This window comes from Mobula birostris, chromosome 2 (genome assembly GCF_030028105.1).
Source record: "Mobula birostris isolate sMobBir1 chromosome 2, sMobBir1.hap1, whole genome shotgun sequence".
Lineage (NCBI taxonomy): Eukaryota > Metazoa > Chordata > Chondrichthyes > Myliobatiformes > Myliobatidae > Mobula > Mobula birostris.
This window is the reverse complement of record NC_092371.1, coordinates 199,008,671-199,152,849: the sequence shown is the minus strand read 5'-3', so window position 1 is coordinate 199,152,849 and position 144,179 is coordinate 199,008,671. Positions and strand designations below refer to the sequence as shown.

The 144,179-nt window shown below is 40.4% G+C and overlaps 2 protein-coding genes across 10 annotated transcripts; one reads left to right on the top strand and one right to left on the bottom strand.

The window, feature by feature from the left end:
* The first annotated feature begins 42,760 nt into the window (after positions 1-42,760).
* On the top strand, positions 42,761-62,187 carry LOC140193999 (tudor domain-containing protein 6-like). The gene is made up of 4 exons (XM_072251295.1): positions 42,761-49,221; positions 53,056-53,130; positions 53,522-53,614; positions 60,951-62,187. The coding sequence occupies exons 1-4, from the start codon at positions 42,780-42,782 to the stop codon at positions 61,244-61,246; spliced, it is 6,906 nt and encodes a 2,301-aa protein (XP_072107396.1). The 5' UTR covers positions 42,761-42,779; the 3' UTR covers positions 61,247-62,187.
* A 2,748-nt stretch (positions 62,188-64,935) lies between these two features.
* Positions 64,936-140,708, bottom strand: pla2g7 (phospholipase A2, group VII (platelet-activating factor acetylhydrolase, plasma)). 9 transcript variants are annotated; one of them, XM_072251286.1, is made up of 12 exons: positions 140,039-140,438; positions 137,082-137,409; positions 122,656-122,771; positions 120,008-120,158; positions 112,407-112,500; positions 99,369-99,437; positions 91,347-91,524; positions 85,523-85,636; positions 82,451-82,542; positions 78,951-79,121; positions 70,385-70,533; positions 64,936-69,932 (listed from the first exon to the last, which is right to left on the bottom strand). In XM_072251286.1, the coding sequence occupies exons 3-12, from the start codon at positions 122,749-122,751 to the stop codon at positions 69,820-69,822; spliced, it is 1,227 nt and encodes a 408-aa protein (XP_072107387.1). In that variant the 5' UTR covers positions 122,752-122,771; positions 137,082-137,409; positions 140,039-140,438; the 3' UTR covers positions 64,936-69,819. The 9 variants fall into 9 exon arrangements, with proteins under 9 accessions (XP_072107387.1, XP_072107389.1, XP_072107388.1 ...); XM_072251288.1 differs by lacking the exon at positions 137,082-137,409 and adding an exon at positions 130,823-130,883; XM_072251287.1 differs by lacking the exons at positions 137,082-137,409; positions 140,039-140,438 and adding exons at positions 130,823-130,883; positions 132,004-132,196.
* Positions 140,709-144,179: the final 3,471 nt, after the last annotated feature.

Sequence of the window (144,179 nt, the reverse complement as noted above, 5' to 3'; positions counted from 1 at the left end):
GCTGGAGTCCCTGATGATGTTCCGGGCCCTTTTTATGCAGCTGCTGCTGTAAATATCCGAATAAAGGGAAGTCCACATCCAGAGATGTGCTGGGCTGTCCGCATCACTCTCTGCAGTGTCCTGCAGTTGAGTGTAGTACAGTTCCTGTACCAGGCAGTGCCACAGTCGGTCAGGATGCTCTTGATGGTGCCTCTGCAGGAAGTCCTGAGGGTCTGGGGACTCGTGCCAGGCTTCCTCAGCCATCTGAGGTGAAAGTACGTGGAGCTTAGGAAAATAGAGGGCTATGGGTAACCCTAGGTAATTTCTAAAGTAAGTACATGTTCAGCACACATTGTGGGCTGAAGGGCCTGTATTGTGCTGTAGGTTGTCTAAAGGGGCGCTGTTGTGTTTTTTTCATCACATAGCCGGTACGTGCATTCTAGGTGAGATCTTTGGTGATGTGTACGCCAAGGAAACTTGAAACTACTCACCCTCTGAACGACAGTCCCAATGATGCCTGTCTCCATTCCTCCTGTAATCCACGATCAGCTCTTGAATCTGATCTTCTAATTGTGCCGTTCAAGAAGGAAAGACCACGTCTGCACTTTATGCTGCTGCTCTTGGGGGAACACCCCTCTGTGGATTAAAATTGGCTGCCAGGGGTGAAGTCTCCACCATACAAGTACTGATTGAAAAGTTTTATACCTCAAACCAGACTCAAAGCTTTTCTGTCAAACTATGTGTAATTTTTCTCTGCGGTGGTAAGGGAATGTGATGCAAAGGCTGTGGGGTGTTCACATCTATCACTCATAATGTGACATGACAACACGTATACCATAAGGTAAGGCATCACAGGCAAGTTTCACTGGACAATGTGGATCATAATGTATGGGTACAGTGTCTGAGGTTACCATTTCTTTTCATCGCCGCCTTTCTGAGGTACCGCTCCAAGATGTCTTGGATACTACGGACGCTGGACAGCCATGATGGGACTGAGTAATTTTACCACTCTCTGCAGTTTACTTCGATCCTGTGTCCATGCCAGATGGTGATTCAATCAGTCAGAGTGCTCTCAACAGTAAATTCATAGAAGTTTTTGAGTGTTTTAGGTGATAAACCAAATCTCCACAAACTCCTAATGAAATATAACCACTGCCTTGCCTTTTTTATAGCTGCATTGATATGTTGGGACCAGGTCTGATCTTCAGAGATGTATTGACATCCAGGAACTGAAATTGTTCACTCTCTTCACTTCTGATCCCTTTATGAGGATTGGTTTATGTTCCCTCGTCTTACCCTTTCTGAAGTCCACTTTGGCATTACTGACATTGAGGGCAAGGTTGTCTCTGCAACACCACTTGATCCATTTGAGTTTCCAGTGCCATCCCTGAACACAGGCATCATCCAGTATCATGCTCTATTTTTTTTAGTTGACTCCATTGCAGAGGATGTGGTATGCAAATGATGGATGGACCTCCACTGTATCAGCCAATTATGGCCCCACAATGCTGGCCTTCCTCTTTTTACCACATACAAGTCCAATGTGGCTGGTTGGTTTTTGTATTTCACTGTTATGAATGTCATTCCTATAGGAGTTAACTCTTCTTCAGTGTAAATTCTCAGTTGGATATCTGCAGGCTGCAGTTTAATATCTTTGAAATGCCATTGAAACTCATTTTGTGGAAACTGAAATAGTCGAGCCAGTGTCCAATTCCGTTTTGTCTCTGCTTGGTTTCTCACAATTTTTTAAATGTCTTGTTATTTCCTCCTTAATAATGAATTCCACCATTTTCCCGATGACAGATGGTAGGTGAGCTAACTGGTCTACAGTTTTCTGCTTTCTGCCTCCTTCCTTTGTTGAATAGTTATTTACAGTTTTTAATCCTCTAGGATTGCTCCAGAATCCAAGGAATGTTGGTAGAATATAAACATGGGCAAGCATGACATATAGAGGGTATTTTAACTATATTTCATGCCTTTCCAAACTGGGACAATACAGGGTAAAGTTGAATGATGCAAGGCAATTTGAGGCCAGAGTGGCAACAGCACTATGAGCAAAACTGGATGAGTGACAATGATGATGATAACGATGAATTCCACCATCAGACATAAAATAACCTCACAGTGCAAGTAATGTGTGAGAGAAAATGCGCTAGTAATGATTTGCAATGTTGTCTATTCATTCTCCAACTCTGCAAATTGCTCTAATTTCCTCAAGGTAAACAGTTGTGGTACATTTTATACCGAGAGGTTTTTTTATTTATTGCATTTCCTTTGTGTCAGTTTTATAATTTACGGGTCATTACTGTGATTCAGTGTGTAATGAAAAGAACTTGGTTTATTGATGTTTATTGTTTAACCCTTTCCATCATGGGCGCATCCTGTTAAAGCATAGACAAGAACATAATGCATCTTTGCACCAAGAATTAAAGTAAACTTACAGCATTTAAACATTTAGAATCCTTTCTGTTCAACTTATTGCTTAAAAGGCTTACATATGCAGACATATGGGGAAGCCTGATTGCATTCCAGCAATTGCACAATCACAATCTTGTGTTGTAGCTGGGGAATCCACGTTGGGGTATCTTTTCAAAATCTCTGCTGAGTGCTGATGGTAAATCACATTAATACAGACTCTGACATATGATGAAATACTCTCCTATTTCTTACTGAGATACATTTCTAAATGATAAGAGTTCCAGCAAATGTGGCATGGCAGAACCTTTTGATTGCTATTATAATAAATAAGACCATAAGAAATAGGAGCAGAATTAGGCCATTTGGCCCATCGAGTCTGCTCCTCCATTCAATCATGGCTGATCCTTTTTTTTTCCTTCCTCAGCCCCATTCCTGGCCTTCTCCTTGTAATCTTTGATGCCCCGTCCAATCAAGAACGTATCAATCTCTGCCTTAAATACACCCAACGACCTGGCTTCCACAGCTTCTGTGGTAAAAGAATTCCACAAATTCACCACCCTCTGGCTAAGGAAACTTCTCTGCATCTTTGTTTTAAATGGACGCCCCTCTCTCCTGAGGCTGTGCCGTCTTGTCGTAGGCTCAACCACCATGGGACACATCCCTTCCACATCTGCTCTGTCTCGGCCTTTCAACATTTGAAAGCTTTCACTGAGATCCTCTCCTCATCCTTCTAAATTCCAGCGAGTACAAGCTCAGAGCCATCCAATGTTCCTCATATGAAAACCTTCTCATTCCCGGAATCATCCCTGTGAACCTCCTCTGAACCTCTCTCCAATGCCAGCACATCTTTTCTTAGACATGGAGCCCAAAACTGTTCACAATACTCAAGGTGAGGCCTCACCAGTGCCTTATAAAGCCTCAGCATCACATCCTTGCTCTTGTATTCTAGACCCCTTGAAATGAATGCTAACATTGCATTTGCCTTCCTCACCACTGACTCTACCTGCAAGTTAATCTTTAGGGTGTTCTGCACAAGGACTCCCAAGTCCCTTTGGATCTCGGATTTTTTTAATTTTCTCCTTTAATAGTCTGCACATTTATTTCTTCTATCAAAATGCATGACCATGCATTTTCTGGGAGTTGGAGTCAGGTTCATGGCTGGGATAGATGACTAGTTGTAGTCATGATGTAAATGGCATCTTGGAGTTGGCGCAGATCATTTTGTAATCTGGAACAATACTATGCAACTCTGTAGTACCTACGTTCCCTACCTCCCAGTCCCAAATAGATTTGGGACTGATTACATAGGCTAAGGAGCAGTGAATCATCTTGAAAACCTTAAAGAAATTCATACAAATGAAAAGTAAGGAAGATTTTTGCTAAGGGCAAAACATGTACCATAAATGAATTGTTGTAGGAGAAGTTAAAGACCTGCTGCAATGGTTTCTGGTTGAGCAATACATAAGATTTTGAGTTTTTATCTTTTAAACAATCTGTATATCTTGTCTTTTGTGCATTTCAAAACTCCTCCACCTAATCACTTTCTCCTTGGACACCTTCACCTCCATCTCTTTAAATCTGCTCTGACTTCTTTTAGTTAATATTTAGTCTTGCTGACATGGTTTGGGAATAAATTGTGTTTGGAAACTCTTTCGTAATGTGTCTGTAAATGTTATTATATTACAGTTTCTATGTAAATGTACCTAGTTTTTTTTTGTCCTCAGGTTCCCTAGAGTTCCATCCAAGGAAAATGGGTGGAACCTGACATAAACCCACGAGGGAAATTAAAGAAGTTGTCCTTTTCAGATCCAGGAACAGAGTTCTTTACTGTCACTGGGATGAAATCTACCAGTCTAAAATTTTCCCATGTAGGGCTCCATTGATTTTCTTCTTTTTCAGTTAACATAGAAACATAGAAAATAGGTGCAGGAGTAGGCCATTCGGCCCTTCGAGCCTGCACCGCCATTTATTATGATCATGGCTGATCATCCAACTCAGAACCCCGCCCCAGCCTTCCCTCCATACCCCCTGACCCCCATAGCCACAAGGGCCATATCTAACTCCCTCTTAAATATAGCCAATGAACTGGCCTCAACTGTTTCCTGTGGCAGAGAATTCCACAGATTCATCACTCTCTGTGTGAAGTAGTTTTTCCTAATCTCGGTCCTAAAAGGCTCCCCCTCTATCCTCAAACTGTGGCCCCTCGTTCTGGACTTCCCCAACAACGGGAACAATCTTCCTGCATCTAGCCTGTCCAATCCCTTTAGGATCTTATACGTTTCAATCAGATCCCCCCTCAATCTTCTAAATTCCAACGAAACATCTAGACTTTTATGACCTAATTGTTAAAATAGTGACAATTTTTATAATTATGAAATATCTAGGGGATGCATTCTATATTTAAAAAATACAGCAAATTTCAGTGTACACACCTTAAAGATGATAGAAATATTAAAAGCAACAAGTTTGTAATCACCTCGCTGGATTGAATTGGGAACCAGTAAATATGAGTTCTCAGTTTCATTTATTGCAGCCTTTATTTTCAATTTGGGATTGGAAAAAAGCAAATAGTTTTCTGAGCATGCAAGCAATTTAAACCATGAAGCTATACTGTGTAGTTGTCCGTCAACCTAATTGAATAACAGAGTATATAGAGGGAATCGGGAAAGAACTAGATCAATTATATTTACATTGGTAATCTGTACAAACTATATTTTTCTTGTAAATATACAATAAATACTATCAGTGGTCATAATTATGTTCATGGAATATCACAGCATGGAAACAATCCCTTTGGCCCATCTCATCCATGTAGATCAAAAATGCAATAAGGTAAATTTGCATAGTTTGTCGACTTGTCGTGCTGCAAGGGCTTGTGTGCATCAATGATGCTGAGAGCTAAACCACTGGTAATTCACTTACTGGTAGGGTCTCCCATGATGGATAGGTCTCCGCTAAGGTATCAGACTAAGACAAACCACCCACCAGGGCAGTGGCAGTACCTGCATGGAAGAAAAGCTCGGCAATCTACTTCTGTATCTTGCCATGAAAACCCTATGGACTACAGTAAAACAAAAACTAAATATGATATAGTGCTGGAAGATGAGACCCCCCCAAGTCAGAAGACACTCAATGAACTACTGGGAAAGAGCTGATGACCCTTCAGAGTAAGGCTAAAATGTATGATGCGGTTGGAGTAAAGCCTTCGGGACCTTCAATTGCTGATGTTCCTGAGCATGAAATGAGAGTCAAAGGCTGCAAAGATATGTTTATTTTAGGTACATGAAAAGTATGCAGTATGAATCAAGGAAAGTTGGAAACGGTGAAAGATGAAATGGAATGCTCGCAAATAGACCTACTTGGAATCAGTGAGCTGAAGTGGACTGGTATGGGACAATTACAATCTGATCAACTATGCCACGAATGACAAATACAGAAGGAATGGTGTTGCATTCATAGTCAAGGAACAACTGGCTGGAGCTGTATTGAAATACAATGCAGTCTGCCATCATCTAATCTCAATTTGTCTGCTAGGAGGACCTATCAATATTACCATCATACAGTATATGCACCAACAACAGAAGCAGAGGAAGATGAAGTAGATGAGTTCTGTGAGCAAGGGCAGGCTGAACTAGATGGACCACGCAAACAAGATATACAGATAGTTATGGGAGATTGGAATGCAAAAGTTGGGGGTGGGAAGGACAGTCAAGAAGTTGGGAAATATGGACTTGATACTAGAAATGACGCTGGATAACAATTAGTCGACTTCTGAAAAACCAACAACTTGTTCATCTCAAACACGTTCTTCCAACAACACAAGTGCAGACTGTACACTTGAACCGCTTCCAATGGATTTCACAAAAACCAAATAGATTATTTCTGTGGAAGTCAGTGATGGAAAAGTTCCATGATTTCAACAAAAACAAAACCTGGAGCTGACTGTGGCTCAGATTTCCAACTAATAATATGAAAACTCAAGGTAAAGTTGAGGAAGCACAAGCCTTTCACGAGAGTACCAAAATATGATCTTCAAAATATTCCACCAGAATTCAAAGATGGCCTGAACAATTGTTTCAATGCACACGATGCTGGAGGAACTCAGCAGGCCAGGCAGTATCCATGGAAAAGAGTACATAGTTGGTGTTTCGGGCTGAGACTCTTCATCAGGACTGGGGAGAAAAGATAAGAGGTCAGAATAAGATGGTGGGGGAGAGGTGGAAGAAATACAAGGTAATAGGTGATGGCTGAAATTGGGAGAGGGAGAAGGGTAAAGTAAAAAGCCGGGAAGTTGATTGGTGAAAGAGATAAAAGGCTGGAGAAGGGGGAATCTGATAGGAGACGATAGAAGGCCATGGAAGAAAGGGAAGGGGGAGATGATGGGCAAGTAAGGAGATAAGATGGAAGAGGGAACTGGGAATGGGAATGGTGAAGGAGACGGTGGGGGGGGGGAGGCGCATTACCAGAATTTTGGGAAATCAGTGTTCATGCCATCAGGTTGGAGGCTACCCAGATGGAATATAAGAGCAGCCATGAAGGATTTAGAGAAGATCCTTGGGAACAGGGATCTATCTCTACATACAAAGATTTGACGTGTGTTCTCAATGACATTATATGGATCTGAAAGTCGGACGGTAAAGAAGGATAGGAAGTGTATCAATGCCTTTGAATTGTGGCACTGGAGCATCTCGTGGCTCTCTCACAGAGCAAACAAATCGGTCCTCAATGACAAGACTTTGCCTGCTGTACTTTGGCCACAGCATGCAAAGAAACAGCTCCCTGAGAAAAGGATATCATGCTTGGCAAGGTGGAAGAACAACCGAAGAGAGGAAGGCTGCCAGTCAGATGGATGGACACGATAAGGACAGCTATGAATGCAACGTTATCAACAATGAGCCACTTTTGCAAGGATCAAAACTCATTTAGGGCAACTATCCGTAGGGTCGCCATGAGTCGACGACGACTCGATGGCACTTAACAACAACAACAAACTCTACATTAAATAGGAAGCTAAACTACTCAAATTTCTGCAATATTTTTTATCTCCAAGCTCCAAATAGCAAATTGTCACAGCAGTTACTGATGCTACATCACAACTGCAGGAATCAGAATTCATTCCTGATCTAGGCTAGAGTCTGTGTGGATTTTCCATGTTTTCCTTAACTTTAATTTCAGAGAAATCTGATCAACAATCAATGTTATGGAGTTATACTATATAGATAACTGATAACAGGTGGCACAGTAGTGTAGAAGTTGGTGTAACACTATTACAGTGCAGGTGCTACACTAACATTCTTCCCATGACTGCGTGTGTTTTCTCTGGGTGCTGCAGTTTCCTCCACATTTCAGAAACATATGGTTAGGGTTGGTGAGCTGTGGGCATGCTATGTTGGAAGCGTAGTGACATTTGCAGGCTGCCCAGCACAATCCTCACGGATTTGTGTAAACGATGCATTTCAATGTATGTTTCAATATACACGTGAAAAATAAAACTAATCTTTATCTTTTATAATGATTTCAAATACTTCCAGATAGTCCTGACGAAGGGTCTGGGCCTGAAACGTCGACTCTACCTCTTTCTAGAGATGCTGCCTGGCCTGCTGCGTTCACCAGCAACTTTTATGTATGTTACTTCCAGATAGTAACCTATTATCCATGGTTTATAAACCTTTTTGTCATTCAATGCGACATTGTTAGCAGAAATAAACAAAATATCAATCAAACACTTTAAATTTAAACACCATTTACACAGAAATGGGAGGAAGAAATTCAGTCCCTCCAGCCTATCTCACCATTCAACCATATCAGGATTTCAGCATACCTTAACTTCAACTATTTGTCTCTCTGCCTTGATGGTAATCTAGTGATTGTAATTGATGTAGGAGAATCCCAAATTATTCTGTAAATATACTAGCAGCAATAAGACAGCTAGGGAAAGAATGTGCCCCCTTTGGGACCAGACTGGGACCAGACATGTGGAGCTAGGGGACATGGGCAAGGTCATAAATGAATATTTCTTTTTTCCATTCAGCAAGAAGAAAGGCACAACGGATAGTTGAGTTCAGGGAGGCATAGTTTGTTGTTTTGACCATGAGGTGTGTAGGATGGCATAGAATGTAGAACAGTGCAAAAACCTTCAGGGCTGGATGAGATATATGCCAGGATGCTATGGGAAATAAAGGGAAGAAATTGCTGGGGCCTGATGAAGATTGTTGCATTTTTGTTAGCCAAAGGTGAGGTATAAGAAGAATGAGAGATAGTTGACATTGTTTCTTTATTAAGGAAAGGAAGCAGAAATAAGCCAGGTAATTATGTCAACCTTATATCAGGAGTGATTTCTTAAGGTTGTTGTAGCTGGGGGTGGTAATGGGGACAAGCTCTCACTACGTATTAAATGCTCCCAATGACCTGCACTTCAAATGGCCTCTGAACTAATTTGGGCTAAGCATTGGCAGATAGAACTTAATCCCAAAAAGTATGAGGTAGTCTATTTGGAAAATGGAGTGATAGTAAATATAGTAAATGGTAGGACACTAAGGAATGTTGATTCACAGAGACACCTAGGGATTCAAGTCTAAAATTCCCTGAGAGTGTAACATACATAAATAATTTAGTGAAGAAGGCATCTAGCATACTGCCTTTCATTGAATATAATGTTGGGATGTTACAAAATAGGGGTTAAAACATACTAAGTGAATACTGTGTAGTTCTAGTTATTGCACTATAGGAGGAATGCAATTATGATGAAATAATTGCAGAGGAGAGTCACCAAGTTTGTACATGATCTGAAGAACTTTTTAGTTATGTGGAGAGATTGTATAGGCTGTATTTTAAATCCAGGATTGAAAGAGGCTGAGTGTTGGCCTAACAGAAATATATAAGATTATGAGGATCATAACCAAATAAATCTTTTATCCTGTGGCTGGGATATCAACTAGAATGTGTAGTTTTAAAGTGAGTAGGAATCTTAAAGGGGACCTGAGGGGTAAGTGTTTTACACTGAGAGGGGTTCTAATGAGGTATCAGAGGTGGTGGTGTATTAAGATACAATTACTCTATGGCACATTATTCACAAATAGAAAGGTGCTAGGGGAAATTATGCATATTTCACTAATAGTTCACTTCAAAATAGCCTAGTTCTAAGTCTAATTTTATTTGCCCTGATTCCAGGATTCCCCAAGAGAGGAATTGGTTCCATTCCTGTATCTAGTATATCAACACTTTGATTATTTTAAACATTTCAATTTGCTACCTTTTCTTCTAATCTCAAGGGATTATGTCAAAACTTTATGGAGCCTATCTATATAATTTAATATTTTGATTTTTGGTATGTTTCTGATGAATCCTGTTGATAAAAATTGTACAGCATTTGCTTTAAGTTCAAACTGCACCTTGCATAGTCTAATAAAATGATTCAGAAAGAAATAAAATATTCAGTGCCCATTTCTTAATCCTCTGGGATACTGAGAATAAATACTAATTGGTTTCATTATTTCTAAAAATATTTGATAAAATAATAGTTTCAAAAATTTTTATAACATTACAGGTTGCTGAGTGACCTGGAGAAGACAGGTTGATTTTTTGCCAGTTTTCTTGCAAATTAGATATCAAATAATTAATTGTTAATGAATTTGCATTAGGTCCAAACTAGTAACTTGAATCTGAGTTTTTAAAGTAACACACACAAAACGCTGGAGGAACTCAGCAAGCCAGGCAGTATCTATGGAAAAGAGTACAATCGACGTCTCGGGCCAAGAATCCTGGGTCTCAGCCAGAAACGTCGTCTGCACTCTTTTCCATAGATGCTGCCTGGCCTGCTGAGTTCCTCCAGCATTTTGTGTGTGTTGCTCGGATTTCCAGCATCTGCAGATTTTCTCTTGTTTGTGATTTGAGTTTTTTAAACATTCATTTCCAACTTGATAAAACTGATATAAATGTAGAAGACATGAGAGCAGTATTCTCTTTGTTGCAAAGACTTACATCCACTAATGGAAAACAGTCTTATCGATTTATCTTACCTAAAAGTGCTGTTACTTAATTTTATGGAGCTATTAAGATATGTGTGCTTTACTTAATCAATGGTTATAGTAAAATAAATCAACAATTGAAATGTTATGGCTTAGAAGACTTATTTAATGTGTTTTTGTTTTTGACTGCTGCAATTCATTCTGATGCCAATTACACTACGCCTTTTGGTCAGCTCTCATAAAAGTTCCCTTTCTAGCCCAGTGCCTGTTTTTGAATTATATGAAACACAGTAGAATGATTTTCTGCATTCAAGGCAATGAATTCAATTTGTTGTGATTACAGCATGCGTTGCTCATGGTACCATAATGTTATTACGTACTGTACATGTCTAGATAGAATGAGCTGTATATCATTAGCCAGTTTTTAAAAAAATGGAGAAATTCATGTCATCTGCAAATAAGTTTCCAGTATCTGAGGATCTGCATACTCAGATTTTGAAGAAGTGAATATGAAGACAATAGCTACAGAAGGTGCCATCTTCTGGAATGGTTCCCATAAAATGGAAAGTTGGTAATAGTATGGTACTTTCAAATTATTATAGGTTTATAATAAGGTTCCTACACTACCAAAAGTGCACTTGAACTATCAACATGGCATTCAGAGTTTTCTTGCTTAGTACTATACTCTCCTTGAAATCAACCCATACAGGGCTTTTGTAATATCAAATGGGGCTGAGTTGACTCATCACAATGTAGTCCTCCACGATTCCTGGGAAGTTTTATATGCTCGAGCTGTTGGGGAAGGTTTAACTAAGTTTGGTAGGGGAATGGAAACCAGAGTGTTATGCTGGAGGATGGTGCAGTTGGTGTAGAGGTCGGTTCTGTAAGGGTCACTAGTGGACTCAAGTGCAGGAATCACGGAGACAATGGCAACTCAAACAAAACTAAAGATTTATTACAGAAATTACCAGCAAAACTAACAGGCAAACTGTACAGAATCTCCAAGGCATAAACAAAAAAATCTGCAGATGCTGGAAATCCAAGGAACACACAGAGAAAGCGCTGCAGAACTCAGAAGGCCAGGCAGCATCTGTGGAAAAGAGTAAATTGTTGATGGTTCGGACTGAGGCTTTTCATCCAGTCCTGATGAAGGGTCTCGGCCCGAAATGTCGACTGCTTACTCTGTTCTATAGATGCTGCCTGGTGTGCTGAGTTCCTCCAGCATTTTGTGTGTGTTGCCAGAATCTTGAAGAATTGAAATCAGTCATAATACACAGAATTCAGTATGAATTTCACCAGGCAAGAAACCAAGCTAAGAGGGGTTGGAGTGCCTCCCTGAAATACACCCTGGAGGAATGTAAGACATTCCATGCTAATTTTCTTTTGTACTGCTTATTTTAACTATTTAATACAGAGAGAGAGAGAGATACATATACATACACACATATATATTGAAGTCTGTCATGAGCCTTGTGGCCTATCAGGTTGGTGCTTATGCTGGTTTCCGTGGTGTGAAGCGACTGAGAGTACGAGACCCCCTCCCCCCCCAGATAAGACGCCAGTCTATCGCAAGGTTAACCCCCAGCATTTCTGCCGATACCCATTCTCAGCTGGGTAGACTGGAGCATTGTGTGTTTAAGTGCCTTCCTCAATGATTCGGCCTAGGCTTGAACCCACAACCTTCAGATCACTAGTCCAAAGCCCTAACCACTTGGCCATGCGCCACAGACACACACACACACACACACACATATATATATATATATACATATATACTTACTGTACCACTGTAAAATGTTACATCTGGTCAATCTTGCAGTATTCTTCCGAAACATGGACTATAACACCAGAGCTCCAAAGAAACTTAGAAGCAACAGAAATGTGGTTTCTTAGAAGAATGCTGAAAATATCATACAGAGATAGGGTAACCAATGAGACAGCACTCCAACATGCCCACACAAAAAAGATCTTTAATGACAACATTAAATGAGAGGAAACTTAAATTCCTGGGCCATGTCATCAGAAAGGGAGAAACAGAATGCCTTACATTACAAGGCCGTATGCCTGGGAAACGCAGAAGAGGAAGGCAAAGAAGAAAATATACAGACACTGTGAAAGAACTAACAGATCTAACTGCGCGAGATATCATTGACTACATGGGATTGTTCGATGTGGAAAGGCATGATCGCCCAAGCGTGCAACACGCAAGGCACATGAAGAAGAAGACTGTAATTCAGTTTTTTCTCTGTATTTATCTATGATGTATTTCATTGTACTGCTGCCGTAAAGTTAACAAATTTCACGACATATGCTGGTGAAATAAAACTTGATTCTGATTCTAATTAAATTACCCCAAATTGAATAAAAGTGAGAAGTACAAAGGGAGCTTAGATCCCCATGGAACCAAATGAAACACTTGCAAAACAAAGTGAAAACCCAGAGCTAGTCCTAAAACAATTAGATAAACAATCCAAGGACACTGCATACACACAAGGCGCCACTGAGAAAATGTAACCCACGTACTAACTGGAAAAAAAACTCTTACTTCTCTTTTAAAAGCGGCCCCTGGTTGCGACAGATGCAGCACGTGGAGAGACTGTGAAGAAAATAAAAGTGAATAGGGCATTTTTGCAGTCAGTTGTATAGGTTGAAGTGTATCTGTTTTAAGGGCGATCAGTATATTGAAGTATGGCATTGTAGCCATTACAGAGTCTTGGCTATCACAAGGCCAGGAATGGCTCCTGGATCTTCTGGAGTTTAGATCAGGAGAGAGGTAAAAAGAGAGTGGGGAGTGGCATTGCTAATTAAGGATAGTATCACAGCTGCAGGAAGGAAGGACTTCAAGGAGGGATTGGTTACTGAGATCATGTGCGTGGAAGTCAGGAACGGGAAGGGAGTAATCACTCCACTGGGAGTATTCTGTAGACTCCCAATAGCAAAAGGAGCAGCAGGGGAGGCAGATTTTGGAAAGATTAAAAAAAACAGGTCATGGGTAATCTTAACTTCCGTAGTATTGATTACACCTCCTTAGTGTAAAAGATTTAGGTGGGGCAGAATTTGTTAGGTGTGTCCAGGAAGAGTTCTTGACACAAAATGTAGACAGGCTGACTAGAGGAGAGCCTGTACTGTGTCTGGTACTCAGCAATGAATCTGGTCAGCTGACAGATCTCTCAGTGTGTGAGGATTTCAGTGACAGCTACCATAGCCGTGGACAGGGATAGGAGCAGATATTATGGGAAAGTGTTTAATTGAGGGTGGGGGAATTATGATGCTATTAGGCAGCAACTTGGGAGCGTAAATTAGGAACAGATATATTCCGGGAAACGCACAATAGAGAACTCGCATGGGGTTCTGGATAAGTTTTTCCCATTCAGGCAGGAAAAGGATGATAGGCTGAAGGACCCATGGTCGACAAGAGATGTGGAGCATTTAGTCAAGAGGAAGAAAGAAGCATAGTTAAGGTTTGGGAACTAAAGATCAGACAGGGCTCTACAGAGTTACTAGGTTGATAGAGTGGTTAAGAAAGAGACATGGAGGGAGATAAAAGAGGAAACAGGAAGGGAATGAAGGCTAACCTACTTCCTGGTTAAGCATGTTGGCCTTCATTTGTTGGTGATTCAGTTCAACAGCAGCAAGATAATGTTCAGCTCTATAAAACTCTGGTTAGGCCATACTTGAGTTTTATGCTTGGTCTGGATGCTTTAGAGAAAGATTTATCAGGATGCTGCCTGGATAGGAGAGTGCGCCTTTGAGGATAGGTTGAGCAAGCTACTTTTCTCTTTGAAGTGAACGAAGATGAGAAGTGACTCGATAGAGATGTGAAGATAAGAAGCATAGATAATGTTGACAGCCAGAGGCTTTTTTCCCTGGGCTGAAATGGCTAACAGTAGTGAGCATAACTTTAGGTAATTGGAAGAAAGTATAGAGGGATGTCAGAGGTATGAATTTTTGGGAGTGGTGGGTGTGTTGAACGCACTATAAGGGGTGGTGGTGAAGACAGATAGATTAGGCACATTTAAGATACTCTTAAGTAGGCACATGGAGGAAAGGAAAATGGAAAGTTCTGATGAGGAAAGGAAGAGTTAGATTTATCCTACAGTAGATTAAGAGGTTGGCACAACATCATGAGCTGAATTGCCTGTACTGTGTTGTACTGTTCTGTGAATTTTGTTAATAAACTCCAACCATTTTGGGTAGTTATGGGTTGCAACATGATCTGGAGAAGACAAAAACCTTTTTGCAGACTGTCAGCAGATTCAGCATCAAATAATTAATTAGGGGTGAACTTGCATCAGCTCTGTACTGGAAACACGCCTACTGTGTGTTTTTTGGTTTTCTGTTTTTCCTCCCTCAATTTAACAGAACTGAAATAAATGCAGAACATTTGATCCCTTGGTTGTACTAATGAGAAAACAGTCTATAAATTTATATAATCTAAAGGTTCTGTTTCTTGATTCTAGCTGTTACTTAGTTATGGGTTTCTTGCACAATCAATGATTATTATTAAATAAATCTGTGGAACTGATGTCTTACAGCTTGTAACAAGGGAAGACTTCTTCTGCAGTTGGTAACAAAAAAAGGCATTGTTTGCTTTAAAATTTAAGACCCTGATTTCAGTTTGAACAAACTATTTACATAAAATTCTATGTTATGAGCTCCCTTCCCTGAAGGTTCCTGTAATAATTAACCTTTCCTGGACCCAGCACTTACATGCCATTACCAAGAAAGCATAGCGGTGCCTCTATTTTCTTCGGAATTTGTGAATATTTGGCATGACTTCTAAAACTTTGACAAGCTTCTAAGTAGTGTAGTGGAGAGTATATTGACTGGCTGCATCACAGCCTGGTTTGGAAACACCAATGCCATTGAATGAAAAATCCTACAAAAATTAGTGGATACGGCTCAGTTTATCACGGGTAAAGCCCTCCCAACTATTGAGCACGTCTGCATGAAACGTTGTCACAGGAAAGTAGCATCCATCATCAGGGACCCCAACCACCCAGGACATGTTCTTTTCTCGCTGCTGCCTTAAGGAAGAAGGTACAAGAGCCTCAGGATTCACACCAGCAGGTTCCAGGAGCATTTACTACCCCTCAACTATTAGGCTCTTAAACCAAAGGAATAACGTAATTCAACTTTCCTTGCCCATCATTGAAATGTTTCCACAACCAATGGACTCACTTTCAAGGTCTCTTCACCTCAAGTTCTCTGTATTTACTGCTTATTTATTTATTATTATTTCTTCCTTTTTGTATTTGCACAGTTTGTCTTGTGCACTCTGGTTGAACACCCTAGTTGGGCAGTCTTTCATTGATTCTGTAACAGTTATTGAGTATAGTTATTGAGATTTATTGAGTATGCCCAAAGAAAATAAATCTCAGTGTTGTCAATGGTGACATATATGTACTTTGATAATACATATACTTCGATATGGATCTGGAAAAAGAACTCTTGTACAGTATATTCTATGAATTTATTTTTCACATTACTGTTGCTAATTTGTCTATGACAATTGTATGACTCTTTTTACATGTACCTTTTATAACATTTGGAGCCTATAGACAACACTAGTAATTCTTTCTTAGCTCCATCCACTTGATTCTTCTTGATTTCAATATGAGAGCTATCCTACTTCAACTTCTGTGTTTTCTATTGCTCCTAAAAATTATACATTTCCGAATATTTAACGCCCAACCTTAGTCACTCTGCAGCTGTATCTCTAATGGAACAAGCCGATCACAATCATTGATTAATCTAAATTATTATGAATGCAATTAGAGCTGTATTAGCTTTCACTCACCATTTTTCCTTGTTCTGCTTCTACATGGAGGTGTGCTCTTATGTATGGCTGTCCCTTCCTGACAGACTCATTATTACAATTGCTGAATATCCTTTCTCTGTAACTTTCTAAATTGCCACTCACCAGAATGTTTGAAGCTTTTACAACAGGCCGAGTTATTTGTCTCACCGAAGCACTGTCCCAGTCTGATTCAATCAAATCTCATTCCAACAAAACAGCTATCCCTCTTCCTCTAATTCTCCCTCCTAGTATTGCTCCCTGTACCCCATTAAGTGAAACCAATTTTGTTCCCCCCAATTCTTGAGGCATACCTTCAGATCTCTGACCTTTGGATTCTTGTACTCCCCTCACTCATACTCACACTCTCCCGCCCACTTTGAATGATTGGTTTTGCAATTTTTGATAATTGTGACAAAGTATTCAAACAACTGTCAACAATTAGTTTATAATAAACTAATCTTTAGCACTTTGAGGCTTCACAAGAAAATTGCAGGGATATCACTAGATACAGTAGGAAGTTCTATTTATAAAGCACTCTTTGTGACCTCTCATTTGGCTTCAAATGTGGGAGGAAGAAATTTGTCCACAGTAAGATCCCTCAAGCAGCAATTTGATGTTAATTGTTTTCTTTAGTGATTTGATTGTTGGAGAGGGGTGGGGGAGAGAACTAAATGCTGATCAGGTCACTGCAAACAGGGTAGGAAAAGTTTACATGATTGGGCGGAGAGAAAACCCACATTCATGCCACTTAATTAACAACTAAACCCTTTGCAAGGGAGGTAGAGGTTACAGTATTGGGGAGGTTGCAGAGTTTGGGAGGAATCAGATCACTGAGGGATTTAAATGGAAGGATTACAAATTAAAACATGGGCCATAGTGGACAAGGTCCGGCCAGCAGGAAAGGGTAAGTGGGTGGTACACAAGGTGTCTCATGAACTTAAACCAAGCTGTGAATTCAGACCATAAAACATTCAAGTTATGATTAGAAGCATGGATTATAATGGTATGTGGAAGTGAAGGTATATCAAAATGTCCTGTGATGGGCAGAATTTAGATTTGAATGTGTATCTCTGAAATGAAATGGATGCCAAGGTTTCAAACCATCCATTGCAAATTTTATTTCATTCAACCACTTTCAGTTCCCAAGATTATTAAAGTAACAATCTGAATAAGTTAATCTTCCAGTAAAGCAACATTTTAATTCACATTCAAATCTAACAGCACCTGCAGTGGTTTTCTGAAACGTGCTATTGAAAATGATAGAAGAGTGATAATTCATTAAGCCAATTAAAGATCAGACAAGTACAGCAATAAAAGCAATAAATGTTGTGTTCACAGCTGCTTTCTGGTTACATTAAGGACGATTTGTTGGGAAATCTCATTGTGGTGAGAAGTTAATTTCAGCAGTTTGTAGGTATTATGTCAATAACTAAGTGGCACTGGGATGGCAGCTTGCCATGCACTACGCTTCTGTTATGGAGCAAACAAATATTATCAGAAGAATAAACACGAGAAAATCTGCAGATGCTGGAAATCCGAGCAACACACACAAAATGCTGGAGGGACTCAGCAGGCCAGGCAGCATCTATGGAAAAAAGTACAGTTGACGCTTCGGTGTGAAACCCTTTGGCAAGACTGGAAAAAAAAGCTGAGGAGTATATTTAAAAGGTGGGCGGAGGGGAGAGAGACCCACCAGGTGACAGGTGAGACCTGGAGGGGGAGGGATGAAGTAAAAAGCTGGGAAGTTGAGTGGTGAGATGAAGTGAAAGAGGGAAAAGGGAATGGGAGATGTGGTGGTGGGGGGGGGTGCTGGGCAGCATTACAGTACCGGAAGTTTGAGAAATCGATGTTCACGCCATCAGGTTGGAGGCTACCCAAACAGAATATAAGGTGCTGCTCCTCCAACCTAGGTGTGGCCTCATCACAACAGTGGAGGAGGCCATGGATGGACATATCAGAATGGGAATGGGAAGTGGAATTAAAATGGGTGGCCACTGGGAGAACCCACTTGTTCTGGCAGAAGGAGTGTAGATGCTCTGCGAAGTGGTCTTTCAATCTATGTCGGGTCTCACTGATGTACAGTTCACACTGGGAGTACCAAACACGGTAAATGACCCCAACAGACTCGCAGGTGTAGTGTTACCTCACTTGGAAGGATTGTTTAGGGCCCTGGATGGTAGTGAGAGAGGGGGTGTAGGAGCAGGTGTAGCACTTGTTCCGCTTGCAAGGATAAGTGCCAGGAGGGAGATCAGTGGGGAGGGATGAATGGACAAGGGAGTCGCGTAGGGAGTGATCCCTGCGGAAAGCAGAAACTGGGGGTGGGGTTGGGGGGAAGGAAAGATGTGTTTGGTGGTGGGATCTCGTTGGAGGTGGTGGAAATTTTGGAAGATTATGTGCTGGACGCGGAGACTGGTGAGGTGGTAGGTGAGGACAAGAGGAACCCTATTCCTGGTAGGGTGGTGGGAGGATAGGGTAACAGCAGACGTGCGTAAAATGGAAGAGATGCAGTTGAGGGCAGTGTTGATGGTGGAAGAAGGGAAGCCCCTTTCTTTGAAAAAGGAGGACATCTCCTTCATTCATTAATAGAATGTGGTGGAGACAGAGGAATTGAGAAAAGCGGATGGCGTTTTTTTATGTAGTAGGGTGGGACGAGGTGTAGTCTAGGTAGCTGTGAGAGTCCATGGGTTTTTAACAGACATCGGTGGATAAGCTGTCTCCAGAGACACAGAGACAGTGAGATCAAGAAAGGGAAGGGAGGTGTCAGAAAAGAGAAAATCTGCAGATGCTGGAAATCCAAGCAACACTCACAAAATGCTGGAGGAACTCAGCAGGCCAGGCAGCATCTATGGAAAAGAGTACAGTCAACATTTTGGGCCGAGACCCTTCAGCAGGACTGGAGAAAAAAAGGTGAGGAGTGGATTTAAAAGATGGGGGGAGTGGAGAGAGAAACAAAAAGTGATAGGTGAAAGCAGGAGGGGTGGGGTGAAGTAAAGAGCTAGGAAGTTGGCGAAAGAGATACAGGGCTGGAGAAGGGGAAATCTACTAGGAGAGAAGGCCATGGAAGAAATGGGAGGAAGAGGAACACCAGAGGGAGGTGATGGGCAGACAAGGAGATGAGGTGAGAGAGGGAAAAGGGGATGGGGAATGGTGGGGGGGGGGTCATTGCTGTAAGTTCGAGAAATCAATCTTCATGCCATCAGGTTGGAGGCCACCCAGACGGAATACAAGGTGTTGTTCCTCCAACTTGAGAAGCACCTACGCTCAATCTGCCAGAAGAAGTGGGATCTCCCAGTAGCCACCATCTTAATTCTATTTCCCATTCCCATTCCAATATGTCAATCCATGGCTTCCTCTACTGTCGCGATGAGGCCACACTCAGGTTGTAGAACCTCACGATTGAATTGTAAACTGATACTTTATTAGGTGCTTTTAAGCAGTACTTTAATACTGTACAATCATGTATTTAATTAAACATGAAAAAAATGGGCAGTTCACTAATGTTCAAAATGGGTAGCTTTGCAAGTATTAATTCTTAGATATTTACAATCTAATTGCAAACATTTATATTTTTCATTGAGTAACAGATGGAATTAAAATCTATGCTGTTGGAGTGAGGCTGTAGCTCCTTCAGTAGTTGGTAATGCTTTAGGTTCAGATTTCCAGCTCTGTACATCTGAAGCACTGACAAACTGTAGGGTGAGAAATCCATCCAGCTCAGGAAGACATTAAGAGAGATTCTATTAGTAAAAGGGGGATAAGGTGTAGCAGGGAGGACAATTAACAGGAATAAAACTTGTAACACTAATGGCTTTGTTTGTATGATTCCTCTCAAGTGTTGCTGCTGCCAGTTGCTTTTAGCTTTATACAGTTTTTAGTGAGAAGGTTTATTTTTGAGTTGCTACCACTTTGGTAATCGAAATAGTATTAGAGATTTACTTTCAAAGATTGGGGTTGTGATCTCAGGATTGCTACCCATGCCACATGCTAGTGAGTCCAGAAATAGGAACATCACACAGTTTAGTACATGGCTAAGGAGTTGGTGCAAAAGGGAGGGCTTCAATGTTTTTTGGGTTTCTTCCAGGGAATGTGGGGCCTGTACAGAAAGGAGAGTTTGCATCTGAACTGGAAGGCAACTAATATCCTAACAAGAAAGTTTGCAAATGCTGCATTTGGTGGGTTTAAACTAGAGTTGCAGGGGGATAGAAACCAAAGCACAAGAACAGATAGTGGAGTGGTTGTGGAGAAAGATGTTAACCCTACATACAAGATCAAGAATCAAAAGGTTGAGGTGATGGGACTAATGTTCTGAGTTGTGTATATTTCAATACTGAGTATTGTAGAAAAGGTGGATGAGCTTAGGGCATGGATCAGCATGTGCATTTATGATGTAGCCAAAGGGAGAACTGGTTGCAGGAAGGGCAGGACTGACTTTTCACTGTACCAAGGTTCTGTTGTATTAGTGGGAGGGATAAACTGAGGAATAAGAAAGGTATGAACACATTAATTGGATTATATTATAGACTACTCAACAACAGTCTGTGGGATTTAGAGGAGCAAACTTTTGAGAAAGATCACAAACTGTTGCAAGAAACCTAAGATTCTGACAGTAGGTGATTTTAACTTTCCACATATTGACTGAGTCTCGCATACTGTAAAAGGGCTGGATGGGAAAGATTTTTTCAAATGTGTTCAGGTAAATTTCCTTATTTAGTGTATAGAAGTTTCAACTAGAGAGAATACGATACTAGTTCTCTCATTAGGGAAGGAAACAGGGCATGTGACAGAAGTTTACATAGTAGACACTTTGCATCTAGTGATCATAATACCATTAGTTTCAAGATAATTATGGAAAAGGTCATGTCCTTAGATTGAGATTCTAAATTGGAAAAGGCTAAATCTGATGGTATTAGAAAGGATCTGGCAAATATGGATTGGGATAGCTTGTTTTCTCGCAAAGGTATACTTGGTAAATATGAGGCTTTCAAAAGCAAAATTTTGAGAGTACAGAGTTTGTATGTTCCTGTCAGAATAAGAGGCAAGGATAACAGGTTTATGGAATCTTGGTTTTCAAGAGATATTGAGGCCCTAGTTAGGAAAAAGAGGAGGGGCACAGCAGGTACATGCATGCAAGAACAAATGAGGTATTTGAGGAGTACAAGAAATGCAAGAGAACCCTTAAGGAAATCAGGAGGGCTAGAAGAAGACTAATAGCTTCTGCCGATATATCAAGAGCAAAAGGATAGCAAGGGACTAATAGCTTCTGCCGATATATCAAGAGCAAAAGGATAGCAAGGGACAAAATTAGTCCTCTGGCAAATCAGAGTGGTAATCTATGCATGGATCCAAAAGAAATGAGGGAGATCTTAAATGGATTTTTTGCATCTGTACTTACTCAGGAAATGGACACAAGAGTCTATCTGAGCCAGGCCTCCGCCAGTCAAAGTTGACCATGGATATTGCATCCTAGCTGTTTAGATGCGCAAGCTTGGGCAATACAATATGGAGAGCAAGCTTCCCCTCTCCACGCATCTAATGAACCCAAAGGAACGGCAGAGACTGATACAGTTTGGTATCAGCAGCGTCACTGGAGTTGCCAGCCAACATTGAGCTCAACGTAGGACTGCCTTGGGGACTCCAGCTCCAGATTTTTCCCTTGGGCTTACTCCTAAAGCCTTTCCTGAGTGGGTATAGCTGCAAGGCAGCAAAGGTTTGAGATCAGAGTTTTCCTTCTCCGGCTGACGAGCCTCATCTGCCTGAAGCAACTGGTTTTAAGGTGCCAGTCTCCCGCCTTTGCCCCTTTTCCTCTCGGGAGAAATAGTTCTGCTGGGCTTAGTAGCTAAGCCACATGGGAAGGCCAGGAGCTGGACCTGGTGTTCAGAGGCTATTTGAGGTGCATACCATTGGGAGCATTTAATAGGTAGAGGGAGCTTGTCCCTATTACCACCCTGGCTATAACTTCCTTGGAAAACTCTATAGGAGTCTATAGGTGTGAGGCAATGCAGTAGCGAGGCCATGAACCCTATACAGGTTACACTGGAGTAAGTGTATGATGTCTTGAGGCAAGTTAGGATGGATAAATCCCCAAGGCCTGGTAAGGTGTTCCCTCAGACACCGTTGTTTAAAAAAGGCTCCACAAAGCAGCCAGGAAATTATAGGCCAGTGAGCTGACATCAGTAGTGGGAGAGTTATTGAAAGGTATTCTAAGGGAACCGATATATCAGTATTTAGATAGACAGGGACTGATTAGGGATAGTCAATATGACATTGTTCATGGCAAGTCACACCTAATCAATCTTACAGAGTTTTTCAAGGAGGTTTCCAGGAAAGTTGATGAATGCAAGGCAGTGGATGTTGTCTACATGGACTTTAACAAGGCCCCACATGGGAGGTTGGTCAAGAAAGTTCAGTTGCTTGGCATTCAAGATGAGGTAGCAAACTGGATTAGACATTAGCTTCACAGTGGTTGTAGAAGTTTGCCTCTCTGACTGGAGGTCTGACTAGTGGTGTGATCACGGTTTGGGGCTGTTGTTGTTTGTCATCTCTATCAATGATCTGGATGATAATGTGGTAAACTGGGTCAGTAAATTTTCAGATGACACAAAGTTTGTGGTGTAGTGGTGAGGAAGACTGTCAAAAGATTGCAATAGAATCTGGAAAAATGGGCTGAAAAATAGCAGATGGAACTTAATGCAGACTAATGTGAAGTGTTGCACTTTGGTATTACCATCCAGGTCGGTCTTCCACAGTGAATGGCAGAGCAATGAGAATTGTGGGAGAACAAAGGGATCTGGGAATAATGGCCCATAATTCATTGAAAGTGGTAGCATAGATAGGAGCGTAAAGAAAGCTTTTGCCACTTCAGCCTTCATAAATCAATGAATTGAGCACAGGAGTTGGGATGTTATGTTGAAGTTGTACGGGACACTGGTGAGGCCTAATTTAGAGTATTGGGTGCAGTTTTGGTCACCTACCTACAGGATAGATGTAAATAAGATTGAAAGAGGGTAGAGACAATTTACAAGGATGTTGCCAGGTCTTGAGAATCTGAGTTATAGGGAAAGGTTGAATAAATTAGGACTTTACTCCCGAGAGAATAGAAGATTGAGAGGAGATTTGATAGAAGTATGCAAAATTATGAAGGGTATTCATAGGGTAAATGCAAGTAGGCTTTTTTTTCCACTGAGGTTGGGTGACACTACAGCTAGAAATAATGGGTTCAAGTGAAAAGATTAAGGGGAAAATGAGGGGGAACGTCTTTACTCAGAGGGTGATGCAAATGTGTAGTGAGCTACCAGCACAAGTGTTGGATGTGGGTTTGATTTCAACACTTAAGGTTGGACTATGGGATTAATGGATTTGTGGTTAAATTTGCTGATGATACAAAAATAGGTGGAGGAGTGGGTAGTGTTGAGGAAACAGAGAGCCTGCAATGAGACTTAGATAGTTTAGGGGAATGGGCAAAGAAGTAGCAAATCAAATAGAATGTTGGAAAGTGTATGGCTATGTACTTTGGTGGATGAAATAAATGGGCAGACTATTATTTAGATGGGGAGAGGATTCAAAATGCAGAAATGCAAAGGGACTTAGGAGTCCTTGTGCAGGATACCCTAAAGGTTAACATCCAGGTTGAATTGGTGGTGAAGGCGGTGAATGCAATGTTGACATTCATTTCTACAGAATATAAAAGCAGGGATGTGATGTTGAGGCTTTATAAGGCACTTGTGAGACCACACTTGGAGTATTGTGTGCAGTTTTGGGTTCCTTATGTTAGAAAGGATATACTGACATTGAAGAGGGTTCAGAGAAGATTCACGAGAATGATTCCAGCAATGAAAGGGTTACCGTATGAGGATCATCTGGCAGCTCTTTGGCTGTATTCCCTGGAGTTCAGGAAAATGAGGGGGGATCTCATAGAAACATTCCAAATGTTAAAAGGCCTGAACAGATTAGATATGGCAAAGTTATTTCCCATGGTAGGGGAGTCTAGGACAACAGGACACAACTTCAGGATTGAAGGATTTTCATTTAGAACAGAGATGCGGAGAAATTACTTTAGTCAGAGGGTGGTAAATCTGCGGAATTTGTTGCCATGAATGGCTGGGGAGGCCAAGTCATTGGGTGTATTTAAGGCAGGGATAGATAGGTTCTTGACTAGCCAGGGCATCAAATGGTATGGGGAGAAGGCAGGGGAGTGGGGATGACTGGAAGAATTGGATCAGCCCATGATTGAATGGCGGAGCAGACTCAATGGGCTGAATGGCCTACTTCTGCTCCTGTATCTTATGGGCTTATGATCTTCAAGATCTTTAAGATCTTGAATGGGAGGGGTATGGAAGGTAATGGTCCTGGTGAAAGTCAACGGTACTAGGCAAATTAATGATTTGCTAAAGGGCCTGTTTCTGTGCAATAGTATTCTTTGACTCTAAAATTGGAGCAGTTACTGAATAATAACAAATGAGCTTCACTTAATACAGAAGAAACACTTCCTCTTATTGCAGAAGATTGAACTCTGAACTGAACTCACTGCTATTCAGAATAGACAGCTTGCCTCTAATCAGTGTGAGGATCCTTTGTAGCATGGATAATGGAATAATTCCAATACTGCAATCTCTGTTGATGAGATTTATACATTATCTTGCAAGGGAATTTTTTCTGTACATTCTATTTCAGATTCCCAAAGACCGGGAAGGAAGGCTCAATTGTTAGCAGCCAGTTTGATATACAATAACCACTGTATTTACTGTTTTTATTCATTTCCTTAAAACAAATCTTGTTGTGGACATCCACTGGAACTGTCATACATTTTAAAGTATTTTTCAAGAGTGATAGTACATTTCATTGAATTTATTAATGGTTGAATACAGCATATATTCCATTGTGTTACTTACAGGTCACATAAGGGTGAAATGAAAGATTTATAGCAAATACATATAGAGTGATTTGACATTGGTTGCTATTGAAGATGGGCATATGTGACTTTCAGAGAAATTGGCTTAGACACAGTTCTCAGGAACAGAACCCCTACATTACGCAGAAGCTGCCTGTAAATGAAAACACTCAATTAAAAAAACAGTAAATTAAGACAAAATTATCTCCAAAATTATCACCCCCTTTGCCTCCTTTTGTACATCTGGAATCTCTACTGAAACCAAATGAGTTCCGAATTCTAAGCTAGATCTGACTGCACAAGATCTAAGAAACCACTCCGACCAAAGCAGGGCCCTAACATTGACTGCATGTAGTTACAGATCTACGAGTCCGAATTTGTTACTCTTAACTATTACACCAGTGATTCGATGATTAAAGAATATTTTATATATATAGAATCATAGCCTTAGAGTAATATAGCATGGAAACAGACTCTTCAATTCAACTCATCCATGCTAACCAAAAATGATAAACTATTGATTAAACAGGAAACCAAAATACTCAAACATCTGCAATGATTAACTATATGGATCCAAAATCTGTTTATCATTTAGTAGGAGATCCAGTTAGCAAAATGCCACAGCAATTAGTGACGCAGCGTCACAGCTCCAGGAACCAGGGTTCAATCCTGACCTCAGCTGGTGCCTGTGGAGTTTCTATGTTTTCCATTGTTCTGTGAGTTTCCTCCAAAGGCATGTCGTAGGTTAACCAGCTGCTGTAAATCATCAAAAAAATAGGTTAATTGCAAAAGGATTCATAGGAAAGTTGATAAGCTGGTGTGCGAGAGAAATTAAGTTGGAGCAGCAAGGGAAATAAGAAATACGATTAATGGGATTGCTCCCATGGAAGCAGGCATAGACCTCTGAGAAAATACTCTCTTTTTGTATTGTTATAACCTAAGATATTAGATAGAATAGGATTGAATATTGTTGCCTGGGCTGATATACACTGCCCTCCTGTGGTGAATATATATCAAATTTCATATCTACTTACTGTTAACATTCCTTTGCTTATGGATGCAGTAATAAAACCTGAAAGCACATTTATGAAGTTAATTGTTTCAGACATTATAGTAATGGTGACATTGAAACACATACAATAAAAGTCTGCCGTAAATTAGGGCATGACTTTAAACAGAATGCAATACTGATTTGATACAATTTTTTTTTAGCTTAATATCATAGCTGGTCTCAAGTACTTGAATACAGTAAATTCAGCAGCAGAAAGGACTCCCATCAATATTAATTAAAGAACCAATCAACTACACAGATTTTAGCTGCTGGCTAATTCATCTTGGCTGTTACAATTACTCCAGTAATGTTTGATACTTTAACTATTTCTGGTGTTTTGTGCATTTTATGCTTAGACCCAATGGCCCTCATTGCCATTAATATATTTAACCTTCATGATATTTGGCCACCTGTCAACTTCTACTAAAATGTTTCATTTTGCACTTAATTCACTAAAATTCAATGAAATATTCTGATAGCCTTGTGAGTTTCTGTGCATAAAATAATGAGAGAAAACAATCAGAAGGGTAACAATAGCCAAATCTGCGGAAGACCTAAATTAATTTTTCCCTTATTTCTTCAATGGTTTAACAGACAGGGGTGGCAAAACTACACAAATGAGATTGCTAAAACTTTTCATTTAAAAAAAGTTTGCTAACTTCATCTATACCTGTTCACTTAATCTTTGGGTATTATACACCTATAAAATATTCACCCTAGCTGCCAATTCCTTTGGGAAGTTTTCCATGCACCTATATGGAGGAGTCTGTCCTAACTCTTTCAGACAAGATGTCACTCCATCACATCCCTAGAGGCTCTGATTCCATTTATTTCTGTTACTGTCTTTTGATTTCTTTATATCAGCCTGCTTCACCAACCATATCTTTGTTCTATGATTCTTTCAATGCCTTTTACCCACTTTTTCCCAGATATGCTGTATACAAAATGTGTCCATGGGTAATATTAACTTAGTTTTTAGCACTTTATTAGTACATTCTAGCCCACTTGGCATGTCTACAGCCATGGTAGAATACAGACAGAAGTGAAATCACCCTCTACCCATCATCTTAAACCTATTTGACCTGTTCTCACCCTAGTTATATCAATAATTTGGCTGATGGGCCCTAATGTCATATTTCCAAGTTTTTGTGATGATACAAAGGAGAGAGAAGAGTGTGAAAATGCTTCAAGGAGAGATAAATAAATGAATAAATGAGATCACAGCAAATGGAACATAATGGGGAAACATGTAAGACATAGAAATGTTGACATTTAAATGGGCACGAATCACTGAAAGCTAACGTGCAGATACACCAAGTCAATTATGAAAACAAATTTTATCTTGGCCTTTCAGAATTAAGTACAGAAGAAAATATGTCTTACCAAATAAAAAGGATTACCTTGCCATGGAAGAGACTGTTTTGTCATTTGATTGATAGATTGATTAGGCCCATATTTGTCAGAGTTTGGAAGTGTTACATACCTCAAGGAGATCTGTGATTTTTTTTGTGAGAATGATGTAATGGTCTTTTGGAGGTCACCTAATGTAATTTTCCTGCTGATGTGAGGTCACGTGATGACATGTGCACCATGGGTATATAAGGGAAGACCTCATGATGCAGTTTCATTTTTAAAATGGTGTGTTACGTTCTGTTGCAAGGTACAATAGTGCTGGACTGGCAATTTTTGCTATATGTGTTGATGTACCTTATTCCAGCAGTAGTATGGGAGAGTGAAGACCTTTATCCAAGTACAGGACCCGAAGGATTGAGAGGAGTCAGTATCGTTCGGCAGTTTAACAAAGGATCAACCTTATTGAGTCTTCGTTGAAGGAGTAATGACCTGCATTGAAGATGACTCTTGCCAAAAGAGCAAAGAGTTCATGCAAGGGGCTCTCTAGAATTTAAGGTCAGTTGTTTTAAACTGTTTATTTCCTGCATCGTGAATCCTTTGGACAGAACCAACAGGAAAGTCGCCTCTATGAAGAAATTCTTCTTCAGAGAAGGCTCTCCCAATTGAACGTATAAATCTGTTGGACTTTCGTATTTACCATTTTAAGAACTATATCTGATTTTACCACTTTAAGAACTGTTTTTGCATTTAACTCTTTAAGAACCAGTGCCAAGTGACAATTTGTTGAATGGCTGCATAGTGGTTAACTTCCGGTTAAGGTTTTGTCGTTTGCTTTTTTATTGTTTATCCGTGTTTAATAAATGTTTGGTTGTTTTTATATAACCTATCTCGATTGATATTCACTGTTGCCAGTTACATAACATAATTTGTGGGGGCTCGTGGGATATGTTCCAATTTTGAGTTTATGTGCTGGTAATTGCCATTCTGATTTGGAAAAGGAAAGTACCCGATTTTTTTGTTTGATTGGTGTGTGAGTGGTATTCGGCAACAATGAATATTGACGAGTTTATGGACATGCCTGACCTGGTGTCTTTAGTGAAAGCGAGAAAACCTGAGGTATTGGAGATTGCTAGGAGGTTGGATATTAAAGGAATTACAAAGAATACCACAAAGGCTTTCATACAAAGAAAAATCGCTGAGCATTATATTACTTTGAAAATGTTTGAGGATGAGGTATTAGATAGGTTTCCAATGAATAATCTGGAAATGCAGTTACATTTTGAACAGTTAAAGTTTGCAAGATTTAAAGTGGAAATGGCCGAAAGAGAAGCTAATAAAAAAAGGGAATTTGAAGAAAGAGAAGCTGAAAACCAGAGGAAATTTGAGTTTGAGATGGAGAAATTAAGAAGGGGAAATCCGTCTTCTGGTGCTATGAAACAGTTTATTGCTCGTCGTGAGGTTATTTTGGCTCCTCTGTTTAATGAAGCTGAAGTGGACAAATATTTCCAGCATTTCGAAACCCTTGCTCTGAGTTTAAAGTGGCTGAAGGAGCAATGGCCAGTGATGTTACAAAGTGTAATTCAAGGCAAGGCACAACAAGTTTATACAACTTTAAATGCTGAGCAAGCACTGGATTATGATATTGTTAAACAGCATATATTAAAGGCATATGAGTTGGTTGCGGTAGAGTATACAGAAAGATTCAGAAATTTGAAGAAATCAATGGAAAAAACTTATGTGGAATTTGCCTATGAGAAATCTGTGTGTTTTGAGAGATGGGTTTCCTCTAAAAATGTGAATGGGGAGTATAATACATTAAAAGAGTTGATTTTACTGGAGGAATTTAAAAGAAGCATTCCTGTTGAAGTGAAAACATGCTTAAATGAAAGGGACACTGTTACATTGCAGGAGACTGCTAAATTGGCTGATGAATATGCTTTAATTCATAAGAATAAATTTTCTCCAGGTAGAAATTTTGAAAGGAAAAATAGTACAGAGAGTCAAGGTAAACCAGAAATTAAATCTGAAGTTAGTGAAAAAAGTAAGGATGAAGGGAGACGTGAAGAAAAGACATTTTGGTATTATTTGTAATTATTGTAAGAAACCTGGACATATACTAGCTAATTGCTTTCAATTGAAAAAGAAAGAGAAAGTAGTAGTCCCAGATGCTTGTGTGCAGCATATTGAAACACCTGTAAATTCACAGGGTTTAGAAAATATTAATGAAGATGTGTCAGAAGCTGACCAAGTTAAGAGGGGATATGAAAATTTTATAACAGAAGGATTTGTATCCTTGAAAGGAGGATCCAATACAGTACCAATAAGAATACTTAGAGATACTGGAGCTTCTCATCACTAATATTAGACAGTGTGCTAAGATTTAGTGATGAGTCTGACATTGCTGAGGTAAATTATATAAGAGGAGTTGGGAGTGCCCTTATGCCAGTACATTTACATAGAGTAAGTTTAAGGTCAGGATTAGTTACAGGGGTTGTTAAAGTAGGACTACAATCCAGTTTACCTGTGAATGATGTTTCTCTTTTGTTAGAGAATGACGTAGCAGGTGGACAAGTTTTTCCTGAAGCGCATTTGACAATAAATTCAAATTCTGAGGAACCACAGAAGAATTCTAACACAGATTCTTCCTGTGTTGTAACAACAGCTATGGCTAAAAAAACTGATGTACAGGATGAGGTTGTAACCCATGACTGTGCAAATCAGGATTCGAATTTTGAGGATGTATCAGAAACTTTCTTACCTACATTATCTGATCAAGATTTTGGTGGTAAGTCTAATCAGGAAGATTTGTCTTTATCTCGTAAGGAGATGATAGCAGAGCAAGATAAAGATCCTGAGATAGTTAAATTAAAAGAACAAGCTCTTCCAGATAGTGAAATTGAAAAAGTACCAATGGGATATTATTCTGAAAAGAGGGTATTAATGAGAAAGTGGAGATCGCCTACAATTCCTGCTGGTGAGGAATGGGAAGTTAATCATCAGGTAGTAGTTCCTAAAATTTACCGAAATGAGATATTGACTATGGCTCATAGTATTCCTTTGGGTGGTTATTTAGGTGTAAAGAAAACTATGAACAAGGTTTCTAAACATTTTTAATGGCCTAGTTTAAGACAAGATGTGGTGACATTTTGTAGAACATGTCATACGTGTCAAATTGTGGGTAAACCTATCAAGTTACTCCAGTGGCCCAACTGCAACCAATTCCTGTATTTGGTGAGCCATTCTCAAAAATCATTGTAGACTGTGTAGGTCCTTTGCCAAAAACTAAAACTGGACATCAATATTTATTAACTATTATGTGCACAGCATCTAGGTTTCCAGAGGCAGTACCTCTTAGGAATAGAACAGCTAAAACTGTGACAAAGGCTCTTATAAAATTTTTTACTTATTTTGGGTTGCCTAAGGAAATACAATTGAATCAAGGTAGTAATTTTATGTCTGGATTGTTTCAGCAGATAGTTTATAAACTGAGAGCAAAACAGATTATTTCATCAGCCTGTCATCCAGAATCACAAGGAGCCTTGGAAAGATTTCATTCTACATTAAAAACTATGATTAGGACATATTGTGTGGAAAATGAAAAGGACTGGGATGAAGGTATACATTTACTACTTTTTGCAGTACAAGAGGCAGTGCAGGAATCATTAGGTTTCAGTCCTTTTGAACTTGTGTTTGGACGTAGAGTTCGAGGACCTTTAGCTTTGTTGAAAGAACAGTGGATTAATAAAGAGGTACACACTAATTTGCTAGATTATGTTTTAAAATTTAAAGAAAGATTATATAAAGCTTGTAGCTTGGCCAAGGAAAATTTAAAATTAGTTCAAGAGAAGATGAAGACTTGGTATGATAAGGAAGCTAAAATGAGGTCATTTATACCTGGAGATAAGGTGTTGGTTCTTTTCCCAGTGCAAATAAACCCATTACAAGCTAAATTTAATGGTCTTTATGAGATTAAATCTAAGGTAAATGATGTGGATTACGTGATAAAAACCCCAGATCGAAGAAAGACAACACAGCTGTATCATATAAATATGATAAAACCATATTATGAGAGAGCGACTGCTACTATGACTGTTGTGATCAATAATGAGTCTGATCTTGATAAAAACTTAATGGATGATTCATCTAAAACTCATTTTAAACCCAACGTTATTTCAGTAAGGTTACCAAATTCAAAAATTCCAGAAAATATTGATGAAAAATTAGCTTATTTACAGCCAGAGCAGAGAGAGCAGATGAAACAGTTAATTTTTAAATATAGAGATTTATTTCCAGATGTTCCTAGAAGAACCACTGTAGCTACATATGATGTAGATGTTGGAGATGCAAAACCCATTAAACATCTGTATCGAATGAACAGCGAAAAACGTGAACTTGCTGAACAAGAAACTAAGTATATGCTAGAGAATAATATTATTAGGCATTCTAATTCGAATTGGAGTTCACTGTGTATTATGGTGCCTAAGCCAGACAATAGTATTAGGTTTTGTACAGATTATGGGAAGGTGAACGCTGTGACAAAAACTGATGCATATCCAATCCCTAGGGTAGATGATTATGTGGATAAAGTTGGACAAGCCAAATTCCTTACAAAGATTGATTTGTTAAAAGGTTATTGGTGTGTTCCATTGACAGATAGAGGTAGAGAGATTTCAGCACTTGTAACCCCATCTGGGTTATATGAATATAATGTTCTTCCATTTGGGATGAAGAATGCACCAGGTACTTTTCAGAGGATGATTAATAGTGTGATTCAGATATTAAAAGATACAGATGCCTATATTGATGATTTAGTTACAGGAATTACTACATGGAAAGCACTGCGGTGGAGAAATTATTTGAGAGACTTTCAAAAGCTAACTTAACTATTAACTTAGCTAAAAGTGAATTTGATCATACCACTGTGACTGTTAAGGAAAAGGGTTAAGGAAATTAAACTCCAATTTAATAATGCAGGAGTACAGGAGTACAATATTTTGATCACTCATTTTAAGGGTAAAGATAATGTGATCGCTGATTGTCTATCTAGATGTTAAATGTACAATGAAAATTTGTTTTTATGGAGTGGTATTTTAACATTTGTAACACTCTTACTGTATATTAGTTTGTAAAGTGCTGGAAGATAAGACTGTATGTATCGTGTATGTTGTAAATTTTATATCTTTGTGTTCTTTTTGTATAAATTGTTAATTGTTAAAATTTTGTTCTTTAAGAGACCAACATTTTTTTTGGAGGGAGGTGTTACATACCTCAAGGAGATCTGTGATTTTTTTTGTGAGAATGATGTAATGGTCTTTTGGAGGTCACCTGATGTAATTTTCCTGCTGATGTGAGGTCACATGACGACATGTGCACCACGGGTATATAAGGGAAGACCTCAGATGATGCAGTTTCATTTTTAAAACGGAGTCTTACGTTCTGTTGCAAGGTACAATAGTGCTGGGCTGGCAATTTTTGCTAATGTGTTGATGTACCTTATTCCAGCAGTAGTACGGGAGAGTGAAGACTTTATCGAAGGTCAGGACCCGAAGGATTGAGAGGAGTTGGTATCGTTCGGAAGTTTAACAAAGGATCGACCTTATTGAGTCTTCGTTGAAGGAGTAGTGCCCTGCATCGAAGATAACTTTTGCCAAAAGAGAAAAGAGTTCATGCAAGGTGCTCTCTAGAATTTAAGGTAGGTTGGTTTAAACTGTTTATTTCCTGCATTGTGAATCCTTTGGACAGAACTAACAGGAAAGTTGCGTCTATGAAGAAATTCTTCTCCAGGGAAGGCTCTCCCAATTGCACGTATAAATCTGTTGGACTTTCGAATTTACCATTTTAAGAATTATATTGACTTTACTGCTTTAAGGTTTTCGCATTTAACGCTTTAAGAAACAGTGCCGAGTGACGATTTGTTGAACGGCTGCATAGCGGTTAACTTCCGGTTAAGGTTTTTTTTCGTTTGTGTTTTATGATTTATCCGTGTTTAATAAATGTTTGGTTGTTTTTATATAACCTGTCTTGATTGATATTCATTGTTGCCGGTTACGTAACAGGAAGGCAGAGGAACGGTCTCAGAAAAAATAAGCAAGCCTATTACTTAGGACTGAGACATACATTGAAATAGTCATGATAATCAGGTTAGCTAATTTAATCCTGTTCCTTTTCCTTACAAGATATTGACTTTATGTAAATATTGCAACTGCTAGAAAAACTTTACTTTGAACATAAAAGGTATGAACAAAGGTGATAGTATTTACTGAATAGTGCATTTTTATCTTTGTTATAATGAGATTTGTAAAATTACGTAACACACATTACCAGTCTTTACAAATTACATAACACATCTTACCAGTCTTTACAAATCTTACTTCCCTTTTATCTCTTTAGCTTATCATGGTTGAGTGGCATTTAACCATATCAATTCAATGCAGATTGCATAGATCCTAATACCTGCCCAAGATCTCAAAGTGGATCTAGCATTCCAGGGAAAGCAATTCACTAGCAGGAAAAGGGCATGTAAAGTAGTTCTTAATCAGTAAAACTGAAATGCAGGGAAGGAGGAAAGATCAGGGCAAGGTGACCACATGTGGCTTCTGTACTGGCAATCAGCTAATGACCCAAGGGAAATTGCTTTATATTGGTTTTGATGTAGAAAGATTTTTTCTATTTTTTGCTTGTAATAATTGGTAAAGAATGCAATGTCATATTTCTGATATTAGTGCAGTTATCATTGACAGGTTTCCAAAAATAGGGAAAATTACCTTCAGAGATATTCACTGGGAAGGTCCAATGCAATAATGGTGAAAGTAATAATCTTTTTCTCTAATTGTGTTAATGGTATTATTGAAAATCACTTCCAGGAATCTATCACATTCTGTTTGAACAGAACAATACAAACAAGATTTGCTTCCATTGATGGTCTGTAGTGCAGTGCTTCAGTAATAAATCCGTGGAAAGGCAATTGGGTAACACACACAAAATGCTGGAGGAACTCAGCAGGCCTTCTCATCTGGGAAAGGCAGTTGATGTGGTTTCCTCTTCATGTAGCTGCACATCTTGTAATTCCAGAAAACTTCCTCAATGTGACTCCAGATGTAGCAGAATCAATCTACAAGTCCCCAATCTTCAGTTCAGAATCCCATTGTTATAATTTTGCTCCATTTCTGGTTTGTAGAAAAAGCCACAAATACAGTTTATTTTTCCCCTTGATATGTTGTATATCAGTTGTGAACTCGGATATGCAAGCCTAGACATTTTATTGTCATCACACACTAAACTGTCAGAGGCATGCTTTAAAACACATTTTAATTATTAAAAATTAGAGTAAACTGTAATCTTCAGCCATAAATACACAGGTTCCTTAACCTTCATACAATTCATTCAATTACCATAAATGAGAAAGTATTGTAGCTTCTCTGCCAAAATGGTAGTTTTTCAATTTAACTCAGCGGGAGAAAGAAAATCATTACTCATTTCACGGCTAGTACATTGGAACTTCCAGGTGAATAGACCTGAAGATAATTTCCTCAATTTTTGGAAACCTGTCATTGATAATGGCAGCAATATCACAAACACATTGTGCATCCTTTACCAATTATTACAAACAAAATGAGTGCAGCATACACTTCAATCCAGGAATGACTTGTTTATAGGGGAGTTTTATATCAAATAGGCAAGTGCTGTCCATCTAAATTCCCTGAAGAGTCTTGTTGGGGAAGCCATACTTCTGATTTCTTCAATTTACACAAATTACTTTGCAAGCTGCAAGGACCACATGGTGTTATAATTTTATGCCAGTGATATTGAAATGCCTGCTAAATAGTTTGCAACTCAACACCAAGATAGATATAATTTTAAATGCTTAGCGATATCAGTGTGCAAACACACATACCCAAAGTACACTTTATTAGAAAGACAACTACCATATTTTTTGCAATATTTGAAGTTAAACAATATTAACTTCCACCAACAAAGCAAAAGCTTCTTGATTCATACTTAGGGCAATCCAGCAGTCTTCTAGTAATGTTAAAATCAGTTGGCAGACCAACAGAAGGTGCACTACTGCCACCTACTGAGCAGGAGCGTAGAGCAAAGTGCAAGGAAGTACACTCACTTCTATTTCCCCCTTCTCCAAAAACATCTCAAATAATATCAAAAAGTCTAATGCCTTTCAGAAAGTCAAATTTGCACCTTAATACATTACAGTGATGGCAGTGATATCCTAACTTATCCACGTTACACTGAGTCTGTCCCAAATATTTCAATCTAGCAATTTTGAAGTACCTGTTTTAATAAATATCAAAACGTGGAACAAATTGGAACACAGAATTACATAATCAGGGCATACTTCGACCAATTTAAAATCTAAAATGATAGCAACTATTTCAAATGTGAACATTGATACTTTGGTTAACTTTTCTTAATAGTTACCTGAAACTTTGAAACATAAACAGAAACACGTGAACTGTCACTAGATCTTTTGAACCATCTGTGCAGCTAAGAAACCATACTACCTGCCTTGCGTATATTACTGAACTATTTGTACCTGATATACAATCAATCTTTGTCTTAATCTTTCCTTGAAGGCTTAAATCAGCACCAGGCAAAGGAAAAAAATTCTGTGAAGTGGCAAAAAGAGGTAGACTGGAATCATAGTCCACATTAAACAACCCACGATTTTGTGCTCATTCATTTCCCATCCACTCAAAACTGAAAACCTTATAAATGAAGCGCTCCCAGCACTCTAATGTTCCCAATATTTGGATAATCTACTTTATGCCCTCTTACATTAACCAATAAACTAATGCTAACTGTAGCCTGTGTAGATAAAGGCAATTTCACCCATTTCTACCAGTAATGCAGAAACCAGGGATGATTTACTAGCATCATAGCACAATCTCAATACTTGAGCTTATCTAGGGGCTTTAAGACTGCAGGTGAGGCACATCCATCATTTAAAAAAGACAACAGTATCTGTTGCAGAGTTTAATGGCATTTGGCGGATCAACACCAGGTGCACTACCACCACCTAGAGAGTTGGAATGTGGAGCAAAGAGACGGGAAGTATACCCACTAAATCATTTAACATTGTATACACTTAACCAATATGTAAACAAGTATAACTTCTCTCCTTTTATACCTATCTACCAGTTGCGTTCCCACCATCCTCTGAATTTTATAACAATGCTGGCCTTTCTTTTCCTTATCCCAACTTTGTTGCCACAATAGACCTATTTAATAACGGCTTTCACCTCCCCCTTAAGCAAAGGCACCACTACATTTATATCCTTACTTTTAAGTGATCGTTGGGAAAGGAATCACACACAAAATGCTGGAGGAACTCAGCAGGCCAGGCAGCTATGGAAGAAAGTACAGTCAACGTTTCTGGCCAAGACCCTTCGGCAGGACTGGAGAGAGAAAAATGTGAGGAGTAGATTTAAAAGGTGGGGGAGGGGAGAGAGAAACACAAGGTGATAGGTGAAACCGTGAGGGGGGAGGGATGAAGTAAAGAGCCAGGAAGTTGATTGCTGAAAGAGATACAGGGCTGGAGAAGAGGAAGAGTCTGATAGGAGAGAACAGAAGGCAGTGGAAGAAGGAGGGGAGGAGCATCAGAGGGAGGCGATGGGCAGACAAGGAGATAAGGTGAGAGGGAAAAGGGAATGAGGAATGGTGAAGGAGAGTGGGTTGGGCCATTACCAGAAGCTGGAGAAGTCGATGTTCATGCCATTGGGTTGGAAGCTACCCAGACGGAATATAAGGTGTTGTACCTCCAACCTGAGTGTGGCCTTATCGTGACAGTAGAGGAGGCCATGGATTGACATATGGGAATGGGAAGTGGAATTAAAATGGGTGGCCACTGGGAGATCCCACTTCTTCTGATGGCTGCTTGGCCAGACAGTCTCCCAATCTACATTGGGTCTCACCAATATGCAGGAGGCCACACCGGACACAGTATATGACCCCAGCACCTCATCTGGAAGGACTGTTTGGGGCTCGGAATAGTAGTGAGGGAGGAGGTGTAGCATTTGTTCCACTTGCAAGGATAAGTGCCAGGAGGAAGATTAGTGGGGAGGGATGAATGGACAAGAAAGTCATGTAGGAAGCAATCCCAGCAGAAAACAGCAAGGGGGGGGGGGGTGTGGCGGGAAGATGTGCTTAGTGGTGGAATCTTATTGGAGAATATCTGCCACCTTGTTTCCTTCAACCTCAACATGGGCAGGAACTCATACGAACTGTATACACAGGCCTAGATCCTGCAGCCTCAACAGATGTTGTCCAACCTCAAGAAGAATGCCTGGCTTACAATTTTAGTTACCTATTTTAATAGGTGTTAAGATTGAGAATTAATCAGAGCATAAGTACATAATCAGGGTGTACTTCTTCAATTTATTCCAAGGTTAAAATGATAGCAACCATCTCAAACATGTATACTGATACTTTGCCTGATGATCTTAATAGTTACCTGAAACTTTGGAACATAAACAGAAGCACCTGTATGACTGGTCACTGGATCTTTTGAACTATTTATGTAGATATGTAAGAATCCGTAATACCTGCCTTGCATATATTGCTGAACTTCCTGTACCACTGATAAATAATCACTGAGGACCCATATCAACCACAAGCAAAGGGAAAAGCCAATGACAAATGACAGAAAGCAGTACACTAGGACCACAATCCACATTAAACAACACAAGATTTTGTGCCAATTCACCCAAAACTAAAGAGTTTACAAATGCAATGCTCCCAACCTTCTACTAATGTTACCAATATTGGATGACCAACTTTTATGTCCCATTATGTTAACCCAAAAAAAACCATTGCTAACTGTAACCTGTGTAGGAGTTAAGGTACTTCATCCATTTCTAATCAGTAATGCCAAAATTGGATATGATTTAATAGCACCACAACATAATCTCAATGCTTGAGCTTGAACTTTACCTAGGGGGCTTGACCACTGGCAAGGCTGACCCATACGCAATGCATGCATAATCAAAAACAGATCTGATTAAAGCAATATACATTTGTTTAAGTCACCTCCTACTCACACCCCAATCACACCCAACTAAGCACCTAAACACATTAAGGTTTTTTTTTTACACTTCTCTAGAATTTTATTCACATGCACATCCACATGCCCAGAAACTTTACCACTGAATCTTGTTTAAGAGATTTACCACATAACTGGAGATCAATTGTGGGTGTAATGTTCCTTTTGGAAAAACAAATACTGGAGTCTTTGCAACAGAAAAATTAAACCCCTACTGATATTCCCCATTCCTCATATTTCATTAATAGCTGCCTGCATTTTCCTAACTATATAATTTATATGCTTGCCTCTCTTCCACATCAGCATGTAATGATTTGGAAATGTCTGAGCCAATATTTAAGAAAATATCATTAATCATATTATTAAAAAGAAGTGGCTACACACACTCCCCTGTGGAGTCCCATTCCATCTCATACTCCTTCATGAATGTTGTTCCCACCCCAACTTGTATTTTTCTATCGCATAAAATCTTGAATCCAATTGAATATTCTACTACCACTCCCATCTTTTCCAGTTTAAGCAGCGAACCTTATGGTTGTAACATATCATAAGTTTTCTTTCCATCGAAGAAAACTGCTACTACTGACTCTTTATTAACTTGTCAGATTCCAAACTTAGCAGAGTCCACGGTCAATCTCCCTTTATGAAATCCAGATTGGTATACAGCTAATTCTCCACTACTTTCCACAGAATGAGAAAGCTTTGCTATAACTATTCGTTGCATTATCTTGCATACTTGTGAAGTTAGTGAAATAGGTCTGTAACTAGAAGGATCTGATTAATCCATACCACGTTTCAATATAGGGATAACAACCGCTATATTTCCAGGAAGAAGGAAGCTGCCCATCAATCCATATTGCATTGAAGAATTTAAAAACCAACACAAGTTTTGAGTCCAATAACTGTGTAAACATATTATAACAAACATTACCTTTCCCAGATGATGTCTGACCAGCACCATTAATAGCACTTTTTCAGAAAACGTAAATTCAACATCTAAGCAGGAACTGGAACATACTAATTTTTCCTCTGCAATCTGTGGATCGCTTGGCAAAACTATTTCTCTATAAGACCTTTCTTCTTTACTTAAATTGGCTGAACTATGTACACTGACATGTTTTTGCAATCAACTCTGCTTTTTCAGAGCCAGTAACTACAACCTTCTCCCTTCCATACAAAACCAGTAATGCATCAAGTTTTCTAACTTCCCCATTTTCTTTATCATACCTCAAACTTCCCCTACCTGGATCTCTTTCCCAATGCTATCACAGTACATTGTCCAATACATTTTCTTTGCCCTTCTCATTACTTTTCAAACTTTATCACGAGCTCTTTTATTTTGTATGAAATGATAATTTGATGAATCTTCGATAAATTTCTACTCTTAACTATTAGTTAACAGCTTCTAGCATTCTATTGTAAGATTAGAAAAACCATTAACTCCTTTGAGGTCCTTGTGAGGCATCACTAATAACTTCAAGAGTTGAGTCTTTTATTTTTAGATGCTTTTCTGGAGTTTTAATATAAACTAAAATTTTTATATCCTACTTTTAGTTAGTGCTGTATAACTTACCATATCTGCCATGGAAGTCAAAAACTTCAGTTGATAAACAAACAGGGAATCTTTTGATAAATGGTGCTAGTCAGACATCATCTGGGAAAGATGATGTTTGTTATAATATGTTTACACAGTTATTGGACTCAAAACTTGTGTTGGATTTTGAATTCTGTAATACAATATGGATTGATGGGCAACTTCCTTCTTCCTGGCAATTAGTGGTTGTTATCCCTATATTGAAACGTGGTATGGATTGATCAGATCCTTCTAGTTACTGACCTATTTCACTAACTTCACATGTATGCAAGATAATGGAACGAATGGTTATAGCAAGCCTTTCTTATTTTGTGGAAAGTGCAGAATTATGCACTTTACACACTGTCTTTAAACTACCTGTATTCTGGACATTAATAGGTCTGTTTTCTGTACTTTCTGCAGAGCCTCTGCATATGATGTGTCCATTTCCACCCCAACATAGAAAACCTACAGCACAATACAGGCCCTTTGGCCCACAAAGCTGTGCTAAACATGTCCTCACCTTAGAAATTACCTAGGGTTACCCATAGCCCTCTATTTTTCTAATTGTCTACATTCATACTACTTTCCTTCCTCCCAGTTTCTAACCCCCAAGATTTCACAGATGGCTTACTATCTTTAACAAAATAATAAGTGACCATCTCAGAGGTTATGCACCCACAATATCTCCTGATGCTTCCACCCCCTCCCCCAAATCCTTGGTTAGTCTAATTGGATTGATACCAGAAACAGGTCCACATTCAAAACTCAACAAAAACTTATTCTTCCTTCCATCTTTTATTTAAATCCCGTCTCCTGCCTTTATGGCTGAATGGTAAGCCACTACAACCCTCAGTCAGCCACTTATTATTCCATTTCCCAGAAACCAGCTATTCGCCTTTCTCCATACAACTCCAATCACCCAATGCCACTTCCCGTTCGCAGCCTCCGTCTTCTCCCTCGCTTCCTACTGTCTCTGCCTCTTCCTCTTCCTGAGAGAAATTTCCTAACAGTAGGTTCAGTCCTTTGCTCCAATCCCAATCAGCTTCACCGCATCTTCAATGCTTCCAGCCTCAACTCAAACCCACTGGTGAGGCTGACCCATAAGCAAAAAAAAAATGGTCATCTTATTCTCCTTTTGAGCTAATGGCAGCTCACACCTATCAGGAAAGTGCAATACCGCCATTTATTGTAATGGAGTATAAAAGGAGCCATAATGGGGATCAGGTCCTACCTCCCAAACCTGTTTTAATTAAAAAGTTCACTACAGCCCTAAATGACTTAGTCATCCTTGCCTCAGGTGCCAGAACATCCTGCACACTAGGCACCTGAGATCTCCCTAATAACCGCCTAAACAGCTTCCTACATTCTAATATCTGCGGCACACCTTGATCACATGTTCTATCTCTAGGACATTACAAAAATCACACCACCCATTCCCAAGCTTGCCAAAATACAGTGCAAATGCCAATAGTCTCTGCTTTATTTCATACATTATAGCACGTTGGTAAATTGTGTATATTATTATTGTGCACCTATTAGTTAATACTATATTTATTATTAGTTAACATTATTAAACTATTATTGCTAAGTGTGTTTTGAAATGCTGCTGTTGTACTTAACAAAATAATTTCCCACTCGGGATCAATAAAGCATTATTAAATCTTGAGCAACACACACAAAATGCCGAAGGAACTCAGGACAGACAATATTATTAATTAACAGATTAAATAATATATTGGACTAATGACTCTACCCAGGAAATGGTCCTGTTATCTACCGCGAACTCTGATGACATTTCTTCACCCATCCTCACACTAAACGACCGGCTAAACAAAAAAATCCAATAGCCAGGTGTAAAAGCTTCCACCAGTAACAAGCTAACCGAGCTTAATCAAAAGCCCCTCCCTCTATAGCAAATCATAAACTTTTTCACTGTCCAAAAGCTCTACGACTACTGATTCTTCTACTGTAAAAGCTTTCCGAATATTATTTCCCTGTATCATGGGCATCATATGTAGGTCTACCTTTACGATACCCCACTTTGGTAGCGACTCAGTAACAGTCTCTTCTCCAAAACAAACATCAGCCTATCATTATCATTTTTTTTAGATAGTGAGAGCAATAGGCCTATAGCTACTTGGCAGCGTCAGATGCTGCCCAGGTTTAACAATAGACAGCACAAGGCATTGCCTAATTCCGTTGTTTAATACACATCTCACTTAGGAAAGTCAGTCCCATGACAGCCCATGTGTTCCAAGCCACGCATGCGCAAACATCAAACACTGGGATAACACAGGCAGCCGGTGCGAGCCAGAGCAATTCAACTAATTCGATTCTGAACAACCTTCCACAGGATCGCTGGTGTTCAAAATACCACTTTCTACACAGAAAAATTTCATTAGAAAGAAACACAGTGAAAGGCTAAAAGCTAGAAGGTGACGATTTCTCCCCCCCCCACGGGTTTCACGGGGAGCGCAACTAGCCGGCGCATGCGCAGCGATCGGGTTAAAAAGAGCGGTTAAACGGACCTTTCTTCTGACGCCTCTTCTAAGCGCGTGGTTATTATCGATGCGGAAACGGTCGAGCGCCCTTCAAACGCTAACGGCCGCCTGCGCGCAATCAGCGCCGGGTATTTACAAATACAAACGCCAGCGAGCCGGCACAAGAGAGCCGCTCAGCACGGAGGGCGGCTGCGATGGGTTCGACGGGCGGGCTGCCGCCCACGGGCGTGTGCCTTGCGCTCCGAGTCACTCGAGTGGACCCACCCCGACCCAGCTCGGTATTGGTCAGGCTGTGGGGCCGCTTCCAGCAGCGCGAAAGGCAGCCCGAGTACCAGCGGATGCACACGGAGATCCAGAATTGGGCCAAGGCGGTGCGGCTGGGCGGCGGCCCCGAGCGCGGAGTACCCGCCCCTCCTCTGGAAACTAACGAGCGCTGCTTGGCTGAGATCTGCGGCGAGTGGCACCGGGCCCGGGTGCTGAGCCGGGTGGACGACGACTATACCGTCTTCATGCTGGACGAAGGCCGGGCGCTGCCGGTCCGGGCCCGCAACCTGGACCGAGGTAAGAAGGAGTTTTTCCACTTGCCGCCCGAGGTGGTCTGCTGCATTCTGGCCAACTTGGTGCCGGCTAAGGACCCGGGAGCCTCCGCCCAGGAGGAGCAGAGGCGGTCACAACCACCGCCAGAGGTCGGCGACGGAGAGGAGGAGCGCGACGTGGGCGCCCGGCCCCGGGCGAGCAAGGCCACTGCCTGGCCGCCTGGTGCGTTGTCCTTCTTCCGCGGCCTGCAGGGGCGTACGCTGGACGCGCAGGTAGAGGCGGTGTTGCCCAACCGCTTGGTGCTGGTGGAGGTGGCGCGGGTGTCGAGGCAGCTGTGTGAACTGGGCCTGGCGCGCACCATCGACGCCGCCTCCTTCCGCCTGCTAGTGGAGGTGTCCACTTCGCGGCCCAGCGCCACGCTCCGCAAGGAGTGCCTGAGCGTGCTGCCACCGCCTTCCTCCGACACCGCCGCCGCCGCCCCCGCCCCCGGTCAGATTCCGGGCGGGGCTGAGGCCCTACAGCCGCCTCCGCCGCCGCAGCCACTCGGCGAGGCGGGCTACGGCCTCGCCTACTTCTACCCGCTGCTGCAACTCGGCGAGACCGTGGCGGTGAGGGTCACTCATGTCCGCTACCCCGACCGCTTTTTCTGCCAGCTGAGGTGCCACTGCCCCGAGCTGGAGCGGCTGCAAGACAGCATGTACCGCTACTACGAGAGTGGGCGCGCAGCCGAAGCGCCCCGCAAGCTGGGCACTCCGTGCGCCACCAAGAGCGCCGATGGCCGCTGGTACCGCGCTATCATCCAGCACACGCTGGCCGACGGCGTGTTGGAGGTTTTCTATGTTGATTATGGTGACCGTGAGGTGGTGTCGGCCCGAGCCGTTTGCCGCCTCAGCCCCGGTTACTTCAAGATGCCTGTTGTCACCTACCCATTTGCTCTGCTGGACGTGTCGGACTACGGCCGCGGCTGGACGGCGCATCACGTCGAGCTGCTCAAATCGCTGATCCTGCGCAAAGTGCTGCAGGCCAAGGTGGAGTTCTACAACGCAGTGGAAAACGTATACCTGGTCACCCTTTACCAGGAGGATGGCCCCACCATCAATGCAGCTTTTTGTGCCCAAGCAGAAGGACTTCTTTCTGGGTATTGCACCCAAGATGGAGGAATAGGAAATGGTTGCCAGAAACTGAATGCTCTGCAATGTGGCGGTGACTATCTCGCTGAGGACAAAAGGATAGGAGTCTCGAAAGTCAAAGAACGTATCTCTGTACTCAAGAATGCAAATCTGAAACTAAATGCATTTTACGATGTTCTAGTTGAATTTGTGAAAGATCCTTCAGAATTTTGGATTCGAACCATGGAAACGGCCTGTGAGTTTGAAAATCTAATGAGTAGCATTGCCAAAAACTATGGACAATTGGGTCGAAATGAAGGGTTGATAAAAAAGCCTGAGCCTGGTTTATTATGTTGTGCTAAATTCAGGGCTGACGACTTGTTTTACAGAGCTGTTATTACAGAGATTCTTGATGGTGAATTCAGGGTTTTCTTCATTGATTATGGAAACATGGAAGTCGTGGGTTGGCATGATGTTAAGGCCTTACTTCCAGAATATCGAAAACTTCCTGCCTTAGCAATTAAGTGTTGCCTTGCTGACCTCTTTCCTAAAGAAGGAACTTGGAGTAGAGAAGCTGTTGACTATTTTGAAAAAGCAGTGTTTGAAAAACGTCTTGTAGTTCATGTCTTGGAGAAGGAGATGGACAAATATCTGATTGAACTGTTGGATGTGGAAGATGAAGGGGAACCTAGTATAAACAAGTTAATTTTAAAAGCAGGCTATGCTGATCACCAAGTCCATAGAATCTCTAACTTAAGTTTAAAGAATTTGGATGTATTAGGCCATTTGCACATTCCATTTTCATCTGGAGAAACGTTTCATATGCTTGGCGGAAACAAAATAGACAAATTTGAACAAAGCCCAATGACTTCTGATGCAGCTCAGTCATTCACAGATTATGGTGATACAGCTGAATTGTTGTCAAGTGATTCTCTAATCTCACTGCTATCTGGTCAGGAAGAATTTGAAGGTAATGATAGAGCAGAAATAATTACAGAATCTTATAAACAAGAATATCTTAAAGTGGGGAGTACAGTAGATGTACAAGTTTCTTTCATTGATGAGCCTGGTGACTTTTGGTGTCAAATGACTAAAAACGCACATGAATTGAAGATGCTGATGAGTAAAATACAAGAATATTACAACACACATGATGATCAGTTTCAGCCTGATCAATCTGCTTGCATAGTAAAGTATTCTGAGGATGGCAGATGGTATAGAGCATTGATACTGGGGAAAGTGGTTTTAATGGAAGTAGATGTGTTGTATATTGATTATGGAAATAGAGAGAGAGTATCCATTAGTGATCTACGTACAATAAGACCAGAGTTTCTCCTTCTCAAGGGTCAGGCATTTAGGTGCAGTCTCTATAACATAATTCAGCCCATGGGTCCTGATCCATTCATATGGAATGAAGATTCAATTGCTGCATTCCATGAATTTATTGATAATGCTTTAAGCTTATACATGGAGCTGAAATGCACAGTGTATGCATTGACTATTGTAGAGGATAAAGGACTCTGTAATATTGTGGATTTGAACACTCCATTCCAAAGTGCTTGTCAATTATTAATCGAGCGTGGCTTAGCCAAGTTTGTAGGATCACCTAGCATTCTTGCCCCTTCTGTAAGCCTTTACACTTACTATTATTCAACTCATGATGTGAAAATTGGTAGTGAAGAAGAAATGTATGTGAGTCATGTTGTAAATCCAACAAAGTTCTACTGTCTTCTTGGTAGAAACCTGGGTGTTCTAGATAACCTTACAGACAAAGTTAATAAACTGTCTGCTAAGATGCAAGGGTATAATTTTACACATGGAATAGACCCTATCTGTCTTGCAAAATACACTGATAATCGGTGGTATCGTGCTTTAGCGTGGCCTGTACAAAACCAAATTCGGGTTTCATTCGTGGACTATGGGAACAAACTAGATGTTGATAAGAATGACTTGCTTCCTATACCCAACAGTGCAAAAGATGTTAAATTCTTACCCATGCAAGCAATTAAGTGTGGTTTATCAGATATACCAGCTGACTTATCCCTTGACGTTATGTGGTTTAAAAAAGCTGTGATGGATAAACCTTTAAAAGCTGTAGTAGTTGCAAAGGAGACAGATGGAAAACTGATTGTTGAGCTATATGATGGGAACATGCAAATTAATGCAAAAATTAGAGAACAGCTTTGCCTGCAGGGTAGTAATGAAAGAAAAGTAAATGGTAATTCAGGAAGGCAAAAGAATAAGAGTGAAAAGTCAAGCTTTCCTTGTTTGGCAAAGAGTGATCATGAGTCATTGTCTCTCAAAAGCTGCATAGTTGAAGATCAAAGTGAAGACTGTGAAATTGAAAAGTTAACTGGATCTGTGTGCAAGCAGGACAGATGGAAGAATAGGGCTGAAGTCACTGCACAGACTGACGAAACCAGATTAAAAAGATGTATTCCCAACAAAATAGGTGCAATGCGGACAAAAGAATCTTCAGATATAGGGTCCAGTGGAGAAATGGGAAAAAATACATCTGTTGAAAGCACTAACTTAATCACAACATGGCCTAAGGTGATACATGTTCCTCCATTACTGAATCCTGGATTTAAAAGTGAAGTATCTGTTTCACACATTATCAATCCATCTCATTTTTTTGTTCAGCTTTCCCAAAATGAAGATAAGATAAAAATAATGGAAAAAAAGTTGAATGAATGTGTTATAAATTGTAGAAATGTTGGAAGCTTTAAGATGGGAGATGTTGTGTGTGCAGAGTTCCCTGAAGATGGCTCTCCATATAGAGCTATAATAACTGAAGCTCACAATGATTTGTTTACAGTGGAATATATAGATTATGGTAACACAGCAACTGTTGATGCTTCAAAAATCTTTCCTCTTCCAGTTGATTGCTTGGAAGTTCAGCGACTTAGCATACCTTGCTCTCTTGCTGGATTTCGGAATGCAAATTTTAGAGAAAACAAAATTATTCTTTCTGAATTTAAAAAGAGAACAAATAAAACACTGCTACAATGTGAATTTGTCCAGCAGTTTGGACAATTGTGGGAGATTCTCCTCTATGACAACCAGGGATTGTTGGCTGATGGTTTGAAAGATTCTTTATATAAAAGTGAATTACAATACTCTCAGCAATTGACTGAATGTCCTGTATTTGATGTAAGGCCTGCTTCAAAGTTCAAGGCATATGTCCTTTCAGTTAAGTCTCCCCAGCAATTTTGGTGTCAGTTTAAGACAACAGAGGATGGTGTTTTTATTGAATCACTTGAAAGAAACAAATATGAATGTGAATATCAATTAAAAAATGACTTGGCTCTCAAGGCTGGTAATCTGTGTATGGTAAAAACTAAAAATCACCATAACTGGGCTACTTGTGAAATAGTGCAAGTTCTTGCTGGTAGTGTTGAAGTACTCTTTCTGAAGGAGGGCATTAAGGAAGTTGTGAAAAATGAAGACCTGAGAGAAATAACACCTAAATTTGCATTGACTTATGAATGTAAATTGTATGGTTTGGTTCCAGTTGATGGGAATAGCTGGTCTGAACAAGCCACTGAACTCTTTAAAGCTTCAGTTTTGCACAAAACTGTCACTGTGAAAGTAATCAGTGTTTCAGAGGATAATATATTAGAAGTTGCTATATATGAGAACTTGGAAAATATCATGAGAAACAAATTAACTGCTTCAGGGCTAGGTGTTGAGAAATTGAATGAGAGTTTGCCTAACACAGTCAACTTTGGACGTTACATCAGAAAAATGCCTTTAATGGGACAAGCTGTTGAAGGATATATCACAGCAGTGGAAAGTCCTAGCTATTTCTGGTGCCAATTTTCAATGCCTGAAATTCAGATGCTTTCTAAAAAGATGTGTGAAGTTGGAGTATTTAGTATTACAGATAAAGAATTACTTTCCACCATTTCAATTGGTGACAGTTGTGCTTGTAAATATTCTGAAGATGACCTCTGGTACAGGGCTGAAGTAAAAAATATAAATGGCAACATGGTAACATTGCAATATGTTGACTATGGGAATGAAGATAATGTTGGACTAGAGCAAGTTAAAAGGATACCCAAGGAGCTGCTGAAGATTCCTACCCAGTGTTTTCCATGTTCCCTTTTTGGGTATGATTTGTCAAAAGGCTCTTGGAAAGATGGTGCAGTGGATGTACTTGTTGAATTTTCAGATCAGTTGTTAAATATTTCTGTGATAGAGAATGAACATGGAAAAGGAAATGCTCCATTTTTATCACATGTCCAAGTCCAGTATGCTGGTGGTACAATTAATGACGTTGTGAGAGACTTGTGGATTCCTCATCATAGAAGCGATCAGGTATGTGACAATTCATTAAGTGCCGAGCAGTTAACTCCTGTGCTGTCAAGTGCTGGGATCCAGAATGACGAAGATAACCTCATGCGGCCTACACATTTGAAGGGATCAAATGAAGACAGCTCTATCATTTTTATGCAAAATGAAAATGAGGAAAAAGTTATCACTAAAATTCCACCTGTACACACAAAGGAGGGAGAATGCATAATTAATGTTCAGTGTATTGACTTGTCTCCAGTAGTGGATAGTGTGACCAATGGAATAGAAGTGTTACATACGTCAAAGATGAATGAACTTGTTGAGCAGAGTTCAGTTCTTGCTGAGAGCAATACTAAAAATGTCCATTTAAGGTCTACCAATGAAGTATCTTCAGTGCAGAATTGTGTGAATGGAAACGCTTCAAACCTGCAACCTGAAGATGCAGATCTTAAGCCGCTCTCAGAACAAGAACCAATCAAAGTGTGTGAAGATTTGCAGGGTTCAATGCAGTCTATTGATCTGTATGAAGAGATTTTTAAATGCCATAGTGATCAGCCTCTTACTGAGGAGATTGGTGATGATTCTATGACCCGTATTCTCATATCCCATGATGATGACGAGGACTACTATGAAGATCAAAACTTGCCAGAAGCCCAAGTCAACAGCAATTTAATAGAGGACCAGTTTGTGACAGGTGGGTAAGAAAGGGCAATTTCGGACTGGATTATAAAGCTTAGAAGTATGACTTTAAAACTTAAAAGTAATATGTGACTTCACTAAAATTCTGAAGGTGGCAGTGGGAGCAATTCTACAGAGCAGAGCTGGAAATGTAAAACTAAGAATGAGAATTACTTGCATGTATAGGTAACTTTACTCCTTTAGATCAAGGGTTCCCAACCTGGGGTCCACGAACCGGGAAGGACAGTTTGAGGAGGAAGGGAGGAGGTATAAAGATTGGTGTTACGTTTTCAGTTGCATGGTGAAAGTGCCATAAGGACAGTAGTTGTGGCTCATGGACAAGGGAGTTACAAATGAAAGTGCCTTTTGAAATGCTGAAAGGGAATTGGAAGATGTGACTGAAAGCTGGTGGAAAATAGAATTCTATAATTAATGATCTCTACAACTCATCCCTGAGGCAATCCTGATTGTCTTGGTAATAAAATATTGATAGGATTCAGAGCTGGGCTGAGAAGCAGCTATTGGAGTTCAATCTAGAAAAATGAAGCGATACAGTTTGGAAGGCCAAATTTGAAGACAATACAGAGTTAAGGGCAGGATTTTTTTTAAGTGTAGGAACAAAGGAATATTGGGGTTCACATTAATAGATCCCTCAGAGTTGCCGCGCAAGTTGGAAGGTTGATTAAGAAGCCGTATGATGTGTTAGCCTTCATTAATCTGGGAATTGTGTTTGACCATGAGAAACATGTTGCACCTCTAGAAACATAGAAAGCCTACAGCACAATACAGGACCTTCGGCCCACAAAGCTGTGCGGAGTATATCCTTACTATAGAAATTACCTAGGGTTACCCATAGCCCTTTTTTATTTTTATATATATATATATATATATATATATACACTCCATGTACCTATCCAGGAGTCTCTTAAAAGACCCTATCATATCTGCCTCCACCACCGTTGCCTGCAGCCCATACCAAGCACTCACCACTCTCTGCGTACAACAACAACAACTTACCCCGACATCTCTGTACCTATTTCCAAGCACCTTTAAAACTGTGCGGTCTCATTAGCCGTTCCAGCCCTGGGGAAAAAGCCTCTGACTATCCACACGATCAATGCCTCTCATCATCTTATGCGCCTCTCATCATCTTATGCACCTCTATCAGGTCACTTCTCATCCTCTGTTGCTCCAAGGAGAAAAAAAGAGTTCACTCAACCTATTCTCATAAGGCATGCTCCCCAATCCAGGCAACATTCTGGTAAATCTCCTCTGCACCCTTTCTATAGTTTCCACATCCTTCCTGTAGTGAGGCAACCAGAACTGAGCACAGCACTCCAAGTGGGGTCTGACCAGTGTCCTATATAGCTGTAACATTACCTCTCGGCTCTTAAACTCAATCCCACAATTGATGAAGGCCAGTGCACCCTATGCCTTCTTAACCACAGAGTCAACCTGCATAGCAGCCTTGAGTGTCCTATTGACTTGGACCCCAAGATCCCTCTGATCCTCCACACTGCCAAGAGTCTTACCATTAACACTAAATTCTGCCATCATGTTTGACCTACTAAAATGAACCACCTCACTTGTCTGGGTTGAACTCTATCTGCCACTTCTCAGCCCAGTTTTGTATTCTATCGATGTCCCGCTGTAACCTCTGACAGCCCTCCACACTATCCACAACATCTCCAACCTTTGTCATCAGCAAACTTACTAACCCATCCCTCCACTTCCTCATCCAGGTCATTTATAAAAAAAAAAAATCAGAGTAAGGGTCCCAGAACAGATCCCTGGGGCATACCACTGGTCACCGACCTCCATGCAGAATATGACTGGTCTACAACCACCCTTTGCCTTCTGTGGGCAAGCCAATTCTTTATGTAGAGTTCTTTTAGCTCTGGTTTAGACCTCACTTGGCATATTGTTCAATTCTGGTCAACTCATTGCCCGAAGGATGTGAAAACTTTAGAAAGAGTACAGCGGCGATTAACCAGGATACTCCCCGCATCAGAGTGCGTGACTTGAGCAAAGTTGAGTGAGCTAGGATTTTCTGTTTGGAGTGAAGGTGAATGAGAGGTAGTTTAATAGAGGTGTACAAGATGAGAAAAGGCATAGATAGTGGTCAGCCTGAGATTTTTCTGGGTGGAGATGGCTAATGAGGGTGGGCCTAATTGGAGGAATATATAGGGTTGGGGGAGAATATCAGTGTGCAACTATTTTAGTGGGTGGTATATGCCGGGGTGATGGTATAGGCAGACACGTTAGGACATTTAAGAGAACCTTAGATGGGTGTATGTGGAAGAGAAGGATTAGATTGATCATGGTGTAGGTTAAAGGTTGACATAAAATTGTAAGTTGAAGGGTCTGCACTGTTCTATGAATGTTGATTATAGTTTAGAATTTAATATTCAGTATACAGAGCTTTCATGCAAAGGTAGGTGATATTGCTAATACTAACATTTTAAAATTTGGCCAAAGACATTCTATCAGGAATTAGGTCAGTCAGAGTTCAGGGTTGTTGGTTTCCTAATCAGTTAAGTCATCTAATTAGGAATTCTTGGGAAACTGATTTTCAAAGTTCCATGTAATGAAGAAATCCTGCCATTTCTCAATTTCTTTCCTTAATCCCACCCACTATTTTGAAAAACATTGAGGTCATGGTATTTTGGGTTCTACTATTGTAGAAATCTCCCCTATTGTACAAATCACTATCAATTGCTGTGTTGATTGTGACAATTACCTTTAAAATTAAACATGCTGTTTTTGTTTGGTTGAACTAATATTTGACTTGTCAGTCACTTGATCTGATGTTAACAGATAACAAAACACTTAGATTTTGCTTTTCAGCTCATTGCCACATAAGCCCTGTTGTCTTTAAATAGCACTTCAATCCATTTTCTGTTTACATCGAAACAGAAAAACTACTGCACAGACCAGGCCCTTTGGCCCACAGTGCTGTGCTGAACATGTACTTCAGAACTTACCTAGGGTTACCTACAGCCCTCTATTTTCTCTACTTTTCTAAGCTCCATGTACCTATCCGTAAGTCTCTTAAAAGACCCTATCCGCCGGCAGCCCATTCCACGCACTCACCACTCTCAGTGGGGGGGGGGGGGGGAACAACTTACCACTGACATCTCCTGTGTATCTACCTCCAAGCACCTTAAAACTGTGCCCTCTCGTGACAGTCATTTCCGCCCCGGGAAAAAGCCTCTGACTATCCACACGATCAATGCCTCTCATCATCATCTTTACCTTAACCAGTTTTTTTGTTTCTCCAACTTGGTTTCCTTGAAATTTCTAGTTGACTGTACTGAAGTGTGTGCAGTTTGAAGATCTGAAACCATGCTAGAGAGGTTCAAGTTGTCAAACTTAGTACCACTTTGGTTTACACAAATGGATTACTGAATTGAAAATACCTGACTGGCTGCATCACTGCCTGGTATGGGAACTGTACCTCCCTTAATCGTAGGATTCTGCAGAGAGTGGTGCGGACAGCCCAACACATCTGTAGTTGTGAACTTGCCATGATTCGGGACATTCACAAAGACAGGTGTGTAAAAAGGGCCTGATCGTGGGGACCCACGTCACCCCAACCACAATCTATTCCAGCTGCTACTATCTTGCAAACAGTACCGCAGCATAAAAGCCAAGACCGGCAGGCTCTGGGACAGCATCTTCCACGGCCATCATTCTGATTAACCCATGCTGAATTGAGTGTATTCTATGTTATAATGAATTTATTATAAATTACTATGATTGTACATTTAGGGATGTAATATAAAGATTTTTACTCGTATGTGAAGGATGTAAAAAGTAGTCAATTCAGTTCAATTCTTCATTTTAACAGACATTGGGATGAATATCTGCTTGGAAGAAGAAAGCAAAATTCTATCTGATGAAAGTCTTGAAGTGGTGAATGAAGGTATATGAAGATATGACAGTTTAAAATAAAGTACAAGTGCTATTTAAAGACAGTTTAAAAATAAAGTACAAGTCAGATCTGGTAAAAGCATGAATAAATTGCCTCATATTTACTGAATCAGATTAATTGTTAAGAGATGGTTGTTAGGATTTTAGACTTGTGAGAGTAATGGAGCTGGGCAGTTTGTCTTTGTCCATTTTGTTGACAACATCACTGAAGATATTTTGCACTGCAGTTAACTTTTAAGCTTGTGTTTATACCACAGTTGTGTTTTGGGCATGCAACATTTATTGTAAAGTTTGTAAAATTTATTTAAAACATTCTCAAGGATCTATTCATGTTGTAGAGTACATGGGTACTTGTTCACATAATGGTGCTTTTTTTTTTGCAGGAAAACACAAAGATTTTGAAAAAAATAATGAGAACAAAAGTATTCTGTTAGATGATCCACTATCTGTGACAGCTGATAGCAACACAGTACAAGGTATGAAACATTTCTTGTATGTTTTGTAATGAAATGTAATTTTTCATTGTTTTGTATGTATATTTTGGTAAATTATAAGTTGCTTGTGATCTTATTTGAAAATTGATTTTAAATATTAAGGAATTTTTAAGTGTTTTTCCATTCCAGCTTTCATTATACCTTAATCTTCTAAATTTTTTCCAAATATTGCAAAAGAGACCTTTGTTTGGCAGAGAAGGTAGGAAACTAGATCCTGTTCTGATGTGATAGTTGAGATAGCTGTTGAAATTGGAAAATAATTTGGTGAGATAATTGCATCCATTCTGGCTGGATTTGGCAGTACTTCTGTTCAGGAAAGGTCTGTATGGTTAATTTCATTATTCAAATTTTCTCAAAGAAATTAATCTTGGCTGTTTCCATAACCAGTGTTGACATTGTGTGAGAAGATTAATAATTCAGTTAGCTACAAAATGCTGATTTAAAAAAAACCTGTTTGTTTCAATATTTCTGGTAGAGACAAGGACATTTCAACTGTATTCTCCCATATCTTTTTGTTATAGAAACATAGAAAGCCTACAGCACAATACAGGCCCTTTGACCCACAAAGCTGTGCCGAACATGTCCTTACTATAGAAATTACTTATGGTTACCCATAGCCCTTTATTTTTCTAAGCTCCTTGTACCTGTCCAGGAGATTCTTAAAAGACCCTATCGTATCTGCCTCCACCACCGCTGCTGGCAACCCATTTCATGCACTCACCACTCTCTGGTGTTTTTTTTTAAAAAAAAAAACACTTACCCCAGACATTTCCTCTGTACCTACTTCCAAGCACCTTAAGCCTGTGCCCCCTAGTGTTAGCCATTTCAGCCCCGGGGAAAAGCCTCTGACTATCCACATGATTAATGCCTCATCATCTTGTACACCTCTATCAGGTCACCTGTCATCCTCTGTCGCTCCAAGGAGAAAAGGCCAAGCTCACTCAACCTATTCTCATAAGTCATGCTCCCTAATCCAGGCTACATCCTCGTGAATCTCCTCTGCACCCATTCTATGGTTTCCATATCCTTCCTGCAGTGAGGTGACCAGAACTGAGCACGGTACTCCAAGTGGGGTCTGACCAGGGTCCTGTATAGCTGCAACATTAACTCTCTGCTCCTAAAGTCAATCCCCAGATTGATGAAGGTCAAAGCACTGTACGCTTTCTTAACCATAGTCAACCTGTGTAGTAGTTTTGAGTGTCCTATGCACTCAGACTCCAAGATCCCTCTGATCCTCCACACTGCCAAGAGTCTTACCATTAATACTATATTTTGCCATCATATTTGACGTACCATAATGAACCATCTCACACTTACCTGGGTTGAACTCCATCTGCTACTTCTCAGCCTAGTTTTGCATCCTATCAATGTCATACTAACAGCCCTCCACACCCCCAACCTTTGTGTCATCAGCAAATTTACTAACCCATCCCTGCACTTTCTCATCCAGGCCATTTATAAAAATCATGAAGAGTAAGGGTCCTAGAATAGATCCCTGAGGCACACCAGTGGTCATTGACCTCCATGTAGAATATGACCTGTCTACAACCACTCTTTGCCTTTTGGATCCACAAAGCAATGTCCCCTTGGATCCCATGCCTCATTACTTTCTCAATAAGCCTTGCATGGGGTACCTTTCTCAATAAGCCTTGCATGGGGTACCTTGCTGAAATCCATCTACACTAAATGTACTGTTCTACCCTCATCAATATGTTTATTCACATCCTCAAAAAATTCAATCAGGCTCATAAGGTTTTACAAAGCCAAACTGACTATTCCTAATATTATACCTCTCCAAATGTTCATAAATCCTGCCTCTCAGAATCTTTTCCTTCAGCTTAACAACCACTGAAGTAAGACTCACTGGTCTGTAATGTCCGGGGCCATCTCTGTTCCCTTTCTTGAATAAGGAAACAACATCTGCAGCCCTCCAATTCTCCAGAACCTGTCCTGTCCCCACTGACGATGCAAAGATCATCGCCAGAGGCTCCCACAGTAGCCTGGGGTACATCTCTGCTCCCCGGTGACTTATCCAACTTGATGCTTTCCAAAAGCTCCAGCACATCCTCTTTCTTAATATCTATATGCTCAAGCTTTTTAGTGCACTACAATCGTCAAGATTCTTTTCCGTAGTGAATACTGAAGCAAAGTATTTATTAAGTACCTCAGCTATCTCCTCTGGTTCCATACACACTTTCCCATTGTCACACTTGATTGCTTCTATTCTCTCACCTCTTGCTCTTCACATACTTGTAGAATGCCTTGGAGTTTTCCTTAATCCTGTCTGCCAAGGCCTTCTCATGGCCCCTTCTGGCTGTACTAATTCTTAAGATCCTTCCTGCTAGCCTTCTAAACTTCAAGATCTCTATCATCACCTAGTTTTTTGAACCTTTTGTAAGCTTTTCTTGACTAGATTTACAATAGCCTTTGTACGCCACGGTTCCTGTACCGTACCATCCTTTCCCTGTCTTATTGGAATGTACCTCTGCAGAACTACACGCAAATATTCCCTGAAAATTTGCCACATTTCTGCCGTACAGTTCATTGAGAACATCTGTTCCCAATTTATGCTTCCAAGTTCCTGCCTGATGGCCTCATTTCCCCTTACTCCAATTAAACACTTTCCTAACTTGGCTTTTCCTAGCCCTCTCCAATGCTATGGTAAAGGAGATAATGATCATAATTCTATCTCCAAAATGCTTTTCCACTGAGAGATCTGACACCTGACCAGGTTCATTTCCCAATACCAGATCAAGTATAGCCTCTCTTCTTGTAGTTTTATCTACATAGTGTGTCAAAAAACCTTCCTGAACACACCTGACAAACTCCATGCCATCTAAACCCCTCGCTCTTGGGAGATGCTAATCCATATTTAGGAAATTAAAATCTCCCATCATGACAACCCTGTTATTATTACACCTTTCCAGAATCTGTCTCCCTAATTGCTCCTCGATGTCCCTAGTACTATTGGGTGGTCCATTTATATATTTAAAAAAAAACACCTAGTAGAGTTATTGACCCCCTTCCTGTTCCTAACTTCCACCCACAGAGACTCTGTAGACAATCCCTCCATGACTTCCTCCTTTTCTGCAGCTGTGACACTATCTCTGATCATCAGTGGTACACCCCCACTTCTGCCTCCCTCTAAGTAACCATTCCTGCCCATGAGCTATCCAAGTCTCTGTAATGGCCACAACATCATAGCTCCAAGTACTGATCCACACTCTAAGCTCATCCTCTGTTCATAATACTGCTTGCATTAAAATAGACACATCTCAAACCATCGGTCTGAGCGCATCCCTTCTCTATTACCTGTCTAGCCTCTCTCTGGCACTGTCTACAAGCTTTCTCTATTTGTGAGCCTACCGCCTTGTCCTCAATCTCTTCAGTTTCAGTTCCGTTTCCCCCCCCCCCCCCCCGCAATTCCGGTTTAAAGTCAAGTCGCTTTTATTGTCATTTCAACCATAACTGCTGGTACAGTACACAGTAAAAACAAAACAACAATCCTCCAGGACCATGGTGCTACATGAAACAACACAAAACTACACTAGACTACCTAAAGTTTCCCCAATAGCTGTAGCAAACCTTGCAAGGATATTTCTCCCCCTGAGATTTAAGTGCAACCTGTCCTTTTTGTACAGGTCACACCTGCCCCAAAAGAGGTCCCAATGATGCAGAAATCTGAATCCCTGCCCCTTGCTCCAATTCCTCAGCCACACATTTATCCTCCATCTCACTGTCATGTGGCACAGGCAGTAATCCTGAGATTACTACCTTTGAGGCCCTGCTTCTCAACTTCCTTCCTAACCTATGTTATTGGTTACATCTGCCAATTTAATGGAACTGTATTGGAGTTTTTCAGTGTTTTAATTAGCATCATAGATTTATAAAACACAAAATTGGTATTTTCTCCTCCAGGAATTTTCATGGACTTCTATTGTATACCAGACTTGGCTATTGTTGAATGGCAACAACAAAATGTAGGGAATTTGGGCCTAGCCAGATTTGCTGCTGAATTTCAGATGGAAACCAGTGAAGGAGCAGGCACTTGTCACCAGCTTGTTGGACGTTTAGTTTTGCCTCATGTAGAATTAGGATTGAAAAGTGTGGTTGAATGCTAGCTTCTCTTTGAAACTGTGACTGGCTGGTCATCACTGCTAGATAAGAGCTATCTTATTGATCTGTTTGAGTAGCTGTAAAGGAAAAGCTAAAATGTTCTGGAAGGACTAGTATGAAATTGATTGGATATATAATGTAATGAATTGCAAGTCTTAGCTAAGGATTTTTGAGAAATTGAAGCTTTGTTGGTTGGGTTTCTGTAATTGTACTATTGAATCATAACCCTGATTTTATTGACATGCTGAAGCATTTGATACTTTGAACATTCACTGTGAGCTGTATTTCAAATTGATTATAATTCTTGTTTAATTATTACTAAATACTTACTAAAACAAGATGGAATCATAGTGCAATAAAGCTGACAAGTAGCCTAACTGAGCTAGTCCCTAAACCTTTTCTATCCATGTAGTTTTTAAAATGTAATTGTATCTGGATCTACCACTTCCTCTGGTAGTTTGATATAATCGTCTCCCTGTACAGGGGTTCCCAGCCTGAGGTCCAGGGCCCCTTAGTTATTGGTAGGGGTCTGTGGCATAAAGAAGGGTTGGGAACCCCTTCTCTAAAAGAACTTTACTCTTGGATTCTCTTAAATCTTTGGCCTTTCCCTTTGAACCTATTGCACAAGTTTTGAGCTCCTCTCACCTGAGGAAACTGTAGATCTCAAATAGATCTTTAGATAGTCAAAGCTCAAACTGGGCATGGCACATGATGAAGAACCCAAGGAAGATGCTTTGGCTAATTGCCCTATCTATGCCCCTCAGAAACCTAAGGTCATCTCGCACTTATGTAGTGTTTCTGAATAACCTAAGCCTTATAGGCCCAGTAACAACATAATCATTTTAGCATGCTGTCTGTAGTACTGGATGAGTTGGACTGAAGGTCTTGTCTCCATGTTTTATTGTGCTATGGTTCTGTCTTGTTTTTGTAGTAATTAACAGAATAGTCCCAAGGCCCTACCGTTCACTGAAAGTACAATCCTGATTTGTCTGATTAAATACAACATCTCTCACTTGTCCAAATTAAGCTTCATTGCCAGTGTTTCCCACTTAGATTTTATACACCTATTTTAAAACTGTTTAATGAAAAATCTTCTAATATGAAGCCCCATTCCATGTGTGCTCTCAAAAATTTGATTGTCTAGAATTGATCCATTGAAGATTGAACCCTCTAACCCCAGCATTACTTTGGATAAAGAAAAGCATTCCCAGTTCAGATCTTAAAGCCTTGCATAATTTTTACTTGTACTTCGGATCACTTGTAATATATTTGGTTTTTCTTGTGGAAAATTGTCAATTATCATTTTTCTCTGCATCACCTGTAAGCAAGGATAGAATTTACCTGTCTCCTCATCTTCCACTTCTTCCCCATCCAGTGAGTTATCCTTCAGTTTTTGCCAACTTGAGTGTGATTTCATCACCATTTTTCCAGCCATCTTCCAACATTTTTAGTAAGGTGTTTGAGAAGGTCCCTCATGGGAGGCTCATCCAGAAGATTCAGATGCATGGGAACTGGTTTGCCCATAGAGGCCAGAGGGTGGTGGTTGAAGAGACTTATTCCAACTGGAGGTCTTATGTTTACAGATCATATGGAGATTGGTGTTGCAGATAGAATAAATGACTGACAAAGATGGTTGTTGATGATGGGCAGAGAAATGACAGGTGGAGTGGAGTTTAACCCAGCCAAATGTATTGTAACTTGGTCAAATGTAAAGAGACACTACACTTAAAGGCAGGAGGACGCTTAACAGTGATGATGAGCTTGGTGGTTCTTTGTCCTAAGTTCATAGCTCCATGAAAATGGCTTCACAGATTGTTAAGGGGATTAAGGCAGCATGTAGCATGCTTGTTTTTATTAGTCGAGGCAGAGCTAAAAAGCCAGGAATTTGTGTTGCGGCTTTATAAAACTAGTTGGGCCACATCTGGAGTATTGCATACAATTCTGGTCACCCCATTACAGGAAGGATGTTGAGGCTTTGGAGGTAGTGCCAAAGAGGTTTACCAGGATGTTGCCTGGATTCAGAGGGCATGTGGTATCCCAAGCCGGACATACCTAGACTGTTTCTCTGCAGCAGCGGAGGTTGATGGGAAAACTAATTCTTGTAAGATTATGAGAGACGTAAATAGAGTAGACAGTATCTTCTGAAGTTTGAATACCAGAGGGCATGCATTTAAGATGGTGTAATTTCAAAGATGTGAGAGGCAAGTTGTGTTTTTTTTTTAAAGTGATGGGTGCCTGGAGTGTGCTGCCAGGGGTATTGATAGAGGCAGATACATGAGAGATTTTTAAAGAGATGTTTAGATGGGCAAGTGAATGTGAGGAAAATGGAAGGATAAGGTCATTGTGTAAGAAAATGGGATTAGATAAGTTGGCCATTTGATCTTTAATTAATTTGGTTTGGCACAACGTGGGCTGAAGGGTCTGTTCTGTGCTATACTGTTCTATGCTCATATGTAGTGTTCCACAAATCACTCACCTTTTGGTGCTTTCCATCATGAACTCTTGTTCCCTTTACTATTACTTCCTGCCATAAGGGATCCAGAGTCGTTACCAAAGCAGTGATTCACTTGCACTTCCATTCTGGAGCACTGCATTTGGAGCAATGTGTTTTTACTCTTTAAAAGCTTACAGTGTGTGGGAGTGATTTGGAGCTTGTTGTCTGCCACTTAAACTTTCCATTTCACTCTCATTGTGGCCTCTAGATTTGTTTAAAATAAGGCTGAATTATAGTTTTAAGGAGCAACACCATCTTCCATATGGCTGTATTGCAGTAAAATAGGCTCAGTAATAATTGCACAACATCAGTTAATTCCCTGTTGTCTGTTTTGGAACTGAGCATTTTAGTATGGTATTATCTCAGCTTTCCTCTCTCCCTTGTACAGTGCATTTTGCAATTTTGTAACTTTTCTATTCCTTTTTCCCCCTCTGCTTACATTTCATTGCATTTGCTCTTTTCTGTTTGTAACTCCCCTGTCGACCAGCAGACCTCTATAATCGTTCCACAGCATCCCTGGCCTCAAATTATCAGAGATTGTCCTATCCATGTCCCTCCAACTTCTCTAGCTTTAAAGTAATTTGGTTTCTTTTCCAGTTCTGATGGACATTAACTGTCCTCTCCACAGATACTGCCTGATTTGCTGATTATTATTTTTGTTGAAATAAGGTTCTGTTCTATTGCTAATGCCTTGTTTTTTGAACTTAGAATCATCTTCATTGATCCTTCAGCCTGAATCTGAATTTTCACACTATTTGCATCAATATGAGAATGAACATCAGGACACGAAGTCAAGCTCCTCTAATTACAGTACTTGTGTCTCTGAGAAAGAAATGGTTGTCTCTGAAGTTAATTGTGAGGAAGTTGATGGTCAAACTGTGCCTTCTAAGACTGTCATTAAACTGGACGAAGAACAATTGATCCATGGCACCAGTACTGAAGTTACAGATGTGTTTTCTTCCACTAAATTGGATGTTGCATTGCTTGAGCACTTTGACGATTAAAAACCCAGACTTTGATAGATTCCTTTTGCAACACTCTTAGCATCAGAAAATGTTTGAGAATTCGCCTGACACAAATTTGGAAGCTAATGTCTACATCAAAGTAGAAGGCAAATCTGTGGATTTACTCCATTAATGGTTATCAGTCTTGAAGGAAGATACAAACATAAATAATGATTCCTGCTTTTGAAGTTTTTGTTAAAATAACTACAGCTACAATACTGGTAAATAAGTAGTATTTTTCATTTACTCTCTGGTATGGCTCTACTCATTTTAAAAAGTAAAGGATGCTGTAGTCAAATGAAACCAAATACTGCTCTGGTACTTTTTGACATAGTTGATTAGGAAACTAGAAAAGAGATTAATCTATTTCATCCTATGGAATGTTTAAGTTTGGGATTCAAACATGCTTTCAGTTCACTTGATATAGCAGTTTTTTTTACTTTTCACAAACATGAAAATGCTTGTGAGTAAGGGAAAGAGCAAGAGACTTACTGATGGATATACAGCCTGTTGCGTGCAATTGATAGATTACTGCTGGTATCAGTCTGTTGGAGAAATAGCACATTTCATCTATAGGGATGAACAGAAACTTAATTATTAAAAATCTGTAAAGCAGATAGTGAATACCGAAAATCTTGCCAAAACCTGATCAGTATTCAAGAATGTCAATGCCTTTAAATTGTTTCTGTATGTATATTACAGCCAAGAAAAGTAATTACCCAGAATTTCTGGAAAAAATCCTTTTTACAAATTCTAAATGATGGATTATAATGCAAGTCAACTTTGGCCTAAAATATAAAGGAATGTCTGCAACACTCAGCATCAAAATACCTGTACACCACATGTTTTTACAAATATGTTCAATTAAAGTGACAAATAAAAGCTTATTTATCCATGCTTGAGGGCTAATGAAAGTTGCACTGCAGTGTTGTACTAAATAAGTTCCAGGTGTTTTTATTCTGTAACTAAAATGATCAATTTCCTTGCAAACAAAACTCTTTGATTATTCCTTATTTGACAAATATGCCCTTAATTTCACAGTAGTAGTTGAAATTTCAACCTCTTTTATACTTCCTAACTTTTCCCTTTGTTCATGTCAGAACTCTTGATATTCTGCAAATGGTTTTTGTATGTGTCTTTGGCTTTGAGCAATGTTCCAAATGTTTTATTTCAAACATGTTACTTGTATATCACTTTGTAATTTGTTTTCCATATCCAGGTTTCCCCCGCTATCTGAAGGTAGAGCGTTACTATGAAGCAGTTTAAGTGAGAATGTTGTAAAGTGAATAAGCAATTACTAATTATTAATATGGGAAAATTTTTGTGTTCCCAAACCCAAAAAAAACCTACAAAACCATGCCAAATAACGAAACCTAAAATAACAGTAACATTTAGTAAAAGCAGGAATTATATGATAAATACACAGCCTATATAAAGTAGAAATACTTTTCTGCACTGGCTAGCGCAGCGAAAATCTCACAGCAGCATTCTTGGCGGAAGCGCTCTTGGCAGAAACACTCTCTCCAGTAACCTTTAAGCTATGAAGCTGCCATATCATACCAAATAACACAAAAATACACAGCCTATATAAAGTAGAAATAATGTATGTACGGTAGCCAAACTCACTATTGCTGTATTGTTGATGGTTTGAAGCCTTTAAAATCATTCACTGCTCCAGGACATAGTTTCCTCCAAACATCATTTCTCATTGAGACTGTTAGCCTATCGAGAGCATCTCCAATGTTGGTGATTGCCAGTTTTATATTGTATTCTTTCCAGAGCTCTCTCAGAGATGCTTTGGACTGCCCTGTCTGTCAATGGTACTTAAAATAAAACGCATCACATTTTGTGTATAGTAAGCCTTAATTCTGGCTATTAGGCCTTGGTCGCATGGTTGCAGCAACAATATCATATTCGGTGGTAAGAATGCAACAGGAATGTTACTGCCATACTTGGTAATGCCAGGGGGATGAGCAGCACAATTATCGACAATCACAGGACACCTATTAGTGAGGTTGTTTTCTCTACAGTATTTTTCAACAAAAGGACTAACCTATCCACTCATGTACTCAGTAAAAAACACTTGGTTATTCCAACCACTTGGATGTGAATGGAACACAATGGGAAGTATTTTCTTATCAGTGCCTTTAAGTGCCCTTGGATTTTCTGAATGATAACTAATAGAGGCTTAAGGGCAGCATCACCAGTGCCATTAATAATAGGCATTAGGGGAAACCTGTCCTTCGATGCCTTGTGTCCCTTAGCCTGCTTTTCTTCTATCGAAATAAATGTCTTGCTTGGCAATTTTTTCCAATAAATTGCAGTTTTGTCACAGTTAAGCACTTACAAGAATAACCACCTTCTGTAATTATTTTCTTCAGTTCTGCTGGGAACTTTTTGGCAGTTTCAGTACCAGCTGAAGCACTCTCTCTGGTAAACGTTAAATGATGAAGCTGCCCTCGCCTCAGAAACCGATCAAACCACCCATGACTACCTCTAAATTCCACTTTTGCAACACTTTCATTACCATCGTCCAGTGCTTTCTGTTTCAGCTTATTAAAAAGACTGACTGATTTCTCCTTAAGTATAAGAAAATTTAACAGAACACCACACTTTGTACACCCATCAATCCACTCAAGCAATAGACTTTCCATTTTATCCATTATTGGATGCTAAGAGAGACCACTTTGCTATGAGCAGAACCTACAGTACCATCGGCAGCTTTCAAAATTCTCTCTGCATATAAATAGTGCGAAATGGACGCAGGCAAGTTCAATGCGCAAACCATGTCCTTACTTCATTCACCACAATCGAAATGCTTAATTATGTCTAGTTTTATGCTAAGTGTAACACCCTTAGGAGCTTTTTTAGGCTTTTCCAATACCATAGAACTCATCTTGCTCGGATGCACAAAATAAATCGAGATAAAGCACTTGTTAAGCAATGGCGGCTAGAATGCAGTTCCGGGGAAGGAGCTTGGCTGTTCGTGCGCATGCTGCCTTTTTTTTTGTAACAGTGAAAACACCTGTTAGCGAAAACAGGTAACTAATGTAGGTCTTTCATAACAGCGAGGTGTCATAAAGTGAATGTTCAGAAAATGGGGACCACCTGTATAATGAAATCTTTTTGGAGTGGTAAAGGAGGTTGAATACAGGTTATTCACATAGTGTTACAGGATCACATAGCACTGATTAAGATTCAGAATGTACTTATAGGGTGGTGGTAGAAGCAAATTTAATTGTAGTATTCCAAAAGGAACTGATTATTCACCAGGAGAATGTTCAGTCTGTTCAATAACTGGATAGTTCTTGTGCAAGCCCACTTTGGATATACAAGGCTGAATGGCATTTGTGTTACAGCTATTGTGATAGTTGGAGCAGCTAAGACATTTACTCAAATTAACTTCTGATGCTATTCTTTCAATTTGTTTTAGGTTTCCTTTATGATTATTTAAAGCAAAAGTATGGCAACTTTTGTTTTCAACCTGCAATCAGATTAACTGCAGAATGGTGTTTTTTAATTTATTCCATTTTTGAGGATTTGGGTGTCATTGACAATTTGTTGTCTATTGCTGATTTCCTGGCTGTGTGCAGATGGAGGGAATGAATGTGTAGGATGGTGAGTGGATGCTAGTCAAGCAGGCAGTCTTAGTGAAGTGGCAATCACTCAAGTAAGCAAAAAGTGTTTTCTTTATTTATTATTGACATACAGCACGCTGCCTGGCAATTCCACCGATTTAATCTTATCCTAATCACGGGACAATTTACCATGACGTCTTTGAACTGTGGGAGGAAACCCATGTGTCATGGGGTGAATGTACAAACTCCTTAGTCAGTGGTGAACCCAAGCAGTTTCAAGTTCCTGGGTTTCGACGTCTGAGGATCTATCCTAGGTTCAACATATACAATTACAGAGAAGGAACAAGTAGCCATATTTCAATTAGAGTTTGAAGAGAGTTGGTATGCCAGCAAAGGCACTCTCAAATTTCCACAGATGTACCTTAGCATTCTGACTGGTTGTATTACTGGCTCCAACAGCAGTGCCACTGCATGGTGCCAGCTCCATGGGCACTAGCCTCAGCAGCATCCTTCAAAAGGTGGCATCCATCATTAAGGATCTCAGTCACACAGGACATCCCCTCTTCTCATTGCTACTATCAAAGAGAAGGTACAGGCCCCTGAAGACATACTCAACATTTCAGGAACAGCTTTTTCCTCTTGCCATCAGATTTTTGATTTGAAAATGAACCCTCAAAGTATTTCCTCTTTGCACTGTTTTTATCTATTATTGTAATTTATAGTTTTTGTTACTATGTACTGCTGCCACATATGAAATTTCACAATGTATGCTAGTATAACCTGATTCTGAAATGAAACTAACGTGAACTTTTCAGACATCTGTTGAAGAACCTATTCTTGGACATAAAAGAAACTTACTATATCCTCAGAAGCTGACTTGCCTGTACAAGAACGTGATGAGAAATACTTCCCCAATTTCAAATGCATAAGCTCTCATTGCAGTTTAATATGATAGTGTAGAATTTTTGTTAATTTTTCCACGATTTAAGGAGTAAGGGAGATGTAACTAGTGGTCAGTGCGGTCTGGAACAAAGCCACTGATTTGATTGACTTTGTCATTACAGTTACTGCTAGTTGGAGGGTGATACTATTATGCAAATCCCTGTTCACATGTAGGAAACTTGGGCTTTCATGGCAAATTCTGTACTGACATGATTATTGAAAACTGTCAATATATAGTGTACTGGTAGAGTTGAGAGGATAAAGTTGCAAACTCTTTCTAAGAGAAAAGATGAGTTTACTTTAATCAGTAAACTTTCTAAAGTTCTGGTAAATCTCAGAGGGGGATTTAATTCATTTTGGCCTGCACAGTGATTAAAAGTAGACTGGCCAATTTCATTGGAACCTGATGATTTTCATTCTATTTAATTGCGTAGCCAAGTGGTTATGGTGTTCATCTAGTGATTTGAAGGTCGCTAGTTCGAGCCTTGGCTGAGGCAGCGTGTGTGTGCAAGGCACTTAACCACACATAGCTCTGCGATGACACTGGTGCCAAGCTCTATGGGTCCTAATGCCCTTCCCTTGGACAACATTGGTGGCATGGATTGCAGCATAGGCAACTGCTGGTCTTCCATACAACCTTGCCCAGGCTAGTAGAAGTGAAAATCCCAGTCTTTTTACGTTTGTATTTTTTAATATAATAGGGCATCTTCAAGTGTGACAGTGGGAAAGTGTGTATGGAACTGGAGGAAATAGTAGAGGTACTTAATGAATACTATACTTCAGTATTCACTATGGAAAAGGATCTTGGTGATTGTAGTGATGACTTGCAGCAGACTGAAAAGCTTGAATATGTAGATATTAAGAGGATGTGCTGGAGCTTTTGGAAAACATCAAGTTGGATAAGTTGCCAGGACTGGATGAGATGTACCTCAGGCTACTGTGGGAGGTGAGGGAGGAGATTGCTGAGCCTCCAGCAAAGAGCTTTGCATCATCAATGGGGATGGGAGAGGTTCCGGAGGATTGGAGGGTTGCGAATGTTGTTCCTTTATTCAAGAAAGGGAGTAGAGATAGCCCAGGAAATTATAGACCAGTGAGTCTTGCCTCAGTGGTTGGTAATTTGATGGAGAAGATCCTGAGAGGCAGGATTTATGAACATTTAGAGAGGTATATGATTAGGAGTGTCAGCATAGCTTTGTCAAGGGCAGGTCGTGCCTTATCAGCCTGATTGAATTTTTTTTGAGGATGTGACTAAACACATTGATGAAGGAAGAGCAGTAGATGTAGTGTATATGGATTTCAGCAAGGCATTTAATAAGGTACCCCATGCAAGGCTTACTGAGAAAGTAAAGTGGCATGGGATCCAAGGGGACATTGTTTTGTGGATCCAGAACTGGCTTGCCCACAGTATGCAAAGAGTGGTTGTAGATGGGTCATATTCTGTATGGAGGTCGGTCACCAGTGGGGTGCCTCAGGGAATTGTTCTGGGACCCTTATTCTTTGTGATTTTTATAAATGACCTGGATGAAGAAGTGGAGGGATAGGTTAGTAAGTTTGCTGATAACACAAAGGTTGGGGGTGTTGTGGATAGTGTGGAGGGCTGCCAGAGGTTACAGCGGGATATTGATAAGGATGCAAAACTAGGCTGAGAAGTGGCAGATGGAGTTCAACCCAGATAAGTATGAAGTGGTTCATTTTGGTAGGTCAAATATGATGGCAGAATATAGTATTAATGGTAAGACTCTTGGCAGTGTGGAGGATCAGAGGGATCTTGAGGTCAGAGTCCAGAGGACGCTCAAAGCAGTTGCGCAGGTTGTCTCTGTGGTTAAGAAGGCGTATGGTGTATTGGCCTTTATCAATCGTGGTATTGAATTTAAGAGTCAAGAGGTAATGTTGCAGCTATATAGGACCCTGATCAGACCCCACTTGGAGTACTGTGCTTAGTTCTGGTTGCCTCACTACAGGAAGGATGTGGAATCCATAGAAAGGGTGCAGAGGAGATTTACAGGGATGTTGCCTGGATTGGGGAGCATGGGTTATGAGAATAGGTTGAGTGAACTGGGCCTTTTCTCCTTGAAGCAATGGACGATGAGAGGCAACCTGATAGAGGGGTATAAGAGGTATTGATCATGTGGATAGTCAGAGGCTTTTTCCCAGGGGTGAAATGGTTGCCACAAGAGGACACAGGTTTAAGGTGCTAGGGAGTAGGTTCAGAGGAGATGTCAGGGGTAAGTTTTTTTACTCAGAGTGGTGAGTGCGTGGAATGGGCTGCCGGCAACAGTGGTGGAGGCGAATATGATAGTGTCGTTTAAGAGACATTTAGATAGGTACATGGAGCTTAGTAAAATAGAGAGCTATAGATAAGCCTAGTAATTTCTAAGGTTGGGACATGTTCAGCACAACTTTATGGGTCGAAGGGCCTGTATTGTGCTGTACGTGTTCTATGTTCAAGAATACAGTCGGCCCTCCTTATCTGCGGGGGATTGGTTCCAGGACCCCCGCAGATACCAAAAAACGCGGATGCTCAAGTCCCTTATCTAACATGTCTCAGTGCGGTGGACTTTAGGATGCAGCGGAGCTCTGGATCTTATTTAACCTGTCTCAGTGCAGTGGACTTTAGGACCCGGCAGAGCTCCAGACCTTATTTAACTTTTCAGCGTGGTGGACTTTAGGACCTGGCAGAGCTTTGGACTCTCTGCCTGTGGCATGGAAAATGACCACGATTGAAAATAAAGTGGAAATAATAAAGCGATCGGAAAGAGGTGAAACACCATCAGTCATTGGAAAAGCTTAAGGCTACAGTTGGTCAACAATTGGAACAATTTTAAAGGATAAATTGAGAATAATGAAGCATGCGAAAGGCCCTGCCCTGATGAAAGCTACAATTATTACTAAGCAACGCTGTGGTTTAATTATTGAAATACATACATTTCTTAAGTGTTTTATATGCATAGAAAGGTAAAATATATACTATATATTAAGACAAACATTTGACTAACTGATGCTAAATAATACTGGATGTACCTGTTCTGACTTGTGTAGAAATCTGACTTAGAAGACTGCCTGTACTTTAAGTCAATTCTAGATTACATATAATACCTAATACAATGTAAATGCTATGTAAATAGTTGTTATGCTGTATTGTTTAGGGAATAATGACAAGAAAAAAAAGTCTGTACATGCTCAAACAACAAGTGCTGGAAAGAGAATTTCTGGGTTTTCCCGATCGGCGTTTGGTTGAATCCGTGCATACGGAACCCATGGATAAGGAGGGCCAACTGTATAAAATTATGCTTTGCTTTGTATTTCAACTCCCCATAAATGGGTCCTATGGCATGTTCATGTTATATGTGGGTCCAGTGCAAAAGGTAAATATTTTGACTCTTAGGCTGTCAGTATTATTAGCGTCATTGCAGTCTGTTCCAAATGAACCAAGGAATTTGAGGAGGTTGCCTTGGACACACGTAGTGAAAAGGAAAGTTTAATTTTTTAACCAACCAGCTGAACAAAGTTTTGTTGATATGCAAGGAGTGACCCAAATCTAATTAGAATTTCTATTAGGAGAAGGTAATGAGATGCATTGAATCAAGTCTGAAGTTTAGAAATCAACATAGAGTACAAATAAATTCACTCTACAGAAACCTAAATTACACACTTAAAAGATTGGTAAAGTCATATTAAGGATGAAATTAAACTTCAGAACTGTGGTGCTACTAACAGAAAATCTGCATTATAAATGAGTGCATTATCAAAATACTGAATGCAATATTTCACCATCTGACAAGATGTGGAAACTCAGGATATAAAAATGTTCACTCAAAATACAAATATTTGGGTAACTCTCACTTGCATCCCACTGTCCTAATGAGTAATTGGACAATTTCATTATTGTCACATAATCTGAAACATGGATCTACAAACATCAAAATGAAACAAAATTATGGAGGTAATGTTTTGTATGGCTGATATTTGAATATGTTAAAACTGGCAAATGCATTGCACAATTGATCTACAGTTACTGATTGTTTTTCTGTTGTGCACTTCAAAATGGCAGAGTCATTGTTTGGATTTAAAATTTAATTGATCCAGAGGAATGTTTGTGTCAGGTATAATATGTTCTCCTTTCCCATCAATTAGAGAATTCCATTGGTCAAAATCTTGCTGAAGACCTGGAAAATAAAATTTGGTGTTCAAATTAATTTAGAATCAATTATTCAAGATAGAATTTTGAATCTTTGTTACAAAAGGAAATAATTATGGAATGGACTCAATCATTTAAACTGGGAAATTCCTTTTACACAGATGCTCTTGTGATCCCAGATATGTTTCCTTTACACACTATGGTATTATTAAATTTGATGCCACTGATTTGCATGCATGGTATATCAATCAGGAAAAAATTGAAGGTATTTAAAAGATAAATTTCATACAAGCATGATCAACAATGATGACATATACAAACCACTAAAAATATTTTCCCTGCACTTTTTTGATTGTAGAAATCCTGACCATTATCTTGTGTCTCCATTATCCATAAAATAGCTAGCTATCTAACACCTGGAATTACAAAACAATCATGACTCAGTTATCTATTTCAATATTAAATGTCTTATTTACTTACTCAAGTGTCTTTGCATGAATGCTAAAGCAGCCTTATTGCTTATATCGATTGCTATATGGGGATCTATAGTTCCTTTCAGTCCAAATATCTTTCCAAGGAAGTGGCCAGTCAGAAATGTAAAATCGGGAAAGCTTTGATGAACTGTTCCCCTATGAAAAATAAAGAAAATGAAGCAAATTAAGGTCTATAATGCATTACTTGTGTGTTCTATGTAGGAAACTGAGGAAAATAGCTTGTAAATTTATTTTGTAGTTCTCAAATGCATTTAAACTCAAAGCTAATAATTGTAATCCTCTGTAGTACTTAGTACTGTTCACTATAACTTAATTATTATTGTGCAAGTGACTTGATATAGTTCCAGCTGAATGAGAACCACTGGTGAACATTACATCTTCAGGATGGCCTTTACCATTTCTCTACAGCAAGCAATCTTCTCAAATAATTCAAAATATACTGAAAGAAAATTCTTAAAGGATCCCATAAAAAGCTGATTTTGAATTCTAAAGTGTCACATGTATAATGGATTCCAATTAATTGTGCCACTTATTTGGGACAGGAGCCTGTTGCTGAATAGTTTCTAACTAGCATCAGTCATGTGAATTTGCATGGCTATTAGACACTACCCCAGGGGTGGCCAACCTTTTACATTGCATGTGTCAATTTTTTCATGCACAAGTTCAGATGCGCCATACAACTCTTGTACCCCCACAATTCTTGTAAAAATGTTAATATAGAACTCGTGCGTGAAAAAATTGACGCATGGAATGTAAAAGGTTGGCCACCCCTGCACTACACAATGCTCTGAGCTAACGAGTGTTAAATCGCATCAACTGTGCTTGTTCAAAAAGCAATGCTTTTCATCACTGACAGTTGGTGAGAAATAAGCAGTAAAACAATTCAGAACTGTTTTGCTTGCTGCTGTTTCAAACATTCAAACTTGGAGATGCCAGAAATGATTGGGAATGAAAGTGAAACAATTAAACTACTCCAAGTTAAGGACTATTAAGAATTTGAAGGGATCAGCAATCATCTTGAATGTTACAGTGAAAATGAAGTTTCAGTGGATGCAATCATTAAAGGTATTGTCTGAAGGTAGTCCACTAGGTGTCTGCTGATTTTGTTCATTTACAGTCAAAAGAACATGGCATATACTGGATGAATTCCTCTAACTTAAACTAATAGTTTTTTTAGTACTATATTGGTAGTGTTCTAATTTGTTCTGTATTTCATTTCAGTGCGTAATTTATTACCCGGACAGTTTTTTTAATATTTTTTAAAACTTTCCATGAAATTGAGGAAGCTACTTAATTGAGCTAAAATGTACTGGTCCCATGTGTTCCACAATTAACTGCACTGTATTTGCAATTATAATTTGAATGCTGCGATATGATCCTATTTATTCCCTATATCAGATTGCCTTTAAAAAGTAATTGACATTATTTAGCCTTGAACTACCTTGGAAGAGCTGACCATTTACTTCAGGAAAGATGCTGGTGCATATGCTTGTGTCTACAAGTGATGTTGATGTTGATGTTGGAGAACTTTGAGTTGTCAGGAGTGAGCATCACCAATACCCCATCCTCATCCAACCATGTAGAGGCCACAGCCAGGAAAGGAAGAGGGAAGAAGTGGGATGAGGGGAAGGAATACAAGCTGGTAGATGATAGGTGGTAAAGGACTGAAGAAGGAAATGGATAAGAAAGGAGAGTGGAGCATGGGAGAAGGGGAAGGAGGTGGAACAAGAGGAAGATGAAAGTATGTGAGCAAAAGAAAAAGGGCAATGAAGCCAGAATGGCAAAATAGAAGGGGGAGGGGGAAGCGAGAGAGAATTCAATATTCATGCCATCAAGTTGGAATATGAGTTGTTGCCCCTCCAGCCTAGGAGGAAAGATGTGGTGGGCTCCTATTGAAGATGATGGAAGTTACAGAGAATGATATGCTGGATGTGGAGGCCCGTGGGATGGTATCTTTGGTATGGTAAGGGGATATTTATCCCTGTTGTGATGATGGAAATATGAATTGAGGGTAGATGTCCAGAAAATTGATAAGGCAAATCTGTTGTTTGAAGCAGGACATATCAGATATTTTGGAATGGAAACCCTCATCCTAAAAATAGATGCAGTAGAGATGCAGGAATTGAGAAAAGGGAATAGCATTCTTACAAGTGTCAGGGAGGAAAGAGGTATACTCAAGCTGTGAAAGTCAGTAGATTTATAAAAGATATCAGTGGACAGTGTCTCCATTTCTGAAGATTGAGAAAGGGGAGAGAGATGTAGACCATGTAAACTTGAAGGCAGGATGAAAGTTGAAGGCAAAGTTGATAACAAACTCAGCATGGGTGCAGGAAGCAGCACCAATGCAGTTGTCAATGTAGTGCAGAAAGTTGGGAAGTATTACTGGATTCATAACTGGAGTCCCTACAGGTGCCATGGCTTCACACTGGGTTCGAAGAAAGAAGCCAAAAGTGAAATTATTGAGAGTGAGGACTAGCTCCACCAGAGGAGGGTGGTGGTGGAGAGGAATTGGTTAGAGCTGATGTCTAGAAACAAGTGAGGCATTACTGATAAAGGATAGGGACTGAACAACATGAGCAAAAATGAGGCAACCAGGGCCAAGGAACTGAAAGTGGTTAAGTGACCATGCTGGGATGGGCCGAATGTCTTGCTTATGTTATGTAGTACTCTATGAACCTGCAAGACAAGATTTTTACTTTAACTTGGTACATGTAACAATATACCAATTCCAGTGTACCCCATTACCTGCTTATTCAAGAATGTGATCTGGGATATTGAACATTAAATTTTCAAAATATGGAAGGTAAAAAAAATTAACAAGATTATAAAGTTGTGTACAAGCCAAATGGGCTTTCAAAGTTATTGCTCCATTGGATTTTTAAAAAATATAGATTAAGGGAATAACTAACATTAAGATTGACAAATAAGGAGGAAACACAAAGTAAGTTTTGGGCTGTTTCGTCTATGCAAAATGCCGAAGAAAAATAATATCTGAAACTTTTCATCAGATTAAACAGGATCATTGGAGAGTGAAGCAATTTTTTTTCAGAGATTAGAATGTTCAAGTTGTAAAATGCAAAGGGAGGAGAGGAAAGAACAAAAGGGAAAAATCTGAGGTTATGTCACAGGACTGATGGTGTAAGCTAAACAATAACATGAGTAAAGAAACAAACAACTGATCTTGAAAGAAGTGTAATTGTGAGTACAAATGTGGGCATCAATATTTGATAGGAGTGTAAGAACATTCTTATAAGACTGGCAGTACTCAATGCAAGTACATCACCCAGTCCAGAAAGGGTGCATCTTAGATTACTGAAGGAGCAAGTGTGGCAATTGTAGAGGCTTGAAAAGGATGTGGCACAAGAACATGGGTAATTTTCAAATCTGATACTTTATCTAATTTTAAAACAGAAGTCCAGCAAATACAGACCACCTGCCTCTTAGTTGTGGGGTAATTTATATCATGATAGAGAACAAAATTAATTGAGTTATATGGGCATTTGTTCAGTTCTGCGCAAAATCAAGTTTCACCCATCCACAGAATAAAACAAAATTCCATAGAAATCAGGATGTCTTGACTTTACAGAAACTTGCTATAACCAAACAGCTTTTTTCGCTTCTGCAAAGAAGTGAAGCCCTGTTATTTTCACTGGCCTAAATTCTCAGTGCCAGAGTTAAGATTCATTTGTCACCATTACTGTTCACCTTGCTCCACGTCATTTTAAAAAATCTCCTCTGAACAGGATTTTTTTTTTGTCTTATTATTGGCAGTGCCTTCACTCATTTCGGTCCCATGTCCTGAAATTCTCTCCCCAGTTCACTGCTAGTTGAACTCAAAATTTACCTCAGACTAAGCATTTAGTCACCCATTAAAATTTTGAGAGTTTATCTCACAAACAGATTTAATTTAATGATTGCTTAATAAATGAACAGATTTAAAAAAAACATAATTCATCATAAGGAAACACAAGAGACTGCAGATGCTGTAATCTGGAGCAATAAACAAACTGATGAAGGAACTCAATGGATTCAGCAGTATCTTCAGAGGGAAAGGAATCGTGCTTCCATCTTTCATCCACTTGCCTCCTTCCCCCAGTTCCAACTCTCCCTCCATCACCTGGCTCCATTTGCCTATCATTCCTTGCCTCTCTTCATACACTTAAAAACTTCCTGTCGCTATCTCACCTTTCTTTATACTGGCTACTGTCTCTCTATTCTCTTCTACTATAAGGTCTTCATCTGAAATGCTGACAATTCCTTTCTCTTCACAGATACATCCCACCTTGCTGTGATGCTCGAGCAGTTTGTTGTTTGCTGCTAAGTGGATGCAGTGGATATTGCTCAAGTTCTCCACTACTTGATCTGAATTTATTAATATAAACCAAGTTATATCTCAAAGTGTTATGTGTTCGTCAGTTGTATCGATGTATAAGAAGAAATGGCATTGTTTAAATATGTGTGCCAAATGACCAGATATACCCGATGATTTGATTTTAGAGGTGTTGGTTGAGGGTCAACTATGGTCAAAGCACTCATAAGACAAATCTGTATTTATGCTATTGCATAATGTGGCATCCTTCATGCCATTGGGTTAATGTTTCATTGAAATGGACTTTGCCTCTAACAGTGTAGATTTGGCTCAGTTCTATAGGCTAGCTGCATTTAGAATCAGAGTCAAGTTTAATAACTGGCATTATATATGAAATTTGATGTTTGGTGACAGTAGTACCTTGCAATACATAATCAAAACTACAAGTTGCAATAAGTATATCCCGTATTAAAAAGAAAATTAATTCAGTAGTCAAGGAGGGGGTGGGGGAATCACTGAGGTACTGTTCATGGGTACATTGTCCATTCTGAAATCTAATAGCAGAGGCGAAGAAGCTGTTCCTGAAATGTTAAGTGTGTCTTCAGGCTCCTGTAACATCTCTGCTGGGTTTCCTTAATGGTGGATACCGCCTATTTGAGGCAAAACCTTTTGAAGATGTCCTGAATGCTAGGGAGGCCGCTGCCCATGATGGAGCTGGCAGAGCTTACAACTTTCTGCAGCTTTTTCTGATCCTGTGTAGTGGCTCCTCTATACCAGATGGTGGTGCAACCAGTTGGAATGCTCTCCACAGTAAATTTGTAGAAATTTGAGTGTCTTTGGTGACATACCAATTCTCCTCAAACTCCAATTTAAATATAGCCACTGTCATTCATTCTTTGTAATTACATCAATATGTTAGGCTCAGGATAGATCCTCAGGATGTTGACACGCAGGAACTTGAAACTGCTCACCCTTTCCACTGCTGATCCCTTGACTTCCCATTCCTGAAGTCCACAATTCTTTGGTTTTACTAATGTTGAGGTTGTTGTTAAGACACCACTCTGCTAGCCAATCTATTTCACTACTGGACGCCTCCTCATCCCCATCTTAAAGTTTGTCAATAGTTGTGTTGTCGGCGAATTTATAGATTGTGATTGACCTGTGTCTAGCCACAATCATGGAGCACTGGGCTAAGTACGCATCCTTGAGGCCACCATGGTATCATGGGCACAATCCTCCTCATTGTCAAGTACATCTTCAAGGGGGAGTGTCTTAATAATGGGTGCCTTCTCCTTAAGGACTGTCATCATCTGGGACATACCCTCTTCTCATTGTTACCACTGGTGAGAGGATACAGGAGTCTGAAGGCCTACACTCAGTGCTACAGAAACATCTTTTTCCTCTTAGCTATCATATTTCTGGATGATCCCATGACACAATCTCATTATTCCCTTTAACATGTATTATTGATGTATTTAGAAATTTATAGTAATTTTGTCATTGCACTGTACTGTTGACATGAAACAACAAATTTCAAAAAGAGAATGATACTAAACCTGATTCTGATTTTATAAACTGGTGTCCGTGCACATTTAATCGTTGCTCTTTGGTTTACCTACTCCTCTGTTAATGAGGTGAGGTGAGAATGATAGCCCTCGACATCAAGGCAGCATTTGACCGAGCGTGGCATTAAGGTGCCCTAACTAAAATGGAGTCAATGGGAATTAGGGGGGGAACCCTCCGCTGGTTGGAATCATACCTGACACAAAGGAAGATAGTTGTGGTTGGAGGTCAATCATCTCATCCTTGGGACATCACTGCAGGAGTTCCTCAGGGAAGTCTCCTAGGGCCAACCGTCTTCAGCTGCTTCTTCAATGACGTTCCTTCTGTCATATGGTCAAAAGTGGGGATGTTCGCAGATGACTGCACAATGTTCTGCACTATTCATGACTCCCCAGATAGTGAAGCACTTCATACCCAAATGCAGTACCTGGACAATATACAGGCTTGGGCTGACAAGTGGCAAGTAAAATTCAAGCCATGCAAGCGCCAGGCAATGACCATCTCCAACAAGAGAGGCTCTAACCATCGTCCCTTGACATTAAGTGGCATCACCATCACTGAATCTCCTACTATCAACATCCTGAGGGTTACCGTTGACAGGAACCTCAACTGATCTAGCCATATAAACACAGTGGCTACCAGACCAGGTCAAAGACTAGGAATCCTGTAGTGTGTAACTCACCTCCTGACTCCCTAAAGCCTGTCCACCATCGACAAGGCTGAGGTCATGAGTGTAATGGAATACCCGCCACTCACCTGGATGAGTGCAGCTCCATCAGCAACTCAAGAAGCTTGACACCATCCAGTACAAGGCAGCCCACTTGATTGGTACCCTTTCCATAAGCATCCAATTCCCCCACCATCAAACAGTTGCAGCAGTGTGTACTATCTACAAGATGCGCTGCAACAACACACCAAAGTTCCTAAGGCAGCACCTTCCAGACCCACAACCGCTATCATCAAGAATCCTCTGGTCAGATCACCCGCCTCTGCTACTGGTACCACGTAACCCAGTACTACCTGTCGCATGGTTGGGTGGTCAGTGACTAAACCCGCTCCCCCACCAGGCTTGCCTGGTGAGGAGATTGGCTAGACACCCTGCAGAACAAAAAACAAGACCTGTCAAAGGGCGGATGAACCCTCTCATAGGGTCAACGGCCATCTAGCAAACACATGCCATGAAGCGCAGAAAGGGCATCCCTTTCATCGAAGCTTGGTCTGGCCATTCACTGCAACAGAACTTCCCCCAGCCGTCTTGGACCCCACCATGCCGCTGGATCCAGGAGAGGATGTTGAGAGGGTGGGTCTGGACCTGTGCAACCCCCTACTCACCTAAAATCCACTCACGCACACGCTGTTCCTTTCCGAGGAGTGGGGTACCACCCCACTAACTGACTGAAAGGAACTATCATTATCCTATGGGATGGATAGCCAGAGAGAGATCATCGAGAAGGGCAAGAAGAGCAGGTACTAGGGAACACCACCACTTTAAAATCCCCCTCCAACTCACTCACCATCCTCATTTGGAAACATATCGCCGTTCCTTCATTGTTGCTGGGTCAAAGTCATGTAATTCCCTCCCTACCAGCTCTGTGGGTGTACCTACACCTCAGGGATCGCAGCGGTCAAGAAGGTGGCTCATAACACCTTCTCGAGGGCAACTAGGGATCGGCAATGAATGCTGGCTTAGCTGGCAATGCCCACATCTTGTAAGTGAATAAAAAAAATAGACTTGAAATAAATTCAAACCCTAAATTTGCAGTGCTTTACCCATTAGATACCAAATGTGCCAATAAGCAGTCAGGGTTTATTTTTTCTAATGTTTATTAGAAGTGATAAATTTTAATAAAAAGTAAACATCACACTGCAATTAAAAAAAACTACAAGCTTGTGATTCCTGTAGATTATAATTGCTGTTCAAGTTTTTTAATCTCTAAATTTATCTCTTCTTCCTCTTTTGTCTGTTTGTATATATTTAAAAATAAGTTTAAACCTGCATTTTCTCCATAAAAGAAAACATTTCAGTGACGACCTTCCAATCTGATTAACTGAGGAATTCCACTACTTCTTGCAATGTTCACTGAGCAGGTTCTGTCAAGAACACTACTGATTCCCGTGACTAAGATACTGCTTAAAATTCCAGTAGCATTCTACAGATGTTTGTAAGCCTAATAAATAGCATATGTATGTCTTTTCTTCATCTCTGATTACAAAATCTGGACTCTTGGACTTGAGCTTAAAATTCTGGAGTTTGATTTAGATCGCTGTTATTTTGAAACCAGGCTGAAACTTGCACTTCTGCATACAAAACTGAAAATTTGTGAAGGGAATGGTAAGTGCCTGGCCCTGGATATCAAGGAATTGGGAAGCTTTTTATTTGGTTAGGATTAGTTTTATATGTGGTGTCGGATTAATGTGTGTTCAGTAAGAGCACGTATGTTCTACCAAATTTCCTCCAACCAGGACCTTCTTAATTTGAAGTTATAGATAACAATGCTTGTTTGTGTAAACCAGTAAAGATTATTTAGTTCAAATACTTGACTGCTTTTGGCAATTATTTTAAACCATCCATGCATTCTACAAATATTTAGAAACCATTTAGCAGATATAATCAACTCATAGTTAATATATAATATAGTTTACTGATTTGCTTAATTTACCTATACTTACAGTTACTCACATGATTGTTATCATCTTTCGCTGTATGGTGTTCGAATCAAGTTGTTTAATTTTCAGAATATTTTCAAGCCACTGGAATTTTTCAGAGTTGATGAACAATATTGGCTTCTGTTCCTTTTCATGAATCTCATCTTCTAGAGGGAACATCCAAATGTCTAATGCCACTCCACAACTGTGTATAGAAGAAAAGTGCAATGCAATTTAATTAATACTCTTTGATGTACATATTTGGCAGTCATTTATAAAACAGTTTAATATTAAATTGCTATTTGTCGCTAGATACCTCTTTTGATCAACTGATCAATCAAGGTGTCTCTTCTAAGAAAATGATAGCTATATGGACAGGAAAGGAATGGAGGGTTATGGGCTGAGTGCAGGTGGGTGGGACTAGGTGAGAGTAAGCGTTCAGCACGGACTAGAAGGGCCGAGATGGCCTGTTTCCGTGTTGTAATTGTTATATGGTTATATGGAAAGAATTTAAAATATTTTATGGAGCAACTCAGATGGAAGAGATAGGCCATTCCTTGGTTAAAACTCATCACTTAGTAATTCTCTTACTGCACTTTCATTGTATTTGATAGCTTCCTCTTATTAGATTCTGACTACTGCAAATAAAAAAATTCATTAACTTCTACTTATATTGGTTGATAAACCAGTCATAATTAAAATAGGTTAGAAGTAAACAGCACAAAAATAAAGCGGCTTACGTTGAATCTAATGAAAGTTATTGGGTCACAACTGGAGTATTTCTTCAGTTTTTGCTTTAGGAAGGATCTCAAAGTTCAAAGTAGATTTATTAACAAAGTACTTAGACAAGTCCCCTGGTCCTGATGGAATGCATCCCAGGGTACCGAAAGAAACGGCAGCAGTTATAGTAGAGGCTTTGGTGATAATTTACCAAAATTCTCTGGACTCTGGGCAGGTCCTGGTGGATTGGAAGAAGGCAAGTGTCATGCCACTAATTCAAAAAAGGATGTAGGCAAAAGGTACTGGTGAACGCAGCAGGCCAGGCAGCATCTCTAGGAAGAGGTACAGTCAACGTTTCAGGCCAAGACCCTTCGTCAGGACTAGGGTCTCAGCCCGAAACGTCGACTGTACCTCTTCCTAGAGATGCTGCCTGGCCTGCTGCGTTCACCTGCAACTTTGATGTGTGTTACTTGAATTTTCAGCATCTGCAGAATTCCTCATGTTTACGTAGGCAAAAGGTAGGTAGTTTAGCATCTGTGGATGGGAAAATGCTTGAAGCTATCATTCAAGAAGAAATAGGCATCTGGAAAGAAATGGATCCATCAGGCAGATACAGCATGGATTCAGCAAAGGCAGGTCCTGTTTGACAAACTTACTGGAGTTCTTTGAGAAAATAATAAATGCAGTGAATAGAGGGGAACTGTTGGACGTTGTTTACTTGGATTCCCAGAGGGTGTTTGATAAGGTGTTCGATAAAAGACTTATCCATAAAGTAAGGATGCATAGAGTTGGGGGTGATGTATTAGCATAGATAAAGGATTGTTTCGCCAATAGAAAGCAGAGAGTTGGGATACATGGATGTTTCTCTGGTTGGCAATCACTGGTGAACATTGTGCCGCAGGGGTCTGTGCTGGGCCCACTACTGTTCGCAATATACATTAACGATCTGGAAGAGGGGACTGAGTATAATATATCTAAGATGCTGATGACACTAAATTGAGTGGAAATACAAATTGTGTGGAGGATATGGAGGGTTTGCAGAGATATTATAGATAGGTTAAGTGAGTGGACAAGGGTCTGACAGGTGGAGTACAATGTTGGTAAATGCGAGATCATCCACTTTGGAAGGAAAAATGGAAGATCAGATTATTATTTAAATAGTAAAATATTGCAGCATGATGCTGTGCAGAAGGACTTGGGAGTGCTCGTGCATGAATCACAAAAGGTTAGTTTGCAGGTGCAGCAGGCTATCAGGCTAGCAGGCAAATAGAATGATGGCCTTCATTGCGAGAAGAGATTGAATTTAAGATCAGGGAGGTTACGCTACAACTGTACTGGGTACTGGTGAGGCTGCATTTGGAGTACTGCATGCAGTTCTGGTCTCCTTACTTGAGAAAGAATATATTGGCTTTGAAGGTGTTACAGAGGAGGTTCACTAGGTCGAATCCAGGGATGAAGGGGTTAGACTATGATGAGAAATTGAGTTGCCTGGAACAGTATTCACCGCAATTCAGAAGAATGAGAGGAGATCTTATAGAAACATATAAAATTATGAAAGGGATAGATAAGCAGGAAAGTTGTTCCCACTGGTAGGTGAGACTAGAACTAGGGGACATAGCCTCAAGATTTGGGGGAGTAAATTTAGGACGGAGATGAGGCGGAACTGCTTTTCCCAAAGAATGGTGAATCTGTGGAATTCTCTGCTCAATGAAGCAGTTGAGGCTACCTCAGTAAATATATTCAAGACAAGGTTGGATAGATTTTTGCATAGTAGGGGAATTAAGGGTTATGGAGAAAAGGTGGAGATGAGTCCATGGTCAGATCAGCCATGATCTCATTGAATAGCAGGGCAGGCTCAACGGGCCAGACGGCCTACTCCTACTCCTATTTCTTATGTCCTTATGTCACCACATACACCCTGAGATTCATTCTCTGGCATGCTTTCAAAGTAAATGCAATAAAACAGTATAGTCAAGAAAAAAAACACACAAGATGGACAAACAACCAAGGTACGAAAAGCAACTATCTGCAAATACAAAAAGAAAACAAACAAAATAATAATAATAAATAAGTAAGCCATAATTATCAAGAACATGAGATGAAGAGTCCTTTAAGTGAGTCCATAGGTTGTGGAAACAGTTTAGTATTGGCTGAGTGAAACTATCCCTTCTAGTTCCTGATGGTTGAGGAATAATAGCTGTTCCTAAGCCAGGGGGTGTGGTTCCTGCGGCTCCAGTACCTCCTTCCTGATGTCAACAATGAAAAGAGAGCATGGCCTAGGTGGAGAGGGGGTGTGGTCCTTGATGATGGATGTTGATTTTCTGCAATAGCTGTCCTTGTAGATGTGCTCAATGGTGGGGAAGGCTTTACCTGTGATGGACAGGGCTGTGTCCACAGCTTTTTGTAGGGTCTGTTCAAGGGCATTGGTGTTTCATTCCTGGCCATGGTGCAACTAGTCAGTATATTCTCCAACACACATGTTAAAATCTGTCAAAGTTTTAGATGACATAGCGAATCTTCACAAATTTTTAAGATAGTAGAGGTGCTGCCATGTTTTTAAATGAATGCATCAATCATAGGCATAATTAGAGCATTCTTGTTTATATCAGGTTACTGATGCATTCTCATTTACTAAACAAAAAAATTCTATAAAATGAATAAGAAAATTACAGGTTAAGCATTGGGCACTTTAATTTCTATAAATTTTATAAAACACAGCCATAGCCATATTAACATGAAGATCTGTGCTGACTTTTTTGCACATTTCTACTAATAACTTTCACTTTATACTGTCTCCAATTCAATGAGACTTACCCAAATCGAAGCTCCTTGCTAAGTGATTCAACAACTGTAGCACCACCAAATGAGTGGCCCATTATAGCTACCTTACACAGATCAAGGCAATCCTACAAAAAAAATAGTACAATGTTAAAGCAGAATGATTTTTACATTTTTCTTTGAAATAACCAATAATTTTTTTGAGTTGACCTTATTTTGAATATGTATATTTATAATCTATGGTCAATACATGCAATTTAATCTAATTTCTCAACTGTTTCATAGGTGAGGGTAGTTAAAGGGAACTTTTTTTTTTTACAGAACATGAGCCAACTCCTACTACTGATTCACATTGTTTAAAGTGTTGAATTAATCTATCTTTCTGGTATCTTAGAAGCCTAGAAGAGGGCAACTATAGAACCTGACTAATCTCTGCAGCTCAGAGATCTTCTTTTACCCAACCCACCAATGTGCTTGAACAAAAAGTACCATGCTTAGACTTTATCTTGCTCTTTCTTAGATCATATTTTACTAAGCTCTGGACAGATAATTTCAAAATTATTACTAGTCCATGTGAATATGAATTGAAAGGTCTATTCATATGAACCTGAGAATATAAAGTGTGCATTTTAACTAAAAGTATAATTCAACATTTTATAGCATACTGCTGGTTCTTAATGTTTCTCCTGTTTAGCAAATCTAAAAATGTGACAGTGGAGTTTTTCTGCAGATCACAGGGAGAGGTGGAGATGGTAGAAACAATGTTATTGGGCAAGAGAACGATCATGAGATATTCTAGTGCAAAAGGAGTAGCAGCAGCCAAGAGGGAAGTGAAGGCAGGAATCAGCAAGTTGATTCAAAATAAATTCCCAACTGAATGGGAAAAAGTGAATATTCATCAACACTGTACAATTAGACTGTTGAAAAATGAGGCATGAAAGAATCTAAATTTGGCTGTCCAGGAAAATATATCTGGATAGATGTGGTACAGAGAACATGTGTACTGAAATCATACAATCAATTTTGAATGGTGAAAATCTACCTTTTCTCAAACCTTTAAGGCTGATCTAACCACCCTAACTGCATTCCTGCCTACTAACGGTAGCCTGTCATCTTGCTATACAACTCTGTCTTAAAAATATTAAAATAACGCATCATAAACACAAGAGATTCCATAGATGCTGGAAATACAAAGTTATCCAAAGATGTGGTCTCACAAATGCACTATGTATTCGAATCATAACCTCCTTACTTTTGTATTCAATTTCTCTAGCAATAACTGACAACTCTCCTTTCTGGCTTTCCTCATTACTTACAGTAATTGCATACTGGAGTTTTGAGAATAAGACCATAAGACCATAAGACAAAGGAGCAGGTCAGCTATTTGGCCCATCAAGTCTGCTCCGCCATTTTATCATGAGCTGATCCATTCTCCCATTTGGTCCCACTCCCCCGCCTTCTCACCATAACCTTTGATGCCCTGGCTACTCAGATACCTATCAATCTCTGTCTTAAATACACCCAATGACTTGGCCTCCACTGCCGCCCACGGCAACAAATTCCATAGATTCACCACCCTCTGGCTAAAAAAATTTCTTCACATTTCTGTTCTGAATGGGCGCCCTTCAATCCTTAAGTCATGCCCTCTAGTACTAGACTCCCCCATCATGGGAAACAACTTTGCTACATCCACTCTGTCCACGCCCTTCAACATTAGAATTGTGTACTAGGATACCCAGATCCCTCTGCATCTAAAAGTTCTTCATCTATCATTATCTAAATAAAACTTTAAGTATTTTTCCTGCCATTTTCACATTTTCTCACATAATACTCCATTTGCCAGACCTTTGCTCACTCAGCTAGTCAATATCCCATTGTCTTTTTGTTATCTTCATAACCTAATACATATCTTCATGTCCTTAGCAAGTTCAACAACAACTTTGGTACTTTCATGCAAATCATTAAAGTTTAAACCCTGGCACTGATCCCACATTACATCTCGCCAACATCTAAAAGACCCACTAATGTTTATTATTTTCTGCAACTTGTAATCTCTTTATTAGTCTGAATGTGTGGTATTTTAAGTATTATTTTGTATGAACAATAAAAATTGTAAAAATACTGCTGAGTGCAAAATGACAGAAGATGGCAGAGCAGACTGAATGGGACAAATTCTGCTGCTGTCTCTTATGCCAAGAGAAGCAAATACTACGTTCTTGTGATTTAACTAAACAAAAATGCTGGGAATATTCATCAGCTCAGCCAGTCTCTGGGATTGATGAACCATTTTCAGAATTATGAAATAAAAACAGAAAATGCGAGAAACATTCAGAGATCAGGCTGCATCTGTGGAAAGAGAAACAGAATCAATGCTTCAGGTTTAGTAACCCTTCATCTAATGAAATATTAACTGTTTCTCCTTCCACGACTGAGTATTAAAAGTATTTTCTGTTGTTAGCCTTCTGGCATCAATATTTTATTTTGATATTCTTCTTTAGAACTCACAGCTTTCTGGGATAGGGGAAGTTGCGCTGAAGTGTTCTTTTGAAAAGTTAAGAATTTAAATAGTAAATTTCAAAACCTTCAGCTCAAAATACACAGGCAATGTAGTTTTAAGTCTGCATGTGTTCAGAATTTTCCAGTCATTGGCAAGTTGACAGTGGAATTTATTATTTAACTTGCATAATTTGTCTGATGGATTTTGTGGAATGAGAATGGGTGCTCTGGAATTTCAAGGTAATAGAATGCTCAGAGGATCTGTGCAGTATCAACTGCCCTACAGGGCTGAGTGTTCTGTTTGTGTGCTGATATATAGTATCAGTATAATGAGTTTGTGGGGCTGTTTGAACACTGTAGAAAAAAATGTATTCTTTCTGCAACTGAGCAGTTCTGCTACTTTAATGTACAGTGACATTGGAACTACATACAGACCAGATTGGGTAAGGTCAACCAGTTTCTTTCTCTAAAGTGTAGACATGATTCAAGATGAGACTTTACATCACAATGATTTGCATTATTTTAAAAAAACTGACTTCAAATTCTTTAAGTGGTTTGGTGGGACTCCAACACATATTTGCTATATTTATCAATACTATGAACTGGCCATACCTTCATTTTAGTGAAATCAAAGTCTAGTGGAAATACATTATGGACAGATTTTCCCTTATTTATGTCAGTAAGCAGATTTAAGGCCCTGGTACATTCTTCTGCTCGCTGCTGTACCTGAAAATCACAAACAAATAAAGAGAAAAGCTATTTTTAAATTGTTGCAGATCATTGTCACGTACCCCGTGATGGGAATAAAGAACCAGCAGAGGTGGAAAACACTTTGGAGTCTTGTATTGTTATAAACTAATAATATTTATTAGTAACTACGCAATACAGTAATATAAATGTAAATAAATCAAACAGGTTAGCAATGATTATATATAAAAGTAAGTGTGGATTATATATATATGTATGAGAAAACCAAGCTTCTTTAAGTCTAGGGGTAAAAAGATACAGTCTTACGATGTTGAGTAAAGTTCAGTTCAGTTCGTGGTATTGAGTTGAGTAGTGACGGAGAGAGAGAGCGAGAGGGAGAGGGAGGGGGAGAGAGAGAGAGAGAGAGAGAGAGAGAGGGAGAGATGAGTCGAGTTTTCAAGTGAGCTGATGCCATCGATCTTCTCGTCGTCCTCCGAAATCCTTTACAAGTCACCGACTGTGACTTTAACCAGGGGGACCGGTCTTCTGTGGTGGAGCTATCACCCAGGTGAGGGTGGACACATAGACAACTCCCCACCAGTCAACCCCTTCTTTACCATTGGAATAGCAATTTGGATCAATCCACCTGATTGATCCTCCAAAGCCCACTTTTCCTGCAGGCACAACAATGCTCATTCAGTGTCCAGATCATGTGTCCTGAGGTCTGTATCATCTGACCTCCCATTTACTTCACCAGGCTGAGCATCACCTGTCATTCGAAGAATCCCTCCCTCCTTTGTCTGTAAAGGAGTACACAAGCAGGCAACATGTCCTTGGAAATAACATCAATAACCAGCTGAAGATCATAACATCGAGTGTCCACCGCCTTCGATCACCATAGCAACTTACGAGCTGCTCGGTGCTGTCTCCAACTCCAGACTCAGTAAAAATCCAAAGTTACTTCCAATACCTTAAAGTGACAGTCCAACTGTTGATCTTCGTCTCTCTCTCTCTTTTCAAAAGCAACATATCGGTGGTAAATAACTGTCTCTCTCTCCTTTCCAAACAAACCATCAATGATAAAATGTCTCTCTCCAAACAGTTAATAGGGGTACTCCTGGATCCTCTCACACCATTAAACAAAGTTATCAAGTGAAACAGGAAAACCCAAGAAGGCGCAATGGTTAATGATTAACCTAATTCAAGCTATCATTTACTGAATGGAACTATGGAGTTAAAGTGAGTTAAAATTAATGAAGGGCAGAGCTATATGTTTTGACTTGAGAGGTTATCCTATTTTTCATTAGTGACGTGATGATACCAAACAAATGTCAATTTTTGACAAAACACACAATAGCCAATAGCATTAGAGAGTTAAAGAAGGAAGTAAATAAATCCTCATCATCGATATTTCTTGCTCAGTACCTTAAAATGGTGGGTCTAATTAGATCACTATAACAGTCACAGATGAATTTCAGGTCTTAGAAAATAATATCCCAAAGCACCTTGTAAATTTGTGAGTGCTAAGTGTAATATACCACTGTTGAGTATTTTTGGTTTCATAAAAGTTGGGGATGTATAATCTTCTTCCGGCCAAGATGGTACCTGTGTACAATGCTCCTATGGTCAACACTTTCGGGTCAGACCATTAACCTATTTATTTCACTTCTTTTGTGTCGCCTGTGTCTGTTTTTCGTCTTGAATGTGAGAATGGAATTGTTGGAGCCTGTGATCATTGGATGATCCAGCACTCTGCAGTCATCAAGCGGATTCTGGGAGGCAAAGGCAGTGAGTGTGAGCCATGTGACGAGGAAACCGCGGGATGGGGCGCGAGGTAATGTTCACCAATTAAAGCTTCTACTGTTCGCCAATCAAAGCAACGAGGCTAATGCGAAAGGTGGGTACTGGCTGTCTGCCTCTTGATTGTCCTATGTCAGTTACGTCAGGATGCTGTTTATTGTCTATAGCTCAGCATTTAATACCATCATTCCCACAATCCTGATTGATAACTTACAGAACCTGGGCCTCTGTACGTCCCTCTGAAATTGGAATCTTGACTTCCTAACCGGAAGACCACAATCTGTGTGGATTGGTGATAATATCTCCTCCTTGCTGACGATCAATACTGGTGCACCTCAGGGGTGTGTGCTTAGCCCACTGCTCTACTCTCTCTATACCCATGGCTCTGTAGCTAGGCAAAGCTCAAATACTAGCATTAAATTTGCTGACGATATAACCATTGTTGGTAGAATCTCAGGTGGTAACAAGAGGGTGTACAGGAGCAAGATATACCAACTAGTGGAGTGGTGTCGTAGCAACAACCTGGCACTCAATGTTAGTAAGATGAAAGAGCTGATTGTGGACTTCAGGAAGGGTAAGATGAAGGAGCACATACTAATCCTCACAGAGGGATCAGAAGTAGAGAGAGTGAGCTGTTTCAAGTTCCTGGGTGTCAAGATCTCTGATGATCTAACCTGGTCCCAACATATTGATGCATTTATAAAGAAGGCAAGATAGCGATGATACCTCATTAGGAGTTTGAAGAGATTTAGTATGTGAACAAAAACACTCAAAAACTTCTATAGATGTACCGTGGAGAGCATTCTGACAGGATGCATCACTGTCTGGTATGGGGGGGTGGGGTTTACTGCACAGTACTGAAAGAAGCTACAGAGGTTCGTAAATTTAATCAGCTCCATCTTGGGCACTAGCCTACAAAGTTCCCAGGGCATCTTCAAGGGGCGGTGTCTCGGAAAGGCAGTGTCCATTATTAAGGACACTCAGCACCCAGGGCATGCCCTTTTTTTCATTGTTACCATCAGGTAGGAGGTACAGAAGCCTGAAGGCATACACCCAGTGATTCAGGGACAGCTTCTTCCCCTCTACCATCCGATTCCTAAATGGACATTGAACCTGTGAACACTACCTCAATTTTTTAACACATATTATTTCTGTTTTTGCATGATTTTTTAATCTATTCAATATACATATACTGTAATTGATTTATTTTTTCTTCTATTATGTATTACATTTAACTGCTGCTGCTAAGTTAACAAATTTCACGACACACGCCAGTAATAATAAAGCTGATTCTGATTCTGACTCTGACTGCTGGTGGGATTGCTTAGCTGCTGGAGAGGAGAGAACCTGCCGCTGTGCCTGGAGAATGTAACCAGCTTTTATGCGTTTTGGTTATCAATATGGATATGGACTTGGTCTATGGACTTTTCTCAGTTCTTTATATTCTTTGTTTTTTTTTGTGTGGGAGAACGGGATTTGGGGGTCGATGTTCCAGTTCCATTTCTGTTTTTTTTTTGGCTGGGGGAGGGGGAATTTGGGGGTTGATGATCGTGCTGCTGCTCTTTTCTTTCTTGGTTTCATGGCTATCTGGAGAAGAAGAATTTCAGAGTTGTATACCTTGATAATAAATCAACCATTGAGCACATCTACATGAAACTTTGTAAAAAAGTAGTATCCATCATCAAAGATCCTCACCACTCAGGCCATGGTCTTTTCTCACTGCTACCATCAGGTAGAAGGTACAGGTGCCTTAGGACTCGCACCACCAGGTTCAAGAACAATTACCACCCTTCAATCATCGGGCTCTTGAACAAAAGGGATAACTACACTCATTATACTTCTGGTGTTCCCACATTGTCTCACTTTAAGGTGTCTTTACTTTGTTATTTCATGCTTTTTCATTGTTATTTCATATTTGTTATTTATTGCTATTTAGTTATATTTGCATTTGGAGTTTGTTGTTCATTGATCCTGTTTACAGTTGGTAAGCACGCCTGTCGGAAAAAGAATCTCAGGGTTGTATGTGGTGAGATGTATGTACCCTGATAATGAATTTTACTTTTTTGCAATTTAAATCTACTGAAACAGATCTGGCGTCCGTGCTGACCAAGATGCCCATCTATGCTAATCCTGTTTTTCTGCATTTGCTCCATATCTCTCTATTCCTTTCCTATACCCACATCTGTCTAAATGTTTTTTTTAATGCTGTAATTAAATAACACCATCTATGTGTGAAGTATTGTTCCATATATGTCTGAAAAACTTGCCCTTCGGATCTCCTTTAAGTGTTTCCTCTGTCACCTAAAACCTGTGGTCTCCAGTTTTCCTAATCTTGGTTAAAGACTATGTACTCTACCCATGTCCGTCATAATTTTATAAATCTTTCAAAGGTCTTCTCTCAGCTTCTTCCATACCAGTGAGAACAATCTTATTTTTCTCTTCATTTATCAGATTGGTGGGGTTTGCAAATTTCCTATCTCAGTTTAAGGGAGAGAAAATATGGCAAGGGATAATGGTCGTAACATATCTTAAAACATCATCAGATGTCCTCTGTACGAAAAAAATTGAAACTCATACAGAAGTGATTATGTTGCAGAAGATTACTCCAGTTCCCACTGAGCACAGCAAGACCAAATGTTAGGATGAGTCTCGACGTTATAGCCAGAAACTGTGTCAAATATTACGGGACCTGTATTTATGGGTTGTAAAATAAGAATTTGCAACTTACTGCAACAATTCTGGTATCTAACCTATACTAAAGTAGGTGACATCTTGTGGGTTCTCCACCAGGTAAGCTGCATTATCTACCTATGAGGAATGTCGCCGATTAGCAAATGAGATTTGCCTCCAGCTTTTGAGCTGCTTTCTTTGGTTCCTTATTATTATATTTAAGTAAAACAAGTTGAGCCTTCAATACTCACAGGATTTTTCTTCACACAGCTGTTCCTCCTCAGACATAATGACTATCCTTCAAATGACTGTATATTTCATCTGCACTATTTAGTTTATTTAGGTCGGTGCTGCACAGCTCCAGTATATATATGCATCATTCAAAAGACAAGAAATGGCACAGTAATGTGGTCGTTAGCACAATGCTTTACAATGCCAACAATCACCATTTGGGGTTCAATTCTCACCTCTGTCTGTAAGGAGTTTGTATGTTCTCTCCATGACCTTGTGGGTTCCTCCCACATTCCAAAGATGTTTGGGTTAGGGTCAGAAGTGTGGGGACACTTGGGGGCTGCCCCCAGCATAGTCGTCAGACTGTGTTGGCCTTTGACACAAAGGCAACATTTCACTGTTTCGATGTACATGTGACAAATAAAGCTAATCTTTCCTTAACTATTGAAACTTGTGCGGAAATAGCAAATTACAGATAGGCCAATACCCGTTTTTAAATATTTTAAATTTTATGTTTAACACACTTCTTCTCCAAGCAAAAGTTAAGGTAATAGACTAAGACCACAAAATATCATCTGAGGTTTGAAAAGAATGAATATGTCAAGTTTTCGTGATCAATTTTTTAAATTTCTTATTCTTCAAAAAAATTTAGGGAGAAAAATGTTAAGATGTATCTATACTTTTTCAGCCCTTTCTGGATTTCTGTTGAATATTCCAACTAAAAACATGCATGAACAATTAACATTCATATTTTATTAATACTCTACTGGTGAAAGCCATGACTTCGCTTTCACTTCATGATGCAGTGAATCTGCTGATTACTCTACATACTAAAATAATAATTCTGTTAGAATTTCCTGAAGTGATTATGGAAATACTTACAAAGCTGTCTGAATCCACAAGCCACATTTCATGTTGCAGTACTAAACGCCCTACAAGGTGTCAACCTATTTATTGAAGTTTTAAATTGTTTGCCTTAGAACTCTTTAATTTCTTCTTAACAACAAAAAATTCCATTTGATTCCAAGCATTTTTCATATTTCTTTACCTGGACATTTCGGAATGGGAATTCTTGTTCTCCTGGTTTGTGCGGCTGATAGTAAAGCCACTTCTCCTCCAAATGATCCAAAGTAGGTGCTGAACTTGTGCAGGAGGTATCCTGTTCTACTTCACTGGCTGTTTTTGTTTTCTCTTCGTAGAAGAACGTCGCTGATGCTGATCCATCCCTAAAAATGAACACTGATCATAGTTCTTTCAGCAATTCCACAAAAAAAACAAGATTTATGTTTTCATATTCTGGGTGATCTTTCATCTTCATAGCTCCATTGAAAGCAGAAATACTATTTAATCAAACTGCTCTTTGCCTAAAGAAAGTAATGCACTCAGTCATAACATGGCCAAATGTGCACAATCTTACTGAAATCCTTGTTTTTTTAATACCGATATACAAACAAAACCAAATATATTCTTCATTATGAGTCATTGAGAAGTACAGTACGAAACCAGGCCCTTTGGCCCATCTATTCCATGCTGGAACCACTTAGACTGCCTACTTCCATCAACCTGCATCAGGACTGTAGCCCTCCATACTCCTGCTATCCATGCTTCTCTTAAACTTTGAAATCCAGCTCGAATGTACCACTTGTGCTGGCAGCTCATTACACACTCTCACAACCCTCTGAGTGGAGAACTTTCCCCTTATGTTCCCCTTAAACTGTTCACCTTTCACTCTTAACCCATGACCTCTGGCTGTAGTCCCACCCAACAGTGGAAAAAGCCTGCTAACATTTATTTTGTTATTCATAATTTTGTATACCTCTATCAAATCTCCTCTCAGTCTTCTATGTTCTAAAGAATACAGTCCAATTTATTCAATCTTTCCTTGTAACTCAGGTCTTCCACGCCTAGCAGCATCCTTGTAAATTTTCTCTGTCCTCTTTCAACCTTGCTTACATCTCTCCTGTAAGTAGGTTACTAAAACTGCACACAATACTCCAAATTAGGCCTCACCAACATCTTATACAACTTCAACATAACATCCCATTTATAATTCTTTTTGCTGTAGATATTAATTTACTAACACTGGATACAGCACAAGTTTAAACTTCTCAGTATCAATTTAAACATATCAAATATACACAGAACAAATCAGTTTCTATTTTGTTGCAAGCTTTTACAAAGATCTGATGAATACAAGCCAAATCAAATCTTGCTGTGAAGGGAACCTGTGTACAGCCATCTGAATTGAAGCCATTCTATTCTTATGTTCATTCTGATCCATCTGGATCTGTCACCACATTCTGCTGCTGGACTCCATGAGGGGAAAATTCAGCTGGGGCTGGACTACCCTACATTATATTGAGAAACTGCATCGTAGATCCTGTGCCAGTTACATACAGCACAGGATCTGAGGCTCCAATGAAATTAAAGGCAATTCTAGGCCTGCAAATTGTGATATAATGAGGTGGTGATTTCTGCTTTAATTAGCTTTAGCTTAATTTTTTAATATAATGTCAGTGCCTTTACTTTTTCTTAATGTGAAAAATATTCACTTCATTTATAGCAGTTTTAAAATGTCTGATAAACTTAAAACTCCGTGACAGTTTTGGCAGAAAACAAAACTCTACCCCATCCTCACTCGGACCTAATCAACCTGACTGGTTCTTTTCTGGATAAGTGAGGCACACAGGGAAAGAGCGTGAGGTTTCCAAGAGGTGAAGCCTGAACAACAAGAGCTGGTCCATTATATTTGACACTTGTTTATCTTTTATTAAAGACCGTTTCCTCTGATGGAGAGTTAACATCACTGCAAGGACAGCAACTCTAAATCACCAAACTCTAAAGCAATTAACAAAAAGATATTGAATACTTCACCACTGAAGTATTCCTGACCTCAAATCACTACCAGTGACTTGAGGTCAGGAAAAATTAAACTTGTATTGGCTCAGCCAACTCTCTCAAGTTTATTGTTGTCAGAGGCACATGTACAGTGTATACATGCCAAGAAAATTATATTTGAAACTCTCTTCCATTGGCCTATCAGAATCACCACAGTACAATTGATGAAAGCCTTGGTCCACCTAGTCATGAAATGAACCCATGTTGTTTGCACTATGAAGCTTTACAGTAACCATGAAGCCCTCAACTACCGGATTTAAATAACCTTTAAAATTTTAGAGTACAATTGACTAATTTAAATAAGTTAAGATTATTATTAAAATAATTAAACCATTTACTTTTTCCATTCAGTTTCAAATAAATGGGGCTACAGCCCCTTAGTTTGATATCAGTCTCGGCTGATATAAAACAAGGGGGACATATACCAAGTGTATTCATCCACTTAGCTGATGGCGACTGAGCTCTGCTCTTGAACTCAGGACTGAGTTCAGCACTAGAACACTGTCAAATTGATTTCCAATTCACTCCCAAATTCTATACTGAAGTGTATAAATGAAATGAAATGGATGTGGAAGTCAGGAATTGACCTTTCTCTTCTGAATTGTTGTCGAAAGGTTAGTCTGTTTCAGCCCTTTTGTTTCAATCAGCAGAGGGTGCTACAGGCTGTGTCAGCTTATACATTAAAATGAGGAACATGCTGTCTAAGATGTTTCTATTCCAAATTTATTCTTTAAATTTAAATAGTCATCTAAATAAACTTTAAATTATGTTGGAAGAAATGAATGGACTTCTTAATGTGGTAAATTATGGCTTGAAGTGGCACCGGTGGAGCACAGTGACTACTTGCAGGCAGCAAAAACAACTATTAACTACTTTATTAATCACACTTTCTCTCAAAAACGATCACTGCAAATCAATAGTCTGTAACTTCCCTTTCGGAGCTGAGTTTTAGAGCTGACTGTACGTACTAACCCATTTGTGGTGTGAACCAAAGTCCTGATGGCACAGTATGGTTGTGGCATGGTGTGTATAGTCCGAATCGAGGCGGTAGGGCCTGGGCCAGAGAGTGAGGAACTAGTGATGTCTGACTGCTGGAGAAGACTTGGAGGTGATTTGAAGCAGCAGAGTGGAGATGCTGGAGCCCAGGCCCAAGAGTGAGGAACAAGCCAATATGTGACCAATTTAAGCACTGGGATAAATTGGAAAGATCTGGTATGGGCAGAATCGTGGTGGCAGGTATCTGGCTCAAGAGCAAGGAGCAAGCCACGATGTGACCAATTTAACCGCTGGGCTGAATTGGAAAGGCCGAGTGTGGGCTGAATCAAGGTGGCAGGTCTTGAGCCTGAGAGCGTTATCGAAGCAGCAGGACCAAGGTTTCAGAGCGAGCAATGACCCACTGTTTGGCTGATTTAAGCACCGGGCCAGATTGTAAAGGCAAATGTTTTAAGGCTGGAGGCGAGGGATGGCCCGCTGCTCCGTGAGGTTTACTCATTTCTGCACCGACCTGAGGCTGTGGCCTACAAATATTAGGCTCCTGGATCCTCATGACTGGCTTCATGGCTATGGACCCACTTCTGTGAACTTCAGTTCTGAATGTTATTTGCTTATTTTTATTGTTTGCATGATCTTTTTTTCTGTATATTGGGTGTTTGACAGACTTCTTGAAAATGGGTTCAATTAGATTTCATTGTTTTGTGGCTGCATGTAAGGAGACAAAACTCAAGGTTGTATATTGTATACATATTTTGATAATAATGTACTTTGAACTTAGAGAAGTCAATGTTTTCTGCCTAATGTGAATTTCCTTCAGTTACTCCATTACCCTAGGTCTTCTGGCCACTATTACATCTGGGAGATTGTTTGTGTCTTCCCTAGTGAAGACAGATCCAAAGTACCTGTTCAACTCATCTGCCATTTTCTTGTTCCCCATAATAATTTCCCCTATTTCTGTCTTCAAGGGCCCAACTTTGGTCTTAACTAATTTTTTCGTCTTCACATACCTAAAGAAGCTTTTACTATCCTCCTTTATATTTTTGGCTAGCTTACCTTCGTACCTCATTCTTTCTCCCTGTATTACCTTTTTAGTTATTTTCTGTTGTTCTTTAAAAGTTTCCTAATCCTCTGGCTTCCCGTTCATCTTTGCTATGTTATACTTCTCCTCTTTTGTTTTTATACTGTCCTTGACTTCCCTTGTCAGCCATGGTCGCCCCTTACTCCCCTTAGAATCTTTCTTCCTCCTTGGAATGAACTGATCCTGCACCTTCTGTATTATTCCCAGAAATACCTGCCATTGTTGTTCCACTGTCACCCCTGCTAGGTATCTTTCCAGTCAACTTTGGCCGGCTCCTCCCTCATGGCTCCATAGTCTCCTTTATTCAACTGTAATATTGACACTTTTTTTTCATTGACACTTCCGATTTTCCCTTCTCCCTCTCAAATTGTAGATTAAACCTATCATATTATGGTCACTACCTCCTAATGGCTCCTTTACCTCGAGTTCCCTTATCAAATTCAGTTCATTACACAACACTAAATCCAGAACTGCCTTCTCCCTGGTAGGTTCCAGTACAAGCTGCTCGAAGAATCCAACTCGGAGGCACTCCACAGACTCCCTTTCTTGGGGTCCAGTACCAACCTGATTATCCCAGTCTACCTGCATGTTGAAATCCTCCATAACAACTGTAGCATACAACATCAACCAATTCTCCTTTGTCTATCCTGCTTGTTATTTCTTCAAAGAATTCTAACAGATTTGTCAGGCGCAATTTTCCCTTGAGGAAACCATGCTGACTACAGCCTATTTTATGACGCGCTTCCAAGTACCCTGAGACCTCACCCTTAATAATCAACTCCAAAATCTGCCCAACCACTGAGCTTAGACTAACGGGCCCATAATTTATTCTGCCTCTCTCCCTTTCTTGATTCCAAAATACAGTGATGAAAAACTAAAATGAATATAGGAAAATGTCCAAATTGCAGAGATATATGGATTTTAGTTATTTCTGTGTCATTGTCAAGTTTAATTAGAAGTTGCAACACAGACATAAAGTGATGGTAGTACCACAAAATATCAATGCCATGTACTTGGCTTGTCATAAACTTTCTTGACATTTGCAATTTTCCAGTGTTCCAGAACCATTCCAGAATCTAGTGATTCTTGAAAGATCATTACTAATGCCACCATGATTTCTTCAACCGCTACTTTCAGAACCCTGGGCTGTATACTAACTGGACCTGGTTACTTATCTACCCTCAGACTTTTCAGTTTCTCAAGAACCTTCTCTCTATTTATGGTAATTTCACACACTTCATGACCCCTGACATCTGGAACTTCCACCATACTGCTAGTGACTCCACAGTGAAGACTGATGTAAAATACTTATTCAGTTCATCTGTCATTTCCTTGTCCCTCATTATTACTTCTCTAGCATTGTTTTCCAGTGGTCCGATATCCACTCTCACCTCTCCATTAGACTCTATGTATCTGAAGAATCTTTTATTATCCTCGTTAATATTATTGGCTACCTTACTTTTGTATTCCATCCTTACCTTCTTAATGAATTTTTTAGTTGCCTTCTGTTCGTTTTTAAAAGCTTCCCATTCTTCTAACTTCCCACTAATTTTTGCTCTATTTTATGCCCTCTTTTTGACTTTTCTGTTGGCCTTGACTTCTTTTGTTAGCTACGGTCGTGTCATCTTTCCTTTAGAATACTTCTTCCTCTTTGGAATGTAGATATCCTGTACCTTCCGAATTGCTTCCAGAAATTCCAGCCATTGCTGCTCTGTTGTAATCCCTGCCACTGTTCTTTTCCAATCAATTCTGGCCAACTCCTCTCTCATGCTTCTGTAATTCCCTCTACTCCACTGTCATACCTGCTGGCTTAAGTCTAATTATATGGATGCTCTGCCATTGCTACAAGCTTAAGGAAGCCCAACAGAAAACCAACAAAGTAACATGGGTAGAGGAAGTTTAACGACTCTGACAACACAAAATCTGCAAATCATTTGTTGTTGTCAAGGCCATCCATGGCTCAAATACCCAATGACTCATCCTATTGAGAAGAAGAGGTGAACTTTTCAATGATAGACATCTGGTCAGCACCCATTGGAAGGGATACTTTGAAGATTCCCTCCACTGTGACAATGTACCTGACTGAATGTCCTTATTTCCATCTAATAGAAGTTTATCCAAACCAGCCTTACTGCTCTCCCACAAATTCCATGAGAATGCATTTTATCCCACATCACTACTCAAAAATTTGAGATGTGTGAATTTTCTCAGTGTGAATTTCCCTTACCCAAACGGTTGTAACATGGGAGTTCCCTGTACAAAAGGCCTGCACAAAAGGACAAGAGTTGAACAGTTATGTTCTCTGCACAAAGGTTCAGAAAATGTTTAAAGGCAGGCATTAAACAAACAGCCAACTGCAAAGTGCTTTATATTCTAGTTAGTATACACACAGTTTTAATTATTGTGCACTGTACCAGCATTGCCTCAAATTGATGATGCTGGAATTCTGTTGTCTTGATGCACTTGCTATCTATTATTCTAGAAAAAAAACTGTATCTATAAGACAACTATTTTAAGTACTATTTGAGGTCTTTGGAGTACAATTTTTTGTTCTTCTTTTCCTTACATCAGACAAAATCTTATTACATGCAGGACAACAATGTTTGTTTTGCATTTTCTCATAGATTAGACAAAATATTTTTTTATTCTGGAGAACTACCCAAATCTGTGGTCAAAAGTACAAATGTAATTGTGAGACTATGGTTCACTGTCTTTATTACACCTTGAACTGTCCACATGTTGACTAGTCTATCCTCTTGGATCACAGATTTCATATATTTTTAACTGGTTTCACCTACTTGCTTCCATCATTACCTTCTGGATACCACTGGATGCTGCCCATTGCTCCAATCTCCAAGTAATGATGAGATGACATTGCCCCTCAATTAAACAGGGTCATCTTTATTAGCTACCTCACATTCAGATTCCTCTAGGATTCATTCTCACAAAAAGCTGTATGATCTCCTACATGCAGCCACACCAAGTTTGCAATAGCAGCTTGAGGCTCACTCTCTGCCCTTCTAGCATCCACTCTTACTAAAGATCCAGGAGCAATAACAGGCTATCAGACCCTTTCAGCCTGTCTGTTATTCAGTGGATCATGGTAGAAATTTTACCAAGCAGTCAATTTTAACCCACAGGAATGGATACATGGGAAAATAAAAATATTGAGGTTCACAAATTCAACATCAATTGCTTCCAGCCTTCCCAGCTCAAAAGAGACAGTTTGGGTGAATTTGTGACAAATCCATTCTCTGAAATTAATGCAACTTTTGAAATCTTCTGTAGAGGCCTTCAACATGCAGAGGCCAAGCTCCCTGGTCAGGAAAAATTGAGGAAAGGACAATGGTTTTATTGCCAGATTTGGAATGTTTACTCTTCTCTAACAATCCCTGTGATATCCCTTAGTCATAGCTACCAACCTGAAGCGGCCAGTAATATTCCTACTGTTTCTTGTCCATTAACCAATCTTCAACCTATGCCAATATCTCAGCCTTAATTTTACTTGCTCTAATTCTGTTTAACAATCTTTCTGAGGCACCTTATTACAGGTATTCAAAACTTACAAATAGACTAAATTAACACACGTTCTCACTTATTTATTCTTCCAGTTATAAACTCAAGATTCTCAGCAGAGACAAGAGTTCTGAGGCAAGATGTCTGAGAGTGAGGGTGACCCTTTATTACACCTCAAGATCAGTGCAGACTTGTGTTTCTTTCCTATCCAAGAACCTATTCTGCTCCACAAATCAAAATTGAGATCACATTAGGAACTTGAGTACATATCATCTCAGTAACTCATCAACTTAGTAAAACAGATACTGAAATCTTGCAAATGATAAGGAATAGAATCTGGATACTGTAAAGCAGAATCATTTTCAAACAGTTCTTTGATTCATTTCCTACCATGAAATTTGTCAAGATCTTCAAACATGCTGGCCAGCAAGAAGGACAATTAATGACTACAGCCAACAAACTTTATTAGTGCAAGATTAACCACAAAACTATTCTATGTTACAGTATGCTACACGTCTTATGAACAATCTGATTGCAAAATTGTTCACATTCATTTTATTAGATTTTAGCAAATGAATTCCTTACCTGTGTTCCACAGCAGCTACTACAAATCCCCGCGAAGCTATTTCAATGCATATGGCTGAATAAAGAGTCCTACAGAGAGAATACATTCAGATTAAAAGTGCCTTGATCTACAGTATTTTAACCCAGCAATCTCTACCCTAGCACAGGAAACCCCATGGATAATTTAGGTCAATTAGTAGATTAGCAAGTATTCTTCTAAATGTGTAGCACTGACATAATTTTTGACTACCAGTGCTGGCACGACTGGAAAGTCACCCTCAGTTGGTGCAACACATTGCACTTTGTCTCTAAAATTCATTCCATTGACTTCAATAGCAGAATACAACACACTGATAGTGTATCCGGACCAAAGAAGGGATTTAGCGCATTGCAAATAGGTAAAATAAAAATAATCAAGGTAAAATAAAAATAATCAAGGTAACATTTTCAGAGTGAATGGTAGGGCCTTGGGAAATGCTGTTGAACAGAGGGACCTTGGAGTTCAGGTACATGGTTCTCTGAAAGTGGAGTCACAGGTTGACAGGGAGGTGGAAGGCTTGTAGCACACTGGTTTTCATCATTCGGGGCAATGAGTGTAGAAGTTTGAATTGTTTGTTCAGTTGTACAAGATGCCTGTATATACATTTTTATATTCAGTTTTGATCACTATGCTATAAAGAAGATATCATTAAATTAGAAACAGTGTAAGGAAGATTTACAAGTACAATTAAACAAGCTAGCTCTTTTTTCCTTGGAGTATAGGAGACTGAAAGGTGATCTGTAGGTGTACAAAATCATGAGTGGCAGTTCAAGTGAATGCACTCAATCCTTTTCCCAGGATAGGGGAATCAAGAACTAGTAGCATAGTGGGGAAAGATATAGTGGGAACTTGAGAGAGAATTTTTTTTTTTACAAAAGAGACAGAACATGATAGATTATGTGACTAAGATCCAGAGGAAGTGGTTGAGACAGATACAGTAAGAACTTTTAAAAGAAATGTACAGGTGTGTAGACCAAATGCAGGCAAATGGGACTAGCTTGGAGGGGCAGCATGATCAGAATGGACCAGTTGACTGAAGGGCCTGTTTCTTCACTGTAAACTATGATACTGATTTAAATTTGACCTTTTTGGAAGGATTTCTTAAACAAACACAAATACATTTATGCTCAGTTATTATTTTAGCAAGGTGGGGGAACGGGGAAGAGGAGAGGGCTGTTCATCTTCTGCCCACTCTCCTCATTATGTCCCTAGACATACCAAACAAAACTGTACACATTGTGTAGGGCAACTGGTATACCAGTCCTTCAACATACCAGTTCATCTACTCTACAACTTAACTATTCAATCAAGAAATCAGCCACCCAATAGTAACAGGGACATTGAGAGGCAGAGAGGGAGACAGATTCTGGAAAGGTGTAATAATAACAGGGCTGTCGTGGTAGGAGATTTTAATTTCCCAAGTATTGATTGGTATCTTCCTAAAGCAAGGGGTTTAGATGGGGTGGAGTTTGTTAGATGTGATCAGGAAGGTTTCCTGACATATTGTGTAGATAAGCCTACAAGAGGAGAGGCTGTAAATGATCTGGTATTAGGGTTAGGGTTAGGGTCAGGTGTCAGGTCTTTCAGTGGGAGAGCATTCTGGAGATAGTGATCACAATTCTATCCTCTTTACCATAGCATTGGAGAGGGATGGAACAGATAAGTTAGGGAAATGTTTAATTTGAGTAAGGGGAAATATGAAGCTATCAGGCAGGAACTTGGAAGCATAAACTGGGAACAGATGTTCTCAGGGAAATGTGTGGCAGAAATGTGGCAAATATTCAGGGGATATTTGTGTGGCGTTCTGCATAGGTACGTTCCAATGAGACAGGGAAAGGATGGTAGGGTACAGGAACCGTGGTGTACAAAGGCTGTTGAAAATCTAGTCAAGGAGAAAAGAAAAGCTTATGAGAAGTTCAAAAAAACTAGGTAATGATAGAGATTTAGAAGATTATAAGGCTAGCAGGAAGGAGCTTAAGAATGAAATTAGGAGAGCAAGAAGAGGCCATGAGAAGGCCTTGGCGAACTGGATTAAAGAAAAACCCAAGGCATTCAACAAGTATGTGAAGAGCAAGAGAGAGAATAGGACAGTGTGACAGTGGAAAAGTGTGTATGGAACCAAAGGAGATAGCTGAGGTACTGAAAGAATACTTTGCTTCAGTATTCACTATGGAAAAGGATCTTGGCAATTGTAGGGATGACTTACAGTGGATTGAAAAACTTGAGCACATAGACATTAAGAAAGATGATGTGCTGGAGCTTCTGGAAAGCATCAAGTTGGATACGTCTCCTGGACGGAACGTGATGTACCCCAGGCTACTGTGGGAGGCAAGGGAGGAGATTGCTGAGCCACCAGCAATGATTTTTGCATCATCAATGGGGACAGGAGAGGTTCCGGAGGATTGGAGGATTGCAGATGTTGTTCCCTTATTCAAGAAAGGCAGTAGAGATAGCCCAGGAAATTATAGACCAGTGAGTCTTACTTCAGTGGTTGGTAAGTTGATAGAAAAGATCCTGAGAGTAAGGATTTATGACCATTTGGAGGGGCATAATATGATTAGGAATAGTCAGCATTGCTTTGTCAAATGCAGGTTGTGCCTTACAAGTCTGACTGAATTTTTTGAGGATGTGTCTAAACACGTTGATGAAAGAAGAGCAGTAGATGTAGTATATACAGATTTCAGCAAGGCATTTGATAAGGTACCCCGTGCAAGGCTTATCGAGAAAGTAAGGAGGCATGGGATCCAAGGGGACCTTGCTTTGTGGATAACAGAATTGGCTTGCCCACAGAAGGCAGAATGGTTGTAGACAGGTCATATTCTGCATGGAGGACGGTGACCAGTGGTGTGCCTCAGGGTTCTGTTCTGGGACCCCTTCACTTCGTGATTTTCATAAATGACCTGGATGAAGAAGTGCAGGTATGGGTTAGTAAATTTGCTGATGACACAAAGGTTGTAGGTGTTGTGGATAGTGTGGAGGGCTGTCAGAGGTTACAGCGAGACATCGATAGGGTGCATAACTGGGCTGAGAAGTGGCAGATGGAGTTCAACCCAGATAAGTGTGAGGTGGTTCATTTTGGTAGGTCAAATATGATGGCAGAACATAGTAATAATGGTAAGACTCTTGGCAGTATGGGGGATCAGAGGGATCTTGGAGTCCGAGTCCATAGGACACTCAAAGCTGCTGCACAGGTTGACTCTGTGGTTAAGAAGGCATATGGTGCATTGGCCTTCGTCAATCATGGGATTGAGTTTAAGAGCCGAGAGGTAATGTTGCAGCTATATAGGACCCTGGTCAGACCCACTTGGAGTACTGTGCTCAGATCTGGTCACCTCACTACAAGAAGGATGTGGAAACTATAGAAAGTGTGCAGAGGAGATTTACAAGGATGTTGCCTGTATTGGGGAGCATGCCTTACGAGAATAGGTCGCATGAACTTGGCCTTTTCTCCTTGGAGCGATGGAGGATCAGAGGTGACCTAATAGAGTTGTATAAGATGATGAGAGGCATTGATTGTGTGGATAATCAGAGGCTTTTCCCCAGGACTGAAATGGTTAACGTGAGAGGGCACAGTTTTAAGGTGCTTGGGATTAGGTACAGAAGAGATGGCGGGGTAAGTTTTTTACGCAGAGAGTGGTGAGTGCGTGGAATGGACTGCCAGCGATGGTGGTGGAGGCGGATATGATGGGGTCTTTTAAGAAACTCCTGGATAGGTACATGGAGCTCAGAAAAATAGGGGGCTATGGGTAACCCTAGGTAATTTCTAAAGTAAGTACATGTTCGGCACAGCATTGTGGGCCAAAGGGCCTGTATTGGGCTGTAGTTTTTCTAAATGCTTGCTTCGTACTACTAATTCTTCCCCAAATTAACACTTCTTACTTTCAAGCTACATATAAAGTTGGCCCTCCTTATCCGTGGGGGATTGGTTCTGGGAACCCCCGCAGATGCTCAAGTCCCTTATTTAACCTGTCTCAGTGCGGGTGGACTTTAGGACCCGAGGGAGCTTGAGACCCACCGCCTCCAGCTGCTGCTGAATCCGCAGTGTTCCTGTTCTGTTGACGGAAAACGATCACGATTGAAATAAAGTGGAAATAATAAAGCGATCGGAAGGAGGTGAAATGCCATCAGTCATTGGAAAAGCGTTAGGGTATAGTCAGTCAATGATCGGAACAATTTTAAAGGATAAAGTGAGAATAATGGAGCATGTGAAAGGCCCTACCCCAATGAAAGCTACAATTATTACTAAGCAATGCAGTGGTTTAATTATTGAAATACATACATTTCTTAAGTGTTTTATATGCATAGGAAGGTAAAATATATACTATATACTGAGACAAACATTTGACTAACTGACGCTAAATAATACTGTATGTACCTGTTCCGACTTATAATACCTAATACAATGTAAATGCTATGTAAATAGTTGTTATGCTGTATTGTTTAGGGAATAATGATAAGAAAAAAAAGTCTGTACATGCTCAAACAACAAGTGCTGGAGAGAGAACTTCCGGGTTTTCCCAATCCGTGGTTGGTTGAATCCGCGCATGCGGAACCCGTGGATAAGGAGGGCCGACTGTATTACCCCCTGGTGGAATGCTGGACAAGACGACTGGGACAGGAAAAATAAGATTGGCCATTGGATAATTCTCCATGCAATACTCACTGGTTTATCAGGGATTTTCAGAGTTTAGGCAGATATTTGGCAACATGGGATCATTGGAAAATAAGCTTCTACTGATGTTTTCTATCCTCAGAAAAAATTGCAATATCTTAGCAAAGACAAAAGACTTATGCTTTAAAAAAAATATGGCTGGATAGAGCTATACAAAATTATGAGGGGAAGAGATAAGATAAATGCAAACAGGCTTTTTCCACTGAGATTGGGTGAGACTATAACCAGTGGTCATGGGTTAGGGGTGAAAGGTGAAATGTTTAAGGGGAACATGAGGAGGAACTTCTTCACTTAGGGATAAGGAGAATATGGAATGAGCAGCCAGTAGAAGTGGTGGATGCAGGGTCGATTTCAACATTTAAGAGAAATTTTGAAAGGTACATGGATGGGAGGGGAAACAGAGGGCTATGGTCCAGGTGCAGGTCGATGGAACTAAGCAAATTTATAATTTGGCATAAACTAGATGGGCTGAAGGGCCCATTTCTGTGCTGTAGTGTTCTATGACCCTTATTACTCTAAAAAGAGAAGGATGCAGTACACAGTGACTGGGACGCGAGGCCACTCAGTTTTGGTTCTAAAAACAGAAAGAATGATTATGATAAAAACAGAAAATACTGAAACAACATGTCTTGCAGCATTATAGAACAGCGAAATCTACAGCACATTACTGGCCCTTCAGCCCACAATGTTGTGCCGACCATGTAACCTACTCATCAGTGGAAAGAGAAACAGAAGTTAACATTTCAGCCTGAAGACACATAATCAGAACTGAGACACAGCCTCAGAATAAAGGGACATTCCTTTAAAACAAATAAGGAATTTCTTCAGCCAGAGTATAGTGAATCTATCAAAATCATAGCAGAGGGCAGTGGAATCCTCATCAATCGGTGTATTTAAGGTAGGGATTGATGGATCCCTGAATGGTAAAGGAAGTAGTGTTAAAAAAATCAACCATGTTTGAATGGCAGAGCAGACTTAATGGGCCAAATGACTCCTATTATATCTTATGGTCTATAACTGATCCAAACTTATTTCCATCTGGCATAATTTACATATTATTACTTAATTATTTATGGTTTTATATTGCTGTATTTATACTCTATTCTTGGTTGGTGCAACTGTAACGACACTCAATTTCCCTTGAGATCAATAAAGTATGTCTATCTATCTATCTAAACAGGTCTTCTGAAGCAGTTTTTAACCTAAAACTCCTATTTCTCTTCCAAAAGATGCTGTCTGAACTGCTGAGTATTTCTGATATTCTCTGTTTTAATATCTGATTTCCAGCTTCTACAATTTTTTTGAATCCCAAGTCAGAATATTATCTGACTGGGGATTGGGAACAATGGAAGGTGCAAGAAGCCTGAGCATCCTTATAAACCAGTCACTGAAATGAAGCTTTCTAGGAAGACAAATGGTACATTAATCTTCAGTGCCATAAGTTGAGTACAGGAACAAGGATGTGTTACTGAAGTTGCCTAGGGCCTTGGTGAGACCTGACCTGGAATTTTGTCTAAGGAAGAATGACTTTGCTATAGCAGGAGTGTAACAGGAATGGCTGGTTCCTGGAATGGCAGGATTGGGTCAGTTAGGACTAAATTCACTATTGTACAGAAGAATATGATTTCATGAAATACTTTAAAATTCGGATAGGACTGAGCACTCTAGATACAGGGAAGATCTTCTCGATGGTTGGAGTGGCCAGAAGCAAGGGTCACATCTGCAGTTTACAGAGCACATGGGCACAGCTAGTAGAGCTGCTGCCTCAGTGCCGGACACCTGGGTTCAGTCTGACATAATGCACACTGTGTGTCTGGTTTGCAAGCTTTCCCTGTGACTGCATGGATTTTGTCCCAGTACTCTGGGCTCTGGTATCCTCCCACATCCAAAAGGGTAAGTAGTAGAATCTGGGGGCAGAAAGGGGGGGGGGGGTAAGAAGGGTTGAGCACACAGACCAATTCAAAAAATGGGATTAGTGAAGGATTAGTGTAAGTGGGTGGTTAAGGTTTAGCATGGATTTACTAGACTGGCGGGCCAGTTTCAATGCTCTTTACAAGTAGGAGGGTATGCCATTTGGAATTAAATCAGGAGAAAATTTCTTCACCCAGAGGCTGAAAAGCCTGTGAAAATTTATACTACAGGAAGGAGGAGACCAAGTCACTGGTCTATTTATAAAGGAGGTAGGTTTATTCCAGATGAGTTTGAGTACAGAGAGGAAATTAAGAACCTGGTGGCATGGTGCGAAGGCAATAACCCATCCCTCAACGTCAGCACGATGAAGGAATTGATTATTGACTTCAGAAGGAGTAGTAGACCGCACGACCCCATTTACATTGGTGGTGCGCAAGTGGAACAGGTCAAAAGCTTTAAGTTTCTCGGGGTCAATATCACAAATGATCTGACTTGGTCCAACCAAGTACAGTCCACTACCAAGAAGGCCCACCAGCGCCTTTACTTCCTGAGAAAGCTAAAGAAATTTGGCCTGTCCCCTAAAACCCTCACTAATTTCTATAGATGCACCGTAGAAAGCATTCTTCTAGGGTGCATCACAACCTAGTATGGAAATTGTCCAGTCTAAGACCGGAAGAAGCTGCAGAAGATCGTGAACACAGGGCAGCACATCACACAAACCAATCTTCCGTCGGTGGACTCACTTTAAACTACATGCTGTCAGAGTGGTGCTGCCAGGATAATCAAGGACACGACCCACCCAGCCAACACACTTTTCATCCCTCGTCCCTCCGGGAGAAGGCTCAGGAGCTTGAAGACTCGTACGGCCAAATTTGGGAATAGCTTCTTTCCAACTGTGATAAGACTGCTGAACGGATCTTGACCCGGATCTGGGCCGTACCCTCCAAATATCCGGACCTGCCTCTTGGTTTTTTGGCACTACCTTACTTTCCCTTTTCTATTTTCTATTTATGATTTATAATTTAAATTTTTACTATATTTACTATCGATTTGTACTCCAGGGAGCGCAAAGAGCAGAATCAAATATCGCTGTGATGATTGTACGCTCTAGTATCAATTGTTTGACGACAATAAAGTAAAAGTATTACTAGTAGGATCAGGGAAGTGAGAAAAATGAGAAGGGAAATGATATACCAAAATGTGTGTTGAAAGATGGAGTAGGTTTAAAGGACTGAACAACTTCCTCTATTCCTATTTTTCTATGGCTATTCATCGAAATTGCATAATTTTTGCTTACTGAGAATATTTACTTATTTTTTTCTCATATTCTTTCATGAGAGCCTTTTTCGGTAAGGCTTGTGAAATTCATAATACAGCTGCAGTTTAAAAATACTTTATTTTTGCTCCACCATCCTAGCAAGCAAAGTGTGGTTCTGCAAATAAAGCAAACTGCCAGAGATAAAATTTGTTTTTACCGCATGAAAACCTCTTTTCACCTACAATAAATGATATGAATTTCCCTAGTTCAGCCATTAATAAGAATCTCTAGACCAATGATACAAATGTTCCATAATTGAATTTCTAACTGATGGCTTAGCATGGCAAGAATTACAACATATGCTGGTTCTAGGGGAACAAGTTTGAGGAGATCTTAAGAGTAGGAATTTAGAATAAACAAAAAGATTCATTACAGCCAGGCTTAAATTGCACAAGTACTGAGTAAAATGATAACCACCCATGGGAACCATTCTTTACACAGAAGGGAATGTTCTTTGGGGCTTTGATGCTCAGGTATAGGAAATGAAATGCAAGCAATGTAACACTGTCAACAGTATTTAAATTTAGCTTGTCAACCATCAGAATATCCAGATAAACTAATATATTCCTAGGAAAAGAATGTTTCTTTAATAATGCTTAATCATGTCAGCTTGGGTGCTCTAATCTAAAAATTTATGTTATGATTCTCACTGTCCTCAGAAGTGACACACTCGATTCAGGAACAGCTTCTTCCCCTCTTCATGAACATTGAACCCATGAACTCTATCTCACTTTTTTTTAGTGCACTACTTACTTACGCATATATATAAGAAAATGCTTAGGGAAATAAATTAAATTCAGTGCAATGAGGTGGCAACTAATTTTAATACAAGGTACTTCATTAAATTCTTGTGGATCATTTGTAATTTTAACCCCTTATATATACCACAGAAAAGTTTACTTGCTGGTGTCAGTTTAGATCTAATCGTGTATAGCAGAGCCCCGTCTTGGCTGATTTAGAATTCTAGTAGCATCTTGGACAATATCCTGATTATCAGTAATATTTATAAGCAAATCAGAATTTTGACGACAGGATAAAATGAAATTGGGAATAACAATGGCCAAACTTCGATGCAACAATGGGAAAAAGTTGAATTCAGTTGATTGAAATGTAGCAATCACAGATTCCGGATGGGTTGAGAGGAAAGTCAAAAAAAGAACAAGATTTGTTAACTAATAAACAACATTTTATGCATTGAACTTGAGACTTAATGCTCAGCTAGCAAAGTTCTCAAGAACTCCAAAACACTAAGGCCATCATTGGGATATTGCAACATGGAAGTGTGACACCAATTTACATGAGCAACAGGTTTGCAATGCGCAAGTGGTGAACAGAATTGAACCTGCATTAATGTATCCTAACCCAAAGGCTTTCACTGTTTCCTCATGTTAAGAATTCATGTGGCATTTGTAATGGACTAGCAACAAGCTCTGCTGAGAAGTACGGTTAGAATCATCCTCTCCCCTCCTCCATGGTTCTTAGAATAGTAACAGCTGAGAAGGAAATCGGTCTACCCCATAATTCTGCAGCTGCTTGCTGTAAGAATAAGATAGCTAGTGAAAGCCAAAACCGTATTGCCTTCACCATCATGGCAGACAAACCACTTAAAATAGCTTGCTTCATGGATATAGTCCTGAAATTGTATGAATTAGGAAGGAAACCCATGGACAATTTTCCCCCTTTTTTCCCCTCCCCCCCAAACAAATCAGGCAAATATGAATTATACAGAGACACAAGTAAATTTAAATTGATGCTGCTCAGAGCAAATTGTGGAATATACAGTAAATGGAGCTTACTAAAGCCTATGCACTGATAACAAAATTCCTAAGCAGCAGAGCAACAAACTTCTGGAGGAACTTAGTGGGTCGAGCAGCAATGGTGGGTGGAAATAAGTTGTCCGTGTTTCAGGTCAAATCCCTGCAAAAGGACTGAAATCCGAGAGGCAAGGTGGCCAGCACAGAGAAGGGAGGTGGCAAGAAAAAATTCTCAGGCAACTGGAGGATTGAGAAGGGGTGAAAGATAACAGGCTGGTATTGACAGGGTGGTGGGGGCGGGTGGTGTTGGAAGACTATGTCAAACAAGAAAGGGAAAAACAAAATGAAGGCAGGTAAAGAGAGGGAGTCTGAAGGCAGTCTCATGTCTATTGGAATTCTATCTTGCCTCCCCTATCTATGTTGGCTATCTCCCCTTTCTATGTTGCTTTAGAGTTTGTAAAATGTGTTCAGGAAAGTTTTCTAAATCAATATATAGAGGGACCAACTAGAGGGGATGCAATATTGGATCTCCTGTTAGGAAACGAGTTAGGACAAGTGACAGAGGTCTGTGTAGGGGAGCACTTTGGTTCCAGTGATCATAACACCATTAGTTTCAACTTGATCATGGACAAGGATCGATCTGGTCCTAGGGTTGAGGTTCTGAACTGGAAGAAGGCCAAATTTGAAGAAATGAGAAAGGATCTCAAAAGCATGGATTGGGACAGGTTGTTCTCTGGCAAAGATGAGATCGGTAGGTGAGAAGCCTTCAAAGGAGAAATTTTGAAAGTGCAGAATTTGTATGTTCCTGTCAGGATTAAAGGCAAAGTGAATAGGAATAAGGAACCTTGGTTCTCAAGGGATATTGCAACTCTGATAAAGAAGTAGAGGGAGTTGTATGACATGTATAGGAAGCAGGGAGTAAATAAGGTGCTTGAGGAGTGCAAGAAAATACTTAAGAAAGAAATCAGGAGGGCTAAAAGAAGATATGAGGTTGCCTTGGCAGTCAAAGTGAAGGATAATCCAAAGAACTTTTACAGGTATATTAAGAGCAAAAGGATTGTAAGGGATAAAATTGGTCCTCTTGAAGATCAGAGTGGTCGGCTATGTACGGAACCAAAGGAAATGGGGGAGATCTTAAATAGGTTTTTTGCATCTGTAATTACTAAGGAAACTGGCATGAAGTCTATGGAATTAAGGGAAACAAGTAGTGAGATCATGGAAATTGTACAGATCGAAAAGGAGGAGGTCCTTGCTGTCTTGAGGAAAATTAAAGTGGATAAATCCCCGGGACCTGACAGGGTGTTCCCTCGGACCTTACAGGGTGTTCCCTTGGACCTTGAAGGAGACTAGTGTTGAAATTGCAGGGGCCCTGGCAGAAATAGTTAAAATGTCGCTGTCTACAGGGGAGGTGCCGGAGGATTGGAGAGTGGCTCATGTTGTTCCGTTGTTTAAAAAAGGATCGAAAAGTAATCTGGGAAATTATAGGCCAGTAAGTTTAACGTCGGTAGTAGGTAAGTTATTGGAGGGAGTACTAAAAGACAGAATCTACAAGCATTTGGATAGACAGGGACTTATTAGGGAGAGTCAACATGGCTTTGTGCGTGGTAGGTCATGTTTGACCAATCTATTGGAGTTTTTCGAGGAGGTTACCAGGAAAGTGGATGAAGGGAAGGCAGTGGATATTGTCTACATGGACTTCAGTAAGGCCTTTGACAAGGTCCCGCATGGGAGGTTAGTTAGGAAAATTCAGTCGCTAGGTATACATGGAGAGGTGGTAAATTGGATTAGACATTGGCTCAATGGAAGAAGCCAAAGAGAGGTAGTAGAGAATTGCTTCTCCGAGTGGAGGCCTGTGACTAGTGGTGTGCCACAGGGATCAGTGCTGGGTCCATTGTTATTTGTCATCTATATCAATGATCTGGATGATAATGTGGTAAATTGGATCAGCAAATTTGCTGATGATACAAAGATTGGAGGTGTAGTAGACAGTGAGGAAGGTTTTCAGAGCCTGCAGAGGGACTTGGACCAGCTGGAAAAATGGGCTAAAAAATGGCAGATGGAGTTTAATACAGACAAGTGTGAGGTATTGCACGTTGGAAGGACAAACCAAGGTAGAACATACAAGGTTAATGGTAAAGCACTGAGGAGTGCAGTGGAACAGAGGGATCTGGGAATACAGATAATAAATTCCCTAAAAGTGACGTCACAGGTAGATAGGGTCGTAAAGAGAGCTTTTGGTACATTGGCCTTTATTAATCAAAGTATTGAGTATAAGATCTGGAATGTTATGATGAGGTTGTATAAGGCATTGGTGAGGCCAAATCTGGAGTCTTGTGTTCAGTTTTGGTCACCAAATTACAGGAAGGATATAAATAAGGTTGAAAGAGTGCAGAGAAGGTTTACAAGGATGTTGCCGGGACTTGAGAAACTCAGTTACAGAGAAAGGTTGAATAGGTTAGGACTTTATTCCCTGGAGCGTAGAAGAATGAGGGGAGATTTGATAGAGGTATATAAAATTATGATGGGTATAGATAGAGTGAATACAAGCAGGCTTTTTCCACTGAGACAAGGGGAGAAAAAAACCAGAGGACATGGGTTAAGGGTGAGGGGGGAAAAGTTTAAAGGGAACATGAGGGGGGTTTTCTTCACACAGAGGGTGGTGGGAGTATGGAATGAGCTACCAGACGAGGTGGTAAATGCAGGTTCTTTTTTAACATTTAAGAATAAATTGGACAGATACATGGATGGGAGGTGTATGGAGGGATATGGTCCGTGTGCAGGTCAGTGGGACTAGGCAGAAAATGGTTCGGTACAGCCAAGAAGGCCCAAAAGGCCTGTTTCTGTGCTGTAGTTTCTATGGTTCTATGGTTCTCACCTCCCACCCGACACCCACTCTCAATCCTGATGCAGAGATTTGACGCAAAAGCTGACAACTTCCTTTCACTGATGTTGACTCAAGATTGTTTGTTGCTCCATTATCTGCAATCTCTTGTGTCTTCTGAGCAGGAGAATAATTTTCTTTTAGCTACAGTTAAGTGGAAAGACTTCCTAAAGGTGTACATGAACACATGCAATGGCAAAGCTAACAAGATTACAGCTCAAGATGATGAATATTGAAAATAAAAGTCAAGAATAGTTTCAGTGCAGACAAAAGAGGATTTTAAGGATATTGATGAAAGTGAATCAGAATTTAATGTTTTAAAACTGTGATTATATCTGTGTCAGGGTATTAGCTACAGATCATTATGTGAATTAGAAGATATAATTACTGTCAGTATTATTGCCTTCCCTGGCACTGAATGGTTGAAACTCTGCAAAGAAGCAACAGTGATTATTCATTATCTTAAAATTGGCTCTGTTTTACCTGAAAGCTCCAAGGCCATGGGAGAAGATGACTAAAGGATATTTTCCATCTGATTTAAATGGGGCATCCCATTCAGCAGGAACTCTGTATGACCCTGGCAAGAAATCAAAATGCTTCAACTGGATTGTTAAAATAAAGGTAGAGCTGAAATGTACTGCCAAGTCATGACATAAGAATATAACCCAGACATCGCACCCTGCAAAAACTTATTTCAGGGAGATAGCATCATCAATTTACAGGAGACTCCCGGAACTTCTGAGAGGGGTGGGATGTCTGCAATAGAGTAGCTCCTTAACAGCTAGCCAGTTAGTTTAAATAACGTTAGCTATGCTAATGAATGAATGACACCTGTTAAACTCACCTCAACATGTCTTTTACAGTCTTAACCCACCATCAGCAATTGAAAGGTCACTGTTGCAAACAGTGCAGTGTGCAACACTGTCATTATTTTGACCCCTATTAGGCAGGGGTACACTTTAGGGTAGTCTGGGGTAACATACATTTTATATTTTTTTTTGGAACACTCTGCCATGGCGCGCACTCTCTCTCTCTCTCTCTCTCATGCACTCTCTCTCTCTTGCTCATGGTCATTCTCTCGCTCTCTCTCTCTTGTGGTCGCTCTCGTGCTCGCTCTCTCTCTCTCCTTCTCGTGGTTGCTCTCGCGCTCTCTCTCTATGGTCGTTCTCTCACTCTCTCTCTCGTGGTTGCTCTCGTGCTCTCTCTCTCTCTCTCTCCCTCTCGTGGTTGCTCTCTCACTCTCTCTCTCTTGCTCTTTCTCAAAAAAATTGATTTCTGGAATATTGTATATAATTTGCGGGCATCAGGGAGCCAGTATTAAGATGCAGGAGACTCCCGGAACTTCCAGGAGAGGTGAGATGTCTGATAACATAAGAAATAAGTCACCTCATTTAGTTGAATGCAAGTGAAAACAATTTTTAAAAAATTGCAATTACTAAGAATAAGACTGGATTTAGAACTCTGTGCTTTAACTCAGTATTATGAAAGATGTGTATTCTCCTTTTCTACATAAGCCAATTAAAATAGTTGCTAAAAAGCAAGTATCAGTAGCTTGATGTACAGCAAAACATGTAATTTAGTCGATTTTTCAAATAATTTCAACTTTAAATAAGAATGGATTGAAATGATCTGATGGGTCAATACATGGAACTATGAACCATCACGGAGACATGGCAGGAATGGCTGCTGGATGTTCTGGGGTTTAGATGTTTCAAAAAGGGAGTGGGAGGGACAGCTGCAGAGAGGGAGGAATTGACTACCGAGTTAGTGTGGGTGCAAGTCAGAAGTAGAAAGGGAGACATCCTCTATTGAGAGTTTATTTATTTCGACGTACAGTGCAGAATAGGCTCTTTGAGCCACACCGCCTCAGCAACTCACCTATATCACAATGGCCTACCAGCTACGTCTTCGGACTGTGGGCGGAAAGTGGAGCGCCCGGAGAAAACCCACAGACGCACAGGCTCCTCACAACTAATGCTGGGATGAGAACCCGGCAGCCCGGGCTGTAATAGCGTCACGTTAACCATTACGCTACCACGGCACCCATAGTTTTCTATAGACTTTCCAATGGTAACAGAAGCACCAAGGAACAGATCAGGAGGATTTGGAATCATCATCTTCCCTAATATTGATTACCAGCTCAGAGCAAATGGTTTAGATAGAGTGGAATTTGTTACGTAATGAACCAGGTCAGATATCAGATCTCTCAGTGGGTGAGTGTTTTGGAGGCAGTGATGTTAACTCCTTGATCTTTATCATAGCCTGAGACAGAGATAGGAGCTGATGATATGGGAAAGTATTTAATTGGGGGAGGGGGGCAGAGAGAAAGGGGAATTATGATGCTATTAGGCAGCAACTTGGGAGCACAAATTGGGAACAGATGTACTCAGGGAAATACACAATGAAAACGTGGAGGTTGTTTAGAGAATACTTACAGGGGTTCTGGATAGGTTTGTCCCATTGAGGCATGGAAAAGACGGTAGGGTGAAGGAACCACGGTTGACAAGAAATGTGGAACATCCCATCAAGAGAAAGAAAAAAAAACTTAAAGTTTAGGAAGCAAGGATCAGAGAAGGTTCTAGAAAGTTACGAAGTAGCCAAGAGGGAACTGAGGAAAGGACTTAAGAAAGCTAGAAGGGGGCATGTAAAGGTGTTGGTGAGTTGGATTAAGGAAAACTTCAAGGAGTTCTACATGTATGTGAGAAACAGGAAGGTGACTAGAGGGTAGGTTTGAACAGGGATAGAAGAGGAAACATGCCTAGGATCAGAAGAGGAAAGGGTGGTCCTTAATGAATACTTTGCTTCGGTATTCACCATTAATGAAGACAGCGTAAAGCAGGCTGATATACTAGAATATGTCAACGTTAAGAAAGAGGATGTTCTGGAACATCTGAAAAACATTAGGATAGACAAGTCCCTGGGTTTGGATGGGATATACCCCAGGTTATTTGGAAAGCAAGGGAAGAGATTGTTGCACCTTTGGCGATGTTCTTTGGGTCTTCATTGGCCACAGTGGTACCACCAGATAATTGGAGGGTGGTAAATGTTATTCCTTTGTTCAAGTAAGGGAGAAGGGATAACCCAGGGAATTATAGTCTAGTGAGTCTTACTTCAGTGGTGGGCAAATCATTGGAGGTTGAGAGACAGGATTTATGAGAATATGGAAAAGCATCATGTGATTAGGTATAATCAGCATGGCTTTGTGAGAGGGAGGTTATGTCTCAGGAGCCTCATTGAATTCTTTAAGTATGTGAGAAAATACATTGATGAATGTAGAGCAGAGGATGTGGTGTATGTGGATTTTAGTAAGGCATTTGGTAAGGTTCCCTATGGTAGGCTCATTCCGAGAGTAAGGAGGAATAGGATCCAAGGAAACTTGGCAGTGTGGATTCAGAAATAACTTGCCCATAGAAGGCAGAGGGAAGTAGTAGATGGAGCATATTCTACCTGGAGGTCAGTGGCCAGTGATGTTGTGCAGGGACCCCTGCTCTGTGAAATTTTAATAAATGACTTGGATGAGGAAATGAAAGGGGGTGGGGTTAGTAAGTTTACAGATGACACAAAGTTTGGTGGAGTTATGGATAGTGTGGAAGATCGTCATAGGTTACGATAGGACATTGACAAGACGCAGAGCTGGGCTGAGAAGTGGCAGATGGTTCAATCTAGGGAAGCATGATATGAAGTGAGACAGCTGTGGAAGCCATCATACTTAAACCAAAGGTTGATCTTTTCTTGATTAGTAAGAGCATTGGCCGGAGAATGGGGTTGAGAAGGATAATAAATCAACCATGATGGAGTGCTGGAGCAGACTCGATAGGCTGAATGGCCTAATTCTGCTTCTGTGTCTTATGGAGCTCAAATTTGAAGGCACAATATAGGGTTAATGGCAGGAATCTTAGCAGTGCGAAGAAACAGAGGATCTTGGGCTCCATGCCCATTGATCCCTCAAAGTTGCTATTTTTTAAAAGTTAGATTATGAGGACACGCAGTCCTCTTTTATTGTCAGTAATGCATGCATTAAGAAATGATACAATGTTCCTCCAGAATGATATCACACAAACACAAGACAAACCAAGACTGAAAAACTGACAAAAACCACATAATTATAACATATAGTTACAACAGTGCAAAGCCATACCATAATTTGATAAAGAACAGACCATGGGCACAGTAAAAAAAAAAAGTCTCAAAATCTCTCGAAAGTCCCATTATCTCACACAGACGTGCATCATCTCATGCTATGCAAATTGATAGAGTTATAAAGGCATAGAAGGTACATTAGCCTTCATAGATTGGCATATGGTGTGATGGACTTCACAAGTTGGGATACTGAGTTCAGTTTGGATATTGAGTTGAGTTCAGAAGCTGCGAGGTAATACTGCAACTCTGTAAAACTGGATGGATCACATTTGGAACATTATGTTTAGTTCTAGAATATTGAACCTCAGAGGGTGCAGGGGAGATTTACCAAGACTTACCAGGATGCTGCCTAGATTAAAGAGCATGTCTCAATAGGAAAGGTTGAGTAAGCTAGGGCTTTACTCTTTGGAGCAAAGGAAGATGAGAGGTGATTTGACAAAGTTGTACAAGATAAGAGGCATAGATCGAGTAGACAGAAAGAGACTTTTTTCCAGGGTGGAAATACACAGAATAGTGCCTGCATGGATGACAGTAGAATGGAGGACTGTGTGTGAGGGAAGGGTTAAACTTACCTCAGAGTAGGTTATAAGGTCAGCACAACATTGTGGGTGTAAGGGGCTATACGGTGCTGTGGTATTCAATGTTCTGTGAAAATGCAGTACTGAACAAGTTTTCAGTAACAAGCAAAACTAAAATTTGAGCAGGCAAACAACTGTCTTAATAATCTCCAGAGTAGTAAAAGCACAGGGAGGACACTTGGTCCATTGTGTCTATGTTGGTTTTAAAAGCCCTCCATTCCCATATCTTCATCTTACATCTCACCTGTTTTCCTCCCGCTTTCAAGTCAATAACCAGTAACCTATTGAACTTCATGAGTGAATCAACCTCCACTATTCTTCCAGGCAGTGAACCAGATACCAACCAGTTTTAGGATAGAAGTTATTTCAAAATTATTTCAAAGTTCAAAGTACATTCATTATCAGAACTATGTATACTATATACAATCTTGACATTCGTCTACTTACAGGTAGCCACAAAACAACAAAACCCAATAGAAACCATAAAAAAATGTCGAACACTCAATGTGCAGACATTATCATCTGATTTGAGTTAATTAATATGGTTTCCTTCCGATTTTTGTTTAAATGGATTTGAGTTGGCGGGTTGATGTTTTTCTTTTATGGAAGCTTGTATGACGTATAGCTCCAGGGTTGTGCTCCCAATGGAGTTTTTTTTTCATTTTTTTTTAGTTAGCAGGGGTTTTTTCCCTCTTAGTAGGGGTTCTTTTTTTCTTTCAAAAAACTATTCTTAAAACTTTATTTTTTCTTCTTATTATTGATATATTGCTTAGCTTTGTTAATCAGTTATGTGCTAATTTAATTCCTTATTGTACATACCGACATATTGACTTGATTATCTTAATGTATTTTTTGTTGATCTTTAACAATTAATAAAAAAAGATTTTAAAAATGGAAAAAAAACAAATTGTGCAAATTGTAAGCAAATAACATTCAGAACTGAAGTTCACGAATGAGTCCACAGCCACAAAGCCAGTTATTTCTGCACCTGATTCAGGAGCCCATTGCAGGCTCCAGCCTCAGTTCAGTGAAGAGACGCGTAAAGCTCATAGGGTAGTGAACTGAATTGGCCCATCCCTCGCCTCCAGCCCTGACACCCTGACCTTTTCAATTTGGCCTGGCGCTTAATTCGTCCAAACCTTGGGTCATTCCCTACTCTTGGACCTGGCACTTCGATAAGCTTTTGGACCTGGGCTCTCCAATTCGGCTCATTCCTTCAATCAATCTCTGCCTCACTTCGGTTCTGCCGCATCAGATTGACTCCAGGTCCACTCCAGCAAAGGCCAAAGATTGCCTTATTCCCCACTGTTGCACCCAGGCCCAAACATCTCTATTCGATCCATACAAACTTCGCCACAACCGTCCTGCACCTTCGAGACTTCAGTTCACACTGCAAAAATGCCAGGTCATACAGGTAGTTCAAAAGCTCAACTCTGATTCATTAGTATTGATTGCACTGATTATTTACCAGAAAACATGTTATCAATAAAGTAGTTAGCAATTTTGTTCACTACCAGCAAGTGCACCAACTTAAACCGGGTTTTTGCCCGTTGCCCTCATTCTTCGTCGTTTCCTAATTCTTTCACCAACAATGACTCTCCATCTACTGTAGAAGTCAAACTTGCGAGAAGAATGGATTTAACTTAAAACAGAGCAACATTAGAAGGGCAACATACAAAGCAATGAAGGGTCTCAACAAGTCAAGAGGTATCTAGGAAGTGAAATAAATGCTTGAAGTATTGGGTATGGATCCTTCATCTGGACTGGCAGCAACAAAGAGGCTTGATAATAAATTTAAAAACAGGCTGCAAGTTGAAGGAATTTCTGAAGGAACCAACATATTTTCGTTTAACTCAATGATCCGTCTATTCTCTAAATCTTTTGTTTGGCACTCCATTAAGTGAATAACAACCTTGTCTGGTTCATAAATGTTGAGAGAGTATCTGCATCCACTATGTCTCAAGCTGTGCATTCTAGAATCCAACCACCCTTTGCATGAAAAATTTCCCTCTCAGATCCCCTCTACAGATTTTTATTAGTAGCCTCTATCTTTCATCGTTCTGTAGGTGACTAGGGAAAACGAGCTCAGCCTATTCAACCTCTGCTTTCCATTGGAGTGCTTCAATCTCAGTGACATCTTGGCAAATCTCCTCTGCCTTCTTCCTATAGTCTGGTGACAAGAAGGGAAACAATGCTCCGGTACATCATGAAACCCATACATTTACGCAAACCTAAGCAACCAGTTCACCTTGGCTTAATTATCTTGTCATTACAATACTAAAGGAGTCAGGTGGTTGTCACTATGTAGTAAGCTCACACTATTTCACAACCAGATATAGAGAGGAGCCCAAGGAGAATTTTCACCCAACTGCAGCAAATGAAAGCTTCGAACTTAACAACATAAATAGCATTGAGCCTTAGTGAAATAGCACACACGTGTCCAAACTATTAGTATTCTGACATCTAAGTAAGAATATTTAGTATTCGTTCTAAGTAACATTACCTTGCTTTGGCCAGAATGGTACTGGTGAACCACTGATGCATAGCGGGCTGCTTACAAAACTAATAAATATCAATGAATCTTAGGGTTGTATATAGTGACATACATGCACTTTGATAAACTTACTCTGAACTATTTGATAAGAAATTAAATAATCCAAACTAACATGTACACACTGTCTGAATACCCTGCCCTCTCTCCAACTCACAGACACATTCTCAACCTGTAATGGTTACATTTAATCTTTTATTGCTATTGATATGACTATTTGTTTTATTTATTGATATGACTGCTTGTTTTATTATGATAGTGTCAGAAATATACTGTCTTGTATAAGCATGCACCTTGCACTTTATGTCAACCTGTCACCTTCAGGCCATGTCTCTCAGAGTCTTGTGCTAACTTTATTTTGTGACTGGACGTGCTGGATTGTAGCTACATGTGCTGTGTGTGAATATATTGTATGTACTAGGTTTTGCATGTTGGCAACAGAGGAACGATGTTTTATTTAGCTGTATACGTGTGCATGATTGAATGACAATAAACTTGAATTTAAAATGCTGTAAATGTTTACCAAAGAATGTGGCGAGGGAAAAAAACAGTCAAGAGGGGATTCCAGCCGATCCAGACAACTCTCACCAAACAACACTACATAAAATTCTGGAGAAACTCAGCAGGCCACACAGCATCACAGGAAAAGAGTAAACAGTTGACATTTTAGTAACTCTCACCATACGTAGCTCAGATTTAGACCCTTAGTAATTGGCAATCCATGTGAAGTGCCAGTCATCTAGAAAATTTTATATCCAACAACTAATGTTCAAGAAACATAGATATAAATAGGATGCAAGGAGAATACTTCTTACCATACATATACTGTAAAATATATCCCACAGCTGTTCTGTTGTATTTAAGAAAATCAGCAAGTCCATTGCAATATTCATCCCTGGGGATCCACAATGGCTGTTGATTCTTCTCACCCTTATTACAAGGATAGTACAGGCGTAAGAAACATCCCTATTTGGGGAAAAATAGTTTGAAAATACAGTAACACAATAGGAAAAAAGGGTAAATAAATACCGCTTAAGGACATTGTATTACACCCATAAAGGCATACTTAGGAGGCGTCTTAACAGGTTCTTGAACGGGCAGGGTAAGAGGTATGTAGAATTAATGCAGGCAAGTGGGATTACTATTATTAAGTATGCTGGCTGGCATTCAAAAACGCAAACACAAGGAAATCTGCAGATGCTGGTGAACGCAGCAGCTTTTACGTGCGCTGGTTGACATTGGTGTGGTAGATCAAATGGCCTGTTTATTTATTGTGCAACTCTATTACTCTGTAACATATTATTCAAAGAATAATTATTAGCTTAGTATAGGTTATAACCTCCTCTACCAAACTGGCCCAGAGATCTCTCATCTTTTCATTTTCAATGCATTAGCAATGCTGTCTTGAATTTTAAGACTACCATTGATTGATTTGTAATGAGGACAATTTAATGTGTATGAATTATCGATTTATAAATGACATTACGGATATACAAACGATATCACAATAATGTACCAGCAAAAAACATTTATGGGCTGCCCTTTTCGATCTTTATTACATAACAGCTCAGTTGGATTGACTATCTACAACATTAACCTGGACTAATCTGCACACCTCATTACTTTTGATTTTAGAAAAGAAAAGATTCAAACAATTGCCAAAGACCTGCACAACAGGAAATACTGTTGCTTCACAGATCCAGTGACCTGTCTGATCCTGCTCCTGTCTGAGATAGCTTGTGTTTAGTTTGCCTGTTCCCCTCCTTTCCACCAACACCAAAGTACATTCTGGTTTCCTTTCACATGCAAATGACTTAATGATTGGCAGATTAATTTGCTACATAATTTGTTATATCAAATTGCCTCTTGTCTCACTGGGTAGCAGGTGAATTGGGGGGAGTGAATTGAAAGGGATGCAAAATGCAAGATGAAATTCCAATAAATGGGCACTTGATAGGTGGGTGGTATGGATGCGGTGAACCAAAGAGTTTGTTTCTGTGCTGTATGGCTGTATGAATCTTTCAACACAAAGTAGGGGTGGTGGAGGCAAGGTGGAGAAATTCTTTGGTTATCGCAAGGATACAAGAGTAGATTACAGCAATAGGTTAGATCCCATATGAAGTACTACATCAAATTCTCGTAATGACACTTGAGAGCAGATACGAACTCTGAGAAAATTCCGGGGATAAACACATTTCAGCAGCAGGATTAGATGGAAGAAGCTAACATTTTAACTCTCTTACTAACTTCCTTTGCTCTGTAGAGTTTTACAACATCATTATGGGAATAGACAGAAAAATTCTGATACTCCACACCCATTACAGTACTCATTATATAATTACAGGAATGTCCTAACTAAAGTCAAATTTCCATACTTTTATATCTTTTTTCTAGTAATAAATGATAATATTGTGTTAACTTTACCAACTACTTGTTGTGTCGGAATACTAGAGTGACGGATCTTTCATTTACCAGATCTTTGTCCACTCAACCAATCTACATTACTTTGTAGCTTATATTCTCTTCATAACTTATTATCTAAATGAAGATTTAGCACTGATTGTCATGGCATTCTACCTATTACCCTTCATCAACTGGGAAGAAACCATTTATAGCCATCAAGGTTTTTGTTATCCGGGCAATCTCTTATTTACACTAATTGGTTAATTCCCACACCAACATCTTCTATTTTGCATAATAATTTCTCATGTAGCACTTAATCAAAAGCCTTCTGGAAATTAAATTATTGTACATTAACTAAAAGTCTCAATGCCCCATTATGCTGACATCATAACTTTAATTAAATATTTCTTTATTGATTACATTCAGTTAAAATTGAAGCTTTTTAAGATGGTATGGAATATTGAAAATTCATTACATCAAACATTGAAGACAAAATTAAATGAATGAAGGACTTCATTCCTTGGAATGTTGAAGATTGTGGGGAGATGTGATAGAGGTATACATATTATGAAGGGTATAGATACGGTAAATGCAAGCATATTTTTTCCACTGTGGTTGGGTGGGACTACATTCAGAGGCCACGGGTTAAGGGTGACGGTTGAAAAGTTTAAGGGGAACATGAGGGGAAACTTCTTCACTCAGGTCATGAGAGTGTGGAATGAGCTGCCACTGCAAGTGGTGCATATAAGCTTGATTTCAATGTTTAAGAGAAATATGGATAGGTACATGGATGGCAGGGATATGGAGGGCTATGGCCCCAGTACATATCGATGGGAGCAGGCAATTTAAATGTTTCGGTATAGACTAGATGGGCTGAAGGGGCTGTTTCTGTGCTGTACTTCTCTATGACTCCAAGTTTAATAACATTAAATATGTCCTTGCTATTTATTTCCCACACATGATAATATTCTTTTCAGCAACTGACAAAGGTGTTCTTTTGGTTTGTGTTTTGTGACAGCTTTGTGCTTATTTGGATTTTACATGTTACGTAGGTCCCCACCTGAATTGTGTGATCAGTCATAATATCTATACATCCAACAAGATGTGGTCCTTTTCCAGCAGGGATCCCAAAGCAATGACTGCCACCATGACCCATATTCTGCTTAACAATAAAATCTGTAAGAAAAATGTTTTTGAATTAGATTCACTGATTACGCTGCTAATTGCATTCCATTCTCCAACCATCGTCTGCATGAAAACTTTCCCTCTCAGATCCCCTCTAAAACCACAGCTCTCCTGACTGATTACCTTGACAACATTTACATAGCTGACATTCATTAACTTCATCACTAAAAGGAGGCCAATTTTTCTGATTAAGTTTATCAATAGATCATACTGCTCTAATGATTAGTAGCAGCTGCATAGAACACTGCTCTGAATTCTCGTCATTTTTCAGTCTGGACGTTACTGGCAAGACCTTGGGAAGGTGGTATTAAGTCACTTCCTTGAACTGCTGCAGTCCACCTACTGAAGGGACTTTCACAGTGGCCTTGGCAAAGCAATTCCAGAATTCACTGTGGATCCAATGACAATGAAGGACCAGCAATGAAGTTCCAGGTGCTGATAGTATGCAAATTATGGGGCAATCTGGAGTTGGTGATCCCATATGTCTGAAGCCGTTTTTCTTCCTGGTGGTATTTTGTAGATGGTGCACTGGTAGTAGAGGGAATGAATTTGTAGGATATTCAAAAGTGTTGAGGTTCTCGAGTTGTTCTCATCGAGATAATGGGTTATACTCCATCACGTTCCTGACACATGCTTTGTCATGATGGAAAAGCTCGAGTGTCAGGAGACAAGTCATTCACCTACACACTAGAGCAGAGAGGTATAGAAGATAAAGGACTAAGTCCAGGGAGAATTCCTAACCCTACAAATGAGGAGATGGATAAACCTGTAACGTGATGGGCCACTAACAGCTAATAAGCAAGCATTAATCTTGTCATTTGAACAGGGCTATTGAAAACTTTAAAAAAACATGATTGCTTTTTAAAAAACCGTGAATTTGAAATCAGAAACAACATTTACTTTTCATGTAAACATGAGGAATTCTGCAGATGCTGGAAATTCAAGCACACACATCAAAGTTGCTGGTGAACGCAACAGGCCAGGCAGCATCTCTAGGAAGAGGTACAGTCGACGTTTCAGGCCGAGACCCTTCGTCAGGACTAACTGAAGGAAGAGCTAGTAAGAGATTTGAAAGTGGGAGGGGGAGAGGGAGATCCAAAATGATAGGAGAAGACAGGAGGGGGAGGGATGGAGCCAAGAGCTGGACAGGTGATTGGCAAAAGGGATATGAGAGGATCATAGGACAGGTGGCCCAGGGAGAAGGAAAAGGGGGAGGGCGGGAAAACCCAGAGGATGGGCAAGGGGTATTGTCAGAGGGACAGAGGGAGAAAAAGCAGAGAGAGAGAGAAAGAATGTGTGTATATAAATAAATAACGGATGGGGTACGAGGGGGAGGTAGGGCATTAGCGGAAGTTAGAGAAGTCAATGTTCATGCCATCAGGTTGAAGGCTACCCAGATGGAATATAAGGTGTTGTTCCTCCAACCTGACGGTGGCTTCATTTTTACAGTAGAGGAGGCCATGGATAGACATATCCGAATGGGAATGGGATGTGGAATTAAAATGTGTGACCACTGGGAGATCCTACTTTCTCTGGCGGACGGAGCGTAGGTGTTCAGCAAAACGAAGATCCTGCTTTCTCTGGTGGACAGAGCGTAGGTGTTCAGCAAAACCTACTTTTCATGTTTTTTGTTAGGTAGATATGAGCTGTTTAAAAAATTCTAATCAGGGGCATTTAGAAATACTGGCAAAGACCTTCTGATGGCAAAACCTGTCAAAGGCCTATCAGGGTACTTCATGAGAAGGGATCTCTGGTTGCACTGCTTATAAACTAGATGCTGTTCATTCAACCGCCTTTGAAGGCCACAAGGATCTCAGAAGCCACCAGATCACTAAAATGCAAGGGTGACTTTCCCACAAGAGGGAAAGGAAAAATGCAGCGTGGGTTGATAATAGCATAGCTCATTGTTAAAACCTATCTGTGCAGTATCTGAAACATTTCTCTCAGTTGCTATTGGTCTAATTATCAAAATAAAGGAAAAGCTGAAAATTATGCAGAAAATGCTGGGAATCGGAAACAGAAGCAGAAAATGGTGGAAATAGTTAATTGGACAAAACCCACTCATTTAGAGAGCAGAATTTCCAATTATCGATTTAACCTTCAATAGCACAAAGGACTGATAATAAGACCATATGACCATAAGACAAAGGAGCAGAAGTCGGCCATTCGGCCCATCGAGTCTGCTCCGCCATTTTATCATGAGCTGATCCATTCTCCCATTTAGTTCCATTCCCCCGCCTTCTCACCATAACCTTTGATGCCCTGGCTACTCAAATACCTATCAATCTCTGCCTTAAATACACTCAATGACTTGGCCTCCACTGCTGCCCATGGCAACAAATTCCATACATTCACCACCCTCTGACTAAAAAAATTTCTTCACATTTCTGTTCTGAATGGGCACCCTTCAATCCTTAAGTCATGCCCTCTCGTACTAGACTCCCTTATCATGGGAAACAACTTTGCCACATCCACTCTGTCCATGCCTTTCAACATTCTAAATGTTTCTATGAGGTCTCTCCTCATTCTTCTAAACTCCAAGGAATACAGTCCAAGAGCAGACAAACGTTCCTCATATGTTAACCCTCTTATTCCCGGAATCATTCTAGTGAATCTTCTCCATACCCTCTCCAACGTCAGCACATCCTTTCTTAAATAAGGAGACCAAAACTGCCCACAGTACTCCAAGTGAGGTCTCACCAGCGCCTTATAGAGCCTCAACATCACATCCCTGCTCCTATACTCTATTCCTCTAGAAATGAATGCCAACATTGCATTCGCCTTCTTCACTACTGACTCAACCTGGAGGTTAAATTTAAGGGTATCCTGTACGAGGACTCCCAAGTCCCGTTGCATCTCAGAACTTTGAATTCTTTCCCTATTTAAATAATAGTCTGTCCATTTATTTTTTCTGCCAAAGTGCATAACCATACATTTTCCAACATTGTACTTCATTTGCCACTTCTCTGCCCATTCTTCCAATCTATCCAAGTCTCTCTGCAGACTCTCCATTTCCTCAGCACTACCGGCCCCTCCACCTATCTTTGTATCATCAGCAAACTTAGCCACAAAGCCATCTATTCCATAATCCAAATCGTTGTTGTACAATGTAAAAAGAAGCAGCCCCAACACGAACACCTGTGGAACACCACTGGTAACTTGCAGCCAACCAGAATAGGATCCCTTTATTCCCACTCTCTGTTTCCTGCCAATCAGCCAACGCTCTATCCACGTATGTAACTTTACCGTAATTCCCTGGGCTCTTATCTTGTTAAGTAGCCTCATGTGTGGCACCTTGTCAAAGGCCATCTGAAAATCCAAATATACAACATCCAATGCATCTCCCTGGTCTAGCCTACTGGTAATTCCCTCAAAAAATTGTAATAGGTTTGTCAGGCAGTATTTTCCTTTAAGGAATCCATGCTGAGTCCTGCCTATCTTGTCATATGCCTCCAGGTACTCTGTAACCTCATCCTTGACAATCTACTCCAACAACTTCCCAACCACCGATGTCAAGCTAACAGGTCTATAATTTCCTCTTTGCTTCCTTGCCCCCTTCTTAAATAGCGGAGTGACATTTGCAATCTTCCAGTCTACCGGAACCATGCCAGAATCTATCGACTTTTGAAAGATCATCGCTAATACCTCCGCAATCTCCACAGCTACTTCCTTGCATTCCATCTGGTCCAGGAGATTTATCTAACTTTAGACTATTCAGCTTCCTGAGTACTTTCTCTGTCGTAATTGTGACTGTGCACACTTCTCGTCCCTGCCACCCTTGAGTGTCTGGTACACGGCTGATGTCTTCCTCAGTGAAGACTGATGGAAAATACTCGTTCAGTTCCTCTGCCATCTCCTTATCTCCCATTACAATTTCTCCAGCATCATTTTCTATTGGTCCTATATCTACTCTCACCTGTCTTTTACTCTTTATATACTTGAAAAAGCTTTTAGTATCCTCTTCGATATTATTTGCTAGCTTCCTTTCATAGTTAATCTTTTCCCTCTTAATGACCTTCATGGTTTCCTTTTGTAAGGTTTTAAAAACTTCCCAATCCTCTGTCTTCCCACTAATTTTTGCTTCCTTGTATGCCCTCTCCTTTGTTTTAACTTTGGCTTTGACTTCTCTTGTCAACCACGGTTGCATACTTTTTCCACTCGAAAATTTCTTCTTTTTTGGAATATACCTGTCTTGCACATTCCTCATTTCTCGCATAAACTCCAGCCACTGCTGCTCTGCAGTCTTTCCCGCCAGTGTCCCTTTCCAGTCAACTTTGGCCAGTTCCTCTCTCATGCCACTGTAATTTCCTTTACTCCACTGAAATACCGACACATCAGATTTCGGCTTCTCTTTTTCTAATTTCACAGTGAACTCAATCATGTTATGATCACTGCCTCCTAAGGGTTCCTTCACCTCAATCTCTCTAATCACTTCCGGTTCATTACACAATACCCAATCCAGTACAGCCGATCTGCTAGTGGGCTCAACACAAGCTGTTCTAAGAAGCCATCTCGCAGTCATTCTAGAAATTCTCTTTTGAGATCCAGTGCCGACCTGATTTTCCCAATCTACTCGCATGATAAAATCCTCCACAATTATCATAATACTGCCCTTCTGACAAGCCTTTTCTACTTCCAGTTGTAATTTGTAGTCCACATCCCTGCAGCTGTTTGGAGGCCTATAAATAACTGCCATCAGGGTCCTTTTACCCCTGCTATTTCTTAGCTCAAACCATAAAGATTCTGCACCTTCCGATCCTATATCACCTCTTTCTAATGATTTAATATAATTTCTTACCAATAAAGACACGCCTCCCCCTCTGCCTACCTTCCTATCCTTCCGATACACCATGTATCCTTGGACGTTCAGCTCCCAGAGACATGCATCCTTTAGCCAGGTCTCAGTGATGGCCACAATATCATACCTGCCAATCTGTAGCTGTACGACAAGATCATCCACCTGATTCCTTATGCTGTGTGCATTTAAGTACAACACCTTAAGACCAGTATTTGATACTTTTCGCTTTGATTTCACTGCAACTTTACTGCACTGCAACTCATCCCAATGGCTACAAATTTGCCCCATCACCTGCCTGTCTTTCCTGACATCTTTACTGCTCACTATCTTAGATTTATTTCTGTTTTCTCCTTCCTCCGCTCTGTCATTCCGGTTCCCATCCCCCTGCCAAATTAGTTTAAACCCTCCCTAACAGCTCTATTAAACTTTCCTGCCAGGATATTGGTCCCCTTCAGGTTCAGGTGTAACCTGTCCTTTTTGAACAGGTCATACTTCCCCCAGAAGAGATCCCAATTCTCCAAGAATCTGAAGCCCTGCTCCCTACACCAGTCTCTCAGCCACACATTCATCTGCCTGATCCTACTATTCTTGCCCTCGCTAGCAAGTTGCACAGGTAGCAATCTCGAGATTACTACCCTGGAGGTCCTGCTTCTCAGCTTCCTTCCTAACTCCTGGAAATCTCTCTTCAGGACCTCCTCCTTTGTCCTATCAATGTCATTGGTACCAACATGTACCAGGACAACTGGCTGCTCACCCTCCCCCTTTAGAATATTCAGGACCCGATCCGAGACATCCCGTACCCTGGCACCTGGGAGGGAACACACCATGCGGGTATCTCTATCAGGCTCACAGAATCTCCTGTCTGTTCCCCTGACTATGGAATCCCCCACGATTACCGCATTTCTCTTCTCCCTCCTTCTCTCCGGCACAACAGCGCCAGGCTCAGTGCCAGAGACCCGGTCACCGTGGGCATCCCCTGTCAGGTCATCACCCTCAACAGCATCCAGAACAGGATATTTGTTGCTGAGGGGGACGGCCACATGTGTGCTCTCCACTATCTGGGCATTTCCCTTCCCTCTCTTGACAATGACCCAGTTTTCCGACCCCTGTAGCCTAGGGATGACTACCTCCCTGTAGCTCCTGTCTATCACCTCTTCACTTTCCCTGATAAGCAGTAGGTCATCAAGCTGCAGCTCCAGATCCCTAACAAGATCTCTGAGGTGCTGCATCTCGGTGCACCTGGCGCAGATGTGGCCATCAGGGAGGCTGGAGGTCTCCCAGGATTCCCACATCTGACACCCTGAGCAAAGCACTAACCCTGCAGGCATGCTATCTAATTCTACAGGAATGAAACAGGAAAAATAAGTCTACTCACCCACTTACCTCACCAAACAGACAAACTTTTTAAAACCATTAGCTCGTACTGTTAGCTGTGAGAGCCCTGCTGTTCCTGCCTGTCCGGGCCGATTCGCGAAGGTGGGGCGGGGGGGGGGGGGGGGAGGAAAAAAAAGAGTTGGCGCTTTGCTCTCGCCTCTTCCCGTTTACCGCCGAAGCCCGTTGAAGCCAAATCCCTACACTCTGCTCCCACTCACTCCGCTGCCTGCTCCGACAGCTGCCCGCTGTATAGGGTGGTCTCCTTTTTAATCTCTCCGCGCTGTCCTGTTGATGTCACGCGCCTGTGCAGTCTCGTCCTCCTTGCACTCGAGGAAGTTTTTAAAAAAACTGCCTTCCTTCAGAATTCAGCTCCCATGGCGCTTTGTAGTCCGGATCCAAAAGAGAGCCATTGGCAGCAACCTGTCTTCTTAAACTCTCCGCGCGGTCCCTTTGACGTCATGCGCCTGCGCAGTCTCGCCCTTCTGGCACTCGAAGAAGTTTTTTAAAAAACTGCCTTCCTTCAGAGTTCAGCTCCCACGGCGCTCTCTAGTCCCAATCCAAAAGAGGAGAAGGAACAGGCCATTCAATCCCTTGAGCTTGCTCTGCCAGGCTTTCAGACAAGGGCTGATCTTCAACCTCAGCTCCATTTTCCTGCCTTATTCCCTCACACCTTGATTCTTTTATTATCCAGAAATCTCCCATGCAAACAACAAGCTTACTTTTATAAACTTCTGGGGGTAGAGAATATGAAAAAAAATTACCACATTTAGTGAAGAAATTTCTCATTTCAGTCTGGAATAGCTTACTACTTACTTCGACATTGTAAACACTGGTTCTCGATATGTGTCAACCATGAAAAACCTCCTCCCAATATCTAACATCAGGAGCCCTCTAAATTATTTCAATGCTTCTAAGAGGCCATGTTCTAAGCTCTGGCAGGTAGAAGCACGATCTACTCAAAACTTACTGCAGGTGACAGACCGCCAACCCAGGATATAAATAATTCTCTTTTTTCAGTTAAAAATACCAAAATTGCATATAATAATCCTCTTGTAGCTTTATAAAAACCCTACACAATTTAGTAAGACCTTTAGTCGTTACTCCATGATTTAAGTATGCAAGTGATGTTTACTTTGCCTTCATAATTGCCTGCTGGGCCAACACTTGCTTACAAAGATTTATACAGAGACACCCACGTCAATTTGACTATCGAATTTACCAATTTAAAATAAGTTCAGTAGTTCTGATTTTCCTTACGGTGCATAATCTCACATTTTTATCTCATGTAATATTCCCTCTTCAATGTTGATGCCCCGTCATTTAGCTTGAAGCTCTTAGCATTCAGTTAATTTTGTGCCATCAGAAAATTTGGAAGCATTACATTTAGTCACCAAAGCCAATATATTAACCAAGATTGCAAACAGCTGGAACCCAATCACTGATTTCTACAGTACCCACAAATGATAGGCTGTCTATTTAAGAAGGAACTGTTAATTCCTACTCTTTGATTACTGTCTGTAAATCAGGCCTCCAAATGTAGTAATCCCAATTCCATGAATTCTAACTTTAGCTACCAACCGCATGCAGAACCTTACAATAAGCTTTCCAACATTCCAAATACATATAGGATTCCCCCTCATTTTTCTACCAGATTACTCCTTCAAAACCCCAATAGTTAAATATGATTCAGAGTATCTTTTTTCAATCATCTCCCAAGTATCTTGATATCACATCTTTTATTATATATTCCATTGTTTTCTAGTCTACCAATGTTAGGTTAACAAATCAGTAGTTCACTACTTTCTTTAAAAAAGAGGCCACATTTTTGAGAGAGAGAGAGAGAGAGAGAGAGAGAGAGAGAGAAACTCACACGTTGACAAATTTAAAGCTCTGTACTTCCAACTTGAAAAACGGATGAAGTTGTGTATGTTCTAAATGACAAGATAGAAAGAATAGATGATTTTAATGTTATTGCAAGACAAAAAAGAAACAAAGCTGGGTATCATATTTGAGGAAAGCTAGGCTGGTCTTGGGAGATGGTACATTGCAGACTTACCAAAATTATATCTGAATTCCAAGAGTAAAATAACAAGAATATAATAAACCAGAATAGTATTTGCTGGAATTTCTAACATCAAAGTCAATTTAATTTTTTTTAGATTATGAGGACACTCAGTCCTCGTTTATTGTCATTTAGAAATGCATGCATTAAGAAATGATACAATGTTCCTCCAGAGTGATATCACACAAAAACAGGACAAACCAAAGACTAACACTAACAAAACCACATAATTATAACATATAGTTACAGCAGTGCAAAACAATACCATAATTTGATAAAGAACAGACCATGGGCACGGTAAAAAAAAGTCTCAAGTCCCGATCGACTCCTATAGTCCCTGATAGCAGGCGGCATAAAGGGAGAAACTCTCCCTGCCATTAACCTCCATGCACCGACAACTGACAACCGCCGATGCACTGGAAGCACCCGACCACAGCGGATTGAGTCCGTCCAAAAACTTCGAGCCTCCAACCAGCCCCTCCGATGCAGCCTCCCAAGTGCCATCCTCTGCCGAGCGCCTTCGACCTCGTCCCGGCCGCCAGAACAAGTAAAGCCGAGGATTCAGAGGCCTACTCCTCTGGAGCTTCCAGACCACATAGTAGCTGTGGCAGCGAAGCGGGCATTTCAGAAGTTTCTCCAGACGTTCCTCCCTGCTTTCACGTCTGTCTCCATCAAATCAGCATTGTGCACGGTACCCTACTTAACAAATACAGATATCATTCCGGAGTGGCAAAGGTGAGAAATAAGGCAGATAGAAAGAATGATTTCTACTACAACAAGAAACAAAATACTGCAAATGCTGAAAAAAAATTAGAAGGCATCAGAAGATCAAGTTGGAGTCAAAGATTAATGAAGATAGTTTAAAAAAAATGAGAACCTGATTTTTCAGGAGTGAAATTAGGAAAGGCTTCTATACGCAGAAACTACTTGGAAAATTCTTCCTCAAACAGCAATAGGTGGTATAAAAGCAACATCCTGGAAATACTCACCAGGTCAGGCAACACCTATGGAGAAAAAAATGCAGTTGATTTTCCAGTTCAACAGAACTTGGGAAGTGAAAAGAGCAACTTAGTTGTAGAGACTGGGGATGAAATAGATAGGACAAAGGGTATATCTGCATTGTTCTCTGTCCACAGACACCCTTAGCATGTTATTCATTTCCATCATTCTCTCTCAGTATCCACTCCTCCCCCACCCATCCACCTCCCTCTTCACCTATCATCTGCCAGTTTGAACTTCCTCCCCTCCCCCTCTTATTCTGGCACCTTGCCCGTTCTTTTCCAGTCCTTAAGAGTCTCAGCCTGAAACGTCAACTGCTTATTCCTCTCCATAGATGCTGCCTGACTTGCTGAGTTCCTCCATCATGTGTGTGTGTTGCTCAAGATTTCCAGCATCTGCAGAATCTCACAACATCTCCATTATTTGTTTTTTTTTTCTCTCCCCAACTGCCCTGACTGGTTTATTATACTGAGAGCTTGAACTCTCAGAGCTCATTTTAGGTAGATTAAAAGATACCACAGCATTATTCAAAGATGAGTATGAAATGTCTGTCTGGTTTCAAAGGTAGTTGGAAGTAGAATTACCAACAAAATGGCCTGCGGGTATATAACAATTTAAGTATTTAAAAGACCTGCAAATTTATTCAGTATTCTATAAATAACTGTTGATGACACAAAGGTCGGGGGTTGAGGGTGTTGTGGATAGTCTGGAGGTTTGTCAGAGGTTACAGTGGGACTCGACAGGGTGCAGAACTGGGCTGAGAAGTGGCAGATGGACTTTAACCCAGATAAGTGCGAAGTGGTTCATTCTGGTAGATCAAGTTTGAAGGCAGAAGCTGCAGTGGAAGAAGCTGAGGCGTGACTGCGCCACAAAGTGCTGGTGGGGGCCGTCGCCAAGGGGAGAGTTGGACTTGGAAGCCTTGAAGTCCCCCATTTTGACAAAGTACAAGGGAAAGAGTGACGAGAACTGGTCCAGAATGACAGAAAGGCAGCTGTGGAGGAGGAGAGGACCAGCAGAGCATGGCAATGAAACAGCAAGGAGCCTGGACCAAATGGGAGCGGGTGTTCGAGTGAAATATCACATGGAACAATCTCTGGAAGGTGAATCCACACCGCATCAGGTTCCTTATCCAGCCTGTTTATGACGCCCTTCCTAGCCCAACCAACCTGCACTTCCGACCAGTTTGCCCCCTCTGTGAGAACACCGGTACGCTAGAGCATATTCTGAGCTGCTGCCCCAGAGCTCTTGCCGATGGCCGTTATCGGTGGTGGCATGACCAGGTCCTCTGGACAATTGCTGAGACAATCTGCAGCACCCTTAACATCTGCCGGAAAACAAGTCCAGTCAAGAATACCATCTGCTTTGTCAAAGAGGGGAGAGACCAACAGAACACCAGAAAGCAACCGGGTTGCTCTTCACTGCGCAGGACTGGAAGCTAAAAGCAGACCTGGGAAAACAGCTGCAATTTCCTCCCCACATCACAGAGACTACATTGCAGCCCGACATTGTGTTGTGGTTCGACTCATTGAAGCATGTTCTTATGCTTGAGCTTACTGTGCCGTGGGAAGAATGCATGGAGGAGGCCTATGAGGCAGAAAAGAGCCAAATACAAAGATCTGAAGAACAACTGCCAAAGAAGAGACCGGAGAGCAAAGTGTTGGCCCGTGGAGGTTTGGTGTCATGGCTTTGCAGGCCAGCGGCTCTGCAAAGTATACACTGCACTTGGAATCACAGGGTAGAGAAGAAGGAGAGCCATTTCTACCATCACAGATGCAGCAGAGAAAGCATCAAGATGGCTCTGGATAAAAAGGGCAGATCCGTGGGCTGCTGCTAGGGCACAGGCCGGGGTCCGATCAACCCTGGTCGGGTCGCCTGGGCGAGGGTGTATGATGCTGAAAGATCTGAAACACCCGACGACCCCTGGTAACATCACTGATGATGTGCCCTAGCTTAACATCATGCAGATGTTTCTGTAAGAAAAAGAAAAAAATTGATGGTAAGATTCTTGGCAATGTGGAGGATATGAGAGATCTTGGGGTATGTGTCTATTGGACACTCAAAGCTGCTGCACAGCTTGACAGTGTTTTTAAGGAGACGTATGATGTGTTGGCATTCATCGACCGTGGGATTGAGATCAAGAGCCGTGAGGTAATGCTACAGCTATATAAGACCTTGGTCAGACTCCACTTGGAGTACTGTGTTCAGTTCTGGTCACCTCACTACAGGAAGGATGGGGATACTATATTGAGAGTGCAGAGGAGATTTACAAGGATGTTGCCTGGATTGGAGAGCATACCTTATGAGAATAGGTTGAGTGATCTTGACCTTTTCTCCTTGGAGTGACGGAGGATTAGAGGTGACCTGATAGAGGTGTATAAAATAATGGGGGGCATTGATTGTGTGGATAGCCAGAGGCTTTTTCCCAGGACTGAAATCGCTAACACGAGGCGTCATAGTTTTAAGGTGCTTGGAAATAGGTACCAAGGCGATGTCAGGGGTAAGTTTTTTTTACACAGAGAGTGGTGGTGGAAGTGGATACAATAGAGTCTTTTAAGAGCCTCTTAGATAGGTATATGGAGCTTAGAAAAATAGAGGGCTATGCACTAGGGAAATTCTAGGGAGTTTCTAGAGTAGGTTACATGGTCAGCACAACATTGTGGGCTGAAGGGCCTGTAATGTGCTGTAAATTTCTATGTTCTATGTTCTTATAATTAAAAAAAACCTTTAAGCTATCATCATGGTGAAAGTTTGTTCAGATTACACATAGACATAATGGCCCCAAGATCAAAATAACTTTGCCTTAGTTAGTGTTACTCACAGATCAAATAAACACCCAAGCCTATTACAATTGTATCATTCAATGATTCTTCAGACAGATTATGCCACTCACACCGAAAATTGAGGATACTTTCCACTTTCACCTAATAAAAGTTAGGTTCTTTGCATTCTTATGTGGAAAAAAGTAGGTTATGGAGGGCTATGGTCCAGATGCAGGCCAGCATGGACTAGATGGGCCAAAGGGCCTTTTACTGTGTGGTACTATTTTATCACTCTATAATCTTACATAGCAGTCCACCACAGAATGATCAAACCAGCTGTAAGTGTATAGTCACTTTGGTTATATCTAAAAGTCAGGATACAGGTAGGATGGTTTCCGATAATGAGAATCTAGGACCAAAGGGTGCAGTTTAAGAATAGAGGGATGTTCATTTAGAACAGAGATGAGGAGGAATTTCTTTAGCTAGAGGGTAGTGAATTTGTGGAATTCATTGATACAGGTGGGTGTGGAGATCAAGTCATTGAATATATTTAAAGCAGAGGTTGATAGGTTCTTGATTAGTCAGGCTACAAGGAAAAGTCAAGAGAATGGGATTGAGAGGAATAATAAATCACCCATGATGGAATGGCAGAGCTGACTTGATGGGCCAAATGGCCTAATTCAGCTCCTATGTCTTGTGGTCTTAAAGATTAAAAGGTGGACACAAATAAGGAATTGTAAGAAAAATTAAGCTGCTGGAAGAACGAGACAAGCATCATCCATTAAGGTAAAGTGATAAAGTGATGGTCCTCAGGCCTTGCCCCTCACCCCAGCACCACACCTACCATCACCTCCCCCCCCCCACAAACTCCCTCTAACACCATGATGTCAGTTTTCAGCACAGCCTCACTTTTGTACCATCGTGCACACACCTCAAAAAATTCCAGAACCAACATGACAGAGCTCTTCTTCTGTAATCTTCACCACTGAGGCAACTTCTTCAGCAGGGAATCCATATCCCCACTGGTGACACTTTCTTCACATTTCCAGCACTTGGCCCTCCACTTGTACACCTCCTTCTGGCCTCTTATCTTTTTCTGACCTTTCTCATTTCTAATTGCCAACATGGCATCAACTGTCTGAACTTGCCCAATCAAATTACCCATTCCAACTTTAGCCCCTTTCAATATTCACTTTGCACCAATCTGCAAATAAGGTGGTGGCAGTGTTGTCTGGCACAGACTACTACCTTGCAGAGGCTTGACCCAATGAATTCTTCCAGCAACTTATTATAGGTTCAGATTCCAACATGTTCAAAAGTTCAAAGCAAGTTTATTGTCAAATTACATATATATATATATATATATATATATATATATACACACACATACACACACACATATATATATATATCATAGAAAACCCTGAGATTCATTTCCTTGCAGAGATACTCAATTAATCCCTAATAGATTAGTAACTATAACAGAATCAATGAAAGGCCTTGCCAGCTTGGGCATTCAAAGTGTGCAGAAAAACAATGAACTGTGCAAATACAAAAAGGGAACAAACAAATAAACAATAAATATGGAGAATATGAAGTGAAGAGTCCTTGAAAGTCAGTCCTTAGATTGTGGAAACTTTTCAATGGTGGGGCAAATGAAGTTCAGTGGTTCAAAAACCTCATGTTTGAGGGGCAATAACTGTTCCTGAACCTGGTGGTGAGTCATGAGGCTCCTGTACCTTCTTCCTGATTACAGCAGTGAGAAGAGAGCATGACCTTCATGGTAGGGGTCCCTGATGATGGATGCTGCTTTCTGGCGATAAAATGGTTCATGTAGGAGTGCTCAATGTTGGGGAGGGCTTTACCTGTGATGGACTAGGCCATATCCACTACTTTTATAGGATTTTCATTCAAGGGCATTGGTGTTTCCATTCCAGGCTGTGACGCAGTCACACATCTCAAAGGTTTCAAAGGTACATTTAATGTCAGAGAAATGTATACAATATACATCCTGAAATTCTTTTTCTTCACAAACATCCACGAAAACAGAGGAGTGCCCCAAAGAATGAATGATAGTTTAATGTTAGAAGCTCCCCCTCCCACGCAAAAGCAGCAGCAAAGCAATGACCGCCCCCACCGAGCACTATTGGTGCAGCAAAGCGTCAACAAAGATAAAAAAATTTGCAGTACCCCAAAGACTACTCATTCACCCGATAATTTGACACACCACAGACTCTCTCTCTCCCTAATAAGGGAAAAAGAGGTGTCGCTGTTTCACAGAGAGAGGGAAGACATAACAAACAACTCACTGATTTATGATGTTAAAAGTCTGTTGCGCTGCTTCTTCCGAGTTCTGTGCTCAAAGAACTCAGGTCTCTGGGCACAAAGCCAGTAGCCAGCTTGCTGCTTTCAATCTTCTGTCTCCCACGACACACTAGTTTCCTGCAGCGGCATCGCCCTCGAGTCTGCCCGCCTCCAGAGCCATGAAATCCCGGAACCCTGACAGCTCGCTAGTTTTCTAGGCCACAACTTTGGTATATCAAATAGTGGCCAGTCTTGAGAACCCGAGAGGGTGTCCCATTCCCACAAAGAACCGAAGTCAGTGCGTAACTCCAGGTCAGGGTCTTCAAAGGAACCCTGAAGGGGAAAAATAGATATTAAAGATAGAAATAGAGCTGTTTCTGAAGATCCAAGCAAAGGAGTCGCCGTTAGGCTCCATTGTTCTCCTAAGCTCCTCCTCCTACATCTATAGAAGTTTTAGATGTCATGCCGAATCTTCACAAGCTCCAAAGGAATTAGAGGCACTGCTGTGTTCTCTTCATAATTTGACGCATATTGGGCCCAGGACAGTTCCTCCGAAATGATAGCACCGAGGAATTTAAAGCTGCTGACCCTCCCCACCTCTGATCCTTCAATGAAGCCAGGCTGACAGAGCACAGGTTTCTTCCTCCTGAAGTCAGCTCCTTGGTTTTACTGTCAAGGGGTGAAATAAGGGGTGGTGTTGAGGCACCACTCAGCCAGATATTCAATGCCCCTCCTATATGCTGATTCAATACCAACTTTGATTCAACCTACGACAGTGGTGTTGTCAACAAACTTGAATGTGGCATTGCAGCAATGCTTAGCAACACAGTCGGAAGTGTAAAGTGAGTAGAGAAGGGGGCTAAGCACGCAGTCTTGCAAGGCACCTGTTCTGATGGAGACTGTGGAGATGTTGCCAATCTGAATTGATCGGGATCTGCAAGTGAAGAAATTGAGGAGCCAATGCATGAGGAGGTATTGTGGCCAAGGTCGTGAAGCTTATTGATTAGCTTTGAGGGGAAGATGCTATTGAATGCTGAGCTGTAGTCGATAAAGAGCATCCTGATGTAAGCATCTTTGCTGTCCAGATGTTCCAGGGTTGAGTGAAGAGCCAATGAGATGGTATCTGCCGTGGGCCTGTGGCTGTGGAGTGGAACGGACCCAAGTTGCTTCTCAGGCAGGAGTTTATATGTTTCATCACTGTGGATGTATGCTACTGGAAGATAATCCTGGAGGAAGATAACCATGTTCCTCTTGGGCATCAGTGTAATTGAAGTCTGCTTGAAGTAGGTGGGTACCTCAGACAGCTGAAGTGAGAGATTAATGATCTCAGTGAACAGGCCAGCCAGTTCATTAGCACAGGTCTTTAGTTACCCTGTGATGCACTATCAATTACGCCAAAAGAGTGGAAGTAAAGTAAATACCTGAAAGGCTTTTATTAACAGTAAAATGGACCCACGTCAATGCTGAATATCTATCCTGGACTGAGGGAGGAACAGTGACACAATCGCCTTTATTCAGGGGTCTGTGGGAGAAGCCACAGGAGCAGTCAACAGAGGGGCGTGTCCAGGCATGTCCAGACAGGTAACCCAGTTACAACCTATATATATGGTTTACCACACCCCGTCTGGCCCAGATGCTTTTCCTGGGTTCACCCTCCTGAAGGCTGCTCGCACGTTGGCCACAGAGACTGAAATCACAGGGTCATTGGGGGGTTGTAGTAGTTCATGATGGTTTCTCCATGTTTTGACGGTCAATATGAGCATAAAAGGCAGTCTCTAGTGTCTCCAAAAAGGGAACTATACTAGGCACATGAGTAGCGGTTATAGTATCCCTCTCACGGTATTCAACTGCTTTTCAAAAAATCCCCAAAGACTTTCCTACTCTGGTTTGCATTCAGTATGTTTATCTATATATAGCTTTCAATTTAAATCTTCTCCACCTATCCTGTTTCTAAGAGGTTTTTTAAATTAGACCTCCCTTCATTGTTCACAAAATTGTATCTTAGCTTCCGGAAGTCCTAAATCGGGAGTTCTAAGTAAGTTTTTTTTCTACTCTTTAATAACCCCTCCCTACACACACCCTGGGCTCGTCACCCAAACTGGAAGCAATACTGAGAGTGTAGCTCACTACCACACAGCAAGTTTTGTTTAAACTTGTGTACTGAAGTGAAAACTGGAAATGGCGAAAATACGCAGCAGATCAGTCAGCAGCAGTGCTTTTTTTTTAAAAGAGAGTTGACGCTTCAGGGTGATAACATTTCATCAGAACTACCGCAAAAGCTTTGCTCAGACTTCTAATTGCCCAAATAACTAAACTTCTGTTATTTCGTGTTACCTGCATCTTCAGCTCCCCTATTTTGACGACTTTCACAAAGTACTTGTCACGCAAACACATTCTTCACACATACCTTCTGAATTATAATCTGATATGACTGCACAGATTTCGGACAACTCGTTTTGATAAATTCCTAATCGCCTTCGCCACGCTCATCGGTTTCGCGATCTTCTCAAATTTGTCAAGTTAATTGAAGCGTTTAAAAATTAAGTTGATACACTGCCCTCTGAATTGCGACATCTCAAGCACTGTCCTTCTCAGAGAGCCTCTCTGGCACCAAATCGTTGCTGAACCCTCCCGAAGTCTTCTGTTCCCCCACCCCGCACAGTAGCCTGAATGCCCACATCAATTAAGCCTTGGAATCACATAGGGGGCAATGACACTTCTCCTGGAAGTGTATCTCATTGTTTGCAACACCACAGACTGCTCTCCCCCCTTTTCCAGGCTGGGATTCTGCACGAACTCGTTTGTTGACTTTATCACCACTTCCCCCAATCCCTTCGTTCAGGCCCACTTAGATTGTCACTGTGTGAAAAGCGTCTTTTTGTCTTGCTTTTATTTCTACTGTATTATTGTGTTCGTCAGCCCTGGCAGTAGTACACGCTTTAATAAATTCAACACTTCTTACCGCTTCACGCTGATCCGGAGCTGACGTGACAGCGTACTAATGAACAAGCCAGGAACACTCCACAGAAGCCCTCCCTCTCTATCTTTGTTCGCTTCTTCGTCAAGTCTTAGTTAACCAATGTAATCAGATCTCACAACTGGCGGCACACCTTGTACTTTGCCACCAGTTCAGGCTCTCTCTTTTTGCCCGCTCTCCCCAATGACTACGGAAGGAGCTCGGTGCTTGCGTTCAATAACAACGTCAAGAAAGTACACAAACGAGAAAACCTGCAGATGCTGGAAATCCAAGCAACACACATAAAATGCTGGAGGAACTCAGCAAACCAGGCAGTATCTATGGAAAGAAGTATAGTTGACGTTTCGGGCCGAGACCCTTCGCTGTCGTCGACCTTCTGTAGTGCACTCGCGAACTCAGAGAACGCGGGTTGCCCCTTTGGGCTACGATCCAAAAAAAAGTTCCCTGTACCTTTAAAGGGGCATAACACTTAAATAACTAACTCATCAAATTTGGTAAATAGAAAGACTGACGTTACCCGAGTCCACAAACCCATGAATGTTGAAGGTTACTGGCCTGACAGTGGAGTATTTAATTAGGAAAGTGCGGAACTCAGTAAATGTTAAGCCATAGTAAATTCAGTTAGGCAGTCGGGTGACAAGTCAAAACGTGAGCGGTTACAGTATGGAACTGGCCACAACATTGAATAATCTAAGGTAGAACACAGCAAACAACTATTAGGCTCGGGCTGAGCATTTTGTAAATTCCTTGATGCCCTATAAGTAATTAACATTTGACGTGTGACCTTCAACGCCAATAAAAGAACTACTTCTCACCCCGTGGGATTATAGTGGTATCTTCCACATGCGCACGTAGCCTCTACTTATTTACAATAGGATCATCGGTTTTACAAACCAGCCCTGTATTGGATAATGTTCGCTGTAAGCACTGTGATTGTTAAAGGGGTAGTTCCTTTGTTAGTTCTAGTTTTGGAAACAAAGGAGTCTGCGCAGTGATGTGTGTGTGGGTATTTGCGTCGTTAAGTGGAATGTTTATTTGCCTTAGTTCATTTACCATGGAGAGCTTTCTGACAGCCTGCATCACTGTCCGGTATGGAGGAGGCTGCCGTACAAGATCGAAAGAAGCTGCAGAAAGTTGTAAATTTAGTCAGCTGCATCTTGGATACGAGCCTCCGCCATGTCCAAGACATCTTCAAGGAGCGGTGCCTCATAAAGGCGGCATCCATTGTGAAGGAACCCCATTAGCCAAGACATGCCCTCTTCTCACTGTTACCATCAGGAGGGAGGTACAATAGTTTGAAGGCACACACTCAGCGATTCAGTAACAGCTTCTTCCCCTCCGCCATACGATTCCTAAATGGACATTGAACCCATGAACACTGCCTCACTTAAAAACATATACTATTTCTGTTTTTGCACTATTTTAATTTAACCATTTAGTATACTTTACTTACTGTAATTGATTTACTTATTTTTCTATATTATGCATTGCATTGTACCGCTGCTGTAAAGTTAACAAATTTCACGACATATGCCGATGATATTAAACCTGATTCTGATGTTTAAAATATACATTTTACTTAAGGGTGAATGCTGGTAAGGGAGACTCTGCTAACCCCAACCTCAAAAATTCACACTGGGTTCCTCCACCCATTGCAATACATTGGGTGATTGCAATTTGCTGATATAATCTAGTGCCAATTCGGAGCTTTCTAAATGTACTGGGGGAGGGGCAACGGTTAGTAATGCTTTCGCTGAGTTGCAGTCTTCACTTACCGGCCAAATTGATTCAAGACGGGCAGTGTTGTGGATAGTGTGGACGACATTGTGAAACATAGATCAGATACCGATATGGGCAGAGAAATGACATATTGGATATAATCTGGCAAAATGTTAGGTGTGGCATTTTGGGAGATCGAATGTACAGGGAGAGTGCATTGAGACTTGATCTTTATGTACCGAAGGATTTTGGGATGCAGGTCAATAACTCCATGGGTTGAAAGTATGTTGAAGAAGGCATATGGGTATGCTTGCCTTTTTTAGTCAAGGCATTGAGTTCAAGACTCGGGAAGTTATGTAAAACTCTAGTCAGGCTGCATTTGTAGTATTGCATTCAATTCTGATCTCCCTTCTCTAGGAGGGGTGTGAAGACTGGAGAGGTCGCAGTTGAGATGTTTCCTGGTTTAGAGGGCATGATCAGTATCATTTTTTTTCCCAGGGTTGAAATGTCTATTACTAGAGAGAATATTATGTCCAATTTTGATCACTCTGCTATAGGAACATGCTATTAAACTGGAAAAAGCACAGATGAGATTTACTGGAGCTGCTGGGACCCCAGGGGCTGAGTTATAGAGAGAGGTTAAGCAGGTTTGGACGTTTTTCATTGAAACTTACAATGAAGGCTGATCTTTAAAAAATTATAAGGTGCATAATTTTATCTACCTCTTTAAGATCACCACTCATTGAGATAGAGTGGATGTGCAGACTTTTCCTGTGGTAGAGGATTCAAGATCTGTAAGGCATAGTTCAGGTTATAGGTCAGAGGAAAGAGATCACTCTCTGATGATCCAGTTGGTGGTCAGGATATGGAATGACCTGCCAGTGGAAGTGATTGAGGTAGGTACATTCACAACATTTAAAATGGTTCTCAGATAGGCATATGATAGATAAGTTTAGAGGGCTATGGGCCAAATAAGGGCAAACAGGATTAGCTTAGATGGGAATCCTCATCATCATTGACTAGTTGGGCCAAAGGGCCTGTTCCCATGCATTATGATGCTATTAATGTAGCAAAGCATCAAGCATTAAGTACTCCTCAAAGTTTAGCACCTGGTGTATTAGGGCCTTCTTAGTGACAGACCTAAATAGTATTAGCATGGCCCAAGAACTCAACAACTTCACCATCCTGGGTGAGACCTAATCAGATGGAAGACATCAGATCAAGCAGTAAAGTGGAGAGTATGCCTTCAAGAAGGGGAAAATCTGCAAATTTTACACTGTCATTATTGGGAAGTTGGTGGTAGTGGTGATAATGGTGGGTGCTATTGTTGCATCATTAAGAATGAGCTAATCTGGTGTCTCAATGACTTTCCTTGTGAGAAAAGGGCCAAATGGCCTACTCCTGCACCTATTGTCTGTTGTCTATTGTCTAAAAGCAAATGCCTCAGAAGGCTTGGTGTAATGCAAAAATGGGCCCCACAATCAACAACACCTGTCAGAGCCCTGAAAGCAACACAGGAGCCAAAGAGAAATTCTCCTCTGACCTGCACCAACTCCCTATAACTTGATTCTCCTGATATCCAAAAATCTATCAATCTCTGCCTTTGATGTACTCAGTGACTATACTTTCAGAGCCCTCTGGGTGGAGTCTAAAAGTTCACTGACTTCCAGGTGAATAAATGTCTATTCACCTCGGTCCCAGATGACACAACTGTGGCTAACAAGACAAGTCAAAGCCAACATAAAAGCCAAAAAGAGGGCATATAATAGAGCAAAAATTAGTGGGAAGTTTGGGAAGCTTCTAAAATCCAATAGAAGGCAAGTAAAAAGTCATTAAAAAGGTAAAGATGGAATATGAAACTAAGCTAGCCAATAATATTAAAGAAGATACCAAGATTTTCTTCAGATACCCAAGTGTAAAAGAGAGATGAGAGTGGATTTTGGACCACTGGAAAATGATGCTGAAGAGTAGGAATGGGGGACAATAAAATGGCAGATGAACTGAATAAGTATTTTGCATCAGTCTCATGGTGGAAAACACTAGCAGTATGATGGGAGATCCAGGTGTCGGGGTCATGAAGTCTGTGAAGTTACCATAACTAGAGAGAAGGTTCTTGGGAAATGGAAAGGTTTGAAGTTAGATAAGTCCCCAGAGTTCTGAAAGAGGTGGCAGAAGAGATCATGGAGGCATTAATAATGATCTTTCAAGAATCACTAGATTCTGGAATGGTTCTGGAAGACTGGAAAATTGCAAATGTCACTTCACTGTTCAAAAAGGGAGGGAAGCAGAAGAAACTATAGGCTAGTTAGTCTGAACTCAGTGGTTGGGAAGATATTGGACTCGATTATTGTGGAGGCACATGATAAAATAGGCCATAGTCTGCATGATTTTCACAAGAGAAAATCTT

Coding starts and splice junctions, on each gene's coding strand:
- LOC140193999 (XM_072251295.1), top strand. CDS start 42,780: ATGGGTTCGACGGGCGGGCTGCCGCCCACGGGCGTGTGCCTTGCGCTC. Junction 49,222..53,055: donor AGAGGACCAGTTTGTGACAG/GTGGGTAAGAAA, acceptor TCATTTTAACAG/ACATTGGGATGAATATCTGC. Junction 53,615..60,950: donor TGATAGCAACACAGTACAAG/GTATGAAACATT, acceptor TTTTGAACTTAG/AATCATCTTCATTGATCCTT.
- pla2g7 (XM_072251292.1), bottom strand. CDS start 122,751: ATGGGTCATGGTGGCAGTCATTGCTTTGGGATCCCTGCTGGAAAAGGA. Junction 82,543..85,522: donor TTGATTTCACTAAAATGAAG/GTATGGCCAGTT, acceptor TTTTTTTTGTAG/GATTGCCTTGATCTGTGTAA. Junction 79,122..82,450: donor AGCAAGGAGCTTCGATTTGG/GTAAGTCTCATT, acceptor TTCTATACACAG/TTGTGGAGTGGCATTAGACA.